The sequence below is a fragment of the Hippoglossus hippoglossus genome, chromosome 8 (assembly GCF_009819705.1).
Source record: "Hippoglossus hippoglossus isolate fHipHip1 chromosome 8, fHipHip1.pri, whole genome shotgun sequence".
NCBI classification, from domain to species: Eukaryota; Metazoa; Chordata; class Actinopteri; order Pleuronectiformes; family Pleuronectidae; genus Hippoglossus; species Hippoglossus hippoglossus.
Genome location: NC_047158.1, coordinates 6,133,699 through 6,250,930, shown reverse-complemented (window position 1 = coordinate 6,250,930; position 117,232 = coordinate 6,133,699). Strand labels below are relative to the sequence as shown.

The following is a 117,232-nucleotide window of genomic DNA, read 5'->3' as shown; positions in this document are numbered from 1 at the left end:
CGCCCTTCTAGTTCATACTGAATATCAGCTTCAGTTTTATACCTCAGATTGGTTTGAGTTGAGAAGGAATACATATTTGTGCCCCCTATATTTAAGAAGAAATAAAAGTAACATTAATCCTAATAAAAAAGAAAGAAATGTTATGGCTTGTAAGAAGCACCAGTCTTGGGTGTACACTCATACAAGTTTGAAGCCATATTGTAAAACTCAGGCATTCTCTCCTTTTTTTGTTCACGCCTTCAAAATGCAGTGAAGGTCTTTTAAAAAAAAATTAAAGTGACAATTGAATACAAAGCCATAAATGGTAAAGATTGACATTTATTTCTCATCACAAATAAAAAGAACCATGCTTACTCACCACAGAACGAAAACAAAAAGAGAAGCGCTCAGTCTTTGTATGTTTACGGACCTTGCTGTCGGAGTGTTTTATGAGAATGTGAATAATGGCACTCTATGAAGATTGAAATTCTTTAAAAAAAATCCAATTCTATGCCCATACATTGAACCCCCCCTCAACCCACACCACCCACGAGTACCCCACCTCCACCTGTGCCCCCCCCCCCCCCCCCCCCCCCCCCCCCGAACATTGATCACAGCATTATTTGAGTGGGTCAGTCTGAGGGTTCTCAGTCACCAGAAGTCTTAATAACCTGGAACAGTGTGACGTTATAGAGCACCTGGTGTCCGTTGTTCCAGGTGTACAGGACCCTCTCCCTGGGGTTGTAGTCCATCATGGAGATGTGGGAGTATTGATTGTGGAAGGGGATGTCCGTGTACTCGTAGCTCGACGTGTTGGTGTAGTAGGCAAAGTAGATCTTGGCACCAGCCAGGTGGGAGTTGGTGACGTAAAGTGTACCGCAGATCATGAAGGACTCTCCAGCACTGCGCTTGGGAAAACCTGTGTCCCATGTCTGCAGCACTTCCAGACTCTGCGGCTCCAGGCGGCTGATGACAATGTTCCCAGCGTTGGGGATGGTGGTATAAACGGCCCACAGGCCATTTTCATCCGCCATGAGGTCGATGTCAGAGGAGCCACCCCAGGAGTAGGGAAAGGTGTTGTTATATCCGGCCCCACTCAGGCTGCGCTGCACCAGCACACTCCGAGAGCGGAAGTGGTACTTGATGATGATGTTGCTCTGGTACTTGTTGTAGTACAGCGAGCCGTTGTAAACCACGTGGCCGGTGCCTGCCCAGGGGTGAGGCAGCAGGTGCTGCACAAAGTTCTGGCCCTTCATGAAATCATTCATTGTGCGGTATTCCAGGACACGACGTCCCTTGAAGTAACCATCCATGGACCACACCTGTGAAAAGAGGAGAGGTGAATCCGACTGGCGGGAAAAGGAAGAAACTGAAGAAGTTGATGTGAAGGTCTAAAGGTTATGGGATATTATTGTCTTGCTATATATGGCACAACTCTCTGCAAGAACTCTGCCATCATTGTAGCTGGTGGCATCGCCCTGAGCAAAGTAAGTGTGTGTGTGGTGAATCTCTGTTGGAGGGTGAGTGTATGCCTTCGTGCACTTGTGCATATTTGAATACTTGCGCTGAACTATTGATCTCGTGTGTGTGTGTGTGTGAGTGTGTGTGCATGTTTGTTAAGACGATGCCCGTACTTTGCAGTCAACCACTGCCCGTGCTCCCTGCCCTTTCCAGTCCACATTTACAGAAAATCAATCCATTTAGCGGCTCTATCTTTTTCCTCAAGCACTCTCAGTGGATCTCTCCACTGGCAAGGCCCCTCTCCGGCTGCGTCTTCCATCTTATTCCCTCAATGGTTCTGTCGAAGCACACTTCAGCTTTTAATTGATTCAATTACACTGCTGTTGGCTTAGATATTTATTTTGTCCCACATATATCAACGAGAATTTTGCTGTGATTCAGCCATTATTCTTCTGAAGCACTTCTTTTCCAATATGTCTCTCTTCCCCTCCTCACTTCCCCTCCTCTCAGGTGGAAAATAGCCACTTTTCTTTAATAAAAGTGTGACTGGGGGGGGTATGGAAGGGTATGGGAGGAGTAGGGGGTGGTGAGGTAAACAGCAGCTGAATTATGGAGAAGGGGAGATTATGGTGCATCAAGCATTGTTTCTCCTCTGCCTGCTAAATGAGTCCCTGGAGCTGAGCGGGAGGCGGGAGCTGAGCCAGGCTGAAGCTCTAGCACATTTAGACCATGTGGCTTTTTTTTCTCCCCCTCTCCTTCTCTCGTCTTATTTGGCTCCTCAGCGACGAAGACGCGTCCCCAAATATGATTATCATGATTGTCGTGGGTGCTGATGTGGCATGTGTTGATGTATCTGGCTGTTAATACAATTAGCGATTGATCTAAAGAGTCGAATGTGATCTGAGAAAGTCAAGTGATTAAAGATAAAGATCGGGACATTCAATCTCGGAAAATTGACCTTTTCTGCCAGCAATATCTATTAAGCCTGCGATGATTCAGGGTGGAGATGAAAAAGGCCACCCTCATCCCTCCTCTTGAACTTCATCCGTTTCCATTCTCCCTTACAGATGGCTAATAATCCACTCTCCACCACCACTCCCCCCCCCCCCCCCGCCCCCCTCCATTCACCAGGCCCCGCAGCACCCAACCCCCCCCACCCATCGTATCTCTTTCCCCCGTGTTCCATTCCATGTGCCTGTCCACACAAAACCACATGTCATCTCTAATCAGCTGAAGCCATTACTATATCATCTGGGTCCAGAGCACACTCCTGGTAATTACCTGGGTGATTTAGAAAACTTTAGCCCACACAACTCATCCATCTCTGTACTGATGATGAAGTGATTAATCAGCTGGAGTTGCGGTGACAGAGGAAGACGGGGAGGAGGGAAAGGGATGCTATCTATCAGTGACTCAGCTTTGCTTCCCCATTTCTCTCTCTGTCTCTCCTCCTCCAGAGCTCACCAGAAGTCCTGCTCAGGCAAAACAGTCAATCAGCGACTTAAGTATCATGGCAGCGTTGCTGCGAGGGATATATTTTTTTTCATCGAGCCACTGACAGAGTTCAGCCTGTTCTCGGCAAGTGACTTTTGTTCCACTTTATCCGGCGGTGTGTGTCGAACTATGAAGCGGGTTGTAGGGAATGAAAGGGACAAGAGTTGAGGGAATGTGGCGAGAACGAGAGAGACTTACTCTGTTGTCTGAGCTGGGGATCATAGTATCTGTCATCCAGAAGCCAAACCTTGACCCCGATGCTCGTACTGTGATGGGATTACTGACGCCAGTGAGCTTGCCACAGCCTGGAGGTCAAAGACGGGAAGAGGTAAAATGTCATACAGTCTTACATACAGTATTAACATATAGACAATCTTTCAGTTTTTGTGTTGTTTAATCAGCTTTTTGATTGTCAGTTATCATTTTTGTATTACATTTTGTATTGTGATGTAAAAATGTATTGAATTGGAATGGGATTTTTGTTTGGCCTGTGTTGATGCTGGTTGCAGCTTTCTTCCTGAAACTATAAATTGACCTGCAGTACGACAAGTAAAGACCGGCTGCAGGACTCAGTCCACAGAACCCTGAATCTACACCACCGCTGCTGCACCAAGAGCCGTTCAAAGTTTGGTGAAGCTCGACTCAGAACCCCAAACTGGAGAGTCAGTATTAGTATGTAGTTGTTGTGAACGTGCTGTTGTCAGCAACCTCACTTGCGTTAATGAGTCTCAGCCACCGCTGCCACAGGCGAGGGTCTGCACTTTTTTTAATATTGAAAGTATTGCAGGTCCAATTCACACAACATCTGGAGTTACTGGATAGATATTTACTAATGGAATCGTTAACTAATATATTATTATGTGTATGTCCTTAAAATATCTGTGTCCATTATTGTGTTACTTTCCTGTATTTATCTACTTGTTTTGTAAAGCAAGTATAAAAATGATCTCGGAATCGACTGAGTAGTATTTTCTTCTAATTATCATCATTATACCAATGGAAGACAATAACTTAACACTAATGACCCAAAGGCTACGCTCTGGCTTTGGTCTTTTTTCTGCAAACTCCTCAGTTTATATATGTGGGATTTTGTAAAATCATCACTTTAAGTTAACAAATTACATGTGAACACGATCAATTATTCATTCATTGTTTCGAGGCCAATGTTTCTAATGTATGCAGATAACTGGAGCCCTCATCACAGTGGAAATGTTGACAATATGCAATAGTTTTGACCACTGATGATACTAAATTAATCATTAACTCCTTTCTGCACTGCTGTACCTCTAATCTTTAAATTGCCCGTGCACCCACCAACCCGCAACCATTTCCTACCTAGTTTCTGCATGCAGGAGTGGAGCCTGGTCTCCAGCAGCAGGACTCTCTGGCGTAACTCCTCATAATCGTAGGCCCCCATCTCCTCTTGGATGGCCATCAGCACCAAGGACAGATTTCTCACCTCCTCCCGAAGACGCAGGATCATCTTGGCGTCCGCCTTGTACTGTTCCAGCACTGGCAGCAGGGGGAGCAGCTGGGTGACCTTGTCCTTTAACTCCTTGAGATATGTCATCACAGAGAAGGAGACATGGAGAAGCAAAGAGGGAAGAAGATTAAACCCGTAAAGAATAAAGAGGACAAAGGGATGAGGTCGACCATGCGACTCGGTTCAGGGGGATTGTGTGCAGGGGAGCTGGCCTTTCAATCTTCAGGTGTTGCGTCTGGTTCATGGTTCATCTCTCACTCAGAAACTCATATTGTTGCCTGATTGTTCATCTTCTCCACCCTGGATTTATCATGAGACTACAGCTAAACTGCACCAAGGGGTAATTTACTGTGGAAACATGTGTTCCCTGATCTTTTGGGAAAACACACTGAATCACTCCTTCTCACTTCTTCTCGTCCTACATGCAAAGATAAGCTTATTGTCATTGTTCAAGAAAAACTAAATAACACGCCCTCCTATTGCAAAGCACATTTAACAAATGATAGATGCAATTGAATGACAGATTGAAAACAGGATGATACAGCCCAAAGTGATATCAAGATAAAAAAGGCATCAATCGATTTCGATATTTTCAATAAATATTCCAGTATTAAGTTTGTAAGATTTAGGTGAAAGGGATCTTTTGGCAGAAATTGAACATAAATTAATCTTGTATCTTTTCACTATTGTGTAATTATCTAAATTGTACGAATTGCTGTTTACTTTACCTTAGAATGGGCCCTTTATATTTAAATACTTTATATTTACATAGTTCTACGGAGGCTGCCATGTTTTTACAGTAGCCCAGACTGGACAAACTCAGCACTTTTTGAGTTCTTATGACAACTGAAGGCTACCACAGGTTCTCGTCCATGTTAAGAATAGGAGGGTGAGGTGTGTTCAGCTGCAACATGCAACTTCACCACTAGATGCCACTAAATCTTACACACTGATCCTTTAATATCTGTTAAGTTTTTTAAAGACAGATTTTTGCCCCTGGGTGAAGCTTGTGCTTTTAAATTGTTCTTTATGAGCAGAGAATGACAAACACTTAATAAACAGCAAAACATTTTTCAAATCTGAGGTAGATCAATCATGTGTTACACCTCCTCACTGTGACTGCACTGTATATTAAACCTTTGGTATTTTGCTATTGATGAAAAATATAAATTAAGATAATAAATATATAGATAATTATTTATATATTTTTTAGTGCCCAGCCCTAATTGAAAATTAAAAACATGTTAATGTTATGCAACGCTCGAGGTGTATAGAGTTACTCCGTCTGTGCTGCCGTTATGTCACACTGCAAGTACCTGCAGTATACAAGTATCACGTACATGTAACTGGGGGTACATGTAAGTGCATGAAAAGTACATCTTGCATTCTGGGGGTGAGACGACAAGATTAAAAGCAGAATCGTTTAATGTAACCACTGTTCTAGGGAAGAAACTAAATGTTGTGTAATGTTTCCGTCCTTTACGATTTAACATCTCTACTCACTATTGTTACTGTACAGATCAAACTCCCACCCGCTCGTGTCGTGAAAAGCTGTATTTACACGTGTTGTGTGATTTGATTTATCATCAACAGTAAGGGAAAATAGTACTGCAGCATATAAACTTAGTCTATGACTCATCATATGTTTAGAAGTGAAATGAACAATGCGTTCTCAGGTAGGAGTGCAGGGAGCAGCGGGAGAGCCAGGCTGCCTGCATGGAAGTTAGAGGGCTCCAGAGAGAAAAAAGGTGTATCAATAAAGTGTGGCCGCCACAGGAGGGGCTGTTTCCTCCTTGTTAAGGTTTATCGTAAATCTGGTGATGGAGCTGCTCTCAGCCCTGTGGCGCCACATCATAAATCTCATTTTCCCCTTTTCAAGCCGTGAAAATTCAGTCTCGTTAATCTCCCACGCTCTGCCATTGGCAACTTTGAGCTGCACGCATTCATCAGCCAACCTGCTCTGGTCAAATCCTCCTCTTTTTTTTTTATTGGATTGCAGATTTGCATTCTGACAAGTCCTGGGATATAATGCTTACCTCTCTGCGCATTTTAGTCATCTCGTGCTTTACTGATGAATTGGCTAATTTCATAAACATCTTCATTACCTCGGTTGGAATAGTGTTCATAAAACACACTGTGAAAGCAAAACATAGCCATCCATGCTTGTCCCTGTGCTGGAGCGGTGTCTCAGCGGTAAAGCCCACTTTGCATTTATCAAAGCATCTTTTAATCAAACTATTTTATGGTCCATCTAATATCTGTAAGAGTGTGAGAAATATGGAGAAGGTCTGGGCGAGACAGTCTGCTGACGGGTAGACAAAAAGACCCACCGATAATGGCAGCTGAGTCTTAGCTTGTAGAGAGATAAGGTGGAGATAAATTGGAATATATGTGCCGGTAATCTAAGAGCAGACGCCGGAATGTTAAGTATATAGAGCTGGAGAGAGGAAAGGGTGTAAAGAGAGGAGTGCTATTGGGTCCAGGGGTTTAATAATTCAGGCGCATGTGAATTTGCTCAAATTTCCTCCGCACGACTCAATGGCTCCGAGATAGTTTTGGAATTGAATTTGTGTACCGATGCCTATGCGACAGTCTATCAAGATACAAAGTTTTATTGTCTGTTAAGAGTGAAAAGAGATTGCGGGAGAGTGCACCGGGCAGAGTTTGTGTGTGCACATGGAGAGCAGTGCCACATCTAATAGTACACGCATTTATACTTGATTGTAATACACACTCGGCGATTACCTGAAAACCCTTTGGATTGAGACTGCGGGGATTGTCAGAAGCCACCTTCAGCTTCCCGTCCACCACCTTCATCAGACTCTCGGTGTTCCTCACATACTGCAGGTCTCTGTATGTCCGCAGGTCCAGCACCTCCATTGACTGGCTGATGTTCTGAACCTGTCACATGGAAACGCACACAAATGCTCCTGTCAATAACAATATTTAGTATTAAAGTTTTTCCATACCCTTTCCTCACCAGACATGTAGCTCTAGTTTGCTATAGAGCTGATTTGCTGATCATTAAAATGTGGATATATTCTTTGTCTTTGACCGTAAACTGAATATTTTAGGGGTTTTAGGTTGTTGATTGGATTTGAAACCTGGAAAGACAAATTTGCTATTTGCAGACAGTCCTGATGATGCATAGAGAAAAATCACCAGTATACTAATTGACCAATTTACAAATGGTGGTTGAAGCTCTGACATTTATATGCTACATGTGGGACAACTCTTGAACTTTCATTTCCTTAACCAAGGAGATTATGTTTTTGGCTGCATTTGTTTGTTTGTGAGCTGGATTATGCAAATGTTATTGACATATTCCTTGATTTCTAAGAGAATAATTTATGGAAAACAAGAATAACTTGATGCTGTTCAGTATAACATAGCTTCAAACTTCATGAGGGGGTTTATGTTTGACATCAGTATTTACCCACGCAGGTCAGATGAACTGCAAACTTTGAAATGTCCACAGGCGTGAATGTCTTGGTCAGTCAGGAGGTTTGCCCTTCAGCAAACTGCAGCCGCATGACTTATACCCACTGCATGCTGGGCTGGCAGCTCCCCGGGGATAAGTGATATGGAAACTTAAATTTCCCTGAAGGGATCCAATCCTTTGCAGTTCCTCATTCCTATATTCAAATTCAAAAAATCGTTCTGTATTTGCTTAAATTCATGAGTCGTAACATAATCCTGGCTACAGCCTCGTGTTGCAGCAAACTTGTATTGAACTGTAAAGTAAAAGCTTGAGCTCCACAAGCAGTAGAAGAGAAAAAGATGGATGATTGTGGCAATAAAACACAATCACAGTATGACAGTAACACAGTCTGCCTAACACAAATCCAAAACGAGATGGCCATCAAAAGTATCACTCAAAAGAAGAGCCGAGTATAAAAATGCTTAAACTGAGTCATTTAAAACTCACTAGAGAAAATTCATAATGTATACAAAACAGAATAAAAGGCAATGAGTAAATCAAAAAAGAAGAAACAAAATAGCGTAACCCAGTTGAAAAGTGAGGATGTTGAGAAAGCAGCACAGCTGCCAGAATCTATCAGGACAATACATTCATATATTATGCAATAAAAGTCAGCAGGTTCCACTTTGGTGGTTAGTTGGGATATAAATATCCTTTCTCCCACTGCTATCAGAATAAGGCTACAGTGTCACGATGACTGTGCCCACAAGTTAATAGATAGATATAAGATGTATAGCAAACAGAATAAGTCATGTGGGGGAACAAGCGTGGTGGAAAGTCGGTGTTTACAGAATCTCCGTCCTCAGATTTGCTCCGTGTTACTAAGTACTCAGCTTGCTCACTCTTTGACAGCCCACTCTGTTGCTGCATAACCAGCCTACTGTTTCATACACCCCCTCATCTCCTGCGCGATGCACCGAGCTGAACTGGCCAGAAATCATCCCAACGTTGACAAATGTTACAGGGCTGCAGTGCATATACATGTAGGAGGCTCACGTGTGCGTATGTACGTCCAATAGCCCACACGCGCAAAAAAGACACCCACCCACACACACGCGCAGCTGAAACTCCCAAGCACACAGAGGAATTTATTCAAATCGCTCTCTAACAACAACACAAACAGTCCCAACTCACAAAGGTCACGGTTTGGCACAAAGTCTGTTTTGCACCAATTGCCTGGCGTTACACTCTTTGACAGCCCACTTGTTTGTTTTGCGTCCAGCGTGTTTTCTATATCAAACTCATCTCCCACATGCCTTATGAACTAACCAGGGAATATTTGGTCAGTAAATATTTTTCTTTTCGCCAATTAAATCTAATCTGACAGCCTTTCAGATGGAGTTGCTGAGGAACATGTTGAGTAAAATGTTCCAACAGCTCAGAATCCCCACAAAAACAATGTCGCTATACGTCGATACCACGCTCCACCCTCTGAGCCGTGGTAACTGATCAACACACACACAAACCCACACCACACACTTCACTCTTTCTTCCTCTCACATGAGATCCCACACCTCCACCCTCACGCCACGCAGAATCCAATCCACCAGGTGACCGGTGAAATGTTGCACCCTGTGCCAAACCCTTAAGTGCGTTTGTGTGTATGCATGGATGACTTTGCCCCCCCCCTTGTCTCACTTTATCTCAGTCAGTCAGACAGAGCGGTCAAAGGGGAGCAAGGTGTTCAAAAGTCTGCGCCGTGAGCATTCTCATACCGCCATACTTCAGGGTCAACTTTAGCTTTGGATGGCATTTTGTCCGGCTTCGCAGAAAGCTGAATAGAGGCTTTTTGCTCACTACTCTTTGAACAGAGGGGGGTTTTGACATTGTTAGCGTATCCTTGGCTTTCTGTTTCAGGGAGAGCCTTTGTGGATCTGGTCTGCGAAAAATAATTCCCTCACACGCTCTGGGTTCATATGAGGATATCTTAGAGAGCATGCTACTATTCTGTGCACATACACACTGACTCACACATTGCCTTTTAACGCGTGGCTTTTATTTGTGTGCAACTCAAATAGGGCTGACCCCAGGTGTCCTCATTAGGCTGAGCCGTGCACTGTATGAGACAGGGGAGCCTTTGGCTATGATAAGTGTTTTCTTACAAGCGATGTCTGTGTGCATTGGTAAACGCAGTAACATAAACAGCCAGACTGTTTAATTCAACAGTAAATCATATATTTGCATAGCATAAAAAAATTCAGTGTTTGTTCAGGCTGTGTCAGAGAGGTGATGATTTCATTCCATGGTGATTTCTGAAGTTTGTTTTGTGTATTGTATTCAATTGTAAGGGATGACAGGTTGTACAGTGCAGCAGCGCAAACTGTGCCCTCAGAAATTAGTCGATATCTTCACCTCATAAACTGAACAAATGTATCACATTTTAACATAATCTTCTGAAAGAGCATTTATGGCATGTTTTCTTTGTCCCTTAAAAATAAGTTTCACCTACATGTTATTTGTTCACTCACCCAAAGATTGTGCTTATCTGCAAGAAGACACAGTAAAATAGTAAAAGTAGAAATAAAGTAAAAGAAGTTTTTGTGCTAGAGATGTTATTCTGTAAATTCATACACATTTTTTATGTCAGGATTTTTTAATTATCCGAAATATTAATAAAAATATGTATTATTATTATTATTATTATTAGTAGTAGTAGTATTGTTGTTCTCTTAACAAAAATTAGCCATCATTTAAAAGGTGTTAAAGGTCCAGTGTGTAAGATTTAGGTCAAAGGGATCCATTGGCAGACATTAAATATAAAATAATTGTTGTGATGTTTTCACTAGTGTGAATTCATCTAAATTGTACAAATTGTGGCTTTCCTTACCTGTGAATGGACCCTTTATATTTAAATACTTTATATTTACAGTGGGTCCTCTCTACGGAGGCCACCATGTGTTTTACAGTAGCCCAAACTGGACAAACTAAACGCCATTTGACTTTTTGTGATAACTGTAGCCTACCACAGGTTGTCTTTCATGCATAGAAGGGGAGGCTGAGTTGAGGGGTATTCAGCTGCAACATGCAACTTCACCACTAGATGTCACAAAAGTCTATACACTGAACCTTTAAAGGTACTGTATTTACCTGAGAATTTCGAAACCCACATAGGTAGACACATGGACATGGACAGATCCATGTTTCAAGCATGTGCTGTACAACAACCTGCAATTAAACTCACTTGTCATGTGCTACATGAGCAGCACCAAAAATATTCCAGCATACAAACTGTCTCTGTCTCACCACATATATTACGCTGTATGTCGTGTATTTTCTAATCCTGCATACTTAAAACACACTTTTTTTGTTTTGTTTATAACGGTAAATAAAGATAAATATTACATACTGCATATACATTAATCCATATATCTATGTGAACACAGTCCCTTTCTATGAATAGCTTTGTTAACTTTGTCTGTTTCCCAGAATATTCCTGCCTGTTAGAATCTGCAGCTTATAAAGTGTGAATGAGTGTGGGTTTTGTCGGCATGAACATGAGCTTGAAACAGCAGCAGGCAGAGACTGTCAGGGGAGAAGGCAAACTTCACTGAGAATGAACGCAATATGTGAATTCAGGTGTTTCATTGATCCATCAGGACCTCGGAGCCCATTCAGCATCTCAATTTACCAGCACCTCTCCTCACAAGACCACATCAATGTCAGCTCCCACTATCTCACCCACTCTGTTCTCCCTCTGTGCTCCCGGGCTCTCGCTCTTTGGATCCACCCTTTTCGTTCGCCCCATTTTCTGGCTTTGAGTGTCCACAAAAAAACCACAACAACAAAAAAACCATTCTGGTGCAAATGAGCTGCAGACCTTGGGAAAGCAGCTTGGCAGCCAGTTAGAGAAAGTGTCATTTCTCAGTTTTTTTAATCATCTATTTTAGCAGAGACACTGATATTACTCCTGCAAATAACCAATTTATGCAGTAACAGATCAGGAGAGTCAACAAGCAGCAGCCTGCCGTCTCACCCCTGATCCCTGTGTGTTTGTAAACTAGACACTAGCAGGGAATTACATTTGCATACACACAGCGCTGCACCATAGGTCAACAACTCTCATAGTACATAGAATTACTGTCTAGTTGCTAAACCATGTATTATCTTTGAGGGTTGTATGCATGTACATTTTTTTTGTATGACATTAAATACATTTGTTATATAAGATTCAACAATGTACAAAAAATGAATGTATGCCGCACAAGCCTGGGAATGTAATGTCTTGTGCAACTATACGCTGCATTTACTGTGTAACTATGCAAACAAAGCATTTGCTATATCTTCACTGAATTGTGAAACGGTTCATTTTCTTAATTTGTATCTAATGCATTTAAATCTATAAAAGAAACATAAGGCCAAGGCTCAATGAATCCAATTTCATGGGTATGTTTTGGACACTTCTCTTGTTAAAGGGATAGTTTACCGAAAAATGAAAATTCATTATCTACTCACCACTATCCCGCTGGAGGGGTGGGGGAAGTGTTTGAGTCCACAAAACACTTTTGGAGTTTTAGGAGTAAACAATGTTTAGCCAAGCGACCTCTTCTTCAGAGGTAAGAAAACAACAGAAAAAACATAACATTCCTCCATACTGCTCGTGTGGTGTCATCCAAGTGTCTTTACGTCTTTGTGTTGTAAGTCTAAATGTCCTCTACCGGAAGTAGCAAAGCAAGCGGACGTAGCCACTCGATGGTGCGCCCGAAGGTCCTTGAATGCACCTCGAAGTAAGATATCAGAGGTCATTTAGGCTGAAAACACAGTTTAAATGACCTCGTTTTGAGCTGAATATGAATGTCAGGGCATACGGCCACTTGGATGACACCACACGAACAGTATGGAGGCATGTTATGTGTTTTCTGTTGTTTTAATATGTCTGAAGTTTAGGTCGCCGGTTATTCCAATTGTATCGGATTTGGCTGCAACACTGTTTACCCCTGAAAGTCAAGATGTGTTTTGTGGATTCAAACACTTCACCCACCCCTCCATCGGCATAGTGGTGAGAAGATAATGAGTGACTTTCAAATGTTTTCGGTGAACCCTTTAAGGCAACCTTAATAAGAAAAAGAAGAATAGATAGTCTTCTGATTGCCTTCATATATATCTGCATGACTGTTGGCAGGAAGTGATTTCACGTCAGCAGTCTGTACGTGACAGATCGTGCCGTACACCAGCTCAGTTTGTGCGGGTCACCGTCGTGTCTCGGAGTGAGTGTTTTATTGGCAGCTGTCACCTTCTCCATGAGCTGACGAAGCTGTCTGCTGCGTGGGTCGCGGTTACACATGTTCTGGGCCGGTGCGACCACGGTACAGACACACTTCCCATCTGCGTCCTGTGCCGAGCTGTAGATCTGCCAGCCCTCCTCTGGGCTCGGGTACAGAGCCTGCACAAACACAGAGACATATTCATCTTAGACCACAAGAAGCAACCGTTTGCATCTGTCTTGCTGTTGTTTATCTACGCCGCTTCTTAGCAGGCTTTTCAAAATGCGTGAGGGTAGACAAGATATTTTACTCTGCCAGCATGTATCAACAGTAATCTGAAAAGTGTTCCGCCCAATATAAAACATTTCTAAACTAATAAATTTATCTAATACTTGAAAGTGTTGTAGAGAGTGTTTGGAGATAAAAAAGACTCTTTAATGCATTCCATATCGTGATTGGTTGTGCCCATTCTGTCACCATAAGTTAGCAGCACAGTCATAATTTCTCCGTGGCTTTTCTCTTTCTCTATTGCATCCCTGCCAAAAATTACTCCTCCCCAAAGGCAATTAATGGCAATTGATCCCCCCGACGAGTAAAATCACTTGCAGTCTAATTTTAAATGGAGAGCAAGAAAGAGAGAGATTTACAGAAGAGTAGTGCTCGTAGCAGTAAGGACTCAGGATGACGTACATGAGGGATAAAAGAGTCAGATAGAAAGTAGAAGATAGAGAAAAAGAAGCAGAGATGGGTGCAGGTCTAGATAAGACAAGAATATTAGTGGAAAGCACAAAACCACAACACAACTCCCACAACATGGGAGGAAAATGGGGATATCAAAGACAAGAGGAAGAAGGGGGGGGGGATCAGGCCAGGTTGTGTGAGAGCAGAGCATCTAATAAGTTTGGACATCGAGAGGAAATGGAGCTGTTTGAAATCGATAAAGCAGCCCGTTACCAGCGGAGGAGGGGCGAGGCTGAAAGGATGGATGTCTCTCTCTGACTAATCCAATCAAAAGTAGTGCTGTGCGCTCGCATGCGCGTACACACACACACACGCACACATACGCACAGCTTTGTGCATAGGCCGAGGCTGGGTCATCCGTTCATTCACACTGCATCGACACAGGCCCGGCATTTAAAGCAAAATGTAATGAGAGACATAGCAGCCATTTTAGTGATGAAATTAAAGGCCCATCCATGTAAGTGGATGGAAAAGGCTGGAAATAAGATCTTGTGGCTAGGCTCAGTGCCGACCCTCCCGCCTTTCCTCCGAGCGGCGTTGTGCTGTGCTCTCGTCTCCTTGGGTCGGGGGGGGATCAGATTAAAATGTCTTGGGGGACAGGGGGACTGTGTGATTGGAGTGTAAAGTAGCAGCCACCCTGCGAGCCAATGTGCTCACTGTCACATCTTGTCACTCCTGCCAATCCCTTGGCACGCCACCCCCTCTCCCACTTTCTTTCTCTCTCTTTTCCTCTCCTGCACTCGCTGCTTTGCGCCGTTTCTCCCCACACTCTGAGAAAGAGTGAATTTTAAATCAGTTCAGATGAATTGTGGCACATTATAGGTACATGAGCCCCTTAAATATGCTGTAATATCAACCCTGGATTTATACACATCACCCTTTTTATTTAATATGTTTAATTATATTCATAGTATATCGAGTAGACTCATACATTTTTAAAATTAATACGTCTAAATTTAATTAAAGTTAGTAATATTCTATTCATATTTTCTGTTCACACATACATGAATAATATTTCAGTATGACTGAATGAGTACTGTGCACATGAATGACTCGCAGTGGACTTTATTGGCACTCTGGCTGAATTATAATTCCATTATTCCTAATATTTGTGAGCGAGTGTGCTGCCAGTCCTTGTTGTGACCTGGACAGGTTTTTTTCCTCCCGTCAGTCAGCACCTTTCCTTTCATTAGTCTTCCTTCTGTGATGAAATCCAGTATCAGTCGTCTGTTAGTTGGAGTGATGACAGAGGTCTGCAGAGGCCAGACTTGGAGTGAAGATGAGACAAAAGATAGAGCCTCCATAGCAGAGCCTCCTCAAATTTCTTTCAACCAGATCTGACTGTCTATTTCATTCTGCCATTGCCGGCGGGGCGGGCAAGATTCTTTTCCCTCTGTCTGCTTCTCCGCCTGCGTCTCACTCACTGTCAGGACTTATTTATTGTGGCATGTGTGTGACTGTCTGAGTGCTCGTCCTGCGTTAAACCTGTTACTGTGAGGATGCCTGTACATATCTGCTGATGCACATGCAAAAACAGCACATATATCTACAATAGGCATTCTTGCACATGCACTATTTACACAAATTCCCACAGAGTTTAATAATGCATGCATTTTGACATGCAGCTATACCCCTACTACTACTACATCCACTCCCTGGAGGGTTTGTTTGGAAATCCTCGAGGCTGAAACGCATGATCACTGCAGATCTGCGGAGCAAACGGCTGCTCAACAATTGTGGATGTGTGTAAGACCACGGATTGAGAGGCCTCAGCATGGCACGCCTGCTTCTCATTACGTTGGATGTCCTGCAGCATTAACAGGTGGAGGTTAGTTTGCTTCGAATTGCACAATCCACTTAAGTTACTCACTCTGACGGTATATGCAGCCTCCTGCCTTCTATAAAAATTACCTCACATCCATACATGTGGGGGTTGTCTACCTACGCACCAGATATTCACTTTTCCTTAAGAAAGACTCTTGCAAATGGATGCCGAAGAGTGCATCAATTTTTCATGCTGCTATCAGCTTGAAAGGGAGCCACAGTCGGTGCCACACTGACTTTTTTTATGATGTTTTACATAGTGGGCAGTAATAAGCTGTAAGTAATATCGGAGGCATGTCAGCTTCATTATCATAATACTTTTTCTCGAACATGTTTAAACCCTCTCTCTGCTCCTCATCTGCTTTTCCCAAGCCGGAGAGTTTCTTGCAGCTACACGTCTTCTCTTCATTAATGTTTCATAAGTGCTGGGCTGAAATTAAGAGCATATTTGAATCGGCTCCAATTTCATTACCACCCACCTATCCATTCTGCGCTAACTTCCCCCATTCTCATCACAGTGGCCGTTTAGAGAGCAGGAGGGAGGCGGTAATTCTTAAATGCAAATGTGCTTTGTCCCTATATATGGTTCGTGGCTGAGCGGGCTGTGAAGATATCTATATATCAGTGCTCATAAGCCACTGATCTCCCGGGGTGCAAGTGGTAAAGTTGCATACGTTTTGGAACTCTGGCTTGTTTATGCAAATATGATTTAAGTCCTCTCTCTGTAGTGAAGAGTGGGTCATTGACATTGGCTCATTTAACATGGTGTTCAAACCACGCAGCCTATCACACATCTCATTAGTGTGCGGAAAAACAACTTCCTCAATATTTAATGTCATCCAAAATTATATTCAGGGTATGCAGAGGGAAATATAAAGACTGTCTAATGTTTGCATAATGTATCAATCAATCAGTCAAACTTCATTTGCATAGCACCTTTCATGCAGGTTAGTGCAGTTCGAAGAGCTTCACAAACGACGGAAAACATGACAAAACAAATAAAAACGCTTATGATAAAATACAGTCAAATGGATTTTGAAAGCTAAAAACACGAATAAAATTAAGTAGATCAAATTAATAGAAGAAACAAAGTCTACTTTAGACAGGTTGGACCTCTTACAGTGATGATAACATAACCTGTGCTATCATCATGATGCTATCAGTGGCTAGCTGGGAGCACTTCAGGTCTTGGGGATAATCCTTTCCTCCCAGAAATAAACACAACCCTATCTTTGGAATCTGAAGAGAGGAGGTGTTAAACTCACGGTCGCAGAAATTCATCCATTACACGTGAGGGATGAAGTAGAATATGTAAGTGCCCGATTTGAAGCTGTCATGGCTGTCGTGCAAAAGCCCATTAAGGAAGAAGACAGCGGCAATGAAAACAACAGGAAACCGCAGAGGGCAATAGAGATGAAAAATCAATCGGGCTTGCTCTCTTAAGTGAAAATTACTCTGAAAGATTTTTCTGGCTCCCCCCCCCATTCGCGCAACCTCCGGGTCCCCACTGTTCCCATGGCATCACATCAGACAGCCTGGGCCATGTGAAGCCCCCACATCCTCTGCTGCTGCTGCTGTCCCCCCCCCCCATACGAAACCTGATTAAAAGTCACTGATACACTGATTAGGAAGAGTTGTGGTTTGAGAAAGGCTGACGGTGTTAGGAGAGTGCTGGCTCTAATTTCCTCTAGCTTAGATGAAATGTTGCCCAGTTATTATGCTGAATGACAACTTCAGTTAGATCCCTGCTGAGAGAGGAGAAGAAGAGATTGGATGAGAGGGTGTGGTCAGTGGTAAGCTATAGAGTAGAAACCAAATCCTGTTCTAACAGTTTTCCTTCTGTCTCCTGTAAACTGCAGACAAAAGAGCTCCGATCCCCCAAATACAGCGTCAGTATCCGACACTCACACAGGAAGTGTCTGCAACTTTGCATAGTTTAGGGTCGACCATTATGAAAACTAGAATGGGATATCTCAGCTATGAAACAACATTTAAATTCACTATCCTGATTTATATTTGGATCTGCACCAGATTGCACACACTCAAAAATAACTAAGGATTCCATAAAGTCCAACCACAAGATATTTAATTGTTTATTTTACCAAAAATTCATGTGAGTCTCTTTTGACTTCAAGTTAACACTGTCAACCGTGATGGAGAGAACTCAGCTAAAGTTTTGTTTTCACCTTGGAACGTCATAAAATGAAATATACACATACATTAACTTGTTACAATAAAGTGTATTATCTTGTGTGCACGAGATAAAACAACATCACTTGTCTGGACTGCTCTGTAGATCAGTCCCCTTAACATGTAGGATTTTTTACATCCCTTAAACATTCTCTTAGGAATCAAAAGAACCCCCACCCCCCGCCAATGTTAATATAAGTGAAATAATATATCCTGAATCCGCCCCCGATCTAGATCCACACAATATTTTATGTGTTTTTCCTTGGGTCATGCTCCATCCCTCCACATGGAAATCGGTAAAGTATTTTTTGTGTAATCCTGCAAATAAACACGCAAACAAATATATATCCTTGGTGGTAATTAACTAACCCAACAACTTGCGCCATCACCTGAGCGATTCTCTGTGGTGCAAAGACGCTGGTTAACGATTAACAAAGTTCAGAGGGATTATCCAATTAGACATTTGAGCTGCTGGTATCACTGTGGAGAGTCGCAGGATGTACTTCCTCTGGCGTTTCATTAGGCCGACCTCGGGGCGGGCTGCTGTAAAGCCAGAGCTAAATGAGATCATAAATCTACAACTCCTTACTTTACGAGCATGACGGGAAGTATATTATAACTTTCATAAGAAGCGGGAGGAAGTGGCGAGCGGGCAGAGGCAGGCCGCTAGTCCTGGGAAATGAACGATCTGACCGCTACCGCTGTGGACTTAATGCACAGTCACATCTGAGGAGCTGCAGCACTGCAGATGGACAGTGTACGAACAGGAGGACCGAGATAAAGACGTACATAGAAACAGAAGGAGAGAAGGCATAGAGATGAGAGCCATGATAACAAAGTAGGAGGTAATCTATCTCTTTCTTTCATTCTCATCCTGCAGTGCCAATGTTGTTTATCCAAGTTCTAGAGCTTCACTTTCTCTTGTCCCCAGCCAAGTAGAAACATCTGTTCCTGCAACACACGGCTCTGTTCTATCTGTACGTCCAAACAATCACATCTCATTTTTCAAATTTAGTTGGTTTCACGCACACACACACACACACACACACACACACACACACACACACACACACACACACACGACCATGCAAATACACAAATACACACCCCCACCCTCGAAAAGAGCAATCAGTCGATCCTCAATACACAGGCCATCTGCTGGCCTTTAAAATAAAACTCAATGAAGACTCCAAGTGAAGTCCCTGGTCCCTCCTTCGCCCAAGGAAAACCGATTACCACAGTCAGCGCAGCATGGTTGCCAGTCAATAATATGACTCATAAACTCATCATGCCCCTCTCCCTGCTGCCTCCTTTTCCCTCCCTGCTGCCTCTCGCTCGCTCCCACTCCATCACTCCCGTGACTGCCACCCCTCCTGTGTGGTGTCCTGCTCGCTTTCAATCTGCAGCTCCCTCTCGTTCCGATGCGGCTCGCACTTGAATGACAGTGGGGGTGGGCAGATGTGTCAAGTGCTTTTTGAAGTGGGGGGGTGGGTGGGGGGGGGGGGGACTCTCGGGAGAAGTGAGACACTTGTCACTGCCCAGAACTTACAAGTGAGCCGCCACAACATTGTACTTTTTTCCCGGAGCAGGCTGCCAGTGCCATGCCAGGTGCCTTGTTGAAAAAAAAAAAGCATTTGCTGCTATTTACGGGGACAACGTAGCTCTATCACGGCTGGTGCGGAACAGAAGAGCCAGGCGAGAGTGGCGGCGCGAAGAAAACATTGCATAAACTGTTAGAACACAGCCGCTGCTTAGTTGGAGGAAAATATGGATTGCAGAACGCGTGGGAATTGTGATATCATCAAACTGGCAAATGAACCATGTCAAAATCCTGATTGCTTGTCCAACTATGGGGTCTGAGATCAATAGTGCTTGGTACACAGGCCGTCGCATAATCAGTTAATGTATCGAAACAATTTAAAATGATATTACCAGATTGGCTTTCTCTCAGATTCTGGCCTCACGTTGTCCCTACGGCAGAGGACACCTGTCGGGGGTCTGAGCTCCAATAAATTGTGTTGTAAGGCTGTTTGATAAACACTAAAGCAAAGTGCTCAAATGAGAATCAGCAGCAGTGTTTAATCTTTAATCCACAGCCAATAATTGATCGCTACAATCTGCTTTATCGGACGGTACAGTGGTTAAAGTTTACAGTTCCACATCCAAACAGACAGAGACTGAATGAGAACAATCATTCCTGGCTCTTGTGTTTGCAAACATTTGTTGTTCCACACTGCCTTGTGATGGTGAGAATATTGTCTTCACTACTCCGCTGCACAGCTTTCTTATTTTAGATATCAAAAGAGAGTCAACACACACACACACACACACACACACACACACACACACACACACACACACACACACACACACACACACACAGTATTGTCTCCATGACTTCAGAGGACACTACATTGACTTATATTCATTCCCTGGAGACTCAAACTCTAACTCTAACTTATTCTTGCTCAATTCTTACTTTAACCTTAAATTATGCATTCACAAATAGACTGGATATAAAGATGGACGACATGACAGCTCCGAAAAAGTGAAGCCAAATCATCTCGACCGCCCCCTGGGGGAAATCATCCAGGTGATTCCATCAGCCTATCATGTGGTTAGAGGGACAGTGGCCGTGATACAGCATTCTGTGATAAATGCCATCTTAGCTGCTCCGGTTGGTCCCTGCAGGAATACCGTGGTCGTACCCTGGCTGGCTGCAGTACAGGCCATAAACCAAGCCTACTCCATGTTAGAAGATGGGACATACACTAAAATTTCAAAATACACGTCATATAATTAAAAAATATAATAAAAGATGGTTGCTGTTATTTTAGTTCATCACACTACCGTATGTTCATTTGAAATAAACTTTTCAAGTAAATTTGGTTTTAATTACTTATTTGACGAGCAAAAATGCATGGGGAGAAATGTCATGATTGACAGCTGAGACTGACTCGTGATTGGTCGAGTGCATGCATAAGCAGAACCTCGGCTCTACTCCATGATCACTACGTGCAGACTCTGGCAAATAAGGTCAAAATCGCAAGATGGCAGCTCCAATGACCATTGGAGGAAGTGGAGATGCGTTGTCCATCTTTATTTACAGTCTCTGGTATTCACCTTTTAAAATTGAATGATTTAAGGGGACTTGCTTTTTGTTTGCAGAGTTAGGTCCCTACAACAAGGAAATGCCTCCACACACACACACACACACACACACACACACACACACACACACACACACACACACACACACACACTCTGTAAAGTCTATGTTTAGATTTATGACTAATGATAATGACTCTGTGTCCAGACTGAGAGAATCAGACACTGGGAAGGTTCTGCACTTAAGTGGTTTATGTCTTTTTATGATGTGAAGACAATTTCTATCTCAGCGGACTTTCTACTTTTAGAGCTCAGCAGGGCCCAGTTTTTTTGTTGAATATCTCACCAATGGGAAAACATGTTTACGTGTCTTTTCACATCCATATCTGTTTGTTTTTCTCAGTGTTGGAGGCTGACCATACTGCCCCTAATGTACTTCAGTAGATTACAGATATTTAACAATGGATGGCTGAGAATTTTCTCCAACAACATCACATCAACACGGCATATAAGGTTGTTTCTTTTGCTTCAGGAAGATCACCTCGACCCCGTCTTTCCCCCGTTGCACAAAACCCATAGCAAACTCAGTGAAGTGTGTTGGCTGTGTTGTTGACAATTATTCCAGAACTCAGCTGGATTATTATTGAGCCATAGTCACAAAAAAACTCTTCATTCTTTTGTTGTTTTCCCCATAAATCTTTACAATCCCTGCTCATTACCTCCACCGAGGAGGCAATACTTTCATTGCAGTTTATCTGTCTACCGTCCATGAATTTTTTTTAATGGGTTGGGACAGGATCCAAGGAAGAAGCTCTTATATTATGGAGCTGATCCGCATTAACGGGCGGATCCGGGTATCTTTTTGCCTTTCTCTAACATGCTGAGATAGAGGGTTGGCCTTGGCGGAGGTACGCACTTTCCAAGCAGCCTTCTAGGTTTACAATGGATTTTAAAGCATATTTAGTTGTGTATTTCAGAACTTTTAAAAGCTTATGTTACTTCACAGCCCCAGGGACAGGATTGTAACTGTCCCAGCATCTAGACCAAAGACTGCAGGGGACAAAGTTGCCCTTGAAGCCCAAACCATCAAGGTTTTCCTGCAAGTGCTGCTGAATATATCAGTGCATCCATGTGTGTTTATCTACCTGACTAAAACGTAATAACTGACTGCAAAATGAGTTCCACATGTAGCTTTATTAGAGAACGCTCACACCTACGCAAACGCAGCCGAATGTCGTGGGTGGAATATTTTAATCGCTCGCTTGCACAGATTGGAAATGAACAGGAGGCGAAGGTTCACCACTGCTACATTTGTGTAAGTGTGGCCGTACCCTTATGTGTATCATGACCCCGCCTCTTGCCCAAAATGTGGGATTGGCTCCAGCCCCCCAGCCATAACCCATACAGGATAAGCAGTATAGATAATGGGTGGATGGATGCTCTGTAAGTGTGTGTATGTGTGTGTACATCCTGGCCCCACTGTAAAGCAACACCAGTTCCATGTACATGTTAGAGTTCCAGGGCCTCTTCTGCTCATTAAGGAACATGGTTTTGCACTAACCAGATGTGTACAGGCATCCAGGCAGTGTTGTGCTCAGTGCTATTGCAGTAAAGGCCCATAAAAACTCAGTCAGCTGTGTTCTCGGATCAGCTGGTACAGAAAGACTGGCACAGAAAGCAACTGAAGCAGACTTTGAAAATCGCTCTGAGCTGGGAGAATATGGGACGCAGCATGTATGGGTGCCAAGGCGGGGGGGGGGGGGGGCAGCCATGCAATGGCCACTGGCACACTCGCACCAGAGTGTCACAAGACCACAGCTAGATCGTCTTTGATTAGAGCTCTAAACATTGTGTGAGTCACGGCTGCTTCTGAGATCATCACAGGAAAATGTCTCATTAATAGTGATGGGACTTTGAGGCGAGGTTTTACATTAAAGTTTCATTTGCTGGCATTGTTTATGAGGAGAGATAATTCCTGTCTCAAAGCGAAAGACATTTCCCATCACAACAGAGTGTTTTACTGTAATAATTCCTGCCACTTTCAAAACTGGCTCATCAGTTTTGATGAAACTTTGATGAAATGAACCTCAACAGCAGCGTTTTCCCTCCATTGCTGCTGAATGAAGGTTGCCTCAACCAAAAATATCCTCTCATAACTATGTATAATATTTTTTTGCGTGCACTCTTTTGAAATGCAAATGATAAAGCCTCGACTCATGAGTTTTGATGAGAATGAATAGAATGAAAAGAAACCTGGCAGCAATTCTGTATTCCCCTTGACCCTGAGCATGATAAGCAGGTATAGGGAATAAATGGTTGGCTTATCCAGGTCATACCCTCCAGAGAAAGGTGGGTGTTGAGTGGGATTATCAAGTTGAGTGGTGTAGATAATTCAAAAATGCTTCAAACTCTGACACTGTTACAGAGATTACATTATGATTTAACTTTGAACTTGTGCTCAGAATTACCTGCTGGCATATGTACAAGTTGTAAGAAAAAAAAAAAAAGACTAACGATTTTTTTTCTTTTTACCAAAATGCTTTTAACTTGGTGCTTGACATTTTCATAATTGTAACACGGTGCTAAAACGCCTCTCTCTCCAAAGAAAACATTCCAACCTGACATCTCGCGGCAACATTTAAGAGACGTAAAGTGGTGGATTGATGTTTTAACGAACCATTATAAATAATAAAAGTCTCCTTCAAACAGATGGACCTCCGCCCCTGAGACAAGAACGACTTAAAATGCACGGAGTGCATAAACATACAAACACACACATGCACACACATACACATGCACATGAACACACATCCAGATGGTCACTGAGCTCTTGGGACATTCAATTTCATTTAATCATTTCAGCAGACCAGGACATTTGCCTAATGGCCAAGGTGCCATAAAAACACACTCAGGATGGAGGCAAAGACAATCATTAACCACTCATATCTTACTGTCTCTCATTAGCACAGAAAGGCGGACAGACAGATGTCACACTGAATTTTCATACTTGTGTGTGTAGGATCAAAACTGTTTTTAATTACAAATCACAATCACTGCCAATATCTTCGCTGTCCCTGTGTGGTCGCCCTGTGCAGTAGGAGACCGGTGGGTTTTATCCGACAAGGGAGAAATAACACAAACTCAAAACTCCAACATTGTCTCAACCTCCCCGTCTTCCTCGTCACCTCTGAATCCCAGCAGCATCCTCCCCACCCTGGAGGTGACTGACAGATGGGATCAGCCTGAACATCACTCAGAACCGCTCTCTGCCTTCAGTCACCCTGGCAAAAACATATGATTTACCGCGGCGGTCCACGCTGCGTCCTCCGCCTCTCACCGCCACTCGCAGTCACTAGCCCCATAATTCAAGATCATTAGACTTAATGTGACTCTCACAACAACATGTGGATCGTTCATACTTGGTTGAGACGTTGCTCTCACATGCATGTCTACCTCCATCATCTCTCTCTTATTAATACAACATATGTCTTGAGACGGACTCTCGTTGTCCCCCTCCCATCTGTGCGACCCTCTCTGTGCGCCCCTCCGCTGTTTGTGTCATTAACTATACACACACATGCTAACTCACGTGTCAGGATCTTCCTATTTATACACTTTCTCCCTCTGTCTTCTGCTCTCATCTGTCACATTCTCTTTTTGTTTCATACACTCACAATGAAAGCATGCACAAACAAATACAGTGCACACGCTTGCAAACAGAAAAAAGCAGAGGAAGTCATACGCACACTGACAATCCTCTCCGAAGTGCCCCCTCTGGAGATGCTGGTCCCGTTGAGTCCCACCAGAGAGGGCAGAGTCTGAGACATCCAGTTGGTCACCATGGCCATGGTGCTGAGCACCGCCCCAATCTTTAGCATAGGGACGCTCATGTTCGCTTCCTGTGGGGCCCGATGAAAACGGCCCTACAGCCAGCCCTGCCCTGCCCTGCCCTGCCCTGGACCTCGGCTCCACTCAACCCCACTCTGCTCCAGACAGCCTGGGCAGAGAAGCAGCCAGTCAGCCCCTGCCTCAGTCCAAGAGGAAGCAGAGCTCCCAGAGCTGGTAGAGCACAGTTATCAGACTCGCACACCACTAGCTCAGTCAGAGGGACAGCCAGAGACCGGTTCGAGGAGAGCAGCGCACATCCAACAGCATCACGCTGGAATCTTCCCTCTGAGTGTGACTGCCTCAGCCTCACCCCCTCCCGCTCTCTCACTCTTTCCATCTCTCTCACTTCCTCACTCTCCCCTTCTCTCTCTCTCTCTCTCTCTCTCTCTCTCTCTCCCTCAAGATGCAGAGCTGCGCATTGGCTGCCTCTGCGTCTCATCCCCTCCCAATCAGCCTCTGCTCTGTTCTTGCCAGCCCTGTTTTGCATGTGTCCGTTCTTCTCCATTCTTTCCCCTCTCTTTCTCTGACATTTGGCTGTTTTTTGTTATGACTCACGTATCGGTGTGTGAGTGCATGCGCACACACACACACACACGCCTCTATAGGTGTGGAGATCAGAGGGGGCTTATTTCAGACGGCTGATCTGTGCTCTGTGTTGTGTGACATGTGAGTGCCCGGAGCATCCTAGACTGCAGACTGTCCTGCAGCCTCGTCACAGTGTCTGCACTGGATGGATGGAGGGGTTGAGGATACGGAGGAGTGGGTGGACGGATTAAAGGTTGGCCGGGGGCTCATGATGAAAGACATGGGCAGGTGGTTCGGGAAGGTATTAATGTGGGACAGAGCCAGGTGCTGCTGTTCACACTGAAATTCTACCTCATGACACACCCTACATCAGCCTGTTGAATGCACTTGAACAGTTTTTTAACCAACTCTACTTTGCCCGTGACTTCGCAATATCCCCATATTCAGTTGTCTTCTTGGAACTCCTCATGGAACATAATGCTGATGCTATAAAACTAGTTAATGAGTGCAGAATTGGAGATTGGCTTTATGTAAATGGTTTGGATTTGCTGGCTGCTATGGAATGCTCTTCTTAGAGAAGGAGATCACATGTTTTTTTCTCTTCCAGTTGTATAGCTTTACCCTTGTTGTTCTGCTATAATCCAAATGGATCTGGCGTTAAGCACAATCACATCCGTTAAGCCAGTGTCAGATAGTCTGCTGCCTATTTTTCTGTCACTTCCCTTCAGGGGACTCCGCCTGAAGCCAGACTTCAGACGTGTTCTGAAGTTTAGATCGGCACTTTAGATCTGCGCCACACGTTTTTGTCTCCGTAATCATAGCAACCTGAATTTGCCACTCACCTCTACAGCGATGGGTCAGACAGAAGGAGATATAAAAGGTTATTGGACTATAGGGGGGTGTCTGAAATTTCTCCTTGAAGCTTGAAGCTTAAAGCGTCCCCTCGCAACTATTCCCCAGCAAGATACAGGGCCACAGGCGGTGTCATTTTATGCCCTAAACCGCCATGCATAATGATGATAGAACGGCCTGCGTAGACAAAACGTCCAGACCATCGCCCTTTTCTTGCTGGCTTGCTGGTCTGCTGACTTATTCATTTTGTCAGCCATGGATGGGCTCCCCTCCCCTCCAGTCACGCTGGGTGAGTGATATGGGTTCCTCCGTGTGGGGTATACTGTGAAGTGATATGGGAAGAGACAGCTTCTTGAGCCCCATCCAAAAAATGTCAGCCCTCCTCAGCTCACCTGCTGCCTCTCACATTCCTCTCGCCTGCCTTTACTCCTCTATTTGTGCAGCAACACTGTCTCCATGTGGTTACCAGTGGAACTGCACCAACTGTCGCACACACAGCCCGACACTGTAATTATAAGCAGTTGACACTTTTTAGGGATGTAGCAAACTATATACATCTAATTTTACATGTGGTATATGTGCACACACAAACACACTGCATGGGTTTTTTATTGAATTATTCCAGGGACATGCCAGATCATTGCCAAGTTCATATATCATCTTTAATGACATTGTGATTCAGTATTTATCTAAATAGCTGATCTATATTTTACAGCTAAACAAGTATAGCCTGTATAATAAATCAGTATGATGTGCATGTAAATATTTCAGTCCATTAGGGTTGCCAGGAACTTGAGCCAAGCAGCTGACATTGGGTGATATTACTTAAAGGGGACATAGCATGCCCATTTTACCACAAGTTGATATGGTTCCTTGGGGTCTTAATGAAATGTCTGTAACATACTTTGGTCAAAATACCACAAGGATCATATAAAACAGCACCCTTTTTACCCTGTATAAAACAGCCCTCCACAGAGTGACCTGTTTTGAGTGCCTGTTCCTTTAAATGCTAATGAGCCAGCTCCCCCCTCCCCCCTCTCCCCCCATGATTTTAAACGATATAAATTACATATTTTATATGATATAAATTATCAAATATGCATCCCATACTTTGTATTCCCCTTCTGTTGTCCTGGAGTTTTAATTTTCCCAATCACAAAATTAAATGTTCCCCTCTGCCCATCCACTACAAGCACACAAGCAGACAGACAGAGAGAGAAAGAGAGGGGTGGGGGGGGGGGGCTATGAAGACCATGTAGGGAGACTTCCAGTTCCTTGTTACGACACAAAACCCAGGAAGCTCAATCGAGTCGCTCAAGCATGACGTTTCTGATTTAGAGGAACCATAACAAAACGCGCGAGTGTTTTTTCCCCAGGGTTTTTGGGTTGGTAGACATGCCAGATACCCACATTAACCTGTAGAAGCACTAACAAAGTGGAATTTGCATGCTATGTCCCCTTTAATTTATATTTTTAAAATTATGTTGATATATCTAAATGTGGTGTTGATGTTTTAGGTTGTTTTTTTTTTTGGTCACAGACATCATGTGGGTGAGGACAGCTATTATCAGTAATGTGGCAAACTGCATCCTTCCTTGACTGCACTGGGATGCAGTTGCCGTCATATTCACATGGTGGCAGCAAAGGTTTAAACATGGGCTTCCTTTACGCTTGTATCGATTTAAATTCTAACTCCCATATCAGGTCTGTTACAAATTCAGGGATTTATCATCTTAAAAAGATAAAGTGTGGATAAAAGGACTTAGGCAGCTGTAGCTCCTTCAGGATGCTGCTGCTAGATATCCTATGAGGACAAAGCTGGACATATTTCACCAGTCCTCAGATCTCTATGTTGGCTGCCATGTAGAGAAGAATTTATTTAACAAAATATTGATAATTGTCTGTAAATAACTTATTGGTTGAGGGGCTGAGTACATCTTTGATCTGCTTCCACACAGTGACAATCTCTAAACTCTGGAGTCATCAGAGTCCAGTCTGCTAAGTGTTTCCCTGGGTGAAGCTTTGTTCGACATATTATGCTTCACATTATCAAATTAACTGTCACATGATCTCAGTGTGTCTCAACTCTGACTGTTTCTATGAACAAGCTAAATACTCTTAAGTTCCTCTGCTATTACCTTTGACTTTACTAATGAGTTTATGTGGGTTTTATTTTCATTTATTATTATATATATTTTATAATCTTTATTTTTCTATGTTCTTTTATCTATTTCTATGTAAAGCTCTATGAATTGCCTCTGTGTTAGACTTGTGTAAACTTTGAGGGCTGAGTGTAAAACAAAATCATTCAAGATGCTGCTTATTGATGCTCCATCTTCAATACTGTGACTAAATGACCAGCGATGTCATGTATGACTGTGGCCACTGGAGGAGGCCGAATATTTCACTGAAAGTAAAACAAGAAATTCATCATTATTGCACATTTATGAACTGCTACAAGTCTTCCACCAGTGGCTCCTATTTGTACATTTTAACTTCAAAATGTGTGTTTTCTAATTTATTATGAAATAGTGGGGCAACACATAAAATGCTGACAGTCAACACACCCACGCAATAGTCTACATTTGGGAAAACATTATTTTGGCATACTGCCTTTTGTAGCCTCTATTGTAAAACTTCTATCATCAACTACACGCCTTATCTACGATCCTTTCTTCTTTAAGTAATTGTTACCCTATGGATTATACAACTATAGGACCAGTCTAAATATCATTTTTTCTCTAAAGTGTCCTCACTCAAAACAAATATATATATTTCTCTTTCTCTAATAATCACAGATAAAATTGTGTAATCTTGAAAGAACAAGTTTTGAGTTCTTGTATACAAAATAGTTATTTTATGATTTTAAGCTTCCTTCCTTGTTATTATCATTAAATAGATTTTTGTATAAGATTCTGATATTATAATCATCAATACAACATTTGACATGAGTAGAATTTTAGTTTCTACAGCCTATTGCAACTGGCTGGAGTGTATTTGACCAAATAAGATATAAAATAAATGTCCTTTAATATTATTAAAGGGACTCCACATATAGCTTTAAATGTTTGACTTCAGATTAAACGTAATAAAACTCTGAAGGAGAATTTCTTCTTTCTGAGTAAAGATTATTAAACCCTCAAAATAAAATTGATAGTAGTAAACTCATTTGTTTCCATAGAGAACTGACATGATTTCATTCATTTTTGCCAACAGCAAAATACTGTACCTGCTGCATGTGCAATAACTGAAGCCACAGAGGTTCATCTTACATCATATCTTCCCTCAAAGTGTTTTAACCTTTGTACCATTATTTTCTCTTTAAACACATCTTTCAATCATTACTAATAACTTTGCATTTGCTTTAGATGAAAAGCGTTGAGTGCTCCTTAACTATTTCAGAAATTACGATTCTTCTCACGCAGTGCGGGTCAGGTGGCATCTTTTGAAAAGTGATGGACCAAATAGAGGATGGGAATAATGAGTGTGATGAGGACAATCTGCCATTCCTCAAAGAATTCCAGGCCCTGCCAATCAGCTGTCTAATCACAGAGTCTGGTGGCAGAACAAGCTTTCATTAAATATTAGCAAGAGAGGAAGTCAGCCATTTAACCTGTATTAATTTAATCCTTTTTGATTAATTTTCAAAGCCCTTTCTTCATAATTTCCACTCTAATAATTGGCTAGCTTCATTTTCGCTGCTGCTCTGCTGTGTCATTATCACCAGTTCTCTGTCACCCTCTTTTGTTTCTCCTTTTCCGAGAATTTTATTCAGCATTTAAGTCAGCTCGCTCTCCCCCTGTTCCCTGTTGTCTCTCTCAGAGCCTCGTTCAATCAGAATAAAAGCTCAGAACTCATGATCTTAGTTGGCTTGTTGCATGCTTGCACTTAGATCTGCACTACACATACTGTAGATACAACGCTCCACATAGACATGTCAAAATGGCCTTGTGCTTTATCCTAAACAGTAAAAAAACTATTCTGCTCCTCGCCTATGGGTGTGCTCTACAAAGGGCATTTTTAATCAGTTCCCATGGTGCAAATGGCCACCAACTGCAGAAATGGCAGCATTCAAGCACACCCATGGATGGCAGTAGAGCGCCACACAGCCCCGAGGCCATAGGGACAAGCTCTAAGTGAGATAACAATACAGGGGGAGCAGAGATGCACAAAGCACCGGAGCCACGTCCTCGCTGAGCACAAATACACAACCAGCTGCAAATTCACAGCTGAAACACAGGACCAGATTACACCTCAGCTAATTACACAGACTTCCTTCATAATGATGCAGAGCTGTTATGACTGAGGCAGCGAGGCCTCACACACGCACACACACACACACGCAGATCCCCTGCCTGAGCTCTGGAAGATGCCGGAGTCATCTGGCTCTAAGAATACTGGCTATTTTTCTGAGTCATAATTCATTAATTAGATGATGGACATGGAGGCCCACTGCCTTCTAAATATATCAAGATCAAAATCAGCTTAAACAAAGCGTGACCTCATTACCATAGCAACTATTTAAATGGCATAAATAGGCTGTACCCCAGGGTTCAGGCAGGCAGACACAGTGGTGTGCTTTCAACATGGAGTGTTTAATCTATTAACGGCTCCTGTGGGCCTTTGATTAAGGAAACTCATCTGGGCTTTTGCATTTTATAGTAGTGGCTGAGACCACAGAAGGACTATAGCTTACACACACACACACACACACAAACACACACACACACACATCGACCCCTGCTTGCATAAAATACAGCGAACACATCCGAGTTGAATATGTTCAATAATTCATGCAGTGAGCATTCACCGCAAGTGAAGTATTACCTCAGTCCCGCTCTGACAAGAGACAATTGACAGTATATGAGTCGTGGCTTGACGTGATATAAAGTATATGGTTTGCATGACCACCTTATATGGGAGTCAATAACCTTGCATGGTCAACTTACATCAGCACTGTTGTACAAGATTACTTCCTGCTAAAGACAATAAAAGAACTTCTACTCTGCTTTTAGATTAATGAGTGTTGATGTTGCGCGCCTGTAAAGCTCACGTGTTAAATCTGTCCACTTCTGCGTTGGTGCATTTAAATATATATACGTACATTGATTTGTTTGTGTGCATCAGGGCTTCTCCATGTTTGTGTCCACATGCATGAGCAACGCTTTCTCTCCACTGGGCTGTGAAATATCTACAATCCCCGCTAATGGTGGCTGCCACAGCGTTGTGCGAGTGAGCCGTTACATGCACGTAACACGCAGCACTGTGGTCACTACGGTACGAAGCGGAAGCATAGGACCAAAACCGTGTCCCTACCCGAGGCTCATTAAGTAATGCCACTTAACTGCAGTAATGGTGGAGAACAGGTGAGAATCTGTCTCTCCGGTGGGAATGCACGAGAAGGAAAATCAATACAGTAAGTGTCCGCTCGGCTGTATTGACCATCACACACCTACAACACCCTGTGGTGAGTCCATCCGTTGTACAGCACAGACTAGCCTGTAGAGCCCATCTGATCAAGGAAGACAAGGAAACACATTCATAACATAGCCTTGTATTCTTCAGTCTCTACCAGTACAGTGCAGGTATTGTTTTTATCTTGTACAGATATTCTTTATCTGCTTAAATTATGATTTTGATGCATATTAATCAATATTTCTACATACTGGCACTATTGCACAAAATGGAAATTTTCCAGTTTAATGTGTCTCCATATACCTCTTCAGTCAGAGAGGATAAATAGTAAAAGATATTTGCATTGCAATTTATTCCTCGACTCAGCAAACACGGGATCTGAGACATCCTGGTGCAGTGTCTTCTCAGAAGCCTTGTGAATAATGCTGGAACGTGAATTCACATTTCTCTTCATTGAGGTATTAATTGCCCCTGATTGCTCCCTTGATAATAATCTCACCAGTCCATGAGAGCTTATACATTATTATTCGTAGGCTATTTTGTATGAATGAACCATATGTAGTTGAATATGAGATTGCTCAATCAGGGACAAGTAGGGCGTCCAATTATGCTTGAGGCCCCCGAAAAGAAAAAAGCCTTGATCAATGCAATAGACAAGAACTACATGCTGCAATCAGCTGCCATGCATTTTGCAGCACAGTATGGCTCCATCCACTCTTCTGCACCTTCTCCTGCCAACAGCACCAGCTGAATACAACTCAGCGCAGCACTTCCTGTGGTAAATGTGCCCAGCTGAATTGCCCGCACGGCCGACATGCACTCTCGCACACAGATGCACATTCACGCACACAATTGCTATGATCATTTCCTGGCTCCACGACCCGTTTCCCAGTGTCCCACAAATCCCACTCTCTCCTGGATCCAGCGGCAGAAAGCCAAAGCCACATCCTGACCTTTTCTCCCACCCAGCTAATCAAACATTCTCTCTGTTGTGCAGGGAAAGCTATTCCTGTAAATGGAGTAATTACTGACAGCAAATTGGGAGTCTTCAGCCCAGCAGAAGGTAGCTGGGGCTCAAAGAAAAGCCGGCTAATTGAGACTGCCCCCCATGGCCACTTGCCTCTTCAGAACGCCCTTCACTGAACTTGTGGTGCTGCCCTTGTCATCACCCAGAATAACAGGTTTTTTTATTTCTGTTCATCCAGATGATAACTTGTCTTACACTGGGTGCTAGAAAACCTAATTTCCTCAGCTCAGTTTTAGACAGTGCAGCTGATAAAGCACATCTGACAGGCTAACAGTTCTGAATCTCTATGAGGCCTCTATATAAAATGCAGAGGTGCTGCTGTGAGTATTTTCAAATTTGATTCTGCACTGCCGGGGTTGAGTGCCATTCCGTTGTTGTATTACTATACTGGCAAAGTGCTTTGTTTCATTAATGATGTATTCATTTATACCTGCACAAGAGCTGAGAGCTGATCTGAGATTTCATGCACCCAGTATTTTGTCAAATAGCTAAAGAGACAGGCAACTTTGTTTTTTTTCAATCTGTCTCCATCTGAGTCATTCTTCACACATGTCACACAGAGCAAATGTATCCCTATGATTGGCTGATCACTGTGTTAGTTTACGCGAAATGGAAAATAAGCCAAGAATAACACAAGAGATAGACAAAAAAGGTTATAAAAGAGACTGTGATGTGTCGGAGAGGCAGAGCAAGAGAGGGTGTGAAAAAAACCCAAAAACGAGGGAGAGAAAAGGATGGTTGTTGCATTTGAAACTCCCCGAGGTGATGAATTTACATCTTGTCTGTTTTATGCCACGTCTGCAACAGCGAAACTAACAGGACCAGAGAGGAGTGGTGACATCCTGCCAATTATAGTCGGGTTGAATGGGAGTCTGCTGCAGCCAATTGTGGAGAAAAAAGAAAAAAAAGGTCGTAATTTTCTGTGCTCGACATGGTCAGGAGCAAACAATGACCAGAACCCATCAGCTATGTACCGAGTATTAATAATGAAGGGACAGAACCAGCCTGCAGTCGTGTGTCCGGCTTCTTTGTCAGAGCTCACGCTGAAGCCTTCATTTGTATCCTCTGTCTTCAGGTCATTAATGTTCAGAGAAGCTGTAACATTTAATTAGGGAGACATTATTAGTACAACACAGGCACAGCGTGCAGCGGAGAGAAATCCCCAAACAGCCCCCAACAGAAAATTACATTTACCGCCACATGGAGTTATGAGCAAAAAGGGTCGAGAGAAACTTGTAGATAAATAAATTAGCTCGTCACCGTGCACTTTTATGAAGTTTTTGCCTTGCTGGTGGAAAGAGTATAAAGGATTATTAGTATAAATACACAGTCTTGTGATAGCCTGCGTTCTTCCCCCAAGACCCTGCTCGGGATTCCAGCCATACATTCTGCAAAGTCTCCGCCGCATTGTCAGAACGAGGAGCCACTGATCCGTTTAGTGATTACATGAACAAACAGACGGGAAAATATCCACAAACTGGAGAAAATGAGTCCGCGGAGCAGGAATGAGAGGCCCGCACGTTGAATATTATGACGGGCTAATATTCTGTGGAGTTAGCCGAGTGTGAGATGAGAAGTTTTGTGAGTGGGAAGGTGTTGGTGGGAGGAAGGTGGAGAGGCCCTTATGGTAAAGAGTCGCAGGTGCTTCACCGCAGGGGCCTGCATTGGATCATCACACTGGATCTCTCAGCAACAGATGCAATGTACAAGACAATGAAGTGGATTCATTGACGTGTCCTGAGTAAGAATCTCAATTCTCAACATGTGAATTGCACATCACGCAGGATGTGCAATTTAATGTGTGTTATAACCGACAAGCCTTTGCCTTTGTCTGCAGGATTCCAGACGATGCAGGATGTTGTGCGGCGTGTTCTCCACTCTGAGCACGACGCAGATGGGTGCTTAATGATGATATTTGTGAGAGCAGCCTGGGAGATATGATATCAGAAAGGCCATCCCTTGCATTAATATTCCGTGCAGCACAAGGAGGGAATGCAAGATGATTTCCCCCCCTTCAGGAGATGCTTCCTTTCCTTTTGCTAATCGTTAACTGAAATATTTTCATTTGCTGTCTTTAAGACATGGCAGTCGGCTGCTCCACTGCTCTCTCCTCCTGGGACATCTCATTGTTGACTGATTGCATCTGGTAAAATGGACACGGATGCATTCAAAATGAGACCCAACCTCTAAGGATGGAAGATTAAAATGACAGAAACAGCCTTTAATAATGAACACGGGAGACTTATTTATGTATATTTCTTCCACCCACAGATTAAATCACTAATTTGAATTTTAATGACACTCATCCACCCACCCACCTCCGCACAACAATTAAAGCAGAGGATTATGTATGAGGAGGACTCTACACTATAGTCTCTTGCAGTCCATAGTGATCGGACAATTTCTTCATTGATGTTCTCCATTTGGTGGCACTTTCCCGGATCAACAAATTTGTTTCATAGTGTAAATGCCCTCTGCAAAGTACCTAATAATATGCACGGGTACAGATCTGTTCCAGCGTGAGCTGAGCCTCACGTTAATAGTCTTGTTCAGGGCTGTTTGGATTAGATCAGCGCAGATTTAAGCGGGCCAGCTGCAGATATCGATCCAGAACATACCAAGTACAAAAATGTGCCTGACAAGTGAGAAGTGCTCTTCTCTGAAGATCGCGGCATGGGCTGGCCGCATGCTGCTTCTCTCACTGAGAGGAGTAAAAGATGAGAGCTGGGCCTGAGAGGGCCAGTAGCCCGAGGCACTGAGGCTTAAAGAGAGAGACCTCTCCTGAATACCTATTCATCATATCACCATTAGTGTGGCTGAAGCACTCAACTGCGCTGCTCAAAAATATAACGAGGATTACGGAATTAGATCCCGCAGCATAGTCTGACATGATAGGAGTATCACTCCTGCCTGAAATACAGCTGAGCCGAGACTTCAACCTCCAGCCTTACGAAGTAGATGCAGAAATATATACTGCTGCTACATGCACACAAACACAATGGTGGATAAACAAGTGCAGACTCTAATCATCATGAGAGCAGGTTTTTTATCAGAGCATGACGTCCCCCCTCCTCCCTCCTCCCGTAGAGATGCCACTCTACATCATTTTCCTCTCTCATCTTGTCTGTCAACACTTCATCCTTTCTTCCCACCGCTTCCTCTCTCTCTCTCTCTCTCGCCTGAGCGAAAGTGTGCACGTGCCATTGTGTTTTTTCTTGGTCGTGGCTGTATTGATTAAGCGATGTGGAGCTAATTAAAAACAATCTGCAAGGAGTGTGTGCCAGTGAGGGGGTATAAAATCACGGTGACGGAGCGATAGACCTAGAATTATGATTCTCCTTTTGGTCGGGATGGGAGAGATAATAACCCTGCAGGCACAGTCTAAAGGCACACGCACACTCTCTCTCTGTCTATTTCTCCCTCTATCCCCGCTCTCAATTTCCAATTTTCATTTCCAGCAACTCTACTGTATTTTCCTCTCTCTCTCCCTTTCTCACTCACTCACTCACTCACTCACTCGCCCAGCCATGCTGCCTGGCTCAGCTACTCCACTGGGCACCGATTCAAACTCAGTCCACATCCTCTCACTTTGTACTCTGACACTACCCACCAACCCTGATCACCGCAGCGTCTTCGGCTCGCATCTGTCGACAAGTGTGTGCGTGCATGTGTGTGATACTGAATGCATGTTGTCTAGTCACAGTGCAGGCTGGTGTTTATTTGTAATGGTTTCTCTTTGTAACGCAACACTTCTTAGCTACACCTAATGCTACACAGCAGTTAAAACATGATTTATGTGCACATACCTCTTGGAAGAGTATAGCAAAGGGATTGGAGGTGCAAAATAAATCTTTCTCTAAAGGACTGAAGAAATCCATATTGTTTTGTTTTTTTACACACACTGCCTTTGTGTGTCTGAGGTTGCAGATTATTGAAACCAGCTGATTTTGAGAGAAGTTTTGTAAACTGAGAATTCAGGGCAAACTCAAGGCCACTGTTTCATAAGCCTTTTTCTGTGTAGCTACTCGATGAATAAATCAAAATGGGCAATGGATTAATGATTCTGCTGGATACACAGGACTCACTTTAAGAGAAGTTCCTTTCTGGTAATATGCTTGTCTAAATCAGAGATGTCCGATCTATGAAATATTAATGCATAAGTCGGCCTGTTACATCATTTCCCTCCAATTTTGTGTAATCCATCAAAGCCAGATCCAATTTATTTCATTAAATGTCATCAACGATACAGATATCATCCCATTTCCCTTTTTCTTTAATATGATATTCCGTTCCTAATTAGACGCCAGTCCCAAGCTGTGGCTCCTACTTCCAGAAGTGGTTTCACATCCAGTATCTGTCAGTCATGTGTCTGTGTGTGTTTTGTAGACTTGGACAAATCCCAAGGGTTTAGAATTAGGCAGCGTAATGTAATGTAAGTTGGTGTTTACTTCCACTGGAGCATCTTGTTATCTCCCCTCCCTCAACGTGCTGTTTCTCTATCAAAGGACCTCTCTACCTTTGCTTACCGTGGGGCTGCAGAGAGCAGCTCTCCCCGCCTGCTTGATATGCAGCAGTGTCTGGTGGCTGCTGGGCTCCCACGCCTCCCTGACTGGAGCCTTTAAGCCCTGGCGCAGTCTGAGAGAGCCTCCCTCATCAATGGCCCTACTGAGCGGCTGTGACAGTGCCACGCGGAAAACACATCGATTAAATGGTTCGTCTTGCTACACCCGCTTCTGCCGCACGGCATAGCTCTCATCCCTCATTCCCCCCAAAATGAAAGCCCCGCGATTGAGTTAGCTTTCAGCATGGGAGGCAGTGCTGTCACACTCGCACAAGGTGCTGAGGAGAGGAGCCTTTGGAATAAAGGTAGCAAGGATCATGTGAAATGGAAGGAGAGGCAGACAAAGTAGGAGAGAAAAGACGATAAAAAGAGAACGAGAGTTGGTACAAGAGACAGAGGTATAATACATCCTCAGGAGCTCAACCAAGATTTACTTTGTCACGTTTTTTATCACCTCTCATTCAATGTCAATTTCTGCTACAAACTCCAGGACTTGAACGTGAGCAACGTGTAAGAGCTGTCGGAGAGAAAACTAAGCTGAGCAAAAGCCTCAGATAAAGAATTTGACATGAAAAGATCAAATCCATATTTTTTAAAAAGCAGGATTTCCCACAGTGTGCGAGTGGTGTGTTGTCCAGCCATGTGAACGAGCAGACGGAGGGAGAATCAATGTTTGGTGTTTGAGAATGCATAACGCCCTCTCATACGGGACGTCTTTCGATAAAGGCGAAGGGATGTGAAGAGCGCCGTTCAAATAGCAGCTTGCCCAATCTGCTCAGTCTTATGAAAGCTTTTGTATCAGAGCGGGAAGACGAGCTCTAGGCGCAACAGCCATATTTATATTCCAATCTTCTACACAGAAACCCACATTGCCAGGCTCATAAAAGATTCATCGAGCAGGGGAAAGCAAGGTCGTACAGAAAACTGGTCAGGAGGTGCCTACTGCAATGCAAAAAAAAAAAGGGCAGATGGATGCAAAAGAAGAAAAATCACTGCGAGAGTCCCGCGGTGGCAGTTACTAAGGTAACGTGTGCCGTTGCCCCGTTGATGGTGGCAACGTGACCAGCATTGACCAGATGATCAAGCATGTCCGCACTCGAATTGGCATTTGTCACTCATACTATACTATTCTATACGGCGGGTGTGTAACCGCCTCAACCGCGTTTTGGTAATATCGATTCCATGTGTTGCTTTTGCTCTTTGTCTGTTGTGGATCCCATCGCTGACATGTTTGTGAACCAGAGAGTAAAAGGGGAGAGAGGGAGACAAAGGCAATGTGTGTGTGTGTGTGTGTGTGAAAGACAGACTGCGTGTGCTTGTGTGTGTGCCTGTTCTGGGTGTTGTCAGAGAAATGTCACTCTTGCTTAGAGTCACAGACATAAACCTCTGGGAGTCCTGCACCCTCCAGCACAGTCACATAGAAGGAAAGAGAGAAAGTGGGGGAGAGAATGCGATATAGGGATGGTTTTCATCCCACCAGTCAAGCTGATCCTTCCGTACGCTGTTGACAGCAAGCGTACAAATACCTTCCTATAGGTTATATGAGTAAATATAATACTTTGAGAAATTATCTGCGCCTCACTCAGTCATTATGAAACTGTCTGGAAGAGAGGAAGGGTTCGTTACATGCTCAAAGGTGAACACGTTGTAATGTTGTCTTTGAACTTGCATGTATATAGAAATAACCAGTCCCGCAGTGTACAGCTGGCTGCTGGTTAGCTGCCAGGTTAACAGTGTGTGTATAAATGAGAAAGCTCTAACAACTGTATTTAGTGCTTAGTCCCATAAGACCTTCAAGACCTTTGATTACAAGCTGACCCCAGAGTCGGCCAGCTCAGTCCATGGGATTTGCTAATGGTCATTTTAGGACGGCAGGCCGCTGGGTTTTCAACAAGACAGAAAACGGCAACAGAGGTCATTTATAGTGCATACAACCCTGGAGCATCGTGGCCAGTCTGTGGTTCTGCATGAGTAAGTGGTCATTTAAAAATATGAACTAAATACCAAGGTTACCAGACTTAATGTGACTTAAAAAACCCCAGAGTGTCTCCTGTCCTGAAATCTATGAGGTCAAAATCACTAAAAGCTCAGATTTTTTCAAAAACAAATGTGTCATGACAGTTAATTAGGTTCAACTAAGATTTCAGAGCTTAAAAATAAATCACAACACATGCACAGGGTCGGGTTTTGTCTGTTAGTCAATGGTGGAGTGAGAAGCACTGTGATATTTAATCAATGCGAGAAACGGCATGTGTGAAAATCTGTGTGTTGCACAGAATTTGAATAATATGTTATATATATAGTCAGCGTAGGATGTTAGGACCACAGTTTGGGGCTTTGTTTGATTCGGGTGAAAAGGTCATGTGTGTTTGCGTATGTACACGTTCGGAAAAGGGCATTTCAGCCGGAGAGGTAAGGCCATGCCATCACACCCTCTCTACCTCAGGGGGCCAATCTTGAAAAGGACACAGCGTTAGACTGAGAGTCAGGCCGCTGACCTCACACGTTTGCCTACCCGCCATTCCATCTGTTAACCAATTACCACGCAGGCTGATGCCTGCCTCTGTGCCTCATCCGCGTCACCGCAGCAGTAAAATCAGTCACCTGCTTCACCCCGGGCCGCGTCGCGAAAATGCTCACCGCCATCACCAGGCGCTAATATCACCCCTGTGTGATTCACGAGCAGACCACAAACTGACCTAGAAACAGGTACATCATAAAAAAAACAGACCTTTCCACGACACAACCCCCCCATCCATTAAACATGTGCACCGCCCCTTTCTTTATCTACTTCACACACACACACTATGCAGGTTGTATTGACTTGTTTTAAACCATAACAACTACACTTGTTTAACACTTATACACGTCAACCTTATCCCGGAAACCAGTTCTTAACCTAAAAAACAACCTAAAGTCCCCACAGTGTCACTGGGTAGAGGTTATTTGTCCACACACACACACACACACACACAGCTCTGATGATGAAGCGGCGGTCTACATAAAAGCACATCAGACATTAAGATGGGGGAGTGAGCAGCGGACGCCACAAAGGCTCAATAGCTCTCTGTGCCTCGGCCCCCTTTTTTTCAAGCACTATCTCTTTTATGAAACGGATCTCTTTACAGTGTTAAGATTCTGACTCGCACAATGTGGTATCATTATCGTGCACTGATTCCGGCTCTGCCCTAATCAGTCATGACAAGAGCGCACTACCATTCCGTCTCTTCAAGCAGCGCTGAATCAAACATAATGCATCCTCATTATCTGCTGCTGATTGTGAAGCAGCACCTTTGTATATTAATGGGGAGTGCATGAAGGTGGATGTAGACGTGGTGGCTAATCTAACCTCGGCCGCTCGCTCACTCACCCACGTCGTGCTCGAAGTGTTTGCCACTGAGTGACAGGCAACACAGAAATTAGGTTACGTGAGTGTCCTTATTCAACAGAGCAAGAAACACATGGAAATGACATTATATATTGCTTGTTTATTAGATAAATGTGGCTTGGGTTATAGATGTTATCGACTTGTGGGCAAATGTAGACTTTATTAATAAAGAAAATGAAAGATACGTGAACCGCATACAGAATGTGAAATGTCCTTTGGATGTAAAGTTGTATCTGCATGTTGCAGCTTCCAGTCACGTGAGCTCGTGTGTAATGCGGCGTTCGTAAGTCAGACCAGCACTCGACCTGTCACAGCGTAGCAAGGTGATTTTTACAGCTAAGTGTTTTTGCCGTTGCCTCTCACTGGCAGGTTTACACCCCGGTTCCCTCAGCTTTCCATTTGTTTAATTCTCCAGGTAGAGGTTAGGCTGCTGCTTGGCAGAGCACACTCCGTCCAGCCCACTTCCCAGTGTCCTCTCTCCTGGGAAACCAAGACACATCCCATCGCTGCTTCCTCTTTGACTGTCCACCAACAGCACAGTCTCATTCCTCAATATTTATAAAAGCTTTTAACCGGTTGGCTCACATTTTTGAAGTGTTTTTTCTTTGACAAGGTTTGATGAGATTATATTTTTTAGTATGGTTGCTGTGTAAACGATTTTTGGCAAAGAGACAATGACTGAAATTTACCAAAAATTGCTCAATCACATTCATGTGTGTGTGGGGGGGTGGCTTTTATTGTGATCGTGCTGCTTTGCTCTCGTTGGACTGGCACCAGGAAAGTAGATTTATTTTTGTCCATAGGGTCACTTCCAGGTCAGTTGACTGTTTAAAGCTGTCTCAATTGGACATTAGCCAATCCATTGTCCTCCCTGACTGATCGAGCTGAGGTCCGTCCTTGTTAGATTCACACGCGGAGCCATTGAAGATAACATTAGCTTCAGCTCAGTACTTTACATCACTTTTATATTTCAGCTTGGGTTCCTTCTTGTCAATAAAACCGTCTCAATTAAGAGACAATTGGGTTATGCGCCATAATTTCTGCTGCTGCACTAAATTTGCATTCTAAACAATCAATACTGAGCTATTAATATTAATCATACTTATGAAAAGATGGTGAGTTTCAGAGATAAGGCCCTCCAGTCCATATAATACCAACATACTATAATTTCAAACTCTAGAATGATGACGGTCAACATGCAATCATTTGTCAAATAATAGTCTACAGCTGCAGGATTCTTGATATTTTTGTTATCTAAAATACATTTTAAACATTTAAGACAATACCTGAACAGTATTTAGAGGAAAATTGTTTTTTAACTGTACAATATGGTATGCGTAATAAATGCATTCCCTATAAATGCACACAGACACGTGCTCTTGTGGGAGGGCGTCCTGTCATGCATGGTTTAAAGTGCACATCATAGCAAGACATTTGTGCCAAGGTCAAGCAGGTGCCCGTCCTTATCAGTTGCACTGAGGACCCCTGAGCTTTATAGGTACTAAAGAAAATTATAGGTATTACAGTACAAAAACACTGCGAAATATGGCAGTACAAGGTGCAGGACGTACAGCGGGATGTCCACTAACAAGAAGGTCAGTGGTTTGATCCCTGGGTGTCCTTGTGCAAGATACTGAACCCCAAGTTCTCCCTGACAACTGTGCTCCCAGTGAACAAATGGTGCAATAGAAAAAGCTCTGTGTAAAGAAGTGTTGTGTATGAATGTGTGGGAATGGGTGAATGTGACTTTTGCTGAGTGGTGGACAAGACTGGAAAAGCGCTATATAAATACAGTCCATTTACCATTTTACAAAAGTACTGCATAAGTGCAACATAAATAAACTAATTATTTTCCCCAAATGATGTTTTAAACTGCCATGTGTTATATATGTGCTATACTTCCTTTACAGTTCATGTCTTTTACTCCAATATATCGACCCCAGCTGGGTAAGTTTCTGGTGCAATCATCACACCAATCTAGAGTGACGAAACACAACTTAACAAGGTCTTAAACGGTAGTCTAGTCAAACTGATTGTTTGTCGAAATCCCTGGTGAGCAATGGGATCAAGTAAATTACTGAAAAATCTCGCCAACTGCTTACACAGGGTTCTGTCTCCCTCTTTGAGAAAGACAAGCAATTAGGTTTTCTCACACACAGCACTCGGGGATAAGACAGAAAAACACCAAAGCGTTCCTTTCCATCACTCTCATCCATCCAAATGTTGGGAATTTTCAAGGCAAGACATCTTAAACCAATAACGGCAGTCCCTAGGAACTCTCTCGCTCCGGAGGTACAAAAAGTAAACCTGCATCTTTCAAATACCTACAACATTATTTATACACGACAACAGCCCATTGACTAACAACTATTTAGCATGTTATGGAAAAGCCCCACAGAATCCTTTTGTTAGCGATGGAAACACAACATTTGCCGTGTATTTGATTCCACAGCACTAAGTCAACATTTTGATTTCACATATTTGTCAAGCCTTAATTTTTTCAAGAAGATAAAAATCACAAAAAATAAGTTAAAGATAGTTTGACATGCTAAAAATCTAATGTCAAAGTTTATTGGATCTGAACTTGTTTTGAATCTAATGCTACCAAACATTTAATACATGTCATTTTTGAGTCACAGCCATTTCTGAATTAGTACTGTATTTTGTCGTTTGGTCATTACTTGGGGTACTTTAAGAAGATTATCTTAATAAAAACTTGCCTCATATATACTGTAGACCTATCTAAAAGCTTATAGCTCATACACCACTTTAACTGCTTTAAAGTAAATCCACTGTGGATATTGAGCAGCTACACAAAATGAAACTTGAAGACTCTTACATCACCTCTGAGTCGGGCTCCTGCATGTTTTTTGTTTTATATCAGTTCAACATTTTAGCAGGAATATTACTGGAACACATGTCTTTGTGATCTGCAAAAATCATTTTAAATACAAAGAGAATGTGACTGATGCTGTTCAAAGTTGCCTTATTTGAGTTAAAGGGATATTTCAGTTGCAGCATATTTTCTTGATTTGTTTGTGTTCAAGTTTAATACTCAGAATATCTGATCTTCTCACTGTAATTCACATAAATTCCATCCATCACATTAGATTTAAGTCCTTCTCTACACACAGTGGATAGAACTTCTGAGATAAATTGGGTTATGCAGCTTAATTTCTGCTGTTGCACTGAATTTGCATTCTGAACAATCAATACTGAGCTATTAATATTAATCAGACTAATGAAAAGATGGTGAGTTTCACAGACAATTCACCCCAGTCTATATTATACCAACATACTATAATTTCAAACTCTAGACTGATGAGAACCAACATGCAATAATTTGTAAAATAATGATAATAAGAAAATATGACAGCTGCAGGATTCTTGGTATTTTTGATATCTAAAATACAAATATACAAAGTCCCATTTATACCTGAACAGTATTTAGAAGAAAATTGGTTGTTTTTAACTGTACAATATGGGTGTGTAATAAATCCATTACTTATAAATGCACACAGACACGTGCACTTGTGCGTCATGTCATGCATGGTTTGAAGTGCACATCATAGTAAGACATCTGTGCCAAGGTCAAGCAGGTGCCCATCTGTATCAGTTGCACTGAGGACCCCTGAGCTTTAAAGGTACTTAACAACCACATGCAGCGAACGCACAAGTGCATCTGTCTCATTAAAGCCTTCTAAATATTTCATACGGGCCTGTGCTGAGACTGTGACTAAAAATATGTGAATATCTCCACTCCGCTGATAGGGAGTGTTACCCTCATTGCGGTAGATGCGCAAGAAGTCATCAATTCTTTATGTTCGCAGTGCAATCTAAGGGTGACGGATGGCGTCATATTTTCTTTCAGCAGTGTAAATATTTGATGTGAACACTTACAACAAATTGTCCCTCAAGGCCAATTACAGTATGAACCCTCTGAAAGACTTTAGATATGATAGGGACTCATCAGCTGGGCTGCATTTTCACTGACACTTTCTCAAGTGTTGAAGAACATTGACATTTATTCCTCACATCCTCTCTGTTTACAGGAGGGACATGTTGGTCTTATTTCCAGTTGGTTAAATTTGTTGATAAGCATCAGAAAAATGTGACCAAATTACTAAAAGGAGGTTAAAGAGGCCCGTCACCTTGTCATTATGGTTCCATTTTGTGGCAGTCATGTTGCAATAGGGATGTGTTCAATGTGACCGTTAAACCAGAGCCCTGGAAATACCCCGCCAGCTTGTTTGATACCACTCAGAAGGAAATTGACTGGTTTTCCTCTGATGCCATCTGTGCAGTACGGGTTACACTGTAAACCCGACACACAGGTGCATGATACAGCCTGTTCACCAGCACTTCTCCTGTAGACTAAAAACATTCTGCAGCTCCTACGTCTAGTAAAGGTCAACTGCAGTGTCCACTCACCCTGTGGACATGATAGATAAAACATAATGTAACACCGCAACATATGGCCTTTACCAGCATTACACAACACAAACTATTCTTCAGGCTGATAAATCTGCAACAATGGCCCCACATGCTATATATATATATAATCATACTTAGTGTGAAAAGTCCTATAACCCCAAAGCAAGAATTATCTTATCTAGCACTTTTTCACACCCCCTGGTATTTTTCATTTACAAAACTGTCCATACATAGACTCCTGGTGCGACTTACAGCTCGGCTCCCATGAAAAGAACATGGGCTGCCCTGAAAGCCTACTTTTGAAATATTTAAGGGGAGCTCTGACACATACAACGTCCATTATTCTTACAGGTTACAGACGTTGATTTCCTGTACAAAATCAATTTAGACTTTCGTAAATAAACCAATATATTGGTAAAAATATGCCATTGTGTGTTTTTCGCTCATTAAAATACCATTTTCGAACATATGTCTGCACTGATTAACACAAAGCTGTGACTAATCCTGCAGTGGCCATCCTGTGGCGGTGCTGCCCTCAAATCACACGCATTTTAACATTCAAAGTCAAAGACAACTTTAATGTCAATTCTGCCCTATGAGACATATACGGGATTGAAATACCTCTTCTCTCTGATCCGCTGTGTAAACACATACGTAGACAAAGAGCACTCAACATATTATTGTGTACGATTGTAGTGCAAAGTGGATTAGTGCAAGGAACACTCAACGTATAGCAACACACTCAACATCTAAGTAGCACAACATAAAAGTACACAACATATTAAGTACTCGAGGGACGTATTAAGTACACAACATAGTACGCGGTGAAAAGGCACGGGATGGATACGATATGAACTGCTGTGCATGATTGTAGTGCAAACCGCATTAGAGCAAAAATAGATTGAGTAGTGCAAATACTAAAGTAAATGTCCGTTTATGGAAAGAAACGTTATGTCACCTCTTAAAACTTCTCTTAACTGAGTTGTATTTTAATAGTACATTGTTACATTAGAAAACAAACAGTGATTTTTAGCTATTTTTTAACGGTATGCAGTTCGCAGTATACCCTGCAATCGACCGCACTTACTGTGCATGTATTTGCCATGTTGTAGGAGTGCCACTGGAGAACAGGGCCCCTTTTTTAAATTCAAACACTGCATCAACTATTGTTCCCTATAGTGTTAGTGCTGTGTCTGTGCAGGCGATCTGTGTGGAGGCCTCTTCCAAGTGGTGACTCGGTCTGTGGCGTCAAACCTTGGTCCCTGCATGGAATCAAAGGTGCGAGGGGGCGCTGTCCAGCACACACACAAACACACACACACACACACACCTAAACAACAGGCACATTGTGGTCACTCGCTCTATCAGGGGACCTTGCACTTTCTAAAGCGGTCAGGGGCTCAACTGACCAGCTGAACACCTGCAAGTTCAACAACGCTCCTGCCTCGACTCAAAGCTTTTCTGGGTCAAATAATTTAACGTCCACCACTTCAATTCACCACTGTCACATCAACGCGGCTTTCCTCGAGTGTCAGGCACATCTATCCGTCACGACACACACACACACACACACACACACACACACACACACACACACACACACACACACACACACACACGTCATTTTCTCCAGGATCTATGTGTTGACGCTGGCCTGGTACACTGCTAATTGCGCACGGTTTTGTATTCACGGCCACAAATCACACACAGGCTGAGTGCTGCAAACAGAACTGTCAGTGTCATCCGTCCTTTCAGCTTAATCAGCGCAGGCAGTCATAAGGCCAGCGTTTCCCTGGACCTCTCTGTCAGTGATGCAGAGGTACATCGGCAGGGAGGTGAGTAAACAACGACCTCCAGGGCATCCAACACGCCAAAGCCCCCCGGAAATATATTTCTCTGCCAAGGTAAAAACGTTACTTCAGTCATTCTTGGTCTTCCCCCCCCCCCCTTCAAGACAATATCCGGCATTTATTCCATTTGTTACACAATGCACTGCAACACTATTTATGTCGTAAAAATCTGCGTAAAACAGCAAGTCAACCGAGTTCCGGTGGATTTTGGGCTTATGGAACTTTCGCTCTACAATCTGCCTCTCACCAGGTTACATAGGAGACACCTCCAGGGCAATACCAGTTTGCCTATTTAATGCTGCGCCGTGCTCCCAGTCCTCGCACTGGCTGGACGTCATATTTCCTCCCTCCTTTTTATAAACTGTTTCAGCCGGTGTCAGTGAATTGTCTGAACCGTGCGAGGATCCAGATTCAGGCGAGCGGCGCCGCTTTGTGAACTTTTAAACCGTGCGCATGCACACGAATGCGTCGTAAGCGCAGTCCTTACCTCGCAGGGCACGACGGCCAACATCACAAGTAGGAACATGGCACTGAAGAGATGCATCCTGGTCGGAATGATAGCGTCCCGCAGCCGACACCAGTTCCCCGCTGCTCTCTCTCTCCCTCTCTCTCGCTCGCCCCCCACGTTCTCGTCCCTCACTGGGGCGGTTTCTTCAGACACACCGGGATCCCGTCAACGCTGTGTCGGCTGTGCGCCACCAACCTCATCCCCGGGACGCACGGCAGCCCTCTGTGAATCCGAGACGCGACCGGCCGCGTGTCTGCTCTGGAGCATACACAGACTCTCTCTTAATCTGACGCTCCAGTCCAAGAACCAGTGTTGCGAAACTCCTCGGATGCTGGTTCACCCCCCCCCCCTCCTCCTCTCTCCTCTCCGCCCGGCGAAAAAAAGAAAATAACTGCGACTGAAGCGGAGGAGAGAGGCGCAGAGGTTGGAAGGTGACTGCTGTGCTTTCAGGGCGCCGACGCTAGGAGCAGCACGGCTGTGCTCGCGAGGAGAGCCCAGTCAAAGAAGTGCCACTCCGTGATGCAGCCGAGCTTGGCCGTGCGTGCGGGCGTGCGTGTGCATGTGAGGGTGAACGCAGGAGAGAGAGAGAGACAGGGGGGCGGAGGGGCGGGGAGGGCTGGTGGGGTGCACTCTTGCCCCACAGACAGACAGATGGATGCATGTAGGACATCGCTTGCAGGGCTTCTTGCTCCACACAATATTTCCCCTGCACCTCCAGAAAGAGTTGACATTTGGCACCGATAATGTCTTCCTGTGAATGTCTCTGTGTCACTGTAAATGATCGAGACATATTAATACCATCAATTCAGCGCTGACGCATATCCAATTAGAATATGCCAAAACAGAGGGATTCTTTGGGGTTCAGGGAGATGATAAAGATTATTCTCGCACCGCTTGCAATGGAGATAATGAAAGTCGTTAGCCAACATATATCATTAAATGGTGGTTTATCATTCTAAAAAGTAAACTCCACGCCAGGTGAGGTTTGGAGCAGCCTCTCTATGTTTATGGACAGTAGGGTGTCCATGTGTCACCATGACTGGATGTTTGTGGGCCTGTGATTCCCCTGCTTTCTGACAGGCTGTGTTTGTGGCTGCTGGCGATTCTGAATTAGTTATAAAAAAAAATAGAACGGCCTCTGCAGCCCACTCTACCTCCAGCTTGGCTTAAAACAAACTTTTTTTCAAAGGCAAGTGCTCAACATTCAACCTGTGGGGAAGCCATTCAATGACTGACCACTGTGAAGAAAGCTCAACCTATAAGGACAGAACATGAAAAGAACACTGTTGCTGGGTGAAAAGTGTGGTGAAAAGTGTGTTCAGCCCTCCCACTCCACAAAATCACATGAAGCACCACATATAGTTAACAGTACGAGCTACTGACATGAGATTTGTGTATTTCGTGACAACTGGTCGCCAATGCACTATTTTGCGTATTTCTTTAAAAGTAGCATTATATATAAAGTTGCATTTGTAAAAATCTGATTCTTTATTTAATTTGTCTGTGTAGAGTCAGACCTGCATACTCACTCAGAGCTTTTCTGCTTCAAACTCTGAAACTGTAAAAATCACCTGCAGTAATTTAGCCACGAAAAATAAAAAAACTGGCTTCGGGACTCAGTCCAGAGAACCCTGAAGCTGTTCACCTGTTTATTCAAGGTTAAGTGAAGCTTGCAGAACCCCGACCTGGAGGATCAGTTATTGTTGTTGTGAACGTGCTGTTGTCCTGATTGACGACGTCTTTTACGCTGATGAGTCCCTGCCACCGTTGCTATAGAGCACTGCTTGCCTGTTTATTCAAATTTTATTTGTAATGGACGTAGCGCATGACCAAATTCGCACCAAATTCAATACCCAAATTCCTATAGCCCCTTAACAATACCCTTGCCAAATGTGAAGGTGAAAAGATGAACGTTTCTCAAAATATGCGAGCCACATGCAGACGGACAGAGTGACAGAGATGTTTGGAATTATCAGATTAGATATAGTAGATGTATACCATGAAACCCCTTTTCATAAAGCAGTAGTAGGGTGAAAGTTTATCTTTATAGGACATGAAGGCGGTATGGGTGAAAGTGACAAATTACTTATACTCAGGATAACCCTCATACAGAACTGTGGGGCGCCTGTTGCTTTTATAGTTTATTTTTATTGGAACTGCATAATAACCTATGTTTATTCATTGTGCAACGCCCTGATTGTCACACTTTTATATTTTACTTCCATTTGGGTTATGTTTTTTTAATCCCACTGTACCCTTTTTTCTTGAAGGTGACCTATTTCTAATGTTTAGTGGTTATTCTTAAAACCTAAACCCTGTCGTTCCACTCTGACACAGCCTTTTTTTTTTTACACGCATACAACAGTGGGATTAGTTTATAATGCATTCAGAAAGGATTTCACATCCCACTGTGTGATGTCTTGTGTCTCCCAGCCCCTGCCCCTGCATGGATGAGCTGAGGCCTGACATTCTCCACCCTGCTGCTGCCCTCAGTGGCATGGTGCACACCCCTCTATTTTCCCAGCAGGAAAAACCAAGAGGAGGTGAGATTAGTAGCTGAAGGGGAGACAGGGAGGGGTTGTCTGCATAAAAGGCTGAAGAAACGAAGAATGCAGGAATTATTCCTGCCCCCCCTGTGCTGTTGTTTTCACCACAGTTCATATTTTACTGTACAATCCTGGATTGTGCCTCTGCTCAGATTCCTACAGTAGAGCATGACGCTGAGAATAATAGAGAAGCCCAGGGCTGCCAGGGTGAGTAAAAATGATGTTGAGTCATTGCGTTGGGTCAGAGAGCTACTGTGTTTAATGGTCATGCTGAGGAGATACACTCTACTAACAGACTCCTCCCTTCTCATGGTCGCTCTCCTCCGTCTCCATCCCTTGTTTCTGAGGTGGATGCAAACAAAGCGTGACCCATTTGTCAAAGATGCAGCAATTTCCCTTTTTGTCCCCAAGTCAGGCCAAGAAGGCCAAGAGAAAGGAGGAAACAGACCTTCAGGGCTACTGTGTGTTCTTCGAGGCTGGCAGGCATTATCTCGCTCTCTCCCTGTCACCTCACATGTGACTGCACTGAGGCAGATGTGGCATTGAAATCACCAGTTTTTACACGTTTGTGGTTTAGGCCATTTTCTGCCTCTGAGAGGTCAACTCCTCTGTCTCTGTCACGCCACATCTTCTCATTCTTACCGCCTGTATGTTAGTGATTGTCATTTGTAGCCTATGTTTGACTGTATTTCATGCTTTATTACTTAATCTGTCTTTCTCTGTTATTCAGTGTGTGTCTCTCTGTGTGTGTGTGTGAGTGTTGCTAATATTTGAAGTGATTCAACATTTGAAGTGGCCTGAGGACTAAATTTAACCACCAGCACTGCTTCTTTGTGTGTGTTTGTCTCTGACTGCCTACAGGCACTCTGCTTTTCAAAAAATAAGGTTCTTAAGTGTTAAAATACAGTTTTGATGTGCCATCGGTGCCAAGCCTGTCATTAAATTGTATTCCAGGAGTTGATTTGATGTACTGTTTTGCTGCTATATCTTTCGACTTAGAAGTGTGTTGCATTTGATTCAAATTCATTTTCTATTTGGTCTCCTTGAGTATAACTAAATCACAAAATAGATACTGCACAAAGCAAAACATACTAGCACAAGTTATTAAAGAGAGAAAACACGGTGCATCATAGCAGTTCCCCGAGCAGTTTAGTTATGCTCAGCATAACTAAGGGGTGGTTCAGGAATCATCTGAGCTCTACTAACTATAAGGTTTATCAAAGAGGGAAGTTTAAAGTCTAACCCAAATATAAATGTAGTCCACTCTTGAAGGAACAAAGGAAAAACTTTTACTTGTCCTTTTGAGACAGGATGTGCCTAGTTTTCATAATATTGCCTGGAGACTTAGCGAGTCAAAGGACTGTGTTGGTCAAAAATAACTTCGGGGATCTTTACAGTAGAGCTGGAGGCAAGGTAATGCCATCCAAAGCAACTATATGATCAGATAGTGTTTGTCGGAAGTGTTCAGGCTCAAGTACAATAACATCAGTTTTGTCTGGATTTAGAAGTCGCCAAGCTTCTGTTTCTGTAAGATATTGCTGAAGTTTGACTACCTTTCCTCTAGATTTATAAATAAGTACAGATGAGTGTCATCTGCATAGCAATGGACATTTATTTGTGCTTTCAGATAATAGTGGCAAAAAAGAAGAATATATAGGGTGAAAAGTATTGGTCCCCAGCACTGATCCCTGTGGAACACCATTACTAACTTGTGTGGGCATGGAAAGGTCAGTACTAATAAGCCTGTATCAATCTGATAAACCAAACTAGTGTCATGCTCTTTGAAATTAAAAGATTTTGATATACAGTGACAAGTAAGATTTAGGAGGATGAGTATAGAGACAAGTCCATTGTCTAAGGCCATGAGAAAAGGTTTGTAAACTTTCACCGGTGCTGTTTCTGTGCTCTGATGTAGCCTAAATCTTGACAGAAAATCTTCAAACATACCCTTCCTATGCAAATACCAACATAATTGGTTTGCAACAGCTTTTTCGAGGATTTTAGAAATGAAGGGGAGGTTGGGTATGGCTTTATAATTGGCTAAAACATCTGGGTCAAGAGTAGGCTTTTTAAGTAGAGGTCTAATTACTGCACCCTTAAAAGCCTGTGGTTCGTAGCCTGTTAATAAAGATAGATTGATTAGCTCTTGCATGGGAGAGTTGGTTGTGGTTTAGCTGAAGAAACTGTTGAAATAAGCTTAGAGAGATCTATAGGAGAGAAGCTAAATATAAGCTAAATACAGCGCTATCAACAAGATCATCAATTTGTGTGGGAGTAAAGTTGAGATAGAAGTTCTCCACTGGGTCGACACATGGCAGTGGAGTAAATAACAAAATAATTCTTGGCTTAAATTTGGTTACAGCCTTATCAGCTACACACCGACTATAATGGACATTTTTCCCATCTATGTGAACTCAAACATTATTTAAAAACGGTCCTACAGAAGACGGTTTTCAAATATAAATCAGGAGCTATGGTTGATTCCCAGGCTACTAGATCTAATACTGTGCCAGGTGTGGGGAGGAGGTGATGACTTTTTTCTCTGATGGCTATAATTTAATTTGGAAAGAAGTTGATGAACTCATTACTACTGTGTAGCTATTAGAAAAAGAAACCTGGCATTACATAGAGCTGTTTATATGTTAGTACACTATCTTCCCAGGCTACTGAATTGGTGAAGTCTGCTTTAAAGCACGTGTTTGTTTATCGTGGAGCTGACCTTCTCTCATTCACCTCCTTGAGTGTTGAGTGTTGTGCACAGCAAGGTTACAGCGCTATCAACAAGATCATCAATTTGTGTGGGAGTAAAGTTGAGATAGAAGTTCTCCACTGGGTCGACACATGGCAGTGGAGTAAATAACAAAATAATTCTTGGCTTAAATTTGGTTACAGCCTTATCAGCTACACACCGACTATAATGGACATTTTTCCCATCTATGTGAACTCAAACATTATTTAAAAACGGTCCTACAGAAGACGGTTTTCAATTTCTATGCCATATGTCAGAATAAGATTGTGATTATAACCGTGAATGGGTTCATTTACATGTGGAGAGAAGCCAAATGATAGGTGATTGGACGTACTGTAGTTTCTATGGGGTTTTGAGTGGATGACAGCTGTGGTGTAAAACTGCAACTCTGCCTGTCTAATTAACCGTTTCCAATTAAAGGACATGGTGAGGTCATGGTTTACACTTTCCTTTTTCTTTAAAAACTCTTGTTTGATTCATTTTCTTCCGAGCTTCTTGAGATTAGGAGTCATCTTATCATTCAGTGTTTGGGTATACACACTTGCATCCATAGTGCTATAAATGTACCCTCACACACATATCAGCACTCTCCCACCTCCAAGTTTCATGGTCGACACTTTGCATTCACTCTAGTGCTACTGGCCATTCCTGTGCTAAACATGCTTGACCCCATCTGATTCAAACATGGTTCCATCTGAATGTGATGCCAATATTTTCAGGTTCTCTGGCAAAGTACAATCTTTCAATCTTTCCGTTTTGTGCAGTTTCGTGAGGCCTTCATGCTGCCTTTTCACAGTTTGAGCTGTCAGTGAAAACACCAATTTCCACAAATAATCCTTGCGCCAAGTTATAAGCACATACCTGTTACTGTTTTAACACAAGTTTGTTTATAGTGAATTGTGAATAGCTTCATTTTTGAGGAATGTGACCGCATCTTCTGTTTTCGGTACTTCCTGAACCCTCTTGAATCACTGCTACAGGTTACGTACAGTAGCCTAATGGTTCTTGACTTGTTCAGGCAATTCCTTACCATGTTGTGAAACTCTGCATTCAACCCAACCCAGGCCAAAAGTGAAGCTAGTATGTTCACAGGTTATTTTATAACTGTGTTTATTAGCAACATCAGTAAACTGACTTTTTCTTCAGTGGACACAGGTGTAGTAACCTTTGTCACATTGGGATTTTATTTTGGGGCTTGAATCTTGTTTATAAATTAAGAAATAATACAATTAATGTAAGATGACTGAGTTTTCAATCATTTAATGCACAAGGCTGTAGCCATTTTTTTGCTTTATTGGAAAGCACAGAGAATTTTAAACACTGAGAATGAACTCATGGAGCAGAGCTGGAACAAGAGGAGCTTAGTGTTTTGTTCTTGGCCATACTGAATATTAAACAGGTACGTAGCGAGTGGGAGACTAGATCATAGATCATCACACAGACATACCACAGACAGTCTAATTGGATTTTGTGAAGCAGGAGTACATGAGTTGCTCTATCCATCTTATCCATCTAGCAAACATTGGAGTCTGTCCTATAACAGAGCTCGTGGCTGTTATTGATCTTCATAATGTTCCTCCCGCTGCCGATGCTGGACTGAAAGACCATATGCTTCCTGAAATTACCCAGAATGCTGAATCTACATTAGGGAATCCAGGGTAATGTTAAGCCGGTGGAGCTCTCAGGCATTTGGTTAGAATTTGATACTCGCTGATTAATAGACTCACTGATAATCTCTCCCACACAAACATACTTTTTCCAACAACATCAACATATCAACGAGCGCACAGATGGAGAGGTGTTAACCCTCACACTACTGCAAACATCACACAGAAATCCCAGCCAACACAAAAAGCATCATTATGCAAATATTATATCAACATGCATCTTGTATTTGACAGCCGTAATTCCTAATGAATGTCTAATCAACGTGTGCCTATTAAAACAGACACCTAATTCAGCAATCGCAGAAGTGCAATCTTTGAACAGCTTTGACTGACGCAGCTCACTCTCACCCTTTGAGTTAATTTCACTCATTGTACAGACAACAAATTTTAAAAGTGCTGAATTCCTGGATTTCAGGTAAACGCTTGCTCAACCGAGTCAATGTAGAACTCCAGGATTTCTCAAAATATTCTGTTTTTGCAATTAAAATGTCATGTTTTAAAGCTTTTCCTGTCAGATCAGTGTTAAGGTATTTCCTTTCATATATAAAGAAACATTATTTTGTATCTTCATTTAAAGATCTGGAATAATGCAAACCAATTTAGTGGCGATGAAGCTCAACCAACCATTGGGTCAGAAGGTTAAGAGTGCCCAGTTGCCATAGCAATGTTTCCCTGAGTCCCCGGAGGGAAATGTGTGAATCCCTCAATTGCTGCCTGAAGATGGAGTTAAACATGGCTTTTCACACCTTCTCTTGTGCTGTCTTACTTTACTATACCTGCGTGTAACCAAGGCAACTAGGGCAAGGACAACTCAGGTTCAGTCGGGGTTTCGGAGAACGGGCCCTGCCACGCTTTATCTCCGCGCCTCGCCATAATTCAGCAAACATCATCAATCATCATCTAGATGAACTGCACGGCAGTCTGCTCATGTTGCTGAATCAAAACAAAATGTTGGCGAATCGCTGCCCTCCACAGAGTCACGCAGCGACGTGAAGAAATGAGGGGAGACACAGATTGGCAGATATATAGAGATGGTCTGCCAAGAGGTCCGTCTTTAACGTGAAGTCACCTAGCACAGACACACACATACAATCACATCTGCCCATTGCTTTATCTTGAACCGCCCCAATCCCCCCCCCTTCATTGCACCCTCCACTGCCGTCCACGTTCTGCTTCTCCCACAACGAGCAGCGATGAGATGCACGCTGAGTTGTCCTCTGTCGCCTGTTTGTGTTTAATTGGATGAAAAGATGATGCATAATGTGGGAGAAAAGAAACACGACAGAACCAAAGTCCATGTCGCCTGTGGCAATAGAAACCAGCAGCTATTTGTTGTTGACATTTTTCTCCACTGTTTCCTTTTATGTGCTCCATTGAAACGGCGACGGCTTCATGTTTTTTCATGCGTTCTGGGCTCGTTTCGTCCAGTGCCTCCCGTCTATGGTGTAAAGTTCTTGAGCATCACAAGATTTCACTCTCCGCTGACACATTCTCGAGGGCGAGTGTGTGCATACGTGCTTGAGTACCCATGTTTTTGTGTAGTGTGCTCTCTGAAGTGCTAGAAGGAGAGCTTTGATGTACTGTACATCTCTCTTAAAAGAGCACAAGCAGGGTGTCTCCATTAGGGACACGGCTGTAGATGGTGTTTAATTCCATTGTATATAACCTGCAGCCCCCAGCATGCATCTTCACTTCTGATACACTGGAGCAGGACCACTAGGGATAATAATAATGCCATTGCAATCCAGGAAATATGCAAGTAAAATGCCTCGTATAAAACCTCCATCTGAGCTCTAATGTCCCTCTACCCAATACTATAGAGGGCATGGAGATAGGTAATAAGAAGCTTCTCTGTGTGGTGAGAGCCTTGTGCCTATTCTTAAAGTATCTGCACCTAACACAACCCTTATATTATAACCCTCGCATAGCACCACTTTGTTAACATTGGGAACCAGCTTCATTTTATCTCCCAGCAGCCATTTGGACCAACAATTCACAGCATACCTTCTCAGGTTGATATCGCCCAGCATGTGTGCTCATTCCTCCTGCCTCCCCATGTTTTTATGGCACCAGTTATTATAAAAAGATGAGACCGTGGCAGAGACCGAAAGAGGGAGAGAGGGAGAGATAAAGAGCGAGACACTAGTCGGATAAAAAGAATGCTTTTACATAATTAAGCAGATAGAAGTGATTACAGCAGCTTATCCACAGAGCACGAACTGCTCACATTCAGCCTCATTATGAAGTTAAAGACTCCAAACTGTCGCTGATGGCTTAATTACAGTTACACAGTGGAACAAATGCTTTAGAGCCATTACCGCAATTCACAAACCTTTTTCCTGGAAACACAAGCAGTCATCAGAAGAGGTGATCCTTCCCCTCTTCACCCAGTTCCTCCACACTTCTCTCATCTCCTTGCCTTTCTACTCTGCCGCTGATGATCAAACAATGCTTTTCTCATTTGCCTCTTGCTAGTTCTATGGCCAATAATGGAGAGAAGAAGTTGAAGGAGAGACTCACTTTTTCTGTTCTGTCTTAAACCTGACTCTAAATCCTCAGCGGGCGTCTTCCAGTCCACTGTACTCTTAGTTATGTGGTTGGAGGCTGAAGTTGTCCCCCCCCCCCCCCCCCCCCCCAGCTTCCACAGCGCTCTGCCAAGCTCCACAGAGGCAGGCCAGAAGGCTGCAGAGTGTGCACTCAGCATTTCTCAGGAGTTAGTGTCTCAGGCCAAGCACAGGAGCTTTTATTCTTCAGTCTGCTTCTGCATTTTTGAATCAGGGGACTGCCTTAAACCTGGAACTGGACACAGGCGAAAAGGCCCCATGCAGATTTGATGAATTAAGATAATGCAGTGAAACAGTGCAGGAGGACGTCAAGCAGCAGAGGGACACTGGAAGGATCGGATTAGATAGAGACAGAGCAACAAATATCTTCTTTAGACACCTCTGCCACTTATCTTTCCTTTGCACATTTATTTTAACACACAGACGTCCTGAGACACATGCATTTCACATCACTCTTATATACAGTACACACATACGGACACAAAACACTCACACACACTCCTTCCCCTGAAGGCCTTCATTAGATAAAAGGAAAACAGCTCTTTCCAGAGCTACAGTGCAATTATTCAGTGTAGTCAAGCATGTCTGTGTGTGACAAAGCAAATTGCTTTTTTCGGTTTGCTGTTCCTGATACAGATAGGGCTTTCAAAATCTGAGGGGAAGCCTCGCGCCACTGCTCCCAATGCTGCAAGAGATACCAGCAGTTATTTACCCCTCTGTGTGAGCTCGTGTTTACAGATGACTGTACGCATGCCTGTGTGCTGTGTATTTGTTTGCAGATAGCAGCGTTTTGCTGTACATAGTGGTGTGTGACAATCAATCATTTCTTGTTCCTTATTGCATTTTAGGAAGATCTCCGTCTTGATTGATAGAGGTCTAATGTGATGTGCTGTGTTATGGCCTGTGTAGAAGAACTTGATGCCCTGTGCACTGCTTAGATAATTATACAGTGCTGAGTGAAAACAGACAGGCGCCTGCTTACATTATGTTGCACACTTGAGGAGGCACCGTGGACCAGGCTTCTATAGCTGTACAATTGTGTCGATGATTCGATGTTTTACACTTGGTTTCATACAACAACTACAGACATTAAAAAGCTAAAATTGAAAACTATACTAATCCAGTGGACGTATTTAAGGTTGAGACTGAGGGTCCTTGTGGCTGAAGTCATAACTGAGGTCATTTGTATAAAACTGGCCACATTCCCAGGTCTGGCAGATGATTTTCCTTCCCTTCATGTTAGGGTGAATGAGGGAGCCGTTCATGGCCACTGCCTCCTTATCTATCTTCTCCCTGCTCCCTCCAGTTGGGTCCCAATCAATATCCAGGCACTTGGAGCGAGAGAGGGAGACAGAGGACAAGTCATCTGGAGGGAGGCGCAGGGAAAGAGGGCGCAAGGACGGAGCAGAGCGCGGAGATTTATTTGTGCTGCCTGTCGGTTTGCGGCCACACACGGGAGACAAATGCTTATGGGAAGCATGGCGAATCTCCTCTGTGATTTTGGAGCGCTTCAATTGATTTTGTAATGATTTTCATCTCTGTGCAGTATTGACCGGCTGTATATTAGTCAGAGCTAATCTGAGTTTATGATGACACTTACAGCTTATTGGAATTGGAAAACAGTGCAATAAATGGTTGGTGGTTATTGGTAAGCTTAATTTTTTATTTTGTTTTCGAAAACTATGCTGTTGTACAGGAAATTACTTATGGCCCATATAATGTCTGGTGCTGATAGTGGACTATGTCTGGGCGAGGGAGGGAGGAGCAGGATTTAACCCGTATGGCCTCAGAAGGAAATATTGATTGTCATCTGCTGTCCCACCTACCAAGGGACCCACAGAAAGCATGAAGCAACACTACATGTCCAAACAGCCAGGAATCTAGCTGCATGCCATTCCGTTGCCATGGAGACATGTTGTTGTCATGCCGACAAGCTAGCCAATATGTAATGTGAGAAAAAAAAACATGGGGATAAGACGAGAGGTTCAGGCCACGGAGAGGCTCACAACTTTGCAGTGGAGTGGTGGGTCGGCAGCTCCTTTGAAAATCAGTCACCTCTCAGGCTCTGAGTGCTCGGTGCTCAGACACGGAGGGGCTGGGAGATGCATTAGTATTAACACAGTTGGCTCAGGATGAAAGACCCCGAGAAAAAAAGTGGGAAACGCTGTAAAGGAAGAGGTCGACACTTTATAAGGAAACGTAAGAGAAAGAGATTTGACATGAAACTGGAGGTAGAAGAGAGGGATTTCATGCTCTGGTTCCACTGAGCTGTGTCTGTTCACTACGAGCAGAGAACCCTGCATGGGCACTTCAGAAATACTTGTGATTTATGCCCATCCGTGGTGTCCATATGTGCCTGGAATATCTGATCAACTCCACTGATGTAGCTCGAGAAATGATAGGAGGAAGAGAAAGAGGGGATGACAGAAAGATACGAGGCACGGATGAGGGATGGGATGAAGGGAAGAACAAAGCAAGAGACGGAGAGAAAACAGTGGGATAGCTGTATATGTTTACAGACTGACAATTGAGTGAGAGATGTTAAGAAAAAGAGGCTAACAAATGGAGAGAGGGGGAGAGTGAATGAAGGACAGATAAAGTAGGAGTGAGGCTGAGCCGCATTCGGCCCCTTGGAAGCCACTGACCACTCTAATTATCCTCGATTTTCTTCAAACATGGCTGAGGCATTGTGAGTCGCTCCCCTGGGACATAACCCGCTCCTCATTTACTCTGAGATTCAATTCCACTCCACCCTCCTCTGTCTTTTACATATAAAACACTTTCTTCAATTATTTCTCCGACATTCATATCTGTATTATTTGACGCCTTTGCCTATTCAGAGTGACTGCTCATTTCGCCCCACTCTAGTGTGACTAGAATCAATCCCAGGATCATTTCAAGATAGGCAGAGAGAGAGTGTGTGTGTGTGTTTGTGTGTGTGTGTGTGCGTGCGTGCACCCTGTGTGTATAGTTGTTTGTTGAGTATGATTGAAGACAAGACACCAAGTGAGATTGGAGAAAAAGACAGACCAGCGGCGGGAGGGCAATATAATTTAAAGTGTGCAAATGAGTGTGTTTTTTTTGTGTGTGTGCATGTGTGTGTGTGTGTATGCGAGTGTGCGTGTGCATGCAATAGTAAGGCCAAGTAAGTAAGTATCCTAGACTGTGTGTTCAATGTAATGAAGGCGTTTCCAGCTTATCCTTGCCCTTCTCTCTCCCCTGTGTAGGACACCATGGTTTATTTGAGATCAAATGAGGCTACAATTACACGGTGGATGCCTTTTCTCTCTTGATCGATTACAAGCAAAAGGAGCATTCCATCAGATGCTTTTTAACTAGCGCCGCTGCCGCGTGCGTTACCCGATCTAAAGCTCGCTGCTTCATTGTTCCTTTGCTTTGAAATGCGCTAGACATTTTTGTTGGCTTAAAGAATAGTGACAGGGTGCTTTTCAAATGAAGGCTCTCCGACGTTTAGCGTTTAAGTGGAATACGAAATTAGCAGTCGTCATGCGTTTCCATTTCTCTTCCACAGAAGGTAAATACTGGCTGCTCAAAAAAGTCTTAAGAAGTCTTCAGATGATGCTCTGAATATTTTGAGTACGAAATATCTCAGGTGAGATGGAGATGATACTATTATGTATAATGAGCCAATCCCGGCTGACATTGGACGGGTCACCAGTGTAGTGCGAGGCCGACACATAGAGACAAACCACTCACACAGGCAATTTCAGGGTCTCCAAGTAACCTAACTACTACCTTACTGCTGTGTGTGGTGCTGGTCCCCACGCAGACATGGGGAGAAAATGCAAACTCCACACGGAACCCAGAACTCTTTGTCTTGAGGCGACCGTGCTAACCACTGCACCACTATGCTGTCTGTTATTGAGCAGCAACATAAGTAAAATCTATTGTGATATTCTATCATGATGATCTTCACATTTAAATGAAGTCATAATAGTCATTTCAGCAGGAAAGTTTTGTGTAAAATGACTGAAGCACCTCTATCAGGGTCAGTGCTAATGCATTTGTAATCTGTGTAATTAAGGCTCTAAGCATTCCCCGATCAGAATAAACAACATGATAGCAAACATACTGTCTGGGTTAGGGTTGAATATTGTCTGACAACGAATTAGCCCCTCAAGGCAACGGCCAATATTTTGAGGCTTCAGGTGTAAACAGCAGATATCCGGACTAAGACTAGTTTCTATTATCGCACAAGTCAAATTCTTCTCCACACAAAACACAAACATTGATCCTTTTTTATAACTGTTTTAGGTTCAGATGACATAATCTCTATGAACAGATACCTGCAAATGAATGCAGATTAATTCAAAAGCTGATAGCCGATGCATTCGGTCAGGTGTTCCGCCTCTTGACTGTTTACCTGCGGGCAACCAAAGCCTGCTCAAACATGACTGGTCACACCAGGAACAGAAACGGCGTCCAGCCCCCAAATCTTGTCCCTCGCCTACAGATTTGTCATATTCATATGTATAATGTAGAATTTATAGAGATAAGTGTTAAACTGCCTTAAGTTCACAAGCTTTCTTAGCCAGATAACCCGTATTATCTTGGAGGCTGTTACCTGTCAGAAACACAATGTCAACATATCTATGACCCGCAGCTTATCCATTCTTTCCTGCTTTCCTGACTCAGCCCCTCCAGCTAGTTTGCTCCTCCGAACTGCCTGCTGACTGATTTAGACCATTATTCTGAATAAACTACCTATTAGACCGAACTGCAGAGTCTATTGTAAGTGTTCTAGGCCAGTGTGTGGCCTTGTGTGAGTTGTCGTAGACATCTAAATAAAAGAGGGCAGCATGGGCGTCCCATTGAAAGGCTCTTGGTCACTACATGTGAGCTATAATACCAAATATATGGGCTTATTCACTCGCTGACTCCCAGTATTCCCTTGACATGTTTACTTTGCACCTTTAAACTAAATTTTGTTTGCGTTATATAAATGAGGTGTTTGTCAGAGGTGTCAGCAGCACCAGTAACACTTCATATCACTTCTTTTATTCAGTGTTAATATAATACAACTGTCTTGGCTGGCAAGTTCAAAACGGAACCCGCACACTGAATCAACACATTTCACACCCCATATTTGTATTTTCACGCATCAAGCATCAGCTTAGTTAGTTCAAACATAAGCCCTATATAACACAACGTTGTGCAATGGATGAGTTGAGTAAACTGCAGACTTCAATACAAGCAGAAACCTTGTGAGCTTCACTGTAGACCCCTCACAGCAGAGGGCGGTAATTGGGGGGAGCTACAGATTTAAGCTTTTCTTATGCTGCGTTTGACAAATAACTGGGTCTGTGGGAGGTCTGAAATATTTCAGTATTCTTGCAAAGGAGAGGTCTCAGGGATTGTTCGATTGTCGGCATGCATTTTCAGTATGAGAAAAAAGAAGAGAAAATGTAGGAGTGTGTAAATGTTTTCATGCGTCTTCCTCTCTGTCATTCAGCAACCAAGATTTTGTCAAATCCACAGATAGATTTTTACCTGAAACAGTAGTGACACCATTCTGTGCAACACATTTTGAGACACAACAGGGATTCTTCCTGTCTCACTTTTATCTATATTTTTTTACCACCAACTGAGCCACATACATATACCTGGTCGAAAAAGACAATGATGACATATCCCACTTATATATATTTTTCTTAAAATTTTTTTTTTTCTGGAATAGAAAAATGTATCAACACAGCAAATACGGTCTTTTTCAGTGGCTGTCCTGGTCATTGACATCTCCTTGTCACACCAGGCTGTTTTCTCCATCCCTGTCAACAGTGTGACCATATTCCCAACCTGGTTTTTATGGATCATCATGATTTTCTTGTCAAGCTGTGCAACCACCACCGGATTGCTGACTTTTGGTAACTACTTCTGTACACAATTTATTTAGAAAAACAAAGTGACAACCGGAAGAATAATGAAACGCACATGTACGTAGAGCTTCTGGGTCACCTTGTGTTCAGAGTTTCTTTCAAACTCGTCAAAATGAAAGCGAGGCAGGCAGTAAAGGTGGCAGAAATTTCTTTGACACCGTGGTTTGAAAGCAGTTAAAAAGTGAATATCACTTCCTCTGTGCATGCTGCCTTAGCCTTAGTCTTTTGTACCTTTTGCTCTTTGGGCCTCATTCAGAATTTACATCTGGCAGGTGTTTCCATATTCACAGAGGGTCTTGCCCCAGTCGGAGCACTGTGAGCACATTGGTAATGGGCACAGTCACACTGTGCTCATGCTGTCAGGGGAGAGACAGGATTGGCCTCCGCTCCACAGCAGGCGCAGGGGACCCAGATGAAGGGGATATGAATTCTGTCTGTCGCGGTGCGTTCATGTGTTTGCGGGCACATCTGCATGGGCTTCTGCACATGTGCACGCACATTTTACTGCTCGTGTGTGTTTATGTGCAAGTGTGTGAACGCATAGGGGAAGGGCTGCTGTTTCCCGTCTGCCGGCTGATAGACTGTCTCTTGGTTAATGAGCAGCTGTCGGCCATCACTATTCATGAGCCCTGTCACTCACCTTTTCTCTCAAAGCACCAGCACCTGAAGCCCTGAAACCCCTGGTCCCTCATTAGTTCTGCGGCAGCGTAGGCACACGCACACACACACATTTACACCAGCATGCGAGTCTCTCTAACATGACTGTAATACCGGTACACGTATGTAAAGATGTAACAAAACACAGAGCGAGCAGAGCACCACTGCTGGCATCTTCAGTCGAATTCACAGTGAAGCCTTGTGGTTTAAACAGAGTAGGTTCGGATTTTCAGGCAGCGAAGCAGTCAGTCAGCCAGTGCGTCGCTGCGTTTTCATCTGATGCTGAAACAGGCATGCATATGTGACTTGACTAGAAATAGCTGTTTGATGTATCCTGGAGGAAGAGGAAAGAGAACTGGGGGAGTTTAACTAAAGACCTCTGTTTGTGCTGCACAGTGTGGGACAGTCAAAGGAAATGAAACAACAGCACGGAGACTTCTCTTAATAATTGTGGTTTAATGTTAACATATCGGTCTGTTTTTTCTACATTAAGCCAGAAAAACAGGTCAGGGCTTATCGGTAAGAAAGACTGGCACTTCTATCTTCTAATGCGAGAAGATACTATTCAAAAACTTGCTATATTTATCTGAGATATTGAATTTTAGAAAAGGCCTTGGAGGACAGTTACCATCCTTCTGGAACTCAGGGTGTTGATTTTTCATTCTAACAGGAACCACTTACATTACAGAAATATTTATTGTTCATTATGTAAGAGCAGATTATTATTATTTGTAATACAGCATTATTATCCCGTTAAACTCTCCTAACTGTGCAACACTCCTTCTTTCTGTGCACTTCAATGACTTATGTGCAATCCAATTCACTGTATAGCTTTCACACTGTATATATTCTGTTGACACTGTATATATCAGTTATCAAGTATTGAATATTTGCCTATTATTGCTTTACTGATGCCTATTTTTGACTCCTCTCTGCTGCTGTAACATGGCAGGTTTCTCTGTTGTGGGACTAATGAAGGATTTTCTTGTTTCATCTCATTTTTGTGCAAGAAAATATGCACGTTTTTTTTTTGTGACCAAACTGCATGTGCTTGTGTGAGTGCATATACGAATTGAGGGCATCAGTCTTTTCAGCTCCAGTGTGTGATCGTATAAGAACGGGGAAAAACTAGGTTGAAAGAGCAAACCGGTTAGTGGGAGAGACATACGCAGAAAATCGAGTGCCTGCGAAAATAATTCCCGACAGCTAATTCAGAATATTGCCTCATGTCTCAGGTTGATTCTGAATTATTAAAGAGCAGTCGAGTCAGGCTGGATTGTTCTCATTTCCGCAAAACACACGAAAGCATGATTCAAACTTTGCCGGTTAGCAGTCGATAAGTGGAGAGAAAGGAATGCACTTTACCCCCCTTCAGCAATTGTAGTTATCAGACCTCATCTATTTTGTGAGTAGAGATTTAATGGCATTCGCAATTATGTACAAGTGTCTGAAAATGCGTCGCTGTTTATTACCGCTATGTGAGTTTCAGTCCCCTCACACCTTCAAAAAGTTATTTTGCCTATGACTCACTTTAAACTGAATGAGGCTCAGTGCCAACTTTCTCCCGGTCGGCCACACAACTCGCTCTACTTCCTCACTTCACCTCGGCCGTGCAAGATTTATGAAAAGTGTCCAGGTGCCCATGAAATGCTGCCACATCTGATTCTCTGTGATAGAATAACAACCGTGTCAGTGCAGCTACAGGGACTGATACAGGACAGGGTGCATTGATCATTCAGAGGGGGGGAGAAAGAAGGAAATGGAGAAAAAAGGGGCGGGAGAGTGAAAGCAAGACAGGTGGAAGGGTGCTGACAGAGGGAGAGAGAGAGGTGGAGAGCAGATGAGGATTTCTTTGCATTCAGGACACAGACGAGAGCAGCCAGACTCATCGAGGTGAGTGGAAACGATTAGTTTCCCTTGCTTTTCAACTGAGGTCTGAGCCAGTGTACTCCCACAGCTGAATCACTCGGTCTGTCTCTCGCTTGCTCTTTGCCTCGCTGCCTTGTCTGATTTATGGAAAAAAAATCATCTCTATTGAGCGATGGGGTCATGCAGTTACCACTATCTCCCTCTCACTCACTCCCTCACTCACTCTCTCTAACACATCAGTAACACACACACTCACACTCACACACACGCGTCGCTTTCCTGATCTGGGCTAAGTTTGATCATTAACACTGTCTGCCTAGGATTTATGTGCATGTATGAATAGGCCTGAGTAATTCATACAATACAGGAGTGCCTAGTGAATGACTGTCGCTCTCTTCCTCCCTCTTCTTGCCCACTCATTTTCCTCATCCCTCCATTTCTCCTCATGTCCCTCCGCCCACAAGACACCGCTGATTACTTTGACTGTGGGGAGCTCGCAGACAACCCAGGCCTCCCTGTGCGGAGGACTAAGTTAAGTGAGGATGGCATAGGCTGTAGCGGTGGTGGACGCTGAGAGCCGCAGCCCACGGCAAATTACGAGACGTGCGTGTGCGTGTGCGTGCGCGTGCGCGTGCGCGTGTGTGTGTGTGAGGCGGGAGGGGTGTTCTCAATCTTGTGTGTTTGAATCTGGGCTCTCTGTCTGCTAGATAATCATCTGACACTCTCTCCGACATACAGGGCCGTGGGCATCCAAACCATCAACACGCTCGCCTGTCCACTCGCCCTGGGATTTCTCTTGCCGACCCTCGACTTCAAGTCATTTTTCCAAACTGCTTTACTAATGTTAGCTTTGTCGATAAGCGCTTTTGATAGAGGAGGCATCTGTGGAAATGATTCCCTCCACCCTTCCCGAGATAAAGGGGCTGTGGATGGGACCTGGCAGGAGAGGCGCTTGCATGCACACTAATTTGAGTATTGCCGCTCAGCCGCAAATGCCCATGAATCCTCATACCCACACAAACACACACAGGCCAATGCACCACGGAGCATGTCCAGCACAAGCTAGAGATGATCCAAATTATTCCCCATCGCTTGTACAGTACGAGATGCTAAACTGAGAGCCACATGCACACTTGTGCACACATCAGTGGTGTGGAAAATCATTTCTGCCGTTATCTACTGTGACACAACATCCGGATTTGGGTGGATGTGCTGAGAACAAGGGACTGTCCCCGTTCAGCCGGAAATGTTGATATTCCAGCAGAATCTCCCTCATTAATCTGAACGTCTGTTTAATTTGTTCATTTCTCTCTGTGACTTTGTGACTCTGCGTTCAGCTCTGTTAGAATCAGCGTCACCGGAGAGGAGCTGAGGGCAGGGAGGAGAGAGTGTGAGAGGCAGACCAGACAGTCCAACAAACAACAAAGAAAAATCTCTTGCATTTTCAACTCAGTGATAATGAGAAGGAGATGTGAGAGGAGAGAGAGAGAGAGAGAGAGAGGAAGTCAGAGAGAGAAAGGAAAAAATGGAGAATATCTTGTTTCCGACATGCAGCTGAGGCTCCTGCTGCCTCTTGGTTATTTACTCCTGGGCCTAAATGCAGCTCATCAGTGGTAAACTATAGATCCGCAGCGCTGCTCAAATCCTTGATGGAATAGCGGTGAACAGTCGGCCAAGGGCTTAGCTCCGGAGTACACACCCCACATTTTCAGATCTGTACGGTGAAGCTTACAAGGTGACGGGTGATATTTGCAGCAGGTTCAGTGTGTCACCTTCTATACGGCAGGAAAAAAAAGACTTAACACATTGTATTTAAAGACAGGGGAGTACAGAGAGTTTTACCAGAGTTTCCCCAGCATAAAATTCAAAAGTCACAAGCATCTGTCGAAATAACAATTCATTTTTAAATGCTGCCGTAAATCTGAAGTCAGTGTTAAGCAATCCTTGTCTGTGCTCTTAATTTTAACAAGGCCTCAACCTCTTCCATATAATTCATTGGTTTTACAATCATCATAAAATCATAATCATAAAATAATGACAGAGACTCTTGTCTAATCTTTTTGCAACGAGCACTTCATGTAGGCCAAGTTATTATTGGCATGGGCAATATGATTCAAAGAGACAAGTGACATCCTTCAAGTTTGCTACAGTCAAATAGAAAGGATGGTACAACAATATATCAAGTAATTTCAGATCATTTTTTTTTAGATTCCAGAATCCTTTTTTTCCTCCGCACTTTTCAGCATTATTGCACAGTTGCATTAGTAGCATGATTTACAGCTTTCCTCTCGTGAGACTGCCATTCTCTGGCATTTCCCAGAGCTGAGCTCCAGGATCAGCTGGATGAAGAGCTCTTCTCATCGCTTTGCTCAGGCTGGTTAATCTCTGCACTGTGGAGAGACTGTGTATCAGCACTTTCCAAATGATTGTCGTGTTTGACAACTCAATTCTGAGGCTTGTGCGCTGCGAAAGAGAAGTGCGGTGTAGTTTTTATGATCTGTGAGAAATTTATTCTCTTTGCGTTGCACTTGTTCCAGAGGAAGTGCGTCCGAGTCAATTCTCCTCTCACTCAAAATGAGATTTTATTTGCTGACCAGTACAGTGCTCGGCCAGTACAGAGCTCCTATAGCTTCAGTTAGTCATGGTCTGTGTGTGTTAGTACAGCATTAAGGTTTTCAGCTCTGAACAGAGATAATAGTTGTACATATCACTACAGAGATGCTGTCTAACAAGGGTGCAGCTCTCAGCAGAAGAAAAACAAGACTTTGGAGACACGATGTCACAGTGATGCTGCGCACTGGAGGATGGAATGCAAGCAAGGAAAAGGCCATAGCATTGCGGAAATACCATGTTGACAATCACACTACTCCTCTGCTTTATCATTATTCTGAGGTAGTGGCAACAGATGACCTTTCCTGGTCAAGAGCTTAGTGTGGTTAAAATTCAATTGAGTGGAAGGGAACAGAGGAGGAAAAAAATACCGTGGTAACCTTTATTCGTCCATTGACGCTAACCTTGAACAATGGGCCCCAAAGGGGATGAGTGCCTTGTACTTCAACGTGTTCCAGAGAATAGGCTTTAGTGTCTGTCTGTGTGTGTGTGTGTGTGTGTGTGTGCATGTGCGTGTGCGTGTATGACTGCACGAATGGAGCAAAAAGCAATTGTGCAACAGAAATAACTACAGACAGAGAGAAAGATAACGATGAAATTGTTTAAACGCAAAGTCAGACACTAGTTAAAAATAGCTGTTTCTTTTTGTCTGTCTCATATTTAACATACAGTTAAACAGCACAGCTTTTTTGCGACCGCCACCAAACAGAACACATCTCCCCAGCGGCTCCTTCCTCTTCCCTCTTCTTCTCATTGTCGCCGATCCATCCTCCCATCCTTCCTTTTCCTCTGTCTGCTCCCCACCTTCCCTCTCGAGGACTGAAACAGAGCTAATTGAAATAAATGAACTGCGGAGCAAATCAGAGTTGATAACATCAGCTGCGTGGGGATCCTGATTGCAAGCTTGTTGAGCGAATGTTGCAGAGCCAGTGGGTAATGAAGAGCCTTGTTTGCCTATAACACTCTGGGCACTGCAGACACCCACATGCCATCGTGGATATTGTTCTAACCATGAAGGGTCCGGAGAGGGAGAAGAAAACGGGATGGTCCTTTTTTCTTTTTTTCCTTTTTTTTTTATTCGCACATCAATTTTTAACACATACATTTGTTTTCCATTCAGGCAGCAGGTTATTGCTCATAAAGTCCTCAGAATAACTGTACAGTATATAAAATTAGAACAATAAACACTATACACAGGAGGGGCTGCGCAGGATGGGCCAGAAGGAGAGGAGGTAATTACTGGAAAGTTTGAAATGCTATGAAACTAATTCAGCAGCGGGAGTGGGTTGAGAAATTAAATTTGCTGGATACATGGTCTACTGTGTGAGTCAGAGGAGGTAAGCAGAGCATTGAGAGGTTTTATTTGTCGAGGGGAAATCAACCTTGAAGTAGAATTCACATAGATGTATAATTTCTGTAGTATTTCACGGCTCTAATTTGAAAAAGACGTCTAACTGGCTAAATGTCGGATAAAACAAATCATGATGTGGTCAGTTCTAGTTAGCTACTGGAATTACTATCCAACGTCACTGGGACAGCGCAGTGTAAATTCAGTTTAAGAGTGGATTCTCCCTTTAATTGCTCTGAACTGTCCCTGTAATATCCTCTTTTCACTGGCCCTGAGAAAGTGGTACAATCAGCCAGAAGATGTGCAAAAAAACAACAACCCCACAGTAGACCAGTGTCCAGCTTCTCATGGTGTTTCGTGCTGCTGAAAGAGCAATAACCATTTTTCCCCTTCTAGTCCTATAATCCTGCCGCAGAGACACACAAACACAGTGACACAAAAAAACATCTTCTTTAGCACCACTGAGGACCAAATCATGTAAAATGAACGTATGCCGCTCAAATGTCAACATGTGAACAACCAGAGACAAAAAAAAAAAAACGCTGAGCAGGGCAGAAAAGGTGAAGATGCGTGAGATGTCTCCTTGTATAAAGGACTGCAGTTAGGACGTGAGAGCGCTATCATCAGATTGCTTCTTGCCCTGAAATATCACCAACCTGGAGGTATGTCATAGCAAGTACATACCAGGGGAAAGGGCGTTGATGTGCCATATACAGTACTGTAGTCTGTGGGAACATGGAGGGCTCAAAAAGCTTATTATCAAACCCATGGAGGGAAGCAGTCCAATAAAGGAAACAACCTTATCCATTCAAGTAAGTGTCGGGTTCAGTAACTAGCTACACATATTGAATACTAATCAAGGTAATTCACTGAGAAAACTGCAGTTGAAGGGTAAAAAGGACAATTTATCATTCCTGCACACAGGAAATTAATTACGGTGCTTGTGTAGAATTAATATGCTAGGCCAGTGCACAACTGCTCTGCGATTGTAATTATGGTGAATCTGCACATGCAAATGAATCTGACAACGTCTCTGATTTATTCAGTCTGCGTCTTTGTAAAACATTAGGTAGCAACTATAGTTCATCCATGATCTGAAAAGTCCCACTTAGCGGACTCGTACCACAGCTTGACAGACGGTTCCTGTCCATGGGCAGATCTGTCCTGTTTTATAAGTGGTCATTGTAAAGTGGCGCAATCCTCGTTCCTTGAGGATCAGTTGGAGCACACTCAAACAGTGAAAAAAACAAAAACACATAGAATTAAATATGTTTAACTGGAATATTTCCCTTTGGTAGATGTGCTTTGTGCCCACTGTTGCATCTCCTCTTTCTCGCCATTCTTCTGATTGTTGTACAGCCACACAACCTATTTCATCGGCTGTCGAAGAATCTTAAATAATATACCACAATCCCACCACATACATGAACATAATGTAATAAATATTGCTCAGGCGGCGGTAAAAGTCCAGTTTCTTTCACTGAAAACTTGCTGTGCAGGTCTTTTTGTTTGTTTGTCATTGGCAAGGTGTTAACCATTGAAGCATACTCGTCCAACTTGGAATCCGAACTTCTGGTTGCCGCGGCCAAAATCGACCGGAGCCACATCTATGATGGGGAGCAGCTCTGCCGAGGGGGAGTCGATCTCTAGAACCGTCCTCTCCTGACCTTTTCGAGACTGAAAGAGAAAAATGAAAGTCGGCTGAAACCTTCTGAATTTGCCTGATTTAATTCAAATAACTAGCACTCTGCACTCTAGCATTAATTTCACTAACGAAAACCATATGACCTTTATTCACATGAATAAGATGTGATGGAAATGATGTCATTAAAACACTAACTGTGACTGTATCAACATGCAAAAAAAAAAGACGAGAATACAATATCATTCATAAATAACGACACAAGAATCTCTCGGAAATTTATAGGTTCAGTGACGAAAAATAGAGCTGCAGATTAACAAAATGCAGGTTGACTAAATACGACTAAATCTAACGTTGACTTTATATATCAAGACTGAGAATAAGACTACAAACTGTTGTAGCTGATTTCTCATGAAGATGTTTTCTTCAGAGGCAGGATTGCAGTTCGAAACGGGGTCTGTTTATTTCAGCATCTGCACCAGTATTTATGTCCCTCGATCTGAGGCTTGTTGCCAGTGCTGACGTGGGCGCGTGCATGTTTTCCCGGAAGTCTTTTCCCAGTGTATGTGAAGTGCGTCTCATCCTCACATTGTGTGTGTGTGTGTGTGTGTGTGTGTGTGTGTGTGTGTGTGTGTGTGTGTGTGTGTGTGTGTGTGTGTGTGTGTGTGTGTGTGTGTGTGTGTGTGTGTGTGTGTGTGTGTGTGTGTGTGTTTTTGCTTCCTGAAGCTCCAATCTCTCCAGCGTGTTCTTAGGTATGTTGTTTTGGGTGTATAACGATAAACGTGGGAGTTGGTTGTCACCATACTGCAGCCAAGTTTGGTCAAAACAAGTTATGCAACATTGTTCATTCAGAGGTCGAGTTGACTCCAATACAACTCAAATTGACACCACTCTGCTCTCACTTTTGCCTAAATCCCCATTAAAGTTATTTAATAACCTGCCACTTATTGAATCAAGCACCAGTTAACAAGAGCAACACAACTGATAAACTGATCCCATATGTCCAGATAGTCCCTGTCCCTGCCGTGTCCCGCTACTGACCTGGCATCCGTCATGCACAGCGGTGATGAAGGGACTTTTGGCTTGTGTCAGCTCCTCATCGTTGCTGCCCCTGATGCGGAGGGCGTGCTGGTAGGAGCGGGACGTGCTGTCGAACCAGCCCGCCGAGTTCTGGCACGTGTAGGTGAAGCTCTGCTTGGCCGTGGCACTCAGTAGTTTCAGGAAGGTCAGCTGAACTACATGCACAGGGTTCCCATCCCTGTCGTCGTAGGAGAACTGGAAGACACAGATACACAGATGTTAGAGTGCTGCACAGGCCAAGGGGATTAATATGTACTAGAGCCACACATTCATAACAGCAATAGCCAAATCCCATCGAATGATTACTATGAAGCCACAGAGCACATCTGATCCTATCAGAAACATATGGGTGTCTAATTGCATTTTACGTTGGCCCTGAAGTGCAAATCACAACAACAACAACTAAGAAAACACAACAGCAAATAAGAGAACACAATAGTAAATAAATAAGAAAACACAATGGCAAATAAATAAGAAAACACAACTGCAACTAAGAAAACACAATGGTGAATAAATAAGAAAAAAATGGAAAAGTAAAAAAAAAACAAAAAACAGCAAATAGATAAGAAAACACAAGCGCAAAAAAGAAAACACAACAGCAAATAAATGAAAAACACAATGGCAAATAAACACTATGAAGTCACATTGGCAAATTACAAAACACAACATATAACAAAACATGTGAGTGCATCCATCCAATCAGCAACAACCCTTGTCCATAGATGATACCTACATTCTCCAATAAAAATGAATGCTTTTGTGTTTTGTGAGTTGCCGGGGTGTTTTCCTTATTTTTGTTTTATTTTTGATTATTTATTTTTATTTTAGTTATTGTTATTGTTGTGTGATTTGCTGTTGTGTTACTGGCCATTGTGTTGCTTTATTCATTAGTTATATTTTTTGTTTATTTTGTTATATTTTCTTGTTGTGCTGTTGTGATTTGTGCTTCAGGGCCACTGTACTATTTCCATTACAAGTATAATTATAAATCTCCCCAGCTTGTGTTAATGAGGGAATTCTTGTAGGCAAGAAAGAAGAAAAGTTCGGCAACTTCTCTATAGAATCAGAAAGGGAGAATAATAAGGGAAGGAAAACAAGACAGCAGATCCCAGCACTCTGTGTGAGAAATCCAGTGTGTTCCAATTGTGCTGGCAGCTCTGTGATTATCTGAGAGGGTTATGAGACCTCTGATCAGGCGCACATGAAAAGCCAGCGCTGGAAGCGTGCTGCCCTGAATACAGATCAATGAGACAGAGCTGCCTATGACTCCTGAAACCTACTAATGACAATATCAGATCAACATTGCAATTGCATATAGACTAATGAATTAATGCCAAATTATGTAGTGAGCTCATTTCCTATTTCAAACAAGCATACACGTCTACACATTCTTGTCATATGCATAAATATCACTCAAGCACAAATAGGACGAGTAGTTTAGCTAAAAAAAGAGCCTGGCATTTGGAGCGAGGATAATTTAATAGCAGGAGGTAAGGTTGGATGTTTTTGTGTGCATTTGTTTTATACCTGCTTTCCTTTCCTGTATTGGCTGTACCAGCTTCCTGGCGTCTCTTTGTTCCACGCCGCTAATTTCACCTAGACACACAGAGGGGGAGCGGGAGGATGTTAAAAAAAAGATTTAGGCTCAAGGGATATAGGCAGTTGTTTGCACGCTGATGTAATATGATGAGGTCGGCTTTGTGGAGGCTGACAGTAACACATTGGAGGCTTACCATCTCTGTCCTCTTGTCAGGGTAGAGACATGTCTCTCCGTCAGCTGTGAAGTTGCAGTAGACCTTGATGGAGTCGCGGTGACAGCCCTGGTTAGGATCTATCCAGTAGTCACCTAGAAAGTGCACAAAAAGAAGACATCAGTTAAGGTCTGGATATTATTTTTAAAACATAATAACAACAAGATATTGTAAAAATAACAAGCATCTTTTTGAATTAAATAGGGTGTTTCCTAATCTAGATTTTCTTGGATACAACTTTTTAAGATGATGAAAATTTGTTGGTGAACTGGGCCTCAAGCAATGCCTTTACTCTTTGCCTTTACTCACCATCTTTGTAGTGAGGCTGAACCATTATGAGCTCTTTGCAGGTCCGAGCAGGGCTCTCAAAGGTTCCCAAAGGCCTCCTCATCAACTCGACATCGTTTTTCATAGAAGACAGGGTAGCAAAGACTTCTTCCATTCCCTCTGCGTCCTCTAGAGGCTGATCCCCCTGAAGGAACTCGTCCATGTCCAGATCCACATCCTCCTCCCTGGACGGGGCTGCCCCTCCTGCGCGATCAGAGTGCCTCCGTCTCTTCCGCCTGCCCTCCCTGATAGGCAGGGGCTGAATCATTGTCGCGGGGAGTCCCTGGAGGTAGCATAGAGAGGTGAGTAAGAGGTGAAAGAGAAAGACAGAAAGGGGATAAAGTTGGCTCTGATGAGGCCATGATATGGATCATTGGATGTACTCACCGGGGAACCTGGGGGGCCAGCAGGGCCTGTATCACCTCTGGGACCAACGGTACCCTGGAGAATAAAAGAGGACAAAACTTTGTGTCAATCACGTCTCACCTGGAGCCTCTCTCACACCACTTTGCTAAACCCTGGCTTTATCCAGGCAGATATGTCTGCTGCTTTATAGGATTATCCAGCTTTGTGCATCAGCACTCTGTGGTCAAAGCCTTGGCTCACAAGACACACTATAGTGGTTTTCATAACATCACACACCCCAGAACCAAATCCTATTAAAAGGGCCCATTGGAAAAAGGCAGAAGTGGCTGTACAGCAGGCTTTTAGTTCCAAAGACATGTGGTAAACACAGTAGAGAATTATGATTATGAAGCATGGCACATTTAAGCCAACACACACACTTTTCCCCTCTTCCCCAACATATGCTCCCAGCAACTGCAAACCAAATCTGAGGCCAGGGTACAGGAATTACTGTATAATGTAGAATTAAGACGTATTAATGGACTCACCGTGTCTCCCTTTGATCCTTTCTCACCAAAAGCACCCTAATAGTGAAAAAGAGAAGTAAGCAAACATTGAAATATAAATACAATCTATTTGAACTTTAAAAATGATCTGATTACTCAAGCAAGCACAGCCAAGTAAAGATGTGGTCAGAAGTTGAACTCTACTAGCATTGAACTAAAGACAGGACTGTATGCTGTCTGGATGGAATAGATGCTTTGCTCCTTGTTGATGGAATCATCAGCGGAGATCAAAATGTATTTTTAATGAGTTTGCTCATTTGCTTTAACGGAGAGACAATATCTACCACCATTTACTGCCATTGTTACGTTCTTCACTTCAAAAATGTGGCGACAGGTACAACATTTTACATGGTTCAACTCTTCCAATTTCACATTTATTTTTGATTCTCGATTTGTAGTTTAGACACGAGTTCAGCACAGCACAACAATAATTGTATGTATGTAAGCAGTATTTATCGAAAAAGTCAAGATTTAAACATATTCATACAAAGTGTCTGTATATTGTTCTGCACATGTTTTTGAATTGAACACTCATCAAAGCATCTATGGTAGCTGGAAACATAATCAATCATAGAAATGGATCATAGAAAAACATATTGTTACATCTATCACTTACTGATAGTCCGGGTGGTCCTGGTGGGCCGGTGGGACCAGGTTGGCCGGACTTTCCCTACATATGAAGACAAATCAATATTTTTACTTAACTGAGTTTCCTTTGTACATAAATGTATCAGATACATCATGTTGCTGCCCTAAAGTATGTACCCCATCTCCTTTAGGTCCATGTGTACCCTCTATCCCTGGCAGGCCTCTGTCTCCCTTCTCACCAGACTCTCCTGGGGGGCCAATTAGACCGATCAGCCCACCATGACCCTGCAGACAGAGATATGGTTCATCAGCATTGTTTCCCAGGGTTTAGAATGGTACATTGTGTTTTTTATACTATGGATGGACTAAACACTCACTTTATCTCCCTTCGTTCCAGGGTCTCCTTTTAATCCTAGAAGTCCAGGTGGCCCCTGTTGACAATACCAGACGTATTAGTTGGCCACATCAATGCTGTAAACTCTTGTCAATGATATTTGGTTTGTTTGTGTTAATTTATAATAATCCTAAAATTTTAAATCTTAATTTATTGTCATTATTATCATGTCCCAACCCTTCTCTTATTTGATGGGCTCCATTATCAGGCAAATATAAGGATCTTACTAATGGTCCTGGTGGTCCAGTTTGTCCTGGTGGCCCATTTAACCCTTGTTCACCCTGGAAAAAAAACACAGGAATTGATGATAACGGTATGTACACAAATCAATTAAACCCAAACACAAATGACATCATGTTGACTGTTGTCAGTGTGTACTAACCCCAGGACCTGGGATGCCTCGAAGACCTTCTGGACCAGACCTTCCTGGATGGCCTTGGGGTCCCACAGGGCCTATCTTACCTACTGGACCTGTGGTTCCTGTTGTCCCCTGCAGAGAAATGGGAGAGCGACAGACAAGGAGGCATTAGAGCAAATGAAATTAGATCAGATTTGTTGAAAGGCAACATTTACACCCACTGAGTACCAGTCCTCATCCTTACCTTGGCTCCCTTCATGCCTTGCTTCCCTTCTTTTCCTGCAGCCCCTATCTGACCCTGAAGTAAAGAAAGACAATGTTGCTAAGATGATTACAAATTATTAACTCAAAGAAAACTATAAGGAAATACACATATAGCTACATACATATACATGCATACAAATATATACAATACACTAAGCTCACCCTCCGACCAGGAGGTCCTGAGGGACCTGGCTCTCCAGAGGCTCCAGGGGGTCCCTATAGATAAACAAACATAATTACCTTTTCATCTAATCACAAAACACTGATAAGAAAGCCCAACCACAGTAATGAAGACATAGAGTTTCACAAAGCTAAGCACACAAGAGATGCTAGTGTTGACAATTTATGCAGTGAATAAAAAAGAAACACTGCTTACTGCATTGCCAGGATCTCCATTGTCTCCCTTAGACCCTGGTACACCATCTACCCCCTGATTGAAGAAATGTCATGAGGGAGAAGTTATCAAAAATGAATCAAAAATATTTTTTTATAAAAATAACCATAATGATAATTCTCACATTGACGCCAGGTTCTCCGGTTGGTCCTGAATCTCCAGGAAATCCAATTGGGCCCTACGGGAAAAAAAATGTTATGAACCATCGTACGTGTGACATTAACAGAATGACTGATCTAACAATCAGAGCAAGAAAATGTCAATGAACCAGAGAGACAGACTCACAAGGACGCCTTTGGATCCGTCCTCGCCTGGTACTCCTCTGGGTCCCAGAGGCCCAGATGCACCGGGAGGGCCAAAGTCACCCTTCTCCCCCACATCGCCTCTAGCACCCTGGGACAACCGAAAAATGAGTTTACAATCAGTGAAAGGGCAGAGAGAGAAAGCAAAGAAAGGATGATGTTGAGCAAGCCAGGAAGTAGGGAGGGAGTTTGTGACTCACAACCGTGCCAGGCTGTCCTGCTGATCCAGGGTCTCCAGCCTCACCGTCCTCACCCTAGTAGAGAGAGGACAATTAGCAAAAAAAGACACCACACACACACACACAGGCTCACAAACTCACATACAAAAACCACTACCATTTCACTTAATGTGCACAGGCACACGCACTGTAGGGGATAATATTGATGCTGACCTTCTCTCCAACAAGTCCAGGCTGACCAACTCCACCAGGCGTTCCGTGTGGACCCTGGGGCAGGAGGAGAGAGAACAGCTTGAATCAAAATCCTATAAAACAGGGATGAGTTTGAAATATTCATATTGATTCTTGAAAATCAGGTTCTTGGTGCAGTATTTATTTATTTATCCATTTGGTTTGTCAGCAGTTCCGCTGAGCCAATGCTGAAACTGGAACAAAATTATCACAACACAGGGAAAAATACTGAGTGTCAGATTTGCTGTGTGGATAGTATCTGAGTCACACAAGAGGGTGGATGCTGTTTCCCTTCTCTCTCCCTCAGTTGGTTTGGTTTTTCTGTGCATGTTAGCGTGCACACGTGCATGTCAGTATGTTGTGCTTTGTGTTTTGAGACAAACCTGTAAAAGCAACTCTTAGAGCAGGAGAGCTGAGCACAGCCGTGCACTACCGCTGAGCTCCTGCTGTCAGCTTCTTTCCTCACACGCCAACCCAACTCCATTTTTACTCTTTTCCACTATTCCTTTATCAGTCCATTAATGGATCCCACCATCTCTGCACCGCTGTATTACCACGCTTCCTATGATGAAGCACTACCGCGACTCGCACGGCTTTCTGCAACACTGCTGAATAATTGACCGGTATGAGAGGCTGTGGAGAGATGGCCATTACTTGAGGTAAATATAACTGCATCTCAGAGATGATAGTCTAATACATCTTAATGATTCATAGAGTAGTAAATATAACTCCCTCCCAGGGATTATATCCTAATACTGTTTAATAATTCAAGTTTTCAAAGGTCTGTGGCAGGACGTGTTCAAACAAAGAGACAGTATATGTAGATATGAAGGGGCTCGAAACAAGCTACTGTTCAGTTTGAACTTCAGATAATACTGTGTCTCCTTGATTCCAAAGACGATTCACTGTCATGTTTTCTTTATGACTCGCAGAATATCACAAATACAATATTCAGGCAGTGTGTGTCATTTCAAAATTCTCTTTTTTAACGTCAGATTCATAAAAACTTTTTGAAACACAAACAGTAAACCAAAATAAATAATGACTTGGCCTTAATGGTACCTTTAAAAAAATAATAACATCGAGAACGAAGAATAAGAAGCCTGGCTTGTGTGCCTAATGGAAATTCTACCTGCATGTGCAGAGGTTCTTCTCCTCCCTTAAAGAGACTGTTCCCATTCAGTTTGTTACTGCAGTCATGTCCATATCTAAATCCAAATATGTGGTTATAAACAAATAACATAATAAAGTAAAGTAAAGTTTACCTCTCCACCATTGGGCCCCTGAGGGCCTCGTGGGCCATGCTGTCCTGGGGGTCCCTGTGGAGAGAGAAGTGAAATGTTTTTTTAATGGATGTCAGTGCAGACAACAAAGCAGTTTTCAGACACGAACTCCAGAGAATGTTCTCACAACTCGGTCCAGAGGTTTCCTTTCATACATGTACAACACAGCAGGGGATTCTCATCTCAGGCGCATTCACAATAACGCGGAAATCTCCGGGGGCGTTCAGGTGAGGGGTGGTGCAGCAGGTGGAGGAAATACGTAGCGTCTAAATTCTGCTCACGTGTTGTTTACAGCACATCGACTCCGACATTGGTTCTTATCACTAAAAACACTTGAGTACTTCATCAGTGTCGTCTACGTGTGTGGCAACATCTCCTGCTGATTTCGGACATTCTCCTGAGTTATTTACTTGGAGGACGGCTGGAGAAACTAGGGAGTTCAGTGCATGTCTGAATGCAGATTAACAATATGCTTTATTATTAAAATAAACACAGAGATACAAACTGAATTTGAATGAGAGGTTGGCCTGTGCTTCTGAAATTAAATGGGAGTTAGAAGTCAGCCTACGGTGGATTGCTTATGCAGTGGCCCCAGTCTCTATGATCATTATCATTGTGACATGATGAAGACGTCCAGACAGGTCATTACCCTCAATATGACACAGGCTCTGATTCTTTCACATTTTCACCACCTACTCCCTCTCCCTTATTCTCGCTTATTAATAAGAAACCTCCAGCCTGTGATGTGCGAGACCATATTCTCTCAACCACAGTGACGGCATGTGATTTGACTCTTCTGTGCCGCTCAAGAGAGCGCCGAGCAATTAATCCTAACTGTGCTCGGCTTCAATTTCAGTTGAGTAGATGTTGAGCTGTGCTCTGAATCCCTCTGAAGTCTTGCGGGGAGCCTTGTGCTGTAAAAACACTGAGACAGAAAAGACAGACGATCTGCCCAGAGAGGGACTGTGTGGGAGAAAATACTTGAGCATTAGAGGGGAGAATTTTGTGATCCGCAGCGCTCACACATGTACGAAACTTATCCACTGAGTCCTCGGCATCTTTCGCCTCTCTCTCTCTCTCTCTCTCTCTCTCTCTCTCTCTCTCTCTCTCCTTCCCTCCTTTGTTTTGGTTCCATTTTGATGCGTTCCCTCCCTAATCTGGCTGTGGAGAAGACGGGGCTATAGAGAATCTTGTTGAGCGTGTGTGCATGGTTGACAGCGTGGTGAGATGACTGTCACAAAGGAGGATGCTCATTAGACAGCCAAGGCTGAGGCTAATCTGATTAGCAGCTGTCACACCGTCTTCCTGCTCACAATCAGCGCCCCGCCTCTCCCTTCCACTCGGCTGCTCCACTGCCTCCTTTCTGTCGCTGTCTCTCTCTTTCTCTCTCTTCCTTTCTTTTTTAAATCTTGTTCCTCCTTTATATACAGGACCTTCTCTTTCTTGCACATGAGGCCGTGGTCTATTCTGTCATTGACACACGAGTTGAGATTGTTGAAAGGCTGAACAGGCTTTCTTTCTTTTCACCGTCATTATTGTGGGTGTCATTTTGCAAAACAATGAAAAGACATAACACATGGTAACGGAGAGAGCAACAGGAGGCCGTGTGGGTTTTTTTTTTAATTAAGGCTGTATTTTTTCATCACTAGCACAGTGACACACTATTTATAATGAGCAATAGTGATATGTTTGATAAGTTTGCATCAAGTGAACTGCTAAGGACAGCTAGTTAGGGGGGCTAATGGGGATGTTCACTGCCTGTTTGCAACAGTAAAGCCCCAGAAAGTGCAGGCATCGCTCAGCTGTTAACAGTGTCATTATGTCATATGTCTGTATATACTCTTATTAATAGCATTTATTGCACAGGTCACATCTACGATCAATTTAGAGTCTCTGACATACCTAAGCCCAATCTGCATGTCTTTGGACTTTGTGTGGAAGCCGTCGTACCCCACAGACACGGGGAGAACATGTAAAGTGCACGCAGCACATTCCTACTGTGAGGCAACAGGGCTAACCACCGCGCCAACCCTGTATATGAATTACAACTTTAATAATCGCTGCATTCAGTTGAGCTGTGCCATTTCCAGGGCCTTGATGTTCTGCACGCCTGCTCAGTAGCTTGACTTACGAGGATATTTATCTGGGTCAGAACCATCATTAACCTTATTTCTTGAATCTCAGCATTTTCCTGATATGACAAGAAAAATTGTCTGCTTTTAAAGAAAAATGTCTATTCTTAGCCAACCTTAAAGTTCCTTCGGCTCCTAAACAGCTGAGAGTGTGAGTGTTGTCAAGGCTGTTGCAATGGAAATATACTGCTCTTAACTCTGGAATTTCTTTATCTAAATTAATTGATTCTGGTGTGTCTTAGATGCATTGTGTTTAAGATCAAAACGATGGAAGGGTTTTACTCTGAAGATCGGTGCGACTTATCAAGGACCAGAGGGTGGTAAACGTTAACGATTATCGGCAGAGGAAAAGGGTTTGTTCATGAGAAGGACACAAAGCAGCAGAATCAGCACAGATGGCGCTAACAAACTTAAATAGGTGGCTAATTAAAGTTTAATGAGCTGTGGTGGCTTGTCTGTGTACCAGCTATAGTTCATAGGCTGCTGCTACCTTGGACCTGTACACTACTGTAATTACAGCGGCGTCCATCTGGGAAATGTGGGGAAAACCGGGTCAGAAAGAATCTCAGGAACATAATATTTTCTGTTCTTTGCTTTTAATTACAGCCGTTTGCTTCTATAATGGTCTATTCGAATAATTAAATTCCCTCGTCTTGAGAAATAACAATTAAGCATGAAATTATTCTATTACAGTATGTGTCTCTAATATGAAGGCACTATGAGATGTATTCTCTAATACAGTGGAATCCAGTAATTATGTCATTATGTATAACATCATATGTAATTGCAGGATAATATGATTATGTGTAATGTACTCCCATTTATATTAACATATTCGCTAATTGTTTTATTGGGGTATGGCCATTATATTGGTGCCAGGGCTATTTAGTACAGTAAGTTATCCTTTTGACCTTGCCTGCGTTATACTGCATCTCTTGCCTATTTAATCTGTGCATCGCCTCCTTTGTCAAAATCAACTTCCACCCAATGACAACATTTAAAATACACTAACACCTGGAATACCACACCCAAACCAGAACATGTCAAGCACATACCTCTGCAGAGGTCACTCATAGATATCAGTTCCCTACATAATAATAGAAGAATAATCAAATAATACAAATATATTCTCATCAAGATCCAATAATTATTTTTTGGGGGAAATCAGTGAAAATGTTGTTTTTTTAAATGCCCTATCTCGCAATGTCAAATAAAGTGAAAAGAAATCCTTGCATCGGCCCCAGATCTGCACCAAAAGGGGTTCTTCTTTGGGTCATGCCCCATCGGTTCACAAAATTTCATGGAAATCGGGTTAAAATCGGTTGCTAACTCACTAACAAACAAACGAATGCAGATGAAAACATAACCTCCTTGGCCGAGGTAATATAAGACTAGCGCTGAAAAAACATATGCCACTAGTACAAAATGTCTTGTCTAATTATCTCTGCACATTTGGTGACCTCACACCAGAAGCCTGTGTATTCACAAACATAGAACAATGCCTCGGGAGTTTCCTACCCATAAACATAACAGTATTTGCAACATATTCCAAATCTTTCTACAGAATAATCAGTTGTTTTTCTACTGACTAATTCATACATGTTTAATCCTGCTCACGATCTTTGAATTTTGGGAAGAAATGTAAAAAAAAAAGTAGAGGGAGAAGAGAAACATATTCAGAGAAAAGCTGAGACAAGTGATAATAAAGGAAAGTGCAAGATGTTAGAAAAGTGTTGTTGAGAACAGACTTGACTCTGACACTGCAACTCAGCAGTGGATTTGAGTTGAGTGTTGAATGTGCTGAGATAGCTGAGCGGTTCTCACCATCGAGCCAACATGTCCGTTCTCTCCCTTCTCCCCTGGTGGTCCTGGCATTCCCTACAATTGCAGATAATGTTGAGCAAGCAGTCTCAGGCATGGCATGGGAATAAATTGAAACTTAAGAATAAAGATACAGCCAGTCTTGGAGTTGATAGTAATGTTTACCTGTAGTCCAGAAGGACCAGATGCCCCCTTAAAGCCTCTTTGTCCTTCATCTCCTTTCGCTCCGTTCATTCCCTGCTGCCCACGAGGACCTGGTTCACCATCTGCGCCCTGAGACATTCACAGACGGGTCAACACTCCACATACCAAGCTAACCTTTCATATGAAGACATATCTTGACGTGATGCATTCTGAGTAATCACAACATACTGTTGGTCCTGACTGGCCCACAGGTCCTTGAATCCCAACAGGACCTGGGGGTCCCTGGAAAAGCACAGGAACAGTTAAATACACACAGACATGATTAAAACCATCTGCTAATTCCACCAGAGGCTGCACTGTCCAAACAAAATGAATTACAAGTTATCCCAAACCGATTATCAGCCTCCTGGCGATGCAAAGTAACGATGTGATGTTCGAACAAAACGTTCATACTCACAGATTCTCCTTTGTCTCCTTTGCTGCCCTTCTGGCCTGGTCCTCCTGTTTCTCCCTATGGAGAAAAAAGCATGCACACATAAAAAAAGAGTCCAAAACAAGCATTTTACAGCAGTACTCCAGTCTATGCAGGTTGTCCAATGTAAACACCTTGTCTCCGTCCTCTCCTGGAGGTCCAGCAGGTCCTGCAGCTCCTGGCAGCCCTAAAGGTCCAACTTCCCCATCATGCCCAGCCGGGCCCACAGGCCCCTTTTCTCCCTGGGGAACAGATGGGAAAACAGAACACATTTAGCAAATGCTAAAATATTTATTATTCACATGTAACAGCATGACACATTGATTAATTGACATACCAGAGATGAAAATCACATCCAAGAAAGCAGGCTTGATCACATTAATATTTTCTCCCTCCTTTTCTCTCTCTGTTTCTTTTACCTCTCTACTGCTCCTTGTCTCATAATGAAATGTTCCCGAAGCGAGAGCACATCTTGTTTATACCCAATGGTGGCAGGTGAAGGTAGACTACGTGTTAGTGGACATTGTTGCCTGAGTAAAATTTACAATGTTTCAAATCTTACCGGCTCGCCTTTCTCTCCCATCGGCCCAGCAGGACCCACGCCACCGGGCCGCCCTGGCTGCCCGATAGCGCCAGCCGACCCAGCGGGGCCCCTCTCTCCAGTAGCACCCTGAAAATAAGAGGAGGCAGAGAGGTTAGGTGGAAATGTGACATGATTCACTTTTTGATTTATTGCTGTGGTCACGATCGCTGTTCACCATGGAAACAGCCTCCTGCTTCTTATGCCCTAGAATTCTACATCACATAAGCTGTGCAGAGACCGAGGGATGTGATGGGAAGCAATTTCATAAAATCAGACTTACAGTCGATCCAGCAATACCAGGTAGACCCTCTCCTCCCTTCAGACCTGCAGGTCCCTGCAGAGACAGAGGCATAAACAGCCTTAACAATCAAGTGACAACCACAATCATTGTCACATTCAAAATAAATGATCAGTGACTTAAGGTAGATCACAAATGCTGTAGGAAGCACACATTTTGGAACATGACGGCATCATCGCTGAGCCCATCATTTAAATATAATAGATACAATCAAGTAAAAACACTATAATATAGGGAATGAATGTGAGGATATGAGATGTATGGACGCTTGTGTTACCATGGCACCAGGTGTCCCTCTGCTCCCTCTGAAGCCTTGGAGCCCAGCAGGGCCACTTTTCCCGGAGGCTCCTGACGGTCCTGGGTCTCCCTGGAAACCACACATACACACTCATTTGATTAGATATAAGGCAAGTAGCCAGCAGGCCCTTATGCAGTCATTAATCACATAAACCAGCAAGTCACACCAAAAAGGAACATTTATCTTTTATGAGCCATAATACACTCAACACTGCAAGGTTTCCTCTGTTATTTATTAGCAAATTAGAGGATAGGATGAGACCCAGGAGATAAGATATTCAGACAGTGCTGAGAGTCCTTGGGCTTTATCTAGTATAACAGTAATAAGGTGATGCTGATAAGTGATTATGATCCTGACATGACGTAAACCGCTCACCTTGGTACCCTCCTTTCCGGCAGCTCCCGGCAAACCAAGCTCACCGGGCGGTCCTGGTGAACCTGGATGGCCTCTATCTCCAGTTGGCCCCGTCTCACCAGATTTGCCCTGACGACAAAAGAGCGCAACAACCCTCACATCGCGGTTCATCAAAAACATGCTCTCTGAAATAAACAACTTCACAATCGGCCTGTTTATCGTCAGCCGATCCTCCTACCTGTGGTCCAACGACACCGGGGGGGCCAGGGGGGCCGTTCTTGCCTTGGAAACCCTAAAGAACAAGACAAGAAAAAGTGACTCAGTCAAGTGTTGAAATAGAGGCAGGATGCAGTATCTCAGGACAGGGAGGGGGGTTTACTTGATTTAGTATCAGCCGCTCTACTTGCACTCTGACTTGAACTGAGGCAATTCAATGCTGAAGTCATAACTTTTGACTTGTTTACTGTGTCAACACGTTCAGTAGATCATGTTTACTGTAGGTTAATGCGGTGGTGTCCACCTGAAAGAGCAAAATGCCATATACTAAATATGTGGCTTTATTGGGAGTAAAAGTGACTCACTGGTTCGCCTCTCTGGCCTGGATGACCTGGTAATCCATCCTTTCCTGGTGGACCCTGTGAAGAAGGCATTTTATTACATCACTGTAACACAGGAGCATGAATATAGGTGAGCATAAAATGTGGAATGAGGTAAAAATTAGCAACATTAAATCACAGGGTAAACACTACACGGTGCATGTTAGCCCACTCACATTAGGGCCTTTAGTTCCTGGTTCGCCGTTTCTTCCCTGTGGTCCTCGGGGCCCCTGGAAAATAATAACACAGAAAACTCTGACCCAAACCCCAGATTGTATTTTCTGGTGCTTGCCCTAAACGGATTTATGAGACTGTGACGCCAAGATTGCTTTTCAGGCTTGACATCTATATGGTCTTATGTAGACACTGTGTGCACGCCATAATCGGTGAGTCATAATCTTACCTGTTCTCCGGGGGATCCTGAAGTACCATCTTGCCCAGAAGAACCCTACCAGGTGGACAAGACAAATAAAAACAGTTACCGTACGAACAACAGGAGCCACTCAAACATTTTTAGCTTTCTGCCCGACAACAAATTTTTAGCTTCCCCAAGATGGTCTTTGAGGGGGAGCGTGTAAACTGAAGCATCCCCTGCCAAACAGAAGCTTCTCACGACACCAGATGGCCTGTCATCTAGAAGGGAACAACAACCGGCTCTGGTACGCGGGCGGCGCATTCATTAATACTTCATGAGAAAGCCAGGTGTGTGTCTGTGTTTGTGCAACTGTATGTGAATATGTCTTTGTTTATGTCAGGATATGTGTGTGTGTGTCCGCCTCAGCTCACCTTTTCTCCAGGCTTTCCAGTGGGTCCCTTTGCTCCTCTTCCCCCTCGGGCTCCCTGTTGGAAAACAAACAACACTCTGATTAGCACATGCGTAACTCATCTGTCGGTGGAGGATAAATGATGTGAAAACAGTGATGCAACAGTGTGCCTCAGTCCCATGAGTCGTGGTGCAGCGATGGCAACTGATCAGGCCAAATACAGTTTTATACATTGAGAAAGAAAAGGTGTATAGTGACTGCACTTTTTGTGTACTTACATTTGCACCCCTTTGGCCCCCAGACCCTGGTTGACCAGCTGGACCCTGCGTTATAGAGGTTAACAGTTATTTAGATAACATGTACTGCAGAAGTCAGAATATGATGTGGATTAAAATGTCAGTATAGTCCTCACCCTTCGTCCTTTCTCTCCCAGGACCCCCGCCAAACCAGGGAAGCCAAGTGATCCCTGAAGACACACGTAGAGGTTAATCGGCCTCAGCCTTCCATTCATCACACATCACCCCCAACGTCTCATTAACGTATAATTAACTACTGTATCAAATTAAAGCAAATCTAATCCACGAGCCCAACACAGCCTTAAATACACCATTCATCAACATGTAATGAATTGGTGTCACTAATGAACTATTAATAAAATAGCCTTTTTTTTTAATAAGCCATTTATCATCCCTTATTTTTAATCAGACGGGAAGCAGTCCAGTCAAAGACACACATCTTGCCGTTGAAAGCTCTGATAAAAGGAACCAGAGGACACATTAACTGATCATAACAGCCCATCAATGCTAAATCACCTTAGGACCTTGTCTCCCCAGGTATCCTGGCAATCCAGGAATGCCAAGTTTGCCCTGCAAAGAGCGGCAGGAAAAGAGGGGGAGGAAGAAATAAGCCAGAGAAATATTAAAATTGTATGACACTGCTGATTATGCATGAACCAATACAGCAGGATATCACCAAATTAATGCTTATAGTAATGACAGAAAGATTAAATGCTTCAACATGCGCTCTGGTTCAGCGGCAGTTTTGCTTTAAGAGTCGGCTGTAACCAGATGTAATGAATGTTGAGTGATTTTCAGTTAATAACACAAGTGAATTAACCTGTACTACCTAATATTATAATGGCTGTAGCAGGATGATGCAGGTATATATAAGATACTCTATAACATGCAGCCTATTTGATCCCATTGGCTTCCTCATTCGTGTCCTCATTTGGTCTTGTAGTGTAAATGTATTTAAAAATCACCTTTTCGCCAGCGATCCCAAGAGCCCCTGCTTCTCCCAAGGGCCCCACTTGGCCCTTCAGCCCCTCCGGTCCGTCCTCTCCACGAGCACCCAGAGCGCCATTATCGCCCTAAAGTGAAGAATGAGCGTAGCAGAGAAATTAATGTTTTATTTCCACTCTGATGGAGAATAACTAAGATGATTTGAGTATGCTCTCACCCTGTCTCCCTTGAGCCCCATGTCACCCTTGAACCCAGGGAAGCCATCTTCACCCTGTGATGCATCGAGGAGGGATGGTGTCTTATTAACGTTCTTTAAGGATACGTAGCACCACTACTTTGTATTTCATCAAGTCTTAAGTAACAAACCACAGTTTGATGAGCAGTAGAACAAAGATTTTTACTCACCTTCTCTCCTTTGCTCCCTTTAAGACCCCTAACTCCATCTGCTCCCTGTGAAAACGTGGGGAAAAATAAGTCATTTAGCAACAATTCAATATCCCTGACAAGCCTACCCCCCAAGAAAAGATGTAGAAAAATCACTGGTTGCCAGTATTTCTAGAAATAACCTATCCTAAAACACTAAAATGATTCATAAGTGTGTATTGATTTTCTGTTGACCTAACATTGCTCTGTTATTGAGCAGTTATTGACCTTACATTCTTGTCACACTAATGACTGCCGTCAAGGTCGGGCTTTCTCTGAAGGATGTCGAGCCCAAAAAAATAGAAAACACTAAGTAGAATGCCATTTCAAAACTCCACTTTTATTCCTTAATGTCAAAAAGCGCACTAAAGTCCGAATGCTTCACTCGTGTGAGCGCAGCTCTGCTCGGTCTGACCATCAAATGTTCCTCAGCAGGCCCCTTGAGAAGCGGTGCTTTCCCTCCACCTGTCGCCCGTCAGTCATTCACCCGAGCATCGTGTCCGTCACAGGTAGACGCACAGACACGCGGAAAGAAGGAACTATCTCAATGGGCTTTACACCTGGGATCACAATGCATTTATGTCTCACCTTGACTCCGCGGGTCCCCGGGTACCCAACAGGTCCGTGAATGCCTGTTAAACCCTGCATGAAAGAATGGGAGAACAGCAGGATTTTACAGCTTTAGCAACCAGCAGCGAACAGAAACACATTTCTCTGTGAGCATATGAATGAGCAATGCACTCAGTGACTTGGCCCTATCATTTTCTGTCAGAAAAAGAGAAAAAACTGTGATTATAATAAAGAGGGTGAATCTTGTTGTAGCCTAATGTGAGTGAGTGCACAGTTACAGCCTCTTATAAGAGTAACAGCATGATACTGTAGTTTTCATATATATTGTTATGACACTAATGTAGAGCAGCCTCAGATAGTTAGTTACCCACTTGGATTCCTTTCTCTCCCGCGGGGCCCTCTCTTCCTGGGTGACCCTGAAGCAGGAAAACATGAATCAAATTTGACTTAGCTGCTGCAAATAAATCATTGTAGTATCACTCCTTGACTGAGATTAGTGAATGCACCAGAACAATGAAAGGAAACAGGAAACCCCAGTGGCATTGTGAGCGAATAAAGATAAAATAAGAAATAAAGATATCATCGCGCATCAGTGCTCCCCTAGTGGCAAACAGCAGAAAGCGTTAGGTGGCACATTGTATCCTCTTGCTTCTGGGTTGTATATGTGTGCTTACAAACATGTGTGTACATACACAGTTATTGTGTGGTGTATACAGTCTTTTGCTTGTTATATATGTACATAAGTTTGAACCATTTTCTCAAAAAACATTCAATGAATGAGGAAGTACCTGTATCAAAATGCATTGCATCAATTAAGTGCAGACAATTACATTCTCTATTTATAAGTACATAGATACTACATGCACTTTAATGTATTTCCCTGCTATTGTATGCATTCACGTAGTGTTTGTGTGTCTGTGTTTACTTACAGGAGGGCCATCAATGCCTGACAGTCCCAGCATGCCTTGTTTCCCCTGGGGACCCTGCACAGGACAGAAGGAGGCATGAATACTGTGATGAAGCTTCAGAGTCGACGGAAAAACTGAGTTCCTCCCTATGAGACCAAATTCCCCACTTTGCTGCTCCCCCACCAAGCATTGTATTTATGAGTAAGTCCACTTTTTATTTCTTTGATCAGTCCAGCCTCGTGAAGTGCACCGGTCATCGCCGTCCCCGGTGTCTGTTATGCCTGAGTGTGTTTCTTGCGTATTGATTTCCTGTCTAGCCTTGTCTCGTCTGAATAGGAGCCAGAAGTGGCTGGTTTGTACTGTCCTGCTCACACAGCCTCCCCCCCGGGTATGTGATGACAGAGGTCACGGGGTCACAGCTTTAATTCTTAAATTAACTGAGAGACACAGCTACCTACCTTTTCTCCTGGCAATCCGATGGGACCCTGAGGACCAGTCAAGCCCTGGACCAAAACAAAGCATCAATCAGGTTAAGTGTCACAAGACTAGGAGAAGGTCTGAGAGCTGAGATGAGATGAGACGTGTGGACTTAAGAGTCATGAGCGATATGTGTGGACTCCCTTGTGTGAGCTGGTGTTTGGCATTAGATGGTTGACATGCTGGGAAAGTGAAAATATGATTCAGTCTTTTTTGGATGACTGTCATGTCTCTGACGACATTTTGAAATTATATTTAGTTGCTACGGGATAAAAAACCTTGTTTCTCCAAAAACAAATAATAACAATTTTTGAAACCTTTGCAAGTCCTCATTATAAAAGCCTTGTATGAGGGAGACACACATGAGTTTATGCAGCTGAATGCTTGCAAGTGGTTGTGCATTATATAGTAGATACTGTCATAGTGTTTTTGACTCAGCACTACCTGTACTCCTGGATTTCCCTGCTGACCTGGGGACCCTATATCTCCAGGTGGACCCTGAGAAGAAGAAACACTTAGTCACAGTCATGATTTTGGCCTCAGGTTGATCATCACATGACTGTTTGACAGGGTAATTACAAAGCCCGACTAAGCTGATGTTTCTGTGGCTGAGGTTACCTTCAAAAAAGTTAATTACATTTCATGGGGAAGCGTTATATGATGGCATTTATGGGGATGAGATAATGTGTGGATGAAGGTAGCAGGACTCACCAGGTTGCCCTTTGAGCCTTGTACTCCATCAGTTCCACGAATACCCTAAAAAAAAAAGGAACACATACAAGATGTCAGAAAATACCGGAGGAAAAAAACAAAAAGTTTGATGACGAAAAGAGGCAGTTCAGCAGCATCCTTGTTTATCGTCAGTGCTGTATTGATGGTTGCATGCACCAGAGGACCCTTCATAGAGTTGAAGAGACTGAGGAGCTCTGATCTTGTTATCAAGGCGATGTTGACTTACTGGTTGGCCAGGTGGGCCAGGTGGCCCCCTCGGCCCAACAAGACCCCGAGGACCCTGGAGACAAAACACAGCAAATAGTCAGCAGCCAACCTGCATTCATGATGAGACGGGGTGAGTGTGGAATACTAAATCATAAATCATATAAAAGAGACGCAGAGAGAGAGAGAGAGAGAAAAATGGTGAGAGACAGAATTTGTGTGTGTGTGTGTGTACTCATCTGGTTTTGTATGTGCTAGCTACAGAGAGTGTGCTAGTTTGTGCTTGTGCGAGCGTGTATGTGTGCTCTGTTTTTGTCAGCCTCCCTCTTTGTAGGCTGGCCAAGCCACCTGTTCCAAAGCCACATCTGTGATCTCCTGGGAAGTGATTGATATGGAAATATAATCATTCAGGCCAGGATTTTATCTCTTCCCTCTCCGAATCCATCTCTTCCCTCTTCCCTCTCTTATCTCGTTCGCCACCAACCAAATTTCTGTCTTGAGTCGGTCTTTCGCTGTCTCGCTTTTCCCATCGCTCCCTTTCTCGCATCGAAGCAGCCAACTCGTCTCCTTTCTCGTGTCTTTGTTGTTTAACGCAGCTTCCCTAACATGCCTCATGGAGCCCTGCTGAGCCAAAACCTCACCCACCAGTAGAAAGAGAGTGATAACTACATAATTAACCAGTGTCCTCCATAAAGACACACAAAAAAAACAGCTTTTTCAACGGTGCTCTTGAGATCTATGCTTTCAAGTAAAATCTCTGTGACAGATAGTACATATACCTGGATGCCGTGCCATTTGCATAGAGTGAGCACTGGAAGTATTGCATTAATGAGGTCGTTTCAAACTTTTTCATTGTGGCTAAATGTGGATTTTGTATTTTGAGCAGTTCGTCTGTAAGATGCTGGATAAAACGCCTGCTGGAGCTTAAATCCAGTGATCTCCTACAATCCCCTGCTGCAGAAATCACTTGTTCCAGTGATTCTGCACTGTGGAAAAAAGCAAAGTTCTGACAAAGCGAACACTTGATAAATGCATCTTTTAGCATTAAATATTCTTAGTGTTGAGAAACGGTAGACGTGATATATTTTAATGTAGAGGTGTTCGTTATTATGTGTGTGTATATTCTTCTGTATGTGGTTGCTTACAGATTCGCCCGGTTGCCCTCCTGGCCCCACAGGTCCTTCGGATCCCTAAAGCAACAAGGAAGGAAACAGATTCAACACGTAGATCTCATGCATGTCTCTGAGTAAACCCCAGGGAGGATACATTTATATCCCCACAGACATAATCCGCGAAAATAGCTCATTAAAGAAATTCACTGCCTGACAGATAAGGCTCAACTATCTTCGAGCAAAGACTAATAGACTAGCTCTCTTAAACTTCACCCGCCCGCATGTGTAGATAGATAACATCTTGACAGAGCTGCTATCTTTCATATTTTCAATTTGATGTCATGGATGCACCGCCTGGCTTTCATGTCTTTTGCAAATGCAAACCTTGATACTGAATGAACTCGGGCCAGCATAGCAGAATTAAAAATTCAGGAGTTTGTGACTCGATTTCAGCAAAAACCTGCTTTGATCTGTGCCGCTAAATTGTTTGCAGAATTGATTTGTTGATGTGGAAAGGATTTCCCTCTTAACCTTGTGATGAGGACAAAGCAGTGTTTTGTCATGTGTGGGGACTTTGTTTGTTGCGAGTAAATACGAGAAGCGTCTGTGCACTCACCTTTTCTCCAGACTCCCCGACAGGCCCATAAGGACCCGGCTTTCCTCTGTCGCCCTACAAGATAAAAGCATTAGCCACAGGCCTCAAGATATTTAGGACTTTTCTGTTTATTGCAGAGCAACATCAAGCAGATGCTTTCTGGTGTGCACTGTCATCACAGAAATCACAACGATCATCACGATCATAATATGCAAATAAACATCTGCTATATGATGTGTAAGGTATTCATGCATGCTGCATTAGCGTGTTAGTGTCTGAATGACTATATAAATACAGTGACATGTCAAATTACCAAATCTAACTTACCCTGTGTCCCTGGATTCCTGTGATACCTGGCAGGCCGTCAAAGCCCCTGTCACCCTGAGAAGTAATAGAGAAGCATTAAACCCTGAAACCCACACACGCATACGGTAATGTGTAAACATTAGCAGAATTGTACTGAAAGTCTCCCCTGGCAGAGCCTCCCATCTGCTGTGAGTGTGTGTCTGGGAGAGGGAGCTCTCAGATTAGCTGTAGGTCTGCTAAAATGCTGCTTTGACTGATAAAGACTCCGCTGTTCTGTCAGCGCGGCATCAGGGGAGTCTGATTTATTTACTAAGCTCTTCCTGCAGCTGTTAGGCATTGAGTTGCTTCATTGTCAATACATATAATAAGCTGTGGGCGGCTGGATACCTCAAGGCTTACACATGCAAGTGCAGATAGTTTATCGGACAAGACCTTGCTGTCTACATACGTGTGATATTCAAAACTAGCGTCGGTTATATGGTTTAACAACTGACACAAATATCAAACAACTCTAGTGTCCAAATGTGAAATGAGGATGTCAATACTTTACTGGAACAAAATTCTGTGAGTTCTTATTGCACCTCATTTAGATATGAGGCAAGATTTGGAAACCTGAATCTGGCTGAATGAACTTGGTCTGCTTGTCCAGCAAAGTTATTGAGGTGAAGTTCAGTCTCTAACCTCTATGTCTCTGTCACAACTTGGGGAAGCTCCAAGCCATAGTGGACTGTACTGACCCCCCCCCCCCTGCACAGGGAGTCCTTTATCCTTCATTTCCTACACAGGACTAAAAAATTCAAAATCAGTCTGTACAGCAGCTAATATGATTAATTTGCACAAATTGTGCTAGTAACGTTCTTTTTCTTGCACTTGACTTTGGCTGATCTCCCTCAGTGTACGTGTGTTTCTTGTCCCTGTCATCTGTCATGCATTTGTTTTTAATATTGTATTCATGACGGCTTGTATGAGTTTCTTAACGCCCTGCTGCGAACCAATTTCCCTCAGATGGGATGATAAATTTGATCATATTCATTTCTACAAGGCAGTGCAGTGAGAAGTCACGAAGCTCACCTTAGAGCCTGTTTCACCTGGAGCACCGCGACCTCCATCCACTCCCGCACGGCCCTAAGAGATGCAAAATCCAGGTAAAAATAGGTTCTGCTTCTCAGTGCACCGGGCACAGCCTTGTTTAACACAACATGCAGATACAGAGGTTTTTCAGCATGGACACCTGCAGTGCTCAAGATATCTCTCACCCTTTTTCCAGCCTTTCCATTAATTCCAGGAGTGCCCGGAAACCCACGTGTTCCCTGTGTAAGGAAGCGAGAGAGCCGGACAAATCGAAAAAAAAAAAGGTGTAAAAAGGAAAGCCAGAGGACAGAAGGAAATCAATAGTGTAACAAACAGAGTGGTATGACTGAAGGTTGAAGTGAGGTGGAAATAACGTGTGGTCTTACAGAATGGCCACTGTCTCCGATGTCTCCTTTGAGCCCAGACGACCCTGGAAGACCCTACAAAAACAAAAAGCCATTAAAGCATAACATGATGCACTCTTCACTCACATTTAGCACCAAAAAAGGAAAAAAATACAGATGAGCTAGGAAATCCTAAAAATCTCTTCATTTTTTCAACCCTACAGTGATTCTTTCTTTTCTTTTCCATGAATGAGGGCCGATTCTATGAGACACTGAGCATGCATAATGATGAGGTTGGACTGGGGAGAAAGTAGAGCATGTGCCTGGTCAGCCAGAATGGGAAGCTGAGGTTAAAGGTCGCAGGAGCCCTTGAGGTATGATGCAAATTTGGTCAAGGACGGAGGAAAGCCTTACCTGTGGGCCTGGTCGCCCTGCGAGACCCATTGTACCTGGAGGTCCCTTCATTGACAGCTGAAAAAAAAAAAAAGCACAACAGAATGTTTTTTACACTGCACAAGGTTTTTTTTGGCTTTTAATATGCAATGAAATGGCAAAGTCACTCATGATATAATACAGCAAGATGACAACAAGGTACAGATTTGTGTACCTGGGCCTGTTGCAGGATAGCTTGTGCCTGAGCCTCCTGGGGAGACACCACTGGTCCCTTCTGAGAATCACCTCCATACTGGAACTGGAGGCAATGAAAAGGAGGAGTCAGTTCCCATTGCAGGATCTCCCAGTTGCAATGAAGTTCAATCACACAGCCCCCCCTTGTGGCCATGCCACTACACCACACTGGGAAAAGGTGTGTTATGTGTGTGTTTGTACAGTGCATGAGCATGAGCATGCATGAGTGGGCTTTAAGGTCTCACTGGTAGCATCAGCAGGGTCCCTGGAGGACCTGGAATCCCATCAACCCCAGCAAGACCAGGACGTCCAGGGGGACCCTGAAAAGAGAGGACAGGGATAAGCATTGGCAAACAGATCGACTCACCTTTCCTGCAGCAGTGGAAATCCATGAAGAATTGAACGTTAATGCAAACAATCCCTACGGATCTGTGCAAAGCCAGTGTTGGAGCAGACTGTGTAACGACACCCTCTGATACATTATAGGACTGCACTGCACTGCAAGAAGTAGTAGTAGATATATTACTAATAGAGTGAAGAGGAAACGGTGATTTACAAAGGAGAACAGACTGGCTGGTGAGGGGTTCATCTAAGAGCAAGATAATGACCCAAAATTGAAAAGAATAAGGTGGAAGCTTCAAACAATAGAAGATCAACACAGTCTCCAGATTCTCTAAATGAGCTGGACATTTCCACTGAGGGAGATAAACTTCATTTCAATTACAATTTATAAATTAAAGTTAACATTCAATTCTCCTTTATTAATTTCTACTATATTCACCATCACTGCATCTTATTTAAAAAAAATTATCTCTGGGAATAACATGTGCTTGTTATGTGGACTGAATGCGTGTAAAGCATGAATATGATGAACTAGTATGGGGATCTGCATCATAATCTCCATAGTGTCCTCCTTGGAGTGTGTTCCATTGTGATGACTCACACAAGCATCCCCCACACACACGCACACACAAAATAAGAGAATGAGGTCAAACATGTGTGAGTCACTATGCGTCCCTGATGTCCAGCAGGTTCAGGTCAGTGAACCAGGGCAAAATGTTCGCACTGATACAGATCTGTCCCTCACATAGCTCTGTCCCTCATACAGCTCTGTCCCTCATACAGCTCTGTCCCTCATACAGCTCTGTCCCTCATACAGCTCTGTCCCTCTACAGCTCTGTCCCTCATACAACTCTGTCCCTCATACAACTCTGTCCCTCATAGAGCTCTGTCCCTCATACAACTCTGTCCCTCATACAGCTCTGTCCCTCATACAGCTCTGTCCCTCTACAGCTCTGTCCCTCATACAACTCTGTCCCTCATACAACTCTGTCCCTCATAGAGCTCTGTCCCTCATACAACTCTGTCCCTCATACAGCTCTGTTCACGTTCAATGAGACCATATCTTGAGCCAAACTCACCAATTCGCCAGGATCTCCTCTTGGTCCTGGAGGTCCTGTTGGTCCAGCTGGGCCGGCAAGCCCCTGTGAAGGACACATTCAAACAAACATTAGCTTAGTTTTCAATTAAATTACCATCTTCTTCTTATTCTAACCCTGCAAATGCTAGACAATAATCCTGTTTTATTGGCTTAACTGTATTGGATGCACTACTTTTAGCTGCCACTTCACGTAGGGTTAATAGTATTGAAGTAAACCACCGAACAAAAATATCATCAAACATTGTCAAGTGTCATTTTGCAATGCAACATATTCTAGCAGTTTATTTTTGGGTTCCTTTAATCAAAACACAACAGTTGCATGGTTGTATTTTGCACCACATGTGGACAGTCACATTCTGCCACATCCTTAGCAACTACAGAGAAAATAGTCCCGGTTTCCTTTCCCTACTGTTCTCAGGTAGCGAATAAACTTACCTCTGGCCCCGGTAGACCTGGTGGTCCCTCCACTAGCATACCCTGGAAACAAGCACAAGAGAATGAAATGTACATTAGGAGAGTGTCGGCCTGTTCTCGTGCTCATAACTAATGCTTCCAGACTATTCACTAAGTGCCTCCAGCAGCTCACCGGTTCAATGATAGCTGGCTCTCCCTTCTGGCCTTTCTCCGCTCTGCGGCCAGCCTGAGGTGGAGAAACAGATAAATAGATGTGGAGTGTTAAAAAAATCAATTGACACGGGCAATTGAAGATGTGACCACGTACTTCATACATGAGATTGCTACAAGATTTACCTCTCCGTCCCACGTCTGTGCCCTTTCCCGCTCTGCAAAGTCAAAGCCATCCTCGTATATTTCATACTCCTCATACTCCGACTCTGTGTCGTTCTTGCCATTTTCATATTCGAGAATCTGTGAAGGAATGAAAACTCCTTCAATCACAGGTGTAGCCAACACGAAAAATAAGTGTTGTTGTGCTGAAGTGAAGACATGTCTCGTATTTGCATTTAACCTACCTCATAATCTGTAATGTTTGGTCCCAGTGTTACCGTGGAAACTGAGAGATCATCATACAGAAGATCATCTTCATACTCTTCCACCACTGGCCTCTTCACTGGTTTGCTCTCCTGTGAACCAGCACACAGGCTTAAATTAGTTAGGCAACGGCATAAAGGAAAAGGCACATTTTGCGATGTATGATACAAATGTTAGAAAAACTGGTTGATTTTATAGCAATGGGCTGGTTATCCAGAACACAAGTTGGCTGGTGTGCAGTTAATCGCATTGCTGGAGTGTGATTAGTTGATGGACTTCGCTGGATTAATGTGGAAACATGGCATAGACTGCAAGAGCCACAGATACAGCAAATAATAAACATGAGGCAGACGTACAGGAACATTCTTGGCTTGTAATTCTGCAAAGTCCAAAATTTATCTTTGAAAAAAATTTGTTCCAACAACAATTCCAAAGGTCAATAATTAGCCTGATGGAACTGTAAACCAAAAACCCTGTCTCTGCATCCACATACATACAGTAGTACCATGCATACCATGTTTTTCTGAAAACATGGTATGCATGCATTAGTTCACTTTCTACAGAAACACACACTCAGCCAGAAGGCATCAGGTAAAGATCATCATAATATCACATTTAGGAAGCATTCTCTGCTTTTTCTGGGGGGGCATGTGGAGGAGGTGATGATTAGCATGGTGCTGGTTAGTGCTGGTGCTGGAAAGTGACTGAAGTGGGAGGAAGTGCTCACTACTGTTAGGAGGTATTAGGGGAGTGTTGATTAGAACCGCAAATGGCGGGAGGGGTGAGGTAGGGGGGCGTCTACAGGCAAACATGTCTACCTCCTCAGTAACCACTGATTCAGGCAATGCACTGGGCACCACGGTGGGGGCCTCGTTTGCGAAGTCAGGTTCGTGTGTGGGCATCTCCATGAGGTTCTCGTCGAAGACATCGGCGGGAGTGGCAGTTTCTTGGGTGCTTTTAATTTCTGGCAACTCAGTGGGCTGAAAGGGTTCTTGAGATAGATACTCAGGCAGTGTTGTGGACACTTGGAGCAAGCCGTCCTCAAGACCCTCCTCCTGGTGTTTTTTCTTTCTGGATCCCTTCTTGCCCTTGCCTTTGCGTTTGCCTTTCGAGCCCTTGTCTCTCTTCTTTTTGTTCTTTTTGCCTTTCCTGTCCTTTTTGGAGACCTCCTTTGGTTCATCCGGCTCAGCACTTGGCATCAAGGCATCAGACCCAAGTCGGGACTTCTTTTATGAAAAAGGGGGGGGGGGGGGGGGGGGGGGGGGAACGCAGCATGAGGGCACAGGTGGAGGGTGGAGGGAAAAAAAACACTGATGTGAATGAAAATACAATATAGGAAACAGCCTGAAACAGGAATGTAAAGTGTTGCATACAAATCCTCTGACACCTACTGTGAATCCCACCAGTAAAAGCCTATACAAACATGAAATGAGAAGGAACAAACAAATGTTGGGGGTTAAGCAGAAGACTTATTTGTTTGTGTGGTCAGGGGTCACACTGTCTCTGATACTACTGAGGTGCTAATTCTTGCAAATACTTGTTCTGGCAAGTGAGCAAATATGGTTGTGTCAGCCTCCAGAGTGATGCCTATTGCATGTCAGTGGTAAGAATGGGCCCCTGACACTAAAGGCCCAATCTGAGAGGGGCATCAATGATGTGATTTAGATCCACTTGTAAACAAGGTCAGCGTGTAAGGGAGAATGATGGGAAGTAGGTCAGTGGGCTGACAGATGTTGACATGTTCTGGATTCGGAGCTCATAGCTCAGCTGTAGTTCTGTAAAAGCCAGCTGGATGATGGTCGAAATGGCCTCACACTACCCCATTAATGGACCCCGCCTGGAGCATTATCAATGTTACACACACACAAACACACACTCACATAAGTGTCCACACATACCGTACGAGTGTGTGCATGTGGAATACACGGGAAAATACATACAATCAGTATTCACTGTGTATTTCACACAGCCCATGGCCACACGTACACACTCTCGTCTCACTTCTTTTATATCTCTATCGGCCACACACCATCGAATAATTGCACAGTAATTCATATCAGTGATTGATTTCAATTTTCTTGCACACACCTTGGGGAGGGGAAGAATCAGTATATCATGTTTGAGTTATAGTCTCTTGGCTGTGTGTGTGTGTGTGTGTGTGTGTGTGTGTGTGTGTGTGTGTGTGTGTGTGTGTGTGTGTGTGTGTGTGTGTGTGTGTGTGTGTGTTCCACTGCTGGCTTCATTTGAAAGAATACATTCGTACTCAGACCTCTTCTTGGGTGGGCCTGATTGCTGCTCATAAATGCTGTGATCGACAGTCTCTGGGATACACAGCTCTATTGATATGTCTGCTTGTGCTTCTTGCACTGGATGGCTGTCAGGTATCGGCTTCTGTTATCCCAGTTTTGACCAGAGTGTGAGAAATGGATGTTCATCTTATGGCTTAAAACTTATTGTAAGAGTGAGAAGAGAGTTAATGACAATATCCAGGCATTTCTGGGCAAGTGATTCTTGGCAGTAAATGGAGATGATGTGCAGCTATGCTTCACCTGTCAAAAGAACAGCACAACATATTTTCTGGGTGGGTTTATCCAGCTGGCATTGCCTCCTGTTGGTGGCACTACTAACCTCCTGCAGGTCTAGGGCTTGGATGTTGTACGGCAAAGCAGAGTCACAGTCTGGTATGTAGTTTACACAGTAGTCGGCAGCGGCCTGAGCGTCCTCGTCAATCAGTAGTTGTTGAATAACTCCCTGAAATAAAGCAGAGAGCAGACTGAGAGGCAGACAGGTGTCATGTTATTAAGTCAGACGCACAGCAGAAGCAGAATGATCCCATTGGAGCAGTGACAGAAGCATTCAGTAGCTGCTACTGCACAATGAAGCCAGAGGAGGCAAGAAGATGAATGTGCATCAATACATAACAAGACCACAGACACTACGACAACCGCAAAACTGTCTGCACACCTCGACAAAAGGCAAAATGATCCCCTACAGTGGCATCATCAAACTGCCACTGCTGCTACCACCGCTATTGTTTCTGTGTTCCATAACTCAAAGAGGGGCCTGACTGCGTACACAAAACAGTCAAATAGCTCTTTCCCACCTCCTTGTCAGGACCTTTCACTTCCCATCCTGCCCTGCAGGCGTAGCCAGTGTGTATATACAAACACACACAGAGACTGCGCTGCTGGACCCTGCAGCTCTTGGCCCACAGCCTCTGTTGGTTTTAGTGGCCTCAACGTCCCTCTTATCTTCTGTTCACATTATATTATTACATAATGCTTGGTAGAGCTGAAAGGAATAGCTGATAAATTGACAGTTGATGTATTCCAAAGCTAATATGCTACAAAGCTTTACAAATGTTTTATTGTTGTTATATCTCTATACAAATATAAATTATAACTAGTTTACCACAATAATCATGGCCTAAACAACTTTTTATGAGCATTTGTCACATTTTTATTGATATTTTATCGGTTGAATGTTGAATACAAAATGTGAAATATGTCCAAGACATTAATTGATAGTGAGAACAACTGAGAGCTGCAGCGCTAATTCTCTCCGAGACACGAGTCAGGAGGTAATTCAATATCAACAAAATGCCGTCAGCCCCATGGCACCGTGTTTGACAAGGTTTAGATTCCATTAGCGATACAAATCTATGTAACTGACGGGCCACTGCAAACATATTGCCGGGTGAAATGTTGTCCAGGGACAGCTGGGCAGCGGTTTGTGATAAATGAAGTCAGATTAACTGCTTAATGTTGTGGTAATTATAGTCCCATTGTAATCTCTTTAATTTGAATTTAGCAGCCAGAGGTGAAATAAATCACAACATATCGCTTCTCCATTACCCGCCACCAGATTTATATCCTCTGATACAGCTCAATCATGTCACATGTCAACCCTAAGTCTGGATCACAGTATGCAGAACTGTAAACCTATAGAAACAGAATACTCTATTATGCTACATCAAACATGAAAGCAGTCATTATCCACTTATCTTTTTTTTTTTCTTCCTGTTGTGGCACAAAGCCAGTGTCAAGCAAAGGAAACGATTGCACTCTAAGGTGAGGGAGAACAGGGAGTTAATCCAATCTAATCCAATCTCAATTCAAGATCAAAAGCAACACTTGCACGGAGAAGTTTTCCTGTTTTTCTTGCCTGGCAGGGGCTCTCTGTCGAGTAAAGTGTTGCCCAAAGACCAATGTGTGCTTTGCCACTCTCCATTTAGGACGGGGCACAGACATCTGAAGAGGACGTGAGGATCCTGCATGAGCTCACATGCGGCTCACACACAGCGACCTCTGTGCTTTCGTACTGAAGCGTATATTGCATTCGCTCGATTAAAAAAAACATCTGCTCTTCTTTTTCTGAATTAATGAGATCGCTCTAAATCTTTGTCCTCTCTATCAGAACAATCTCTAAATCCTGAGGTGCCTGTACGAAGCAGACAAACTAATAATAATGTCATCTATCTAATAACTCCAGAAATCTGTCTGACTGAACATGTCTTCTACGTCCTCGGATAACAGGAACCAGTGTTTTCCCAGTAAAGAGCATGATTGGATAAAAATCCAACTGCACAAGTTTGCCATTCTATATTACAACACCAGTTCCACTCAAATGCTAGACTCTGTATCGGCATAGGTGTATCAAACTCCATCGACCTATTTAGACTTTGGATGCCCCACACAAACTTACCTAACTTTAACGTCTTTAACCGATGTTTCTGACAGCAATTAGCCGCAACATGGACGTCTACTTTCCTCTGAACCACAATGTGTTTCACAAATGTTTCTAACCGCGAGTAGCCAGAACTTAAGCAATACCACAAGCCAAAGAAGTTGCCCCGATCCAGACAGGCAAGTTTTAAACAGGCAACAACAACAAGTATCTCCCAATGTCTCAGACCCAAGACAAAATAAAACTGGATCAAGCTACGCAGGCGGGACACGTTTGATCTGATGCTCTCCCAGTTAGCCAAATGAGAGTTTCTCCTGAGATTCTGAGGTCATCGGTCATGTCCTGTGTGAGTCAGATATTCATGTGGGTGAAGGAGCAGCCGGATATTTCCAGCAAACAAACTTTACTGTACTGTACTTGAATGGCCCATTGACGCTCCCCATTTACCTAAAGTGCGACAGATTCTCACAACCAAAAACATATGACCGCCCCCAGATATAAATCATTACCAGGACTAAACATGACTTAAATAGACCAGGACTGATTTGATGTGTTTCTCTGCTTTGTGTGATAAAGCCATGGGGTTGCTACGCGTTACAATAAAGCAGCTCTTTAATGATATGCTTGACAAGTCATGGTTTCAACATGCCCCTAACATTGAGCCAAAAACATTTCTCATTTCCAGCACTAATTGAGACAGTATTTCCTAACAAATAAACGCTGGGCTGGATCGTATCGAAGCCGTCTGGGTGTTGCAGGCACACACGCGGCGCACCCGGCAGCCAAGTAGGAGCGCAACCAGACTTGTGGACAGTTTGATGTTTGCTTTACTGCGAATGCAAGCAGATTGTTGTGTTTGAACACCAAACTTCTGTATCCGTTTGCAATCTGTAGGCAATCTGGAAGCAATAAAGACATTAGTGGCTTGACCACAGTCCCCGTGCTCCCACGCCGAGCTCCCACGCTGGGAGAACTGGGCCGGAACACTGGCCTCCTCCCCAAGAAACCAGGGCCTGGGAACAGGGGCCCAGAGGTCAGCCTGCTCGTCCCCTGGTACCAACCTCACCCGATGCATACCAGACTGATGCTGATACATACACGTTGCTATGAATAGATACATGAACACATTGAAATTCATCGCATGTATCAAAGAGAAATCTAAAACAGAAGAATTAATTTGAGTCATTTGACATGATATGTCTCTATTCTAGTTTCATTTCAGCGCAAACCTTTCCACATGAAGTGCACGGACTGGACTAAAGGATGGATCTGATCAACAGAGAGTCTCAAGGGTCTTACTCATCACACTAAACGCTGTATCATCATCATCATCATAACTCTCCACATACGATGATGTATAAGGGCATGGGAGTGTGTTTGGAGTTTGGCCAAAGAATAAATGTTCTCCATTGCTTCTGAAGAGGGGAATTTATAGATCCCACAAGGAGACACATTTCTTAACTAAAGTGGGATATAAAGTAATCTGAAAACTGAAAAGCCTGTCAGTGTCTGACACACAACATGGGAGTGGCAACTGGGGGTCAAGTTAGGGCACAGGGAGGGTAAAATGAATGTGTGGGCTGGGTAGGGGGTTAGTTATTCACAAAATAGGTAGTAGGTGTTCACCTGTCAGAGCCAAGGACATCTGGCTTTCTACAGGGGAAAGTGAAAAGGGCTGTGGTTTCTGTCTATGCCAATAGGGCGTGTTAACAACCCTCCCTCTGCACTTTGTTCAACTTTAACTACAGCATGTTCCCTTCTTTCAGGCTGTGGAATATTCTTGGGACATTGAGGTGGAAAGGGTGCAGGGAAGGCTTCATTTCTCTGAACATGCCTTTACACCTTTATACCTGGATCTATATTCCATTCTCTCTGTTGCCTCAGTGCCGATCAGGCACAGAGCCCCGAGCACATAGCAGTGGAAGGGGCTCGAGCGGATTCAGAGTGGAGCCTCATTGGGAATGACAATGGAGCAGGGGTTGCATATTGTCATGGGAAGCCCAGAGAATGACTTTTGACAACAAAGGTTATGCACTGAAAAAAAAAAAACGAGGAATTGGCATCACTCCCAGAGTTTGGATGAAATCTTGGTCTCCTGTGTTTTCGCTGCATATTGATATGTGTGGCTACACAGACACCAAGGCTTTAAAGGGATCCAATGATAAAAATGTTTCAGGTAGAATGCAATTTGGAATGAGTAAAACTAGAATTGTATCTGTCCCCTGCAACTACTATCGATTTGAAAAAGCTCAATGTTCGCCGCAACAAGAAGCAAGTATTTCTCCTGCAGGAGCTTTGACCATCACAAGACGAGACAGGACCAAACATGTGTTTTCACCCCCAAATGCACAGATGGACATTCTGACTTGTATCAACACATCTACAGCCAACCGATCAAAATATTTTAAAGACAAAGAGAATGTGTCATTTCTCAGCTTTGCACATGAAAGGTGACAAGGCCGAGCATGTCCGGTCATGAACAACAAGCCCCCTCCTCCCCACTGCCTGTCAAACACCTATTTCCCTCTGCACCGCTTTATTCCTGCGGCATATTGATTGACAGACGACCCCCACTCACCTCATGGCCTCCTGAACTGTGCTTTAAATGTTTCGCTAAGTAGCTTTAAAGATATGGGAGGAAAATTCCACAGCGTCAAATACAATGCACAAAATACATCCCACCATTTGATTGACACAACTACTCTAGATTATAATCCATTTAACGTAAACAGGCAACTTGTATTTCCTGTGTGTTTTTAAGCACATTTCTCCAAAATGAGGCCTTATAATCTGTGTTTGGTGCATTTTTAGATTTGATAGGAATTTGAATCAAAGTGGATAGGAACACTCCTTAACAAGTGGTGCTGCATGAAGAGGTTTTCCAATCGGTCTGATCAAAAATACTCATCACTTCACTCAACCGGCTGTAGAAATGTTTAAGTCAGCAGCAGCACAGATAAGATCCACTTAATTTGGTTTAAGGCGAAGTCTCTATAGGGACTGAAAAATAATAAGAGGAGGAGGAAAAAGTCACACAAATTAAAACAAGGTCAGTAAGACGTCCCCCTATAAAGATCCCGGTCAGGGCTTTGGTCCACCGTTTGCATTTGATGTGGTTAGTTTTGGTTTCATGTTGTAATTTACGGAGACTTTTGTAAGACATACATACGTCCTGTCGTCCTCACCTACATGAGCTGCATCTACCCACACTTGAGACAGGAGACGGGCGAGCAGTTTGATTAATGTAATCACTTCAAAATCACATTTTTGAATAAAGTGCCTCGAGAAATAGTAGTAGTTTTCGGTTTGAATGGAGAAATTGAATCAACTGATTACTACCAGCAGGACGAACGTCCCCATCATTCAAACATTACATCATCAGAAGCGAAGTATACAGGCAATCCAGCAAGCCCCTCCCTCTTCTTTTTGTTCCAATGTTTAATGCTGCCTTAAACTTCTGCATCAGTCCAAAAGTCCGAACCATCCAGAAAAGTGTTTTCACAAAAAAAAGCATGGTTCATTTGTTCCGCACCAAGACCATCTCTTCTGGTTGGTCTACATTTTGGCCCTTTGGTATGGACCATCGACCAAGGCACCTTTCACACAGAAGGTCTGAACCAAACAAGGCAGGTGTGAAAGAACCCTCAAATGATTCTGCATTACCCCAGGGAAAGTCTAGTTTACTCAATACAGACATGCACAAAAAACAAATGTTGATGAGATCCAGCCACATATGACCACAGAACATGATTAATTAATTGTTATTCTTATCAACAGTCAACTGGACCTGCTGAAATTTAAATGAAACACAATGAAGAATATCCGACAGGAGACACTTGATTCTGTGTTTTCAGGTTATCCTGCACATAGATAATGTCGTACCTCGAATACGCCTTCGTCCAGCAGCCGTGTTCCGAATACAGTGACGCCCTCTGTGCTGACGACAGCATTGTCCCCTCGCTGCAGATCCAGGGTCTCCACCTTCTGGCAGTCCAAGTAGAGGGTCACAGACTTGCCCTGCACGCTGTAGGCTATCCTGTGCCATCTGAGTGGGAAAGACAGAGCAGTGACGTGCAGTTAAGAAAACATAGTTGTGTCTGAATATAAGTCTGCTGCAGGGTGTTGTTTCGATCTCTGGTATCCTCCTGTCTACATGCTGAAATGTCCTTGGGCAAAATCAGACCCCCAAATTCCCCCCGAAGGTTTGTATCATCAGTGTGTGTGTGTGTGTGTGTGTGTGTGTGTGTGTGTGTGTGTGTGTTAATGGGATGTAGTTTTAAAGCCCAATAAGACTTGACACATGTTATATCAGTTACCATTTACCAGCAGAGTCAGTAATGCAAAGAAAGAGCTGTTTCATGCTCCTTGCAAGTGCAGCAAACCAGGAGAGGCTTTTAGTCCAAGACTGTGAAGGACTGATTTCCATAACTCCCCTGATCAGGTCAAATCATTGCAGCAAGCACTTCCCAACCATCTTGCTCCCTTTAAGGTCACTAAAGTTCAAGCACACGCTGTGAGCCGTACGAATCAGACTGCAGAAGGGAGGCCTGCCTTAATATTTCAAGACACGGGAAAGTTATAAATGCACAGAGCAGCAGAATCTGATCTATTGAACTCACACATCAGATCCAGTGTGTTGTCGAAAATCTGCCGAAGGGCAGATGTTGGATTAATACTGGGTTTAATGTAGATAGAGGCCCTCAAACTATACCCACTTTCCATCGGCGAGGTTGATCTTCTTGAAGATGGGGTACATCTGTGGCGGGGGCTGCCCACGTTGGTCCTCATAAAGGAAGACGGGCGAACGGCCCACCTCGAGCCCCAGCTGCTGCACCCCCTGGTCATCATACACCGAGAGCAGGAAGAACTGGGAGCCCTTTTTAGCTCGCACCGTGGCCATCAAGGAGAAGGCCTCAGGGAATTGGGAATCTGGAAGGAAAGTGGAGGAGGAAGGGGGAGGTGTTGTTAAGTCAGACAAGAGAGAGCGCAGCAGGGGGGCTGACATTTATTTATAACATGCAGGCACACCCACTGCCAGTAAGACCGGAGCTAAGATGATAATGATGAGAAATATTTGGCCATGAAGGCAGCGAGCAGCCACGAGGATGAGCAGAGGGAGTTCAAAGTCAGATTTCGAAAGGTTTTACTGAGCGAAGAATTCCTCACAAGTGACACATTTTTATCTTTTGTGGGGGGGGGGGATTCTCATTGCTGGTTTGGACTGGGGGTTATGTTGTATGTGGTCTAGCCGGGGAAAAGAAAATGTCTACTACCAGGGTAGAGCTGTTTGGTGGGAGCGCTGAGCTGGATCTTTTTTTCTATCTTGTAGGCCAGGTCCGTCTCCTCCACGCCCCTCCTGCTGGTGCACAGACCGGCCTCCAGCGACACCCCCTCCATGTTCTCTGACAGCTCCAGCACTCGCAGAACATCGATGGGATCAGCTGGGAATGGAAACAAAAAAACAAAGAGGGAAAGAATTAACCATCTGCACATGGATAGAGAGCAGATCAGAGAAATGTGGGGTTTCTACTTTTGTGCTCACAGAATAACCTTTATCGAATAAGATGATATCCTGTTTTCTGTTTGTTCATTTCGCTTGCGTTGTATGAAAAACTGTTTTTAAAAAATGACAGCATGGAGATTGTGGCAGATGGCCGCGGCACACTTTTAGTCATGTCAGACTCGCAGTAAAATTCTGCCGGTGTGACAGCACTTGTTTGTCTGGCTCGGTTAAGTGCTGGTTGTTACCGAGCTGAAGAGCAGGGTTTAGCGCGGCTCAAAGCGTGCTCTTAAAGCGAGGGAGGCTTCCTGCTTCCTCGGGGTCGGAAGAGACAAGCTCCTCTGAGATGTGGCGGCAGGTGGCCAGACTTCTGTGGGTGTTATTAGAGGACAGGGGTGGTGCAGGGCCCAACCCATAATCCAGCAGCAGCACACCTGACAGCTGACACCTGCACACTGCTCACCCTGCGCCAGGGATCGGCAGCATGTCTGCATTGCATGTATCACGGTTTAATTACTTCACGGGCAAAAATATGCACATTCGCACTGCAAAAAACGAGTCCAACAAATTTGTAGTGATCTTTCACAGCTGAGGGTCTGGTCGTCGTATTTGTTCCCCATGCAGCTCACTTTGTTTCAGCTTTTTTCTAAATGTGCATGTAAACATCTGCAAACAAGACAAAATAATTGCTGCAGCGCTGTCAGGATATTTGACAGTATTCTCGTTAAAACTCAAGTGGACTTTTTTTATGTAAACAGGGAAACCCAAATTGTGTTTTCGTTGTAGAAATACATTGTCAGAGTCAATTTATGCTCATTTGCAATGAGCACAGCAATTGTTATTGTTAGATGTGACGCTTCTTCCAGTGGTGGGTCTCTCTCATTACCCCGGGCTTTATTTGCAGTCTGCTGGTCATGTTATTAGATGTTCTGTTGATAAAGCACTGCCATGAGCATTGGGCAAGATCGGAGCTTTGTGTGCAGCTGGTCTCCCACCAGCTGCTAAAGAGAGCCTGTTTGGAGCAACTCAGCACTTGGCATTCCAGGCATCTGAAATGAGGATCCTAAACGCAAATTACTGTAGCTCTCGCGGCTCATATAGACCTCGCCTTTTATTCTCCTCGTTAATTAAACATGTGGAGGCAGTTTACCGTCGCCCGCATGTTGACGGCAAACACCATGTTACATTTTATGGCATTATTCACTTGCATGGCAGAGGCCGTTTGTTTCCGAGCAGCTTTGGAGAGCTTGCCCTCTCAGTAACCGAGCATGGCAATGGGGCTGTAAATAGGTTAATCTGTGAATTACAGTCAGGCTCCAACAATGGAAAACATTAGGTGCAGATCTAAAGGTATTTAAGACCCCAGGGCTTGAATTTTGAATTTATAGAGAGCCATAAACAAACAGTGTCAGTTGAATAATTCCAACAGCTTCCAACAACTGAAACCTCCGACTGTGCGCAAATGGCACCAATAAATGTTCACCCACACACGTTCATTTAAGATAGCTATAATTATAACTTTCAAATCTGCCATCATGACCGTGAACTAAAAACTAAATAGGAAAGGATAAGGAATCTCTATTGACTTTAACAGTCCACTGACCCACACTTAGAATAAGAATAAAGACTCTAACATTGTTTTCGATTACACAGATTGTAAGTAGGGCTGTAACAGATGTCTCTTGCTGTGTATTTTGTTCTACTATTTATTTCATTGGGCTGCAAATCACTCTTTTTCGTCATTTGGTTGGCACTGTTCCACATGGCACAGCTGCAGGCGGGAAACAAACAGGGAGGAGAGGGAACGTGACACAGGAGAAGGGCTCAGACCAGCCTAGACAAAACAAGTAGTTCATACCTAGAGGAGGGGCTGCTTCTGTCTCATGGACGTGGTTTAAGTCTGACAAAGACAGAACTGTACTTCGCACATTGCACAGTTTATTTACACAGTTGAGAAAAAGTGTGACTAATCATATGCATCATTATCTGAATGTAAAATGTTATAATATAGCACAGCCCTGTTTGTACCTTGTATCTGTACAGGAATGATTCATTCTCAATGTAACATAGATTAATGACCCCGTTTCACAAGTATGTTATTTTAAAGAGTCTCTTTTCGTTCCTTTGTCTGAGGGGGCCGATGAATGAAAAATAATTTGACAGTGCTGGTGCAGTTGGTCAATAATGGGGAGTGGGTTGCAACAAACACACCTTCATGACATTTACTGAAGTTGAGAGCTGCATCCTTGAATGCCCCCGTCAGGCTCCCGCTTCAAAAGCAAAATAAACAAAGACACGTCGGGCCTGTCTTTTGAGAGTTCACTTTGCATTTCACATCATGTCTGGGTCCTAATCCTTAAATTTTGTATTTAATTGAATTGGCGGGAGCGTCTCGGTCTTTATCTGATCCCATGTGAGCTCTTTGTGGCTTTGTTGTGGCCTCGTTTCGATTCCCAACTGATATCACGCAAACTCAATTTCCTTTGAGATAGATTTTTTTTTAGTCAAAGATCAAATCCACTGAACTCTCTCCATCTCTCCATCTCTCTCTCTCTCTCTCTCTCTCTCTCTCTCTCTCTCTCTCTCTCTCTCTCTCTCTCTCTACTGTATCTACCTTGTTCTTGCTCTATCCCTCACTCACTCATGCACAATGAGGAAGGCAGGTCACAGCGCAGTAATAATTTTTCTAAATTGAAGCAACATAGGTCTAATTACACAGGATTCTTGGGTTTCCAGAGCAGCACCTGACAAAATTGCCCTTAAAAAAAAAACACACAATTAACTGTTCAACTTCATTGTTTAATTTCAAGTAATCCAGAGATCCACATAAAGTCAATTTCTGCCTGAGCCACCACTTGTTTTAAAGATAATTCTGAACATATTGCAGCCTTGTCCTCGCAGGGGACTTTTGACCTCTGACACTTTCAAGACAACAGAAATCAGAGTCAAAATGTTCAACAATGGCCCCGGGAGAAATCCAAGACAAGCAGCAGAAGATTCTCCCAAAAAAGAAACAGCTTTACACCATAATCTGCCAGTTAAACGTGCAGGGAAATAACAGGAACCCCACGCCCAAGTGTGTAAAATAAACTGTTTAGGGATATGTTTGGCAAGTCGATTCACAGAAATCTGGGAAAAACCTGTGTTGGACCTAAAAAAGGTTTGCAACCCTCATAGCTGCTGCAGCATAAGAAACTACTTGGAGACAAGAATGACCCAAATAAAATGCAAACAACCTTCTGTGGAATATCCCCTTTAGGACCAAACACCCCCGTTTCTAGCGTCAAGAGGAAAACCCCAGGCTAGTGGCAGGTGGCCATGTGCAGTCTGGATCAATGCAGCATTCAATAAAAGAAAGTTATCTATTCCCTGCTTTGGATTCATTTATCTCACCTTGAGTTGTGCCAGTTCTTGCAGTTTCTTTACCTAACCTGCAGCACTGGCTGTTTGAGCAGGCTTTGCTTGCATTTCATTAGGCTCCGTGGTGTCCTCGCCTCACCTCTAAATTATGTTACAGCTGAGGAAACTTTGGAAAGACAAGATGAGTTCGGGTAGTGATAGAACAAAGCTTGCAATCTAGTGGTAACTCAGCTGGACAGTGCACAATGCAACATGTTGGAAGTAGCATCGTACAATCTCCAAGGACTGTTTTCCCGATCGTCGCCAAAAGGTCAGAGTGGAGCAATTTTACAGACATCCGGCAATTTTTTGGAGGACATTCACACTGTACAGCATTTGATCACTGTGCAGATACATAATAACACACAAAACACATGCACATTCTCAATAGATGACATTTCTTAAATGTTCGTTCTCGTGTTCGTGTGCTCTTCCCTGTGAGACAGCCACATCTGCCCAGCAACAATGTTGTAGTGTCCACAGTTTCCCTGACAATGGAGAGCAGAGCTCACCGCCGCACAGATCTCGCTCTGTACCCTGGAAATGCCACCACACAGTCTGCATCTGTGGATGTTCCCTGGCTGTGTGACACTTGACACAGTCTCTCCGTGCCCTGCGGTTATACAGCTCAGCACCACCTCAGTCATACATGGACATAATGTCTTCTTTCCAAACCAAATGTCTGTGAAGAAATTGTGAATGACTCACACCACCTACACTCCCAGCTCAGCCTGAAAGTACCCCTCGCACGCACATACACACACGCACACACTGACACACACACAATACTACACACTAAAACTATTGGGCCTGGGAACTGGGGAATTTTAACAAAAAATGAGGCCAACATGAATCTGGGCAATGCGAATTTCCCATGATATCTGAGACAACGCCTGAGATAAGTGCAAGAAAAGAACTGATGTTTAAACTTTGAATTTCTGTTTGGACATATGCATTCATCTTATAATCTAGAAATGTATGGATGTTTATTTTTGCTCTTAAAACATTTTGTTTTGTGAAATCCCACTCTCCATAAAAACTGCTATGAGCGCATTTCTTCAGGCAAGATTTAAATTGTGACGAGCCGGAGAACAGATGGTGATTAACTATTAAAATTGGAAATGAAAATCGGCGACAGATCCAGCAGAAGTGATCGAATGAATCCCGACACTTTTTCTCCCGGGCTCCTCGAAGAATAGCCTTAATCTAATTAGCAGTGGGTGTGACCTTTAGTCTGGGTCACCGCTGTGTGTGGATGGAAACACTACGAGGCGAGGAGAGATAATACACCCTCTGAAGAGATGAGGATTTGCCAACACCGTTTATATGTAGCCCCATTGTATAACCTGCAGAGGTTGGGGGGGGGGGGGGGGACGCCACTTTGGACCTGGGCCCTTGTCATAATTTCTCTCTATTATCACTTGTGAACAAAGGTTATTAAACCAAACAAATAAACAAAAACAAAAAAACCTAGATCTATTGCATCATTGAGACTGAGGTATTTGTGGGGCTGGGAGAATGCGAACCAGGAGGCAGCGATGTTTATCGCTCTGACTCTGCTTTGTGGTGAAGTCTGCTTCCACTCAGCGTTGAGGGGCAAGTCAAGTCAGCGGTTGTGCAGATGATTGCTGGGATTGTTTGATAACCTATTCTGAGTGGTTATCTGAGTGGTTATGGTTTATAAAGTCATCAATATTGTTAGGACACAGCGACGATGAAAGCAACCAATACTCCCACAGATAAGTATTGTAACCGTTAAGCATGTAGCCTGCAATACCAAATGATTCATATTTATATGATCGTGCTCTCAGGCCTGTTTGGCACGAGAAGATACAAGACAACCAATGACGATATAGACAAAATTATTTTTGAAAAAAAGGGCAGTACAGTTTCTATACTGAACTGCACAGAGAGGGCGGAGGAGGGGGTTGGACCTGACCTGACCCCCGAACAGGAAATATTCAAGATGCAAACAACACAGCGGAAACCATCCTGTACGAGCATTTATAGCACTGTCATTGGATCTGAACAAGTAACGTGGTGGAACAAAGCACAGCACATGTGCTGGCCATGTTTTCCCTCTTCTTATTAGTACAACATGCATGCTCTATAAATAAGATTGAGAATAACATACAGACGCACCGAGCAGTTGACACAATGTGCAAGCACTTGGCGACAGTGGAGGGAGGAAAAAATAAATCCCTGTTTCTGGTGGAATGTGGTTACACGTTTCCTTCCAATTCACATCAGCACCACATTCTTCAATTCTTCTGTGCTCATGTTTGTTCACAGCAGGTCGGACGGACAGGCCAAAAAGCTGCTCGGCCCATGGAGAAAACACCTGGCCCTCAAGGCCTCTAAACTGGGCAGGCGCTACGCACACAAACACACACATTTTCTACTTCTATTCTTACGAGGACGTGCAGAAAACCTGCTTCCTAACCGTAATCTCCACATGCATGCCTAACAGTGGCCATTAACCTTGCCTGACCCAATTTTCTAATCACTAAACTCCCCTTGAAGAGGTGGAGGAGGTTGTACAATGTCCCCGACGCTGGGGGATATTGTCTCATGTCTTCATCCTTCTGAGGGTACCAGCTCCACGTACACATGTAGCACGCCACCACAGCATACACAAACACAGGTGCACGGATGCAGTTCTCTTAAGCACATGCGCGTTTTCCCCCTCAGGCATGCAGGATTACACAAATAGAACAATGCCAGCGTCCACATGACCGATCCCATTCACGTTTCGACCCCAAGCCACCACTTACTCTCTCAGATATCATAACATTAAAGCAGCTAATACGGAATATTAACACAAGAGCTGCCAAAATCAAACACTACATATCACACACAAGCGCCAATGCGAAAGCAAAGTCATACACGCAGGTAGATATTCGTGGGCTTCGTTCCTCTCTCACGCCGGTTCAGTGAAGTAGAAATACGAGCGGGGTCACGAAGGGCGAGCCAAAATTGCTTTGCTATGGGAACGCAAGCTAATGTGACCTCCACTGAGGTGTGAATGAGATGGATGAGAGTGATAAAACTTAAGTGAGGCTCATAAACTGGGATAAAGAGGCATATGACATATAGGAGGACACTGCAAAGAAGCCAGCCCCTCTGATGTCGGCTCATTGCCATTCTACAGGAGGCATCTCCAGCTCGTCCCACAGAAGGCTGCTTGGAGCATCCAGTGATCAGAAGCGCGGAGCCATAGAAGCCCGAGGGCAAGGGAGTGAGCGAGTTTCTGGATGCCAGATGTGTGCTGAATACTATAGATTGCTGTTAAGGCCCCATGAAGTGTTTAAGCATAATTTTTACATATTAAAGACTTTGGGGAATTCCAAACAGTTTGCCTCATCAAAACGTCTGACAAGCGGTTTGATGTGACACTTGCAGCATCAGCAACCCGGGGACAGACTCGAGCATCTCGGGCTCGTCTGATGTTTAACGTTTCCATCAGAAAAAAACACAAACTCACAGAACAGAGGAAGCCACTGGAGCTGTAACGGGCATTAAAACTCCATTCTATTTCCCCTGCTCAATTCAGCTGCCTTTTTCATTTGCCACTAATTTGTTGCAGGATCAAAAGCGAGCAAGGCGTGCCTTCCTCCTTGGGGAGTCTGGTGCAGGATTGGCAAGGAAGCTGGATCAAACGGGACGCAGTCAGGGGGCTATATGCACGATTTCTCCTCTGTCATAGAACCAGTGAAGGATTAAGGCACAAGCAGGAGGAGGGAGATGATCTCAATGAAGAGATAAGGCATTTAATGTAAAAACAAACACTCCTTATTCCCAGACTTTGAATTGAACAGAAGAAAAGCAAAGAAGGAAAAGAAAAGCGAACACAAATGTGTTGAGGCAAAAGAACAGAGGATTCTAAATGAATCTAACTGTGGACGTGTGCAAGAATGTCTCACTTCCTGTCAGCAAACATGACTACAAAGTGCTCTCACATCTCTCTCTAACACACACAGAAAGCATATGGGAAAACATTCTTTCACTGTAATACACACACACACACGCACATGCACAAAATAGTCAGACTTTGAGTCCCAAACACATTATCAGCCACATGCACACGTCTGCCATATCACCACCACCACATGTCCCATGCAATTTTAAATCATCCCAGCCCCTCACTTCACAGGCCGTCATTAGAGAGCACTGGACACCACAGCCGCCGTCTGCGCCACTTGAATATATGTGTGTCAGTTGGCTCACTTCCTCCTGCCTGACGGTTTTCAACAACTCCTGCCAGTCGTGAAGTGGGTGCACGTGGGTGTAGTTGCGAATGAAAATGGGACATCTTAACCACTCCTGGTGACCGCAGGCTAAAACTCCTGCCGGCAAGACATGCGGCTCCATCAGGGAGACTCTAAACTACCGCACCTGCAGGGAAATAGTCTGCGGCCAGTGGGAGATACTCATGACATGGCCACAGGGCATGGATGCCTGAGTGGGCGACAGATAGCATGTGATGCCAAATGACATGCAGTATATTCACAAGCTGAGTATTGAGGGAACATCTGAACTTTCTGAATAAGCCTGGAAGTGCAGCAAATGTGGACACATGCAGGACACTGGGACTGATAGTTGAGAACAGATAATTGAAAAATGTGTCACTTCTGTCCCAAACGCACACTAACACTGGGTCACATAAGTTACAACAGCCTAAAGTATGACCCGGAGCCTGGAGCAACAAAGCATGTGAAATATTTCCGTGTGCCAGAATAATCATAACTAAGCACCTTCACTTAAGACCTGTGTGTGCAGAGGGCACATTAAACAGATCCATGACAGGAATTTTAATCTACTCAGTTCCCTCAGTGGTTGGCCGCTCACCTCTTTCTCAAGCCAACGCTAAACCTTTTCACAGTAAACCGACGCCGGTCACAAGCAAACTCGAACATGACATCATACATCTCCTGAGGTGGCCGCGAGTCTCCCTGCACACCTGACCCCTGCACAGAGGCGTCCACTTCCAACCACTGCACATGTTTTATTCCAATTCAAATCAATCCAAAAAAAATGTGCCCTCTGTGCAATTACAACAAATAACCAATATGCATGCATGTTTGAGGAAATTTGCTGATACATGAGTGCAAATCGTCTGCAAACCTTTGACACTTTTTGGACAACTTCTAAAAGACAGTTTGAGCCCGAGGTGGCAGGTTTCAGCCGCAGCCCGAAGCGACTCTGTGGGGCCAGTTCAGGCTCCAGCAGCATCACCCCCACATCCACATTGTGATCCCTCCACACACACGCACGCACGCACGCACGCAGGCAGGCACACACCCCGATCCACAGTGAAGCATGAAAGACAGAGTATAGATTTTTTTGTTCTAATAACTTCATATGCTCGGGGGGGGCCAAGTGATTCAGAGCGTCTGAACAAACTTTATAAACCTCAGGGAAAGAGTGTTACAGAATTCACTGCAGGGACTTAATGTAACATAATTAAAGTTATTTCACTACAGTTTTTCAGCGGGATACTTTACCAGCTTGTGTCGTTGTGACATGGAGCAGGATGAAAACAAACAGCGATATTCTCCTGCGCGCCCTGGTCCTTATTAAATGTTCCATCCTTGCACGCGCAGACCCCCTCTGCTCTGCCTCCGCAAACACAAAGTTCGACACTGCACAAGTTCTATCTGCGGGAACTACGCAGCCATATGCGCAGAGGGAAACAATGGAGTGAAGCCAGTCTGTAGTCCCACTTGCTTGGTTGTTGGAGAAGTTTTTTGTTGTTGTGGTGGCTCCTCTCAGTATCGCTCTGTCCCCTCTCATTCAATTTCTCCCTCTCACCATCACTCCCTCCCTCTGCTCTCCACCTCCTCCGCCTCTCCCCTCCCATATGACGGCGTCCCGGGACGCATGGATGAGCGCGCAGAAGTCTCCGTCATAAATCAAACTTTATTACGCGCGTTAATTTGTTAGGTCTCCCTGCGTGGGCACGGTCATTACGCGCTGAAGTGGTGCGCGCACAGGGCGCACTGTTACCTGTTTGTCACTCTCCTGGTTTCTGCAGATGGAGCCAGTGGAGGCGACTTTATTATCTACAGAGTAACACAGTGGTTCAGTTCAGTTCAATTTGTTTACTGCACAATCATAACATTC

At 43.6% G+C, this 117,232-nt stretch overlaps 2 protein-coding genes across 4 annotated transcripts; both read right to left on the bottom strand.

Moving 5' to 3' along the window:
• Positions 1-268: 268 nt before the first annotated feature.
• On the bottom strand, positions 269-47,931 carry olfm2a (olfactomedin 2a). Of its 2 annotated transcripts, none has more exons than XM_034593572.1 (6): positions 24,709-24,852; positions 13,129-13,278; positions 7,163-7,318; positions 4,270-4,489; positions 3,133-3,239; positions 269-1,301 (listed from the first exon to the last, which is right to left on the bottom strand). In XM_034593572.1, the coding sequence occupies exons 1-6, from the start codon at positions 24,850-24,852 to the stop codon at positions 627-629; spliced, it is 1,452 nt and encodes a 483-aa protein (XP_034449463.1). In that variant the 3' UTR covers positions 269-626. The 2 variants fall into 2 exon arrangements, with proteins under 2 accessions (XP_034449463.1, XP_034449464.1); XM_034593573.1 differs by lacking the exon at positions 24,709-24,852 and adding an exon at positions 47,390-47,931 and having other exon boundaries at positions 627-1,301.
• Positions 47,932-69,038: 21,107 nt separating this feature from the next.
• On the bottom strand, positions 69,039-116,906 carry col5a3a (collagen, type V, alpha 3a). 2 transcript variants are annotated; one of them, XM_034593280.1, is made up of 67 exons: positions 116,614-116,906; positions 107,484-107,651; positions 106,926-107,139; positions 106,093-106,255; positions 100,153-100,275; positions 98,343-98,750; positions 97,506-97,616; positions 97,285-97,401; positions 97,121-97,174; positions 96,970-97,011; positions 96,515-96,577; positions 95,339-95,413; positions 95,074-95,157; positions 94,881-94,937; positions 94,509-94,562; positions 94,308-94,361; positions 94,123-94,176; positions 93,073-93,126; positions 92,767-92,820; positions 92,184-92,228; positions 91,061-91,114; positions 90,814-90,858; positions 90,547-90,600; positions 90,084-90,128; positions 89,647-89,700; positions 89,089-89,133; positions 88,736-88,789; positions 88,130-88,174; positions 87,942-87,995; positions 87,745-87,852; positions 87,296-87,349; positions 86,896-86,949; positions 86,762-86,806; positions 86,506-86,559; positions 86,123-86,167; positions 85,896-85,949; positions 85,705-85,758; positions 85,362-85,415; positions 85,145-85,252; positions 84,749-84,838; positions 84,454-84,507; positions 84,153-84,260; positions 83,725-83,832; positions 83,576-83,629; positions 83,347-83,400; positions 83,140-83,247; positions 82,978-83,031; positions 79,004-79,057; positions 77,721-77,774; positions 77,529-77,582; positions 77,312-77,419; positions 77,151-77,204; positions 77,009-77,062; positions 76,795-76,848; positions 76,613-76,666; positions 76,393-76,500; positions 76,238-76,291; positions 75,994-76,047; positions 75,794-75,901; positions 75,645-75,698; positions 75,011-75,046; positions 74,505-74,558; positions 74,100-74,400; positions 73,773-73,885; positions 73,567-73,635; positions 72,001-72,234; positions 69,039-70,994 (listed from the first exon to the last, which is right to left on the bottom strand). In XM_034593280.1, the coding sequence occupies exons 1-67, from the start codon at positions 116,900-116,902 to the stop codon at positions 70,848-70,850; spliced, it is 5,811 nt and encodes a 1,936-aa protein (XP_034449171.1). In that variant the 5' UTR covers positions 116,903-116,906; the 3' UTR covers positions 69,039-70,847. The 2 variants fall into 2 exon arrangements, with proteins under 2 accessions (XP_034449171.1, XP_034449172.1); XM_034593281.1 differs by lacking the exon at positions 98,343-98,750 and having other exon boundaries at positions 70,848-70,994.
• Between the last annotated feature and the right edge of the window lie 326 nt (positions 116,907-117,232).

What these genes read in the sequence shown, in the direction of transcription:
- olfm2a (XM_034593572.1), bottom strand. Translation starts at nt 24,852, where the DNA reads ATGAGCGTCCCTATGCTAAAGATTGGGGCGGTGCTCAGCACCATGGCC. An exon ending in CTTCGGAGAGGATTGTCAGT is followed by an intron (nt 13,279 to 24,708) that starts GTGCGTATGACT and finishes GTGTTTGTGCAG; the next exon opens with GCTCTGTACCCGAGCCCAGA. An exon ending in CTCCTGCATGCAGAAACTAG is followed by an intron (nt 3,240 to 4,269) that starts GTAGGAAATGGT and finishes TTTGACCTCCAG; the next exon opens with GCTGTGGCAAGCTCACTGGC.
- col5a3a (XM_034593280.1), bottom strand. Translation starts at nt 116,902, where the DNA reads ATGAGAGGGGACAGAGCGATACTGAGAGGAGCCACCACAACAACAAAA. An exon ending in AATCAGTGGTTACTGAGGAG is followed by an intron (nt 97,617 to 98,342) that starts GTAGACATGTTT and finishes GCTGGTTCACAG; the next exon opens with GAGAGCAAACCAGTGAAGAG. An exon ending in CAGGACCTCCTGGTCGGAGG is followed by an intron (nt 76,667 to 76,794) that starts GTGAGCTTAGTG and finishes TCTTTACTTCAG; the next exon opens with GGTCAGATAGGGGCTGCAGG.